This window comes from Cyclospora cayetanensis, unplaced genomic scaffold, assembly GCF_002999335.1.
Source record: "Cyclospora cayetanensis isolate NF1_C8 unplaced genomic scaffold, CcayRef3 CcayRef3_contig_55, whole genome shotgun sequence".
NCBI classification, from domain to species: domain Eukaryota; phylum Apicomplexa; class Conoidasida; order Eucoccidiorida; family Eimeriidae; genus Cyclospora; species Cyclospora cayetanensis.
The window spans coordinates 85,924-223,737 of record NW_020312535.1 but is presented as its reverse complement, the minus strand read 5'-3'; the positions used below and the strand labels follow the sequence as shown (position 1 = coordinate 223,737).

Sequence of the window (137,814 nt, the reverse complement as noted above, 5' to 3'; positions counted from 1 at the left end):
CAAGCAGCAGTGGCACATGTAGCAATCCTGTACACGCAACCCCCCACGCGACTTGCTGCTAGCTAGCTAGCTAGCTAGCGAGCCAGCTAGCTAGCCATGCGGAGGAAAGAGCGGCGTGCCCTGCCTCCGCGTTCTTCGCCTTTCGATCCGACACTTGCGGAGACAGCGTGAAAAAAGTGAGGCTCACTGGCTTATGCCCTTTTGTGAGAGGATGTTTTTTGAAAACACAGGCAGCATGCACATGTTTGAAGGGTTGCAGCTGCTCACCTGAAATAAGGACCGCGTGGTGATGACGACTTCGTATTCGAAGTCGATTTGAATGGCGGCATTGTTGTCAAGAGTATCTTCAGAGGTTGCGTTTTTCGAAGAAGAACAGGAAGACGGCCTTAAAGCGGCTGCAGACGAGAGAGCGCAGCACTTGAGCCTCTGAAGGAGATAGAAGGTGTCGGAGTAGGGCATGCCAGAGAGGCGGCTTTCAACATCCAACAAGACGCAGTGCGGCGTGCAAATGCTGCATGTATAGCGCTCTCCTAAGACTCCCCGACTTGGCAAGCCTAAGATCCGTGTCAGCGAAGAATCTGGTACTGCAACGCACAAGTGCAGAGTTCGTTGAAAGCTTGTAAGTCTTGATTTGTCCTCTCTCTGTCTGTCTGTCTGTCTGTCTGTGTGTGTGTGTCTCTCTGTCTCTCTCTCTACCCACACGGTAGAACGCCAACAGATGCGCAGCCTTGCGCCAAAGACACTCTACGTAGAGAGTTTTCCAAAGGGACCCTGTCCTTACACTTGATATCTGCCTTGAGAGCTCGTGTCACTTGACAAAAACGTCCACTTAGCAAACCGTGCTCTGAAGATCTGAGAGCAGCTTCCTCCGCCGCTGCCGAGTCATTCGCTTCTTCTTCGGGAACAGGAGGCGCAGCAGAAGGAAAAGACGTTTGCGAAATGTTTTGGGAGGGAGGCAGGCACAACTCGCCACTGCCTTGCTGCGTAGGATGCTGTCTCTGCAAGGCATTCTCGCTGCTGCTGTTGTTGGAGCTGCATTTACGCCAGAAGCGAATGGGGTGCAAGAATTTGGCGTCTTTTTCGCGTAGCACTCTGCATCGGCGGCAATCGCAAGTGTGAAGACATGGAAACTGCTTCCCTTGGCCTTTCGTAAGAGGGATGCGCGCAGAGAGAGAGAAAAAAAAAAGGGAGAAGAGGCCATGCAGACACCACTCCGCCAGCAGCCGAGAAGCAGAGAAGGAGCAAAAAAAACGCAACGAACTTCGTGAAAGGACTTGATTGCGGCTCTAAGACAATGGCTTCAAGAAGCTCCTTCAAAGACACGTCGAAAATCAGACTTTTTCCGGCTTCCTTCAACGGCTGCAGCAGATTGGCTGCTGTAGCGGCAGCAGCCGCTGCCGCTCCAGCAGCCGCTGCTGCTGCAGCGTCAGCGCCAGCCGCAGCTGCTGCAGCCGTTGCAGCTGCGCGCAGTTCTTCTACTGTTGGATACGGGAGCTTCCTTGACACCTGCAGACACAGACACAGATGTCTCCCGAAAGAAAGGGCATAGCCTACTACACACAGCAAAAAATCCACGAAAAACGAGCAAGGGCTGCCCAAGAGCACCGCTGCAACATCGTCTATCTCCTCCTCGCCCGTTCTCTTAATCAGCGAGAGAAATTTCGGCGAGCCTGCAGCAATATAGGAGCCATCGAAAATAAAGCCGCAAGCACTTACAACAGACATATTCAGTTGTCGCTCTTTTTGCGTAGTCTTTGCTTCAGCTTCGATGCAGGGGGGTGTTGAAGGGGTCGTTCCTCCCTTGCTAAAGCCCTTCGCAGTAAACACAGCAGACGCTTCCTCGGAGCGCATCGCTCTAAGCTCCTCCTTCTCCAGCATGCTCGTGACCAAGCAACTGCCAACCAACACAAGCGGGGAGTTCGTGCCCTCTTACATGCTGGGAAATCTTGTGAATTTCCCAAAGGGCAACAATAAACGCGAAAGCCTGAAGAGGCAACAGGAAAAATGGACGCGAAAAATCGTCGAAAAAAGACAAGCAGGCCGCAAACAGCCTTTTCAAAAAAAGTAGCCTGTTTTCAGTGATCAAAGAAGAGTTTCGAGAGCCAGAGAAGGATGGAAAAAAGAAGAAAAGAAGGCAAAAAATGCCATACCCTATCTCTGTTGATAAAAGTTGCAAAGAAGTGCCGCTGGCCATCTCGCAGCTCAAATTCAATGCTGTTGTCGAAAAAGAAGGCGTTCGTCTTCTTCCTGAAAACACACGTGTTATCAGAATCTGCACAGCTGAGCCCTCTTCAAGACATTTCCCTGGTTGGATTTATTGGTGTTCATAAGCTTGGCTGGGCGAAAGGAGCGCCACTGAAAAAATCGGCTTCTTTGCAAACAGCTGCGCATCGCTGTGTCAAAGTGATCTCGACTGCCCTAAAACGCTCCAACATTGACGCATGCATGCATGCATGCATTCTTTTACATCTGTTTTCAAGCACCTTATCTCGACGACCTCGGAAAACTCAAAAAGAAGCGTTGTTTCAGATCCAAACAGCGTTGTTTCATTAAAAAGAGAAACAAACGCTACACGACTCTGTGTGATGTATAGCCGGCCCTTAACAAATCAACACACACCATCAAAAAATTATTTCCTTGTACAAACAGGTGTATACACAGCACCGTGCAGACAGACATACATATATATATGTATATACATACACATACATATATACAGAGAGAGAGAGAGCGAGAGAGACAGATATAGAGAGACAGACACACACAGACATAGAGAGACAGACACACACAGACATAGGAATATCCAAAGCTGCAAGCTCCTCTCTCTGAACCCCCCTGCAGAGCGACGAGTAGCTACAAAAAGCAGTTTGCAGCCGCTGGAGGGAGGCTCAGCAGCACGATAAAGGTAGCGGGAAAATCGTAAATACTTGAAGCAAGATCCTTTTGCTGAGAGCGCAGCTGTAAGACTGCAGAACGAAGTCAGTCACGCCAAATCTGCGATGCACATTCACAGAGAAAGTGGAGCATTCGACAGCTCCAGAGCCAAAAAAAACCCTAGATATATATCCCTCCAAGCAGCTTGGCGATTGTGATGGTCAAAGAGCTACAAATGTTGTTTTTAAAAAAATTCAACAGCGGCAGTAAAGGGGGCGGAAAAGGCCATGGAGTGCTTCCCCCCATCACTTTACAGAAATATATATATATACACATCTATGTATATATATATATGTGTATATATATGCATATACACATATATATACACATAGATACATACATATACACATAGATATACACATATATATACACATAGATACACAGACACATACCCATATACACGTAGATACATATACACATACCCACATACACATAAATACATATACGCATACCTACATACACATAGATACACATACACATACCCACATGCACATAGATGCATATACACATACCCACATACACATAAATACATATACACATACCCACATACACATAGATACATATACACATACCCACATACACATAAATACACATACACATACCCACATACATACATCTACACACACGTACAGGCATAATCACATGCATACATACATGCATATTCACATACATACATGCATACATACGTATCCACACATAGATATACATATACACACACATACATATACCTATATATATACACCCACACATACACACATATGCCTATATATATACACACACATACATTTACCTATATATACACACATACATATACCTATATATATATATACCCACACATTCATACATATACCTACACATATACACCCACACATACATTCATATACCTATATATATATATACACATACACATACATACACATATACACACACATACATACACATATACACATACATACATACGCACACATACATATACACACACATACATATACCTATATATACACCCACACATACACATACCTATATATATACACACATACATATACACATACACATACATATACACACGTACATGCATATTCACATACATACATGTACGCATACATATATATACCTATATATATACATACATACATATACCTATACACACACAGATACATACATATACATACATATATATATACACATACACATACCTATATATATACACACACATACATACACATACCTATATATATACACACACATACATACATGTACACATACACACACATACATACATATACATATATATGTATATATACACATACACACATACATATACATACATATATATACATGCATATACCTATATATATACACATACATATACATACCGATATATATACACACACAAACATACATACATATACACAGAATCGTGAGCTTACTTCTGTAGCACTTCGTCTTGTCGCATCCCCTCAGGAGCAGAGACAGCAGGAGGAGCTGCTTGCTTTTCTGGACTGTGCAGCCGTTCAAAAAGCGGCTGCAGCACTTCTTTTTGACTCTCCTCCGCTGTCTTGACAGGCGCCTCTCCAGCTGTCAGTCCTCCCCCTTCATCGACGTCCGTCTGCGTTGAAAAAGCACAGTTGCACTGACGCATGACTGACGCCTCATCTGCGCTGCGCAGGAGTCGCGTGCAGCCTTTCGAAGCGGCTGGAGAGACAGCGAATTCGCCAAGACACCACCGACAAAATGACACACAGACATACAGAAACAAACAGACACACAGAAACAGACACACAAACACACGCAGAAGGACAAGCACAAAGACACACATACATACATGCATACACACACATACAGATACGCACACATACAGATACACATACACATACACACACATACAGATACACATAGACATACACACACATAGACACACACATACAGATACACACATACAGATACACACATACAGATACACATAGACACACGCATACAGATACACACATACACATACAGATACACATACACATGCACATAGACACACGCATACAGATACACACATACACATACACATAAAGATACACACATACACACAGACACACACAAACGCACACAACCACACATACACACACATAGACACACACACACACACAGACACACACACACACACACACACACACACACACACACACACATACACATACACACATGCACATAGATACACACAAAGTATTGCCACTAAACACACCTCCAAGGAGATCTGTGCCTCGGAATAAAAATGTTTGGCCCATACAAAAGGCCCTGAGAAAGTTTCTTTCAACGCGAGTTTTCCATCTGGCGCTGCAACGACTCGGTGGGGTTGGTGTTGCTCATCTGCTGGCTGTGAAACGCTTGAAGACTCTGGTGGTCGCTCGTCTACGGAGGGCAACGTCGCTGTGCTGCTGCTGCTGCTGCTGCTGCTGTTGTTTTTGTTGCTGTTGAGCTGTGTCTCGCATGCACCTGGTAATGCGAAGGCTGAGGCAGCATCATGAGGAATGTCTTCGGCAGAGGCAGCATCATGAGGAATGTCTTCGGCAGAGGGACTGGAATTGTCTCTCGAGGAGGGGATAACGTCGAAGCTGAGCACCCTGAGAGAGTGTGAAGCGGGGGGAGAAGGAGTCTCGAGCAACCCCCCTCTTTCAGCTGCTGCATTATCCCCCCCCCCACTACCATTACCAGCTGCTGCATTATTGCCATGAACACCATGACCATTACCACCATTACTATTATCACCATTACTATTATCACCACTACTATTATCACCATTACTATTGTCACCATTTCCATGACCAGCTTCTCGCACATGCACATGTGCGCAGACAGGAGACTTCCCCGCGTCATCCTGCAGAGCTTCAGCTGCTTTCTGAATTGCCGCAGGGAGGCTTCGCCAGCGCGTGCATTGGTAGCGCAGGAAATCTTCAGGGAGTCTTGTCGTCTCTGCGGATGTTTTCACATCCCCTAGAGCCAAGGAAGCAGCACCACTTCTGGCGCTGTCTGAGCAACTCGAAACCGGAGTGCAACGGAGAGAAGCCTCCTTCTGTGCGAGAGACGCCTCCATGAAGTCTGCCCTTTTGCTGCACCATCGGAGCCTCCGGCAAGAGCTGCCTGCTGCAGCTGCTGGCGCTGATGACACACGCATGCAGCTTTCATCACTCTCCGTGGCAGCAGTCGGGAGATTGCAGACTGCCTTCAAGGGAGAACGACGCGCCGCAGGAAGCTGCGCGCTGCGCTGCTTGCCTTCGAACCCACCCAAGAGACTCCGCGATGCTGCAGCGATCTCCAGGGGATGATCCGTCGAAGGCATGTCGCTGATGCTCTCGCCAGCAGCAGACAACGCGAAAGTTTCCTTCCATCGCTTAGCAGCGCTGCCTGCTGTGCAGTCAGAAACGATGGAGCATCGACTGCTGCACCTGCTGCTGCTCAAGGCAGAATCGCCGTGACGCTCGAGCTTGCTGCGGCTTCTACCCCTGCTCGACAGACTATCCCCCAAACATTGCTCGAGAAGAGGAACGCTTGGTGTGCGTCTCACCCGAGGCAGACTGCTCTTCCAGACGTCATCGACGTGCTGCCCTCGACGCGAGAAGACACCTGCGTCTGCCATCCCCTTGCAGAATTGCAGGTGCTGCTGCTGCCACGCGCGATGCTCGAGGAGGGGATGCAGCTGACGCTCTTGCCACTGCGCTCGTCTCCCAACGTTCTGCACATATTGAAACCCCATAGACACCTGGCTAGCACCTCCATGCCAGTCGAGTTGCAGCGACTAGAGACAATCGGGGAGCTAGCTGGCGGCTAGCCGCCGCGCTGCAGCCACCAGTGCCTGCTGCGGGCAAGATGAAAGTATAAACAGCACGGCAAAAACAAACTCAGGAGACTTCCTTGCCTTGCGAGACAGACGCGCGGCTTCCACCATCAGCAGAGGCAGTTCGGCGCAGGAGGAAAAGACTTGTGTGCTCGGATGATCTGTGTTGCTCGGCACGATGCGAAGCTTCCGAAGCCACCAGTCTGCAGGATCTGCAAGACGCCTCTCTGCAGCAGCAGCACAGCAGTGGCAATACTCACAGCAAACACGCATGCTGCATCACCGACTGTGTGTGTTCTCCCCGCAGCAGCGGCGAAAAGCCGGGCGATGCCAGCAGCAGCTGCCACAGCAAACAAACACGCAAACAAACAAGCAAAGAGACACGCAAACAAACAAGCAAACATATAAGCAAAGAGACACGCAAACAAACAAACAAACAAATAAACACAACAAACAAACAAACAAACACAACAAACAAACAAACAGACAAATAAACACAACAGACAAATAAACACAACAGACAAATAAACACAACAAACAAAGAAACACAACAAACAAATAAACAGACAAATAAACACCCCCCGAAGAAGAACAATCTTCTCTCTCTCTCTCTCTCTCTGTCTCTCTCTCTCTTTGTCTCTCTCTCTCTCTCACCAATCTGATGTTTGCTCAACAAGTCTTCGGGGAATGCCGCCTCCTCTCGTGTGATTCGTTCTGCATCTGGTGAGTGACAGACTTGCTGCAGTACATTCTGCCTGACAATTTCCACGGCAGCAGCAGAGGTATTCGGCAGCGAATCGAGATGCTCTTCTGAAGCATCTAGCGCAGCAGCGAGGGTCGCTTTGACTTGCTGGTGACGATACGCATGCTGTGCCCTCTCTGTAGCTGCAGCAGCAGCCTCATGGATATCCGCAGACGCAGCAGCGGCGAACTCACTGCTCCTCGCTGTTACGATCTGTATCGTCTCCAGAGACTGCAGCAGCTGTTGCGCATCCTCCATTGCCGCAGCCACAATTGCCTGCCGCAGCTGCGCCTCTGCAGCAGTAAGGCCTATGGCACTGCCAAGCTGCGCATGTGGCGACTCCTCTGAAATTGCTTTCTCCAGATCCTGCTGCTGCAGTAAGCCACCGGTGCAAGCAGCAGCGGCAGCAGCAGCGTCTTCCACCCCCCCCAAAACGCTGCTGCTCTCGCTGCTGCTGTCGCTCCACTCCATATCCTGAGAGTCGCAACAGGGAGTCGACCCTGTTGCAGAAGGGAAGGCTGTTGCGTTGCCATCAGCGCAGCACTTTGCCGAAGCAGCATTCGTATGCGCAGAAATAGTTGTAACTGCAGAAACAGTTGTAGCTGCAGAAGCAGATGTAGAGCTCGTGCCTTGCCGCCTCCAAGAAGTGCCACTGGCGAGGCGTAGAAGCTGCGCAGAAGCGGCCTTAAGTCTTTTTGACGCTGCTTGCAGTTTCCGCACGCTGTGAAGTCTTGACTTCGCTGCTTCAAGATCACCCCACAGCAGCTCGTGCTGCTCTGCTGCGCGGCATGCCTCTTGGCAGCCTTGCGCGAAGTGTATTTCCCTCAGTCCTTCTCCTCCTCTTGCAGCAGCAACTGTGGCAGTAGAAGGAGCAACTGCCACAGCTGCACGCAGCTGCTCAGCATAGCGCTTGAACGCAGCAGCCATCAACTGAGCTGCTGTATCGAAGAGATACAGCGTTCGTGCGCTGTTTCGAATGGTCTTCCTCTGCCTACTTGCGGCTGTCAGGAGCGCTGCAAGGGGAGAGGAATCCTCCGAGCAGCTGCCGCTGCTGCTTGAGGCAAGTGTCTTCAACAAGAGCTCTGTGGCGTCAAGTTTTCCGCTAGAACCTGTGTAAATGCTGCATCCAGATGCAGCATTTACACAGGTGCAGACACCCAACGCTGCAACGCTGTTCGTCCCCAGCGCATGCAGGATCGCCTTCCTCTCGGCAGCAGCATCTTCTCGAATCTGCTGCAGCGCGAGACTCTCCTGCTGCAGCTGCATCCGCATCACTCTCAAGATGTCTTGCTGCTGTTGCTGCAGCAACGGCAGCTGCTGCTGCACTCGCCGCTGCAGATCCGCAAAACTGCAAGCTAGTTGCCACTGTACAGCGTCTTCTGCTGCCTCAAAAGCTCTGTATTCAAACACAAGCCGCTGAATGGAACGCAACCCCACAGATACCAACAGCCGACAGCGTCTTCTTAGACTGTATGGAGAAAAGAAATCTAATTTTCCCCCCCTTCCCATTGCTGCTGTTTCCTTAGAGGCCCCCTCTGCGCAGACAGCCAGCTGCTGCTGCTGCTGCTGCTGATGCAAATGCTGCTGCTGATGCAAATGCTGCTGTTGCTGATGCAAATGCTGCTGATGATGCCGCGCTGAAGTCTTAGCAATTTCCTCTTGTCGGAGTTGAAGGGCCCTTTCAGCTGCTGTCACGGCTGCTGCGCAACTTGCTGCTGCTGCTTTGCGATCGTCGTATATCTTCTTTAACCTGTGACTTATTGCTTGCTGCTGCTTCTGCAGCAGCACCTGCTGCTCCCTTGCTGCTTGCTGCCGAGACACTGCAGTCGCTGCTTCTCGCTGCAGCTGTACTGCAGCGTCAGCGTGCTGCTGCTGCTGCGCATGCAAGACACGCTGCAGCAACAACCACAGGCCGCGCTTACAGCCAACACTGATGCAAGGCAACTCCGGCTGTTTCTGAGGCAATGCTGTTGCCTCTTCAGGCAGATCTCGTGCTAAACGATACTCTTCTCGCCGAGCTGCAGATGCTGCATCTGCAGCAGAAGCTGCATCTGCAGCAGAAGCATCTGCATATCCCACCCCTGGTACTGAAAAATCGGCAGGAGGCATAGAGAGGTCGTCATCACTCTCAGCTACGCTCTGTTTGACTGGGCACGCAGTGCTGCTGCTGCTGCTCTTCCTACTGCTGCTTCTTTGTGCTGCTTTCGTGCGAAAGGCATCACGTGTTAGCTTCGAGACTGCCGCGAGAGCAGCCGCCAGCTGCCCTTCCGCATGGGCGCAAGCGTCGAAGAAAGCGGCAAGCTGCTGCTGATGTTGCACTTCTGCATGCAACACCTGTTCCTTTGCAGCGAGAGGCCGCTCTGCGGAGACTTGTATCGCCCCCTCGAGGCAGCATTCCTTCCAGTTGCTCGATGAATCGGCAACAACAAAGGCGGAGCGACTGCAGCGGCACACGCGCTGCTGCATACTGAGGCCAAGCAAGGCGAGAAACACCCACTGTGCACAGTACGACACCGCAAATGCTACGGAGAGGCAGCGTTGATTTTGCTGCTGCAATGCTGCAGTGCTGACTGCATTCCGTCCGTAAGAGTGACGGCAACAGAACAGACTCGCACGGGCAGCGCGAGTCAAACACGGCAGTGACTGCTGCTGTCGCTGTCGCTCTCACGTCCAGAAGAAAGCGGCGGGAAAGCAACGCCTTGCAGTGTATGATGTTCGCCGTGTTAGAGGCAGCATGCGGCGCTCGCTGGAGCTCCGGGAGCACAGCTAGCCGTGTGAACTTCCCTGTCTTGATCGCTAAAATACAAGTCCAGCTGCTGGTTGCACTAGGAGTAGTAGTAGCAGGAGCGGAGGCTGCGGCAGCAGTGACAGCAGCAGCAGTGACAGCAGCAGTAGCTTCCTTCCCAACACAACGACCACTGTACACTTGAGAGCAGCATACATTGCTGTTAGATTTACTACGAAAGTCAGAACGGCAGCAAGAGCAGCAGCAGTCGGGCAAATATCTCGCCTGTGTGGTCACAGGCAGAGGAGCGCTGCCACTGCTGCTGCTGCTGCTGCGCCGCAACACGTGCTGCTGTTCGTGCTGTTTTTTCTGATACTGCAGTGAAACGTGGGTGTCTTTACACCTTGTATTACGATGCGCGTGTGATACGCAAATAAATTCATTGTTCCCCCTCGAGAAGTCTTAGAATTAGAACCCTATACACTCACCTCCGCAGAGGCAGACCGCTGTGTCCATGGAGCTGCTGCTGCTGCATGTTGCATGCATACAACATGCAGCAGCAGCAGCAGCAGCAGCAGTAACGCCTTAAATTGCAGATTTCTTCCAAACGACATGTATTTCCCATTTTTCTGTTCTGGTGTTTATTTGCAGCAGACTTGCCACAGTCCATTACCCAATAATCGCTTGGAGCTGAAGTGCGTTTTCGATTAACACTGGCAGCATTGGCAGTAGGTACATCATTAGAAGAGCAACAGCATCGATTACACCACCATCATCAGCGCTATCAGCTTCCAAAGCGGCAGCGATAACAGTCTCTAGGGCAGCAGTAGTTGCAACAGTGCTAGCAGCAACGCATCCAGGGGCTTCAGTGCAAGCAGCATTTAAAAGGATGTCAAGTGACGAAGATGAAATGCGCCAGCTGCGCGCAACGAGTGGCTATGCAGCCGCTTCGAAGGACAGGCAGCAGCAGCAGCAGCAGCAGCAGCAGCAGCGCCTCTCATCCGCAGCGAGAGCAGCATCTGCAGCACGAACAGCATCCGCAACAGGAGATGAGAGCAGCAGCGAAGACGATGTTTACGGACCACAGCCTTTGCAGCAGCCTCCAAACCACCAGCGTCAACAGCAGCAGCAGCAGCAGCAGCAGCAGCAGCAGCAGGGGCAGTTGGGTGCTGCGGCAGCGGATGCTGCAACACCTGAGTCAGAAGAGGACGAATGCGGAGAAGCAGCAGTTGATGAAGAGGCAGCTGCAGCGCTGGCTGCCATTGGACTTCCGTCGAGCTTTGGGGGTCCTCTGCAGAGCAGCAGCAAGAGCAGCAGCAAGAGCAGCAGCAAGAGCAGCAGCAAGAGCAGCAGCAGCACGCGCAGCAGCAGCAGCAGCACGCGCAGCAGCGTCCCCCCGCTGCAGGGAGGGGGGGGGGAGCCGCTTCATGGCGAGGTTGCTGCAGAAAGCATTGCGAAGAGAGAGATTCTCGTATCTCTTCCTGAGAGCAGCAGGGAGGGCAGCACAAGCCGACGCAGCAACGGGAGATGGAAGGAAATCAATCCCTGGCTTTCATCGTCTCTGAGTTTCGATCGGCAGCCTGCAGAGCCTGAGAAGGCTACTGAATCCGAAGCAACATTCTCCTCTCATGCTGCAACGGAGCGACTTCCAGTGTATGGCCGCTTTACTTTAGACTGCCACAGTCCAGGAACTACCACAGCGCTCTCCGTAGCCTTGAAAGGCAACAGGATGGTGCGTTTAAAAACAGAAAGACGTGCCGTGCAGTGCTGAGCAGGCAGATGAGAGAAAGAGAGAGAGAGAAATGGCAAAATATGTGCCTCTTGCAGTGCAAGAATCAATGACTGTGCATCATCTCATCCTTATCTTTGCTGTCCCCCTCCCCTCGCGATTCAATAAATTCATGTTTTGTCCTTTCCTTCCCTCTTTCGCGCTATCACGCTTCTTCGACTTGCAAACAAAGGCTTCGCCATATGTCCGTTCCCATACGCACTATAGATGAGGTTCGGCCCCTCATCCTCTCTACTTGTATGCATGTGATCTCTAATTGTACGCATGTGATCTCCACTTATACGCATGTGATCTCTACTTGTACTCATGTGATCTCCACTTATACGCATGCGAACTCTACTTGTACTCATGTGATCTCTACTTGTACTCATGTGCTCTCTACTTGTACGCATGGGATCTCTTCTTTTACGCATGTGTTTCTGCGCTTTCTTGAAGGGTAGGCACGACATGCACGTCTATGAGTGCGAATGCTGTCTAGGGGTGTACAGGCTGCAATTTTTGTATGACTCTCTTCGTCTGACTGTCGAGCTGTGTGTGTAACTGTCCTACTTTCTGTATTTCTAAGTGTCACGTGTGTGTGTCTCCGTGTGTTCGCGTGTTTGCTGCATAGGCAACGGGGGGGAGTGATGGGTGTTTACGCCTCTGGGATTTTGGAAATTCGGCAGTTCTTTCTTCTTTTCGATATTACCGGTCCGTCATGGTCTCAGAAAAGCACCGCATCGCTTCTGTTTCCTTTGGTAACAGCAGCGGTAGCAAGGGCGTCGTCGGTGTCTCATCTGGCGATAGCTGTTGCTACATTTTTTCTGCCGAGGGGGAGCTTTTGCAGCAGACAACAAAAGGCGATCAGTACGTGCGAGACCTCAACAACACCAAGGGGCACACTCACGCCGTCCGAGATGTGCAGTTTCATCCAACGGAACCAAACCTTTTCCTCACTGCCTCCCTCGATGCCACCTGCAGGATTTGGGATTTGAATGGTCCTCTTTACGGCATTGATCAGTCGCTGACGCCGCTTTTTTGCCTCAAAGCGATCGACCGCAGGGGAGCCAACAGCAACGTCTGCACGTGCTGCTGCTGTCTGTACACGCCAACGTCCGCAGACGCGATCGTCGTTGGATGCTCCGACGGCTCCGTGCAGCTCTGGGGGAACGCACACAAAAGAAAGACTTTCACAAGGCCTGATCAAGTGCTTCGAGGTCTGCATGCGCCACAGCAACAGCAACAGCAACAGCGGAAACGTTTCATGGGTATCGAGGAGGCACCCGGAGAAACAGACTGCGGCGTTGCGGCTATGGCGTTTGCTCCGAATGACAAGGCACTGTACACCCGAGGGCTAGACGGCAGTCTCTGCCTTTTGGACCTTAGAAAATTCTCCTCCCCCGTGTTTCGCATCGCTGGTCTTCCCACAGGCACCTTACAGCAAGGCGTCTGTCTCTCCCCGTGCGGCCGTTTTGCATGCACCTCGACGCAAACTGCTCAGGAGCAGCAGCATCTGCAGGACCACCTCCAGCAGAAGCAAGAGCAGAAGCAGGAGCAAGAGCAGGGGGGAGCCAATGTTAGGCGTCTGCCGCATATGCATTTGCGAGGGAGATTTCAAGGAGAAATACGCGCCTTTGATGCGGCAACGGGGGCACCTGCCTTCACGATTCCCTTCGAGGAGTCGGCTCCTACGGCGCTCTGTTGGAATGCAGAGACAAATCAGCTGTACACATGCTGCACGGACGGCAACATCGCTGTGAGCTTTGATCCGCTGGCGCCGCTGGCTGCCACAACGGGAGCTGCGCGGCTGGTGATGGCAACCCCGCCTGCAGCGTCTTCGAGGAGGCAGCAAGAGCGGCGAGACCACGAGATGCAGCAGCTCCTTCATCAGCAGCTCCAGGAAAACATCTTTGCTGGGGATGCGTTGCCTGAAGGCTACGTGGAAACTGCGGATGGCCGTCTTGTGCGGAAGCGAATCAAGCCAAAGATGCGGGAGGAGATGTTTGAAGAGACACAAAAGACGAAGCTGCCCCCCATTCCCTCGAAGAGGGGGCTCAACGGGCAGCCGGGAGCCATTGGCAATCGAAGTCTCCACATGCTGCAGCAGCTGAATTTAGTGCCTTCGCAGCAGCAGCAGCAAGAGCTGCAGCAGCAGCAGCGGCTGGAAATTCCGGGGGCGACTGCGGCCGAGCGCTTCTTGGAAGGCGTCGACATGCACAAGAAGCAAACGTGGAGTGGTACATTCATTTCCAGAGCATATGCCAAGACGGCTCCGAAGCCGATTGTGTCTTTCGACGAGGCGCATGAAGTGGACAAGGCGGATCAAATGCTGAGCAGCAGCAAGAGATGCGCTATGTGCGGCTTGCGGTGCTGTCAGTGTGAAGGCAGGAGTAACAAGGTTCTGCGGCTGCGGGAGTAGGGGTGCTGCGTTGTGTGGGTGAGTTGAGGAGGACGGGGGGTGAGCGGAAACAGAAGGGAAAGTCAAGGGTTAGGAGAAAGCTACGCTAGGAGAAGGGAGGGAGGCCTCTTAAGGCGCTGGGTACAATCGAGAGAGGCTTTCGCTGCAGGTGCTGACGGCATGGGAAGAGTGGCGGCAACGCAGCCTTTGAGGAAAGACGGTCTGCCTTTAGACGAAAGGCAGGCAAGGCCTTTTGGCGATTTTAGGATGCCTTTTGAGGCAGATAGGGAGTCGAAATCGCGTGGTTCTCTGCGCAGTGTGCGGGAGTACCCAGGAGAAACGGTGGTGTGCAACGGAGTGGGGCCTACTCTTATAGTGGGGGGGGGGGGGGGGTTCTGTAGTACTTACGCTGCATCGCGTTTTTAGAATGTGCAGTTTGTGAACGTAAAATGTAATTTTTCGACGGCAGACGGTTACTGACTGCAGCAGTAGGGAACAAAAGGCACGGTGGCAAGGGGCAGCGAGCTGTAGGTCAGTACCGATTCGTCAACAGAGACAGGCAGCCCTTCTCTTCGTGGGGTTGTGTTAGCGGATAAGGCTTTAGCGCACTGTACGCACAAAGGGCCTCTTTAGGGTGTGTTTCGTAGCCTAACAATCCGGCTGTCCGCCTCCAGGGCACAACGCGGGGGGGTGTTGTGGTCGGTTGGTGGGGGTTTAGAAGGGCGATCAGTCTAGAGGCTGCCGCGAGCGCAGTGGGGAAAGATTAATGGGGAGAGGGGGGGAAGAGCAGGATGTAGATGTTGCAGCGACTTCTTCTCTGGCCGTTTTCAAAGGGCGGCTTCCATGCGAAATGCCCACCAGAGAGGTCCAATGCCCTCTCTGAAGGGCTTCAAACGCTTCTGTACACTCAATAAGGAGGCTCTGTACGCGCAGATTCCCCACCTAAGCTTCTCGTGGGATGCTGATGTACAAACACCCCGCCTTTCTGGAGGAGCCTCTTGTGCTGAACCCTTCACCCTACGAGGAGTTCGGCTTTTGACGGCGGAGGGATGAGAGACAGCTACAGGGGGCCAAAAATGTAGGGTTCCACCCATCTGCCTTTTCCGTGGGTAAACACTTCTCTCTCAATGCAACGCCAACTTTACGAGAAGCTACCGCGTGCCTTTGAGAAAAATGCCATTACGGCTTCCCGTGCGCCCTCCACCCTCACAGCTCGACGCACTTGGGGGGGGAGGGGCAGCGAGGGTGCTCGTGTCGCTGCACCCTCCAAGCATTCACAGCCAGTTGCAAGCAGTGTCTAGCCCACACGCACACAACTCTGTGTTTTCTTGTATCGAGTTTACAGTACTGCGGACTGAACGAACAAGCCAAGCGAACGACCTCGCTTGTGAGACGGGTTCTACCTACTTTGGAGTTCAAAATAAGCAGCATAATAAGCACACTGCATAGGTTTAGCGTGGCTCGCTACAGGTGAAGGGTTTTTGATCATTGTTTTTCCAGTGCAGCATCGACAGAACTTTGCTTTAGGTGCTTCGCAGAGAGCACCAGCGCCAGATTTTGTTGCTCGTGCTTCGCTGCTCTACTACCCTTAGATCGCGTACATTTCAAGAATTTTTGTTGGGTTGCTGGAGCAGCGTGCAACCGAGACCGCGCCCTTAGACAAGAGCTGTCTTTTCAAAGACTTTGAGGAAGCTGCACCAGGGTTGCATGCGTGCATGCAGTAGAAATGAGCGCGTTTCCGACGCTTTTTGAGAAGCAACGGGGGAAAGAAATGCTGAGAAGCAGGCCTTTCCACCATCGACTGCCGACTGCCGACTGCCGACTGCCGACTGGGCGATGGCGGTGGACTGCGTGCGTGTGTGTGTCTGTGCTGAAGTGTGGGTCATCTTTTATTTTGTGGGGTGATCTATTGATATTTAATTGAATTTTTTGCGGAGAGCCAGGGGGAAGTGGTATTCCTTGTAGAAAAATTGCCGGTTGCCCCCTTCTTCCCCCTCCCGCTCCGTCACGGCGTGTGTCATATTTTGCTGGGTACTTGCAAGAGGCGGCCTGGGGCTTTCCTAGAGACCTTCGCCGCGCTCGGCTTTCTTCTTTTGCTTCTCATCAGGAAAACTGACAAAAAGTAAACCGTGAGCGCTGTCGTGTGCTCCTCTCCAGCGGCAGTCGCACGGTGCCGATCTTCCGCGTGTGTCACTCACGGCTTGTTGCTTGTGTCGCCTGCTCCCCAACTGCCTGCCTGCTGCCCCGCTTCGCCTGCCCCTCCAAATCTTCCAAAATAAATTCTTGGCGCGCCATCCGCCTAATGCCAATACCCTCGCGTGTTCTCTCCCGCACAGGTATCTGTCTGTCTGCATGTCTGTCTGTCGCTCTGTCTGTCTGCCACTCGACTGAAGTGGATGATGCTGCATGTGCCCCTCGGCTGCCCATAGACACACGCACACGTCGCTTGCCACATCCCTCTCCTTCCAGGCTATACCCCCATAGCTAGCCACGCCGTCCTTCTTCCTCCCGCCTTCTCCCTCCCTCCCCCATCTCCTCCTCAACACGCGAAATTCAACCCCAAACCCTCCTCCCTCTCCGCCGCCAAGAAGCGCTGCCTGCCCGCACAACAGCCTCATGGCGTTCTTCAATGGCTGCGCTTCGTCGGTGTCTGACGAAGCCACAGAGTTTGTAATCGCCAACACTGCTAGCCACACCTTAGCGGCGCCTCCACGCACTCCCCTCCTTCGATCAGGCGCATTAGAGGCCTCTTCCCCAGGAGGAGGACTTGATCCTCAACAGATTGGACGCGTCTTAACCGTCGCCGTCTCTGAGATCGGCGAACATGTTAAATCTGGTGCGCAGATCTTTTTTCTACTACCACCCCCTTCCGATGGCTTCACTACGCATGCCCCTCACGCATTTTCTTTCCCAGCTATCCTAACCTCCTCTCCCCGTCAGCACATATCGAAGGGCCTTTCTTTCTCTCTTATCCCTCCAGCGCATATCTAGGAGAGTCTCTCTCTCTTTCTGTCTGCCTGTTTGTTCGTCTCTCTGTCTCTCTTTTGCATTCGCTTTCTTTCTTATCCTTCCGGTGTATATCTAAGAGAGTCTCTCTTTTGCGTTCTCTTTCTCTCTTATCCCTCCAGCGCATATCTAAGAGAGTCTCTCTCTTTGTCTCTCTTTCTCCCTCTGTCTCTCTTTCTCTTTCTCTCTTATCCTTCCGGCGTACATCTAAGAGAGTCTCTCTCTTTGTCTCTCTCATGCATCTCTCTCATATGCTCGCTGTATCTTGCGCAGTGTGTGTCTGTGTGTTTGCAATGGGAGCAGGTGGCGAGTTGCTGTGGCGCTCTGCTGTATCCGCGGCAGGGCATGCGCTGGCTGCTTCTCCGACAGCCTTGGGGGTTCGCTGTGAGCTGCCTGTTGCTGCGGCTAGCTCAGCTAGCGCTAGCGGAGGCGGCAGAGACGTAGCTGCCGCTGCACAGGACGGCTCCTCCAGAGTGTGGGGGGATGCCAACTTCTCCCTGGTCCTGAAGGAACGCAAACACAACGGCGATAAAGCGGGGAGACTTGTGGCTGCTGCATATGCTTTGGACGGTATGTAGGCAGCAAGCGATTTGCAGAATCTGGTTTGCCTCGTGGAGGGAGGGGCGAGGGTGTTTCGTGTCGGGAGAGGGGAGGGGAAGGTTGAATTGGCTGGTTGTCATGATATTTTGGATATTTTCGCACGAGGAAGGAAAGCAGGGGATCTTGAAAAGGGAGGGGGGAAGGTCACCCCGCGTGTGAAGGAGGTGGTGAAGGCTGAAGTAAAGTGTCTGCCCTCTGTTCAACGCATTTCCTGTCTACCACACACAATCAGCAGTAGACAAAAGAGAAACTGCACCGCGGCAAAGACAGACAGATAGATTGGTAGAGATAGAGAGAGAGAGAGAAGGCGGTATATTACACCTCTCTGGTTATCACGGACGAGGCTTTAGGGGCTGCTTGCGCTGCATGGTTTTTTGCGGATCTTCTCTTTCGCTCCTTTTTCGGCGGCATTTCTCTTCCCCTACGCATCCGCATGGCTTTATTTCTCTCTCTCTATGTCTGTCTGTGCTTGACGCATGCGTCTGTAATCAGAGAATGGAGAGACCTCTTTAGAGGTCACCGCAGAATGCCGTTTCGCGTGGCGCCGTAACAAGGCTTCCGGAGTCTCCATCCCTGTGGAGGGGGTGGACGGAAAGTATGTACTTTTCTGTTTGCTGGTGGTCAGGCTGTTATTAAGAGCTTCCGCTCCAGTGCCTCTAAGGCATTCGTGCGAGCTCTCCGAGAACGCTTTTGATGCACGGTTTCTCTGTTTTCTCGTTTTTCGCGATTTCGCGCCGTGAAGGAGGAGAAAAGGAAGAAGGGAGAAAGGAGGGATTAGAATTTGGAAAAAGGCTCGCTGGAGAGACGCGTTTGTTTGCGACTTGTGCGTTCAGCACATATCTCATTAGCGGCGATGACATAGGGGCATCTGTGGAGGTTTGTGCTACCCCCAAGACGTTCGGCGGCACCCTTACAGGTCGACGTTTCGCCTCTATAGGGCCTTTTCAGGTGGATTTGCGCACGAAGATGCTCATTCTCACCGCTCTCGCCAACGGAGGGACGCGATTCTCGTGCACGCTGTAAGTAAGCACAAGGCGCTGGGAGAAGAAGGGCCGCGTGTCTCTTTTCAGCGCTTCTTTTTTGCATCGAGGGGTTGTTCGCGCGCTCATGATGGCGGCGGACGGCTGCCTGCTGTATCACGGCACCCTGGACTTTTTTATGTAGAGGCATGTCTGAGTGCCCGCCTGTGTGACTGTGCTTTCGCATGCTAGAGCGTCACCTGCCGGGGAGGGTTCTGCTCAAGGAACCTCCCCTCCAGAAGTCTCGGTAGACGTCAATCAGGATCGCGTCATTGTAACGCTGCAGCGTACGCCCTCCGTGCAGCTGCCTCTTTCCTAAGCACGAAAAAGGCGTTAAAAAGAGGCCTAGCCGCAGTTTTGTAGGGGACGTCGAGCTGTGGCGCCTGCCTTAGGGGGCTTCCTGTTGCGCACCGCTCAGTTTGAAAAAGCGTTTCTTGGCGTTTTTACCAACGATCTCCATGTAAGAAAGCAACAAAAACATTTATGGGGGTGAAGACGGGGATAATATATGTGGCGGCGTTACGGATTCAGCAGGGCTGCAAGAAGAAGAGGGCGCTCGAGAGCTGAGCTGTCTGTACACCGCAAGTCTGCCAACTGTGGAAATCGATCCCACGTCGTCTAAGCGCTTCCAGGTGCGCAGCTGCGAAACAGCTTCTCTCACAATTTGAAGAAGGTTTCGAGGCGCTGAAAAGCTGTTAAAGGATCATTGCAAATGCGTTTGACGGGGTGGGATCCGCCGCGCATGTGTGCATGGGTGTCTGCCGTTTGATGATGGCCTTTGCAATATCTGGCGGCAGCCATAGACAGGGCAATCGGCGGATGCTAGCACATTGCTTGTGCGACATATCTTTGACGGCTTTGATGAGCATTTCGTTTCGGTTCATGAGGGGGGGAGGCGGGAGGGGGGGTTCTTTTTGTCTGTCCCTTGTAGTTCTGTGCAACGCATGCCTCTTCTACACGTTTTACGATGCCGCTGATGGTGCTGTCTGCCCGCGCGTCTGTGTGTCGATCTGCGCATAGAGAGGGGCGTAGGAAAACTTGCTTGCTTGGCGTGCTTATCCATGACATTCGTAGAGTTCTATGCGTCTGGCAATTTTTTCCATGCAGCTACGCCTCTCCGAAGACACTTGCCTAAGCCTCTGTGCCTCTACACGACACCAGAGAGACCTGCTAGCGCTGTCTCTCAGGTGCTTTCAGAGCCGCGTCTTCGTCAGCACATCCCTCATCCTTGATCGCGTTGCTCCTCGGCTGCCCTGCGAAGGTGGGTTCGGAGCTGTCTTGGGGGTTTCTACTTTCAATGCATTACAAGCGCATACACTACAGAGAGGGCGGAATACATGCATATAGTACAAAAGAGAAGGCAGAACATGTAAATACAGTACAAAAGAGAAGGCGAAACACATGCATATAGTACAAAAGAGAAGGCAGAACACATGCATAAATAGTGCAAAAGGGAAGGCAGAACATGTAGATATAGTACAAAAGAGCGGGCAGAACACATGCATAAATAGTACAAAAGAGGGCAGAACACATGCATAAATAGTACAAAAGAGGGCAGAACACATGCATAAATAGTGCAAAAGAGAAGGCAGAACATGTAAATACAGTACAAAAGAGAAGACGAAACACATGCATATAGTACAAAAGAGGGCAGAACACATGCATAAATAGTACAAAAGAGGGCAGAACACATGCATAAATAGTACAAAAGAGAAGGCAGAACACATGCATATAGTACAAAAGAGAAGGCAGAACACATGCATAAATAGTACAAAAGGGAAGGCAGAACATGTAGATATAGTACAAAAGAGCGGGCAGAACACATGCATAAATAGTACAAAAGAGGGCAGAACACATGCATATAGTACAAAAGAGAAGGCAGAACACATGCATAAATAGTACAAAAAGAGAAGGCAGAACACATGCATAAATAGTACAAAAGAGGGCAGAACACATGCATTAATAGTGCAAAAGAGAGGTTGGTTAGGGAAGCGAATTCTCAAGGCGGCGTGGGGGGAGTGGAGGGAAGGCAGTTAAGGTGGCATGAGCGGTGTGTTGCTTGGTGTGCTTTTGCATTGCCGCTCACGACTGCACGTGCATTATTGCAGAAGTTGCTCGAGAACGGGGGAGGGGGAGGGGGAAAGGGTGGAGTACTGGAAGGTCTAGAGAAGTGTAGAGAAAAAGAATGCGCAGGGAAGCCTCGCAGGATCGCTAGCAGAGTAGGCACCCCGGAAGGTTGGTGCAGTCTCCTGTCATTCGTTCATTGCAAATTCGACTTTCTGGCATCTCTCGCTTTCGTGTCTTGCGCCTTTCTCCCGCAGATGGAGCTGATTTAAGGCTTGCTGCTCAGCAGAGCGATCCCCGTGTCGATTGGTATTGCACACTTCATCTTCTCCAGACGGTACAACACACGGCTTCTTTCTTTCAGACATTACAGCGCAGCTCACCTTTCTTGCCGCTTCTGGGCACCTCTCTTGACCCTTTTGCTGCCTAGAGGAATGTTAGCAGCTGCTGCTCTGTTAGACGGCTTGCGTGGTTTTGCTGCCTCTCAAGCGCATGCATCGGCTCTAGAAGTCTCCGGAGGCATTTTTCTTGCGTCCTGTGGACTGTCTGCCTCCCGCTTGCTCTCGCACTGCCCTTGCGTCTGGCAAGAGGCAACCCTCTGTCTATACACTTGCCAGACCGACGGGCTTTGATGCTTGCGTCTCTCTCGATTTCTCAAAAGAACTCGCTTCTCTGCTGATTCGAGCCTCGAGCCGCTCCGAGAATGCGCGTTCAACGATGACAGCTGGAGACACCGCTGCTACTGTTTTGCCTCCGCTTGCTGATGCGTGGTGCAGGAGCTGCAAAGGGCGCAAGCTGTAGGCCTCCGGCTGTCGCGAGACTTTGCGCGAGCAGCCAAAGAGAAAGAAGCTCTTGAGGAAGAAATGCAAATGACCATTAAAGCCTTCCAAAGTCAACTGGACAGTGAGCGCTCCTAGTGCCATCGCTCTCTGTGCGGCCCTTTTTTCTTTTATTGCTTTCCCACCTCCCCCATCCCTGCATGGACCCTAGCAACACGAATGCGTGTAGCGCGTTAAAGCAGAGATCGGCTTGGGTACAGAAAATGAGATTTTTAAGCCCAGGCAACACCGCAGGGAGAGAGACAGAGACAGAGACAGAGCCAGAGAGAGAAAGGGGAAAGGAAGTAGTTGCTTTTAGAGCCGTTGTCTGCGTCTGCGTAATGGTCTTAAGAGGTTTTGTCGTGGCTTCAGTCGTGCGCACAGCACAGCGCCTTCCGTCTGCTGCAGTGCCTTGTGTTGCTGCTGCAGACGCGCTGCAGCAAGGCCAGCAACAGCAAGGGAGCACCAGCAACAACAAAGCCCTCGAGGAGGTGCAGGCGCAGTTGGAAAAAGCGACGACAGCGAATGAAAGCCTCAAACGCGAACTGCATCGGTTGCGGCAGCAGACACACCAGGAGAACGGGGGGGATGGAGCAGCAAGTGCCGAGCCTGTAAGGCGGCAATGGCAGCAGCCTTGAGCGTGAAGTCTTTCCCGCATACTAGTTCTTCTCAGGAAGAATTTGAAGTCGCTTGTTGTTCGCTCGCGCTCGCTGAAAGTGAAAGTCGGGGGCTTTTTTAGTGCCTCCCGTCCTCGGATGGGGGCAAGCCTGTGGTGTATGCGCTACTGCGCGTCTAAGATGCACGGCCTCATAGGGGTATAGATATATATGTTTTGTCGGTGCTTGTTTTGTGGGTGCATATATACATTTATATATGTTTTGTCGGTGTTTGTTTTGTAGGTGTATATATATATTTATATATGTTTTGTCGGTGTTTGTTTTGTGGGCATACATATATATATATTTATATATGTTTTGTCGGTGTTTGTTTTGTAGGTGTATATATATATTTACATATGTTTTGTCGGTGTTTGTTTTGTGGGCATATATATATACATATATATATATATTTATTTATTTATATATGTTTTGTCGGTGTCTGTTTTGTGGGCATATTTATATATGTATGTTTTGTTGGTGTTTGTTCTGTGTGTATATGTGTGTATGAAGGGCAGAGACGACCATGTGCAGTGGCTGCTGCAGCGCAAAGCGGAGATCCTGACGAAGGAGAAAGAGGCCTTAGAGCGGCAACTCCAGGAGGCCCTTAGAGCGGCGGAGCTTCGTGTGAGTTTGGAATTCTTTGAATTTTTTTGGTCGTGGGGTGTGCTGTGCTGTATGCGCGAGATCTGTCTCCGCGCACACGATACCACGATACCGTATCTTTTTGTTGGCTGCCACGAGCAGGCGGAGGCTGCTGCTGGAAGTTTTGAACGCTCTGAAAAAGCTGCTTGGGGGAGCAAGGGCCGACCGAGTGGTTGTGGAGGGGTCGTTTTGCTCTCTCTCCCTCTATGCTGCAGAGAGATGACGGGGAAACAAACAAGGAAATGGCTTTCGAGATCAAGCGGCTCAGAGCAGAAGTAGAAGAGGCCCATCTCCACAAGGTGCTGCATGAGGCGGGTTGGGGGGATGAAGGGAAACTTCTTGCGCTTCGCCTTTTGCGGCGCACGAAGTTGAGGCAGCCGTTTTTATGGCTTCTGCCCCTCTAAGTCTGCAAGAAAGGCCAGCTACTACTGCTTGCCTCTGGGGACTGAAGGGGGTGGCTGCTTTGCTGCGGCTTGTTGTTGCTGCAGTCTCGCGTCTCTTTGGAGCTTTCGGAAGCGCATCGCGCGTTTGAGCAGGAACGGAAGCGTTTTTCGTCCGCAGTGCAGCAGCTGAAGGACCAGCTCATGCATGCAGAGGCCAGAGCGGACTGTCTCGCGGAGCAAGTGGTGCGTTGCTCCTCTTGTCTTCTCTGTCTCGATGCGGCAGCCCAGTTGCGCTGTGAGGTTGGCTTGCGAAGAAGCACGCTGCTCGAAGGGCTTGCCACTATCGAGAAAGAGAGACTCCCGCTCCTCCGGATATGCCGCCTCCTTCGCTGTGGCTGTGTACTCTCTGCTGCTGCTGCTGCTGCTGCAGGCGGAGATGAGAGTCTCCGAATCTGGCACGGAGGAGCAGTTCGCTCAACGGACGGCTGCCCTCCAGCTTGCCGTGGAAGCGGCAGAGAAAGAAGCTGAGGAGGCCAAGAAGCAACTCGCAGTCGCAACCACGGAGAAGGATGCCACAAGGGCAGAACGAAACAGGCTTCTAAAGCTTACAGACTCCCTCTCCAAAGGCAAGCTTGCTGCAACACGCGCAGTCTTTCTGTCTGTCTCTGTCTCTCTCTCTTTGTCTCGCTCTGTCTCTTTGTCTCCGTCTCTCTATCTGTCTCTGTCTGTTTCTGTCTCTCTCTCTCATACCTTCTGTCTCCGTTTGCTCGAGAAGCCTTAAAGCCTCGAGAGGCCACCACGACTTTTCCTGGTGGCTAAGAGGTAAGCAAGACGCGTATGATGCGCGTGAGGCTTGTCCTTCTCACTTTAATACGGCTGTTGCTGCGTTTGCCTCTGTTTTCGGCAGCAGAACTGGAGAGATCCAAAGCGTCGAGTGACACTTCAGCAGCAGCCCTCCAGAAGTAAGCTCGGGAAACTTCAACTCCTGCGCTTTTTCTCCTCTGCTTCCTGGTCGGAGCTCAGCGCGGCATCTATCGCGGCATGCGAGCGTCGAGTGTTAGCAGCCCTCCCCCTTCCTCCGTTTGTTTGACTCTCCTAGAGATGTCATTATGCACGTCTTTTCGGCTGCTTTTTCAGGCTGACGCAGAGCAACCTGCAGCTGCAGCAGGCGTCTCGAGAGCAGCAGCGCCAGCAGCAGCAGCAGGTGCAGCAGCTCGAGCAGCAGCAGCAGCAGCAGCAACAGAGAATTAGAGAGCAGCAGCAACAAATCCGTGAGGCTCACAAGCGTAACGAGGACTTGGCTGCCCGACTGCATGCTGCAGAGGGCTTTGTGAGCAGCCTGAAGAAGGAAAAAACACAACTGGAAGGCGGCATGCTCGTACTCCAGCAGCAGTTGCTGCAGCTGCAGCAGCAGCAGCTGCAGCAGCAGCAGCACAAACACAGCACTGCGCAAGAGGCAACGGATGGCGCTCAAACTCGGTATGCCTTTTCGCCCCCTCCCTCCCCTTCCCCGTGGTGGATCCACGCAAGGAAGCTCAAGCTGCCACAGAGCGCAGACAGGCATCTTGTCTTTTTATATAAATATATATATATATATATATGTGTAAGCAAGCGTTCCTGCCTGCGTAGTCTGTGGCGTGCTGGCTGCTGCTTCTGATGTCGATTTTTCAGTCTTCTTGCAGCGTCGAAGGAGGCCTCTAGAGACTCGGAAGAAACGGCCAGGCTCAAGGTAGGGGAAAGGGTGTTGTAGGCTGCTGGCTGTGTGTGGACTCTCTCTCTCTCTGTCTTGCGGAGGCAATTTTTTTCTTCACGCCGCACCAAGACGCTTTAGGCTTGTGGCGCGCTATTTGTTTTTCAGGCGGAGAATGAGAGTCTAAAGGCAAGACTCCGCAAATTGGGGAGGCTGCGGGGGGCCCCCTCCTCAGCGACTCACGAGGAGACTGTGCCTCAAGAGCCGAAGCCAGAAACAGCTGCTCCCGATGTCGGAAGAGGCACGCTTGCAAGCGTCGCAGTCTCTGGAGAAGAGGCAACTGCGGACGAAACAGCCGTCTCAACAAGGCCGACAAACTCCCCCGAGGAGGAGGAGGACGTCGTTGTCATCGCCCCTTCTGGCGCGAGGCTGCTCCATAAAACGCTCGTAGACGGGGAGGCTGAGAGGCCTTTTGATGGCAGTTCTCTCGAGATGCCGTCCCCCGCGGAAATCCCCTCTTCGAGGTGGAGGGTGAAGCCTGAAGAAAAAGGCGTGAAGCGGGCCCCTCTTGAAGAAGACTGCAACAGCAGCTCGCTGTTGCAGTCTTCTCAGCAGCAGCAGGGCAGTGAGGCTGCTGCGGTGGCTGCCACGTGGACGTCCGAGGAATGAGGCGTCAACGGACGTGCCCTGCTGTCGGCTAGTCGCAGCTAGCCGTGGCTAGCCACGCTGTTTCGAACGATAGCCAAAACCATTCTGCACCTGCGGGGAGGGCGGGCAACGCAGCAGCTCCTAGTGGTGGCCCTCCCCAACTTAGACGGCTTTTTGTTGTATTTGTAGAGTTTTTCGTCGAAGAAGAACAGCTCCAAAATCGGCGCAACTTTTTCTGAGCCGCTTGCCATGTTGAGGTGTCTGAACACCTGCGGCAAGCCGTCTGCGCGCCTGTGCTGACCGCACTGCAGCCCCTCCAATGCAACGAAAGCAAGTCAGCCACAGTGGCGGCACATGTAGCCTTAGAAGCATGAACATGGAGGGGAGAGTTCCTTGCGCACTGAGTTGAGGCTAAACAATTGCTCGGCTGCTGCAAGGGAGGGTATGCTCTCCCCCACGGGAGGGGCCTCAAAGCCTCTTTTCCATGAATACAATGAGAGAAACGCACGAACGGTGAACACCGCCTAAGGAGACACTAAAAACGCACAAAGGAAGAGGCATAGCAAGAGGGAAGTCGAACAACCCCAAATTGGGTGTTCTGCTGCTGGCGGGAGCCTCAAAGCCTCTTTTTCCATGAATACAGTGAGAGAAACGCACGAACGGTCAACACCGCCCAAGGAGACACTAAAAACGCACAAAGGAAGAGGCATAGCAAGAGGGAAGTCGAACAACCCCAAATTGGGTGTTCTGCTGCTGGCGGGAGCCTCAAAGCCTCTTTTTTCATGAATACAGTGAGAGAAACGCACGAACGGTCAACACCGCCCAAGGAGACACTAAAAACGCACAAAGGAAGAGGCATAGCAAGAGGGAAGTCGAACAACCCCAAATTGGGTGTTCTGCTGCTGGCGGGAGCCTCAAAGCCTCTTTTTCCATGAATACAGTGCGAGAAACGCACGAACGGTCAACACCGCCTAAGGAGACACTAAAAACGCACAAAGGAAGAGGCATAGCAAGAGGGAAGTCGAACAACCCCTTATTGGGTGTTCTGCTGCTGGCGGATGGTGGGACTCTTTCTCACCCCCAGCCAACGGAAGGAGAGTAAAAAGCGTCAATAGCGCACAGAAGGAGGAGGAGAGCTAAGCTGCACGTCAAAAAGCTCAGGTGACAGAGAGCCGCGAGCTACTTTCGATTGGGTGCAGTTTACCACACTCTCAATATGTCATCCGAAATTCGTAAAGACTCAGCCTTTCTTGGGTACAGCTGTTCGAAGATATACATATATATACTCTCTTTGGTGCGGCGTAGAGGCATTGCTATCCCCAAACTTCAAAATCGAAGAATGGTGTCTGGCTGTGCGCTGCATAGGCGGTCCCTATATATGATTAGGTAAGCATGAAGGAATGCGCGGGAAGGGTTTACGGGGTGCATTCATGCCCTTTAGCTATCCCTAGTCCCGTATCCCCTTGTTTAGTGCTTCAAATGAGCTCTCCGAATTCTTGACTTTAAACTCTAGAAAAAAATTCACGAAAGTTTCCTAAACGTATTCCAGCAGCAAGCACCGCTGGCCTCCTCCGTCCTAGATCCTAGAGTCTCATAGGTTCTCGATATCAGACAACAGTGCTACCTAGAATGTGCATTGCTGTACCCATTAAGCACTACTATCATCCTCAGCTAGCTGCACTTAACATATAGCGCGTACGCATGCAGGATTGCGTCATCTTGTATCCTGCACCCACGCTCTACACTAAATAAGATACACGAACGAAGAAGCAAATTTGTCAGTCTTTCCCGAACTCAGCCGTATGTGCCTCATGTACCACACAATGGAAAGACGCACTGGAGCCTGATACATGTTACCCCCACATATTCAAAAACACACACCCTCTTGATCCGCAATTGTATGCCGAGACACTTCGCATGCAAGCATACGAAAGCGGTCCCCCCCTATTGTCACCCCCAAGGCAGGCAGAAATGCGAAAGAGTGCAGATCAGAAGCGAAAATGTGTGGATTTTCGCCAAAGTGAAATCGACGGGAAGAGAGGCACACAAGCTAGCCAACAACGCACCAAGGACTCAATCCACACGGCCGCGGTGTCGCGATAGCTCGTTGTTATGCTAGAAGCAAATCAAGCTTCACACTATTCAGTGGTGCCTATTTCCCTTATTAAGCAATATCCGCATGCCACTGGCGCCAATGCCTACAAGATACTCGACTTCAATGCCTTAAAAGCAACATGTGGCAGACTTCCGGAACACCGCATCTGAGAGCCCCTGCGCATAATTCTGCATGTAAGGGGCGCGTAAAACGAGTAGGAAAGCTTCAAGCAATAATACATTACGATGACTGCTACTACTTCAGGCAGACCGTGGGGGGCGGGGAAGGAAAAGTTTAAAGGCATGAGAAGGATTTTGTCCATGGCGGCCAGCGTTCTGTACCGAGCCAAGCTGGAAATTCTCCCACCACCAATGGATCCCCAAACTGTTCATCTTTCGCTTACTTTAGTAGGCGCTACCCAGCTAACATCACCAAAAGCTCCGGTCCAGTGTATTTCGAGGGCTTGAAACCGGATTATCCAGCACTTTTACGGCCTCCTTTGGATCCTCCGTCTTATTGCAAGTAGCTTTCCTGCTGACCTAGGTCAGCGACTAATTAAAGGCTCTTCCCGGGACCCTCTGTGAGAAGCGTAGATTGGCAGTTCTGTGGCTTACCCGACGTTCAAAGGGGTTTATGAAGTAAAAAAGAGCAGTAATATACGTGAGAGAGTCGCAAATGTTTAGAGACATCTGGACGCAGACATCTCCATCTGACCAGCTCCTGGTCCTCCTTATTACTCCTGCCAATCCACTGGAATCTATTCTCCGGTCTCGAAACGCACAGCCAACCGTAGCTTAGCACAATTGGGTGCTTGTTTCTCTTACGCTTTGCGCGTACTTGTATAGATGAGCCACCTCTTCTTCAAGTTCCTCCGTGGCTACGAATGGCTTTCGACTTCGAACAATCAGGTCCAGGCCCTGGTTGTGCTGGGGTTCCTAAGGGTAGACCAGGGGTGCAATGAGCCGACGGGTGATCGACTATACTGCTGTATGATTGACCCACTCAGCACAAGGAAGAAAATAAAGCAAATCAGATAAATTTATGTGGGCGCAGAAGAGTGCGATTGGTGTGCTCTGTCTGCCCACCTGCCTCAAAGTTTTCCCAGTGGTCATAGTTTGATAAATGCTTATGGAGAGCCAATGATATGCCTGAACACGCCAGAAAACTTGCAATCCCTCTCCGTTTACAATGACTTCAATGAGTCTGTGAGGTTTTCAGATAGTAGATTAGAATAATTGAGAGGCCTGTGTTTGTGGCAGCGCAGGAGCCAGGGATACAATGGGAGTAATCACTGAGACTGTCAATCACCTACGTGCCATTTTAACCCGAATTCTGGCAGTCCAACAATAAGATCCATTCTCAGAGCAACCTGAGGTCCCTTTAAAAGGTTAAAGGCTTTGCAAGAGGCCGCATTCAAGAAAACGGCGCGACACTAGCAGCTGAAAATCTGGGCATGGCAGTGCATATTACGTTGCCACAAGACGCATGCCAAGCCGGCAGAGGGAGTGTGAGAGCGTTTGCGCTTTGATATCAACCATAAAATGGCCCGACCGTACAGGATTATATGCTTTGCTCAAAGTGGCACTGTGGCAGGCAGGTTAAGGCTGAAAAGCCACGAAGTAGCCGCTTTGTTCTGAACCAGAACAGATCATAGACATAGTCCTACTCCATGCCTTTGCCAGTAAGGGTTTTTGCAATAGTAGTAGCTGCACGGGTGTGAAAAGCATAAGCCTCTAGCACTTTCGATAGAAGGTATAAATTACTCCAGACGAGCTGTACTGTGGATCGCCTGCACGTCGTTAGAGCGCCCCTGTAGACACTTTGCTGACGCCCAACGACAGTTCACTGTAAAGTCGCCGCACAGGAGACACCCAAGTCAACGAACAGCTCTAAAGCTTGCAGATTTCTAAAAGCTGTTCCCAGGCTATAGCAAAAGTTGGTAGACGCCTTGCTCTGGAGTGTAAAAAATGACACATCTACAAATACAAGTCAGTATTTTTTTCACGCCGTATCTCTTCGCATAAGGTTTCTTGTCCTGTATTGGAGGCGACTGAACCTACATGAAGCCACTAGAGCTAATTTAATGTCTTGGACCACCTGTCGCTCCTTCACTAGCATGGACTGCTAAAAGAAGTGATGCCTAAAATCGTGCTGCACGAAACCAGCGGGGTTGCAAGGTTGCCGATAAGCGTTCTTGCTAAGTTATCAGCCTCCACTTTCTAGTATGTCACCTGCATTCGCTTACGTAGATATGTCAAATGGGCAGCGCTACGAGAATATTCAGGAGTTAAATTTTTGCTAGGTGGCTGAAAAACCAGAAAGCTCCCCAATGTCTTAGTGAGTGCGTAAAAACGTGTAGATAGCGCCTTGAGCACTTCACTTTTATACGGATCTGGCTCAATTCCTGCAGCTGGAACTTGAAATTTCACAAACACAACTACTTCTATGAACAACAAAGACTTGTGTGCTTCCATATACCACTGCTTGCCCTGCACCAATCGAAGCGCACACCGTAGGCGTTTTAGGTGCTTCAGAGCTCTTCGCTAACTATAGACGCATTTTGCGCAGACAGCCATCTGCGGCCTCTCGAAAAGCTCATAAAGTTCTTGATATTCTTGAAGTTATAGTTTTTCTGAGGCAATAACAAGTTCAGTGGGAAACAGGCATGCTCGAACGTGCGCGTGCGAGTGTGCAACGCCGTTTTCTGTACGTTGTCAGGGTTAACGGGGATTTGTAAAATGACGTCTGTGAAGCAAAATGGCATGTAGGCTGTTGACACATGTGATTCTGTGAAGTGATTCGCCAATGAGATGCATTAGCAGCTTCTCTCTCAGTCTTTTTTCGGCACGCAAACGAGCTCATTTCCTAAATCCCTTGTCGATTTCTGCCCTTTGCTCATTTCAGCATCCTCCAGCCGCCTATTTTCTCTTTATGCTGCGGTAGTCTCTTCTAGTACCGTGGACCATAGCTTGGGGCTGACACAGAGATTGGCCCACAACGGTGGGCAGGACTACCAGCAACTGGCCGGCCTGTTGGCAGTTCACTATTGTTTAGCACAGCTGTAAGGTACTTCTTGGTATTTCGCCTTTTTGATGCTCTCCAGCCTAATAATCAGACGCATCGGTAAATAGAATGTCATTCGCAGGTGCATGCCAAAAACTTTTTGTAACTGTGCTGCTGAGCCGTCCTTTGGCAGACCGTGCTTCACCACGGTGAGGCACCGATTCTATCCCGCTCATCATGGATAAGACGAAGGTCACTCGGGAATGCAGGATGTCTTTTGTTTTATTGGTTCTTGGCTCACTATCCTACACAGAGCGTGCCGGTGGCCACGAGCACCTTTAGTCTAACTAAGTCACTCAGGGCGTGTCTGGCATAACACGACTGTGGCGCTGCGACGGCTCATCTTCGCTCAAGCGCGGGAATGTGTGGGTATTCTGCTGCTCTATACCAGAATAAAGTCATCTTTGTAAGGATAACTAAATAAATACCAGCTCAGCAGAGAGTCTCTCATATCTCCGCGTCTGCGTTTCGGTGCCAGCAGAGCATACAGCAAAGTCAATGCACAGCCCCCGATAAAACAAAAAAGACAATTTAGAAGCACCAAAAAGTAGCGTAAAGTATCTGCGAATACATCACACCGTAGAAAAATACCTCAATAATAGATGGGGACTGTCACTCGCAAATAAAGGTGACAATTTCAGGCAAAGGACAGCTGGGGAGGGATAATTACTAAGGAAATAAGTGGAACACAATGTATGACGACTATCGTTGTTAGCTAGAAGCGCCATCAATATTTATGCAGGCATCAAAGCCTGGAGGTGCTCCTCTGTCAACTGCCGAGGCTGGTTTTCCCGACTCAACGTCAGTAGCCAGACTTCTTTTTTTGTCCAATTCGGTGTTCAATAATCTTAGCTTTCCTCTCTCTCTCCGGTTTCTACAAAATGCATAGCCTTAAGAAACGTGCGTTTACTTTCGTGAACTCTTGTTCGGAGAGAGTCCTTAATACTCGCTGCTGCTCTTTATTAACCCCCCGATGATGATGGTCTTTCTGCCCACCGGGGCCTCTAAGCTTCTTGCCGCTGTTGCTCGTGCAAGTACTTTGAACTATGTTTTTGTAAGCTTTGGTACATCGTATGCCATGAAAACTCATCGTTTCAAAAAAAGGGGGCGGCGAAACACCTGGGGCTTCTTCGGAGAAATTAGGCCGGTCTGCATTGCTCCGTTTAGGCAATCATGTCACACACCTACCTTTTATGTGCCATCTCCAGATTTTCCCTAGAGGCTTGCTTTGCTCTGCATCTGTGGTCGTTGCCTTCGGGGTAGCTGTGCACACAGGGCAGAGCACGCGCGATGATAGAATGATAGATCAGCCTACGGGACGAAGCACAGCTACCCTCTCGCCCTTGCGCAAAAGGTCACACCCCAGCAAAAGAAAAGCAAGAGTGCCAACCACAGCAAAGCCTAATTTAGCTTTGCAAGACGAACTTTAGCGGAGCTCAATAACAGAGAATATCTTTCTGTGTGCACAATATAAAGGATCTTGTAGAAATTGGGTATTGGTTTGAAGATCGTTTAGCCCCTATTACCCCTATTTGGTCAGTTACTCGCTTGGGGGTGCCCATCAGTGACTGTTCTTGTTGGGAGCCTACAACAGTTCTTGTCAATGGTGTGTACCCCCCTGCTTTTAAAATAATACATGTCCAGTTGCTTGGTATCTCGGCCTAAAAGGTTTTTCTGATTGACTTTGGTCCCTTTCCATTGCACCTCTCTTTCTGCTACTTCCTCAGTCTGCGTATATTTTTACGTATGGCTTTCTTTCGACAAGCATACAACTTTAAAGGCGCTAAGCAAAATAGTGGACTTCGGTCCCACAAAATTCCGCTGGGCTCCGTAGGCGTCCCCAAACGTGGCCACAGGGGAGTACAATTAGCGACTCGCTTCATTCTTTGGGGTTTGGAGTCTCCCTGCCGCCCGTAGCTCCACAATTAAGGGTTTACAAAGGTTAATTTTAAGAGTGCTGCTACCATGAAATCGTTTATTTCTCATATTGGCTTTTTGTGGTGGTCTTATTGGTTGCCACCGCTCAGTTATCTGCCTCTTTGCTCGCACGTTATGAGGCTGACCAGTTCATATTATCTCCGTCTGTCCGTACACGTATGTGTGAAAGCGTCTAAACGTATGCTTCTGCACGTGAGTATATATATATATATACAAAGGCATATGTATGAAGAATATTTCTGTCAACTATATGTGCATATACACACATGCATGTTGGGAGATTTCTATGAATTCTGCCGTAAAGAAGACGATATCAGTCTAGGTATGCTGTATATATGTGTCTGTAGAGACATATGTATACAGCATACCTAGACTGATTTATCCATCTCATACTTTCCCATACCTACATGCATGCACCAGCGTGGGTGCGCGTATATTCAAATATATATATATATATATATATGTATATATATATATATATATTTATAGGGAGAGAAAGAGGCACATAACTTGTCGATCCTATGTATGTACAGTCAAATATGTTTATGCACGCGCAGTCTAGATATACACGTAAGTTGGTTTGGGCGTATTCTCCATTTTACGGCAGTAAGGATGTGCGAACTGCTCTGGATCTTCTTGCGCAGAATCCCGCACGTTCCAATCAGTCGCAGAGAAATGACGGGCTGCGAGTAGCAAACGGGTACACAACGCACGGACAAAATGGTAATGAAATCTAGCGAATAAAGAAGCCTGCGTATGGACGAAAGTGCTTAACACTGGTCTCAGGCGAACCAATACCCAAGAGCTTTGTTCCTAGGTCACTTGTACGTCACCTCGACAGTCAGCGTAAAGACGCTTCTGGGACTACTGCGGAATGCATGGAATGCCAACTGCAGTTGAATAGGTATAAGAGGAAGCCGGCAGAAGAAATACTGTGGAAGAGCGAGAGAAAAGGTTATGACAGAATATTCGTTAATAGTTCCAGGAACAATCCAGTTGCGAGACACTCTCCAGTTTGATGCGGCTAGTTGAGCAGTGTTATGTCGCGTCTTTGGACAACTTTACCACCCAAAGAAAGCAGCAGCAAAATAAGCAATGCACGTTTGCTACCGTTTTCGCCGAGACTCTTTTACAGATTGCTATCACCAGTGTAATTGCCTGAATGCAGATCTTGGGAACCTCGGTAGCCGTTGAGTCGACGGCGGCATCACCACTCAGCGGAAAGCAGTAGCTTTATTCTACAATAAAATTATTCGGATCAAGGAAAAAATAAATGAGAAAAAGCTAAGCCAGTGAAGGCCTATTGGCTTGTACTGCTTGACTCATTCATGTGCTTGTGCACCTTTTGGTGATTGAATTGCCAGTCGTTGATCTGGAGCACACCAGGAATATAAAGCATGAACATATAAGTACGCATCATACTGTCTAAAGGGAAGGAGGCCTCGGTGTAGTAATCTGCACAGTACACTTCCTAAATGACACAAGGAAGCGGCAATGATGAAGTCCTCAAACACTGTCAAAGCACAGGAGTTGCCAGAAGCTTTGCATTGCTTCAATGCAGCAACCAAGTAGCCCTTCTATAACCCGTTCGGTTGTATTGGTTTCCGATATGTTCTTTGCTACTGTTAATCGGTCGGAGGCAGCGCAGATGTGCAAGGCTGCTTAATGTGCAAATACCAGCTATTGGCAACACGGATGATGCCAGTTTCAGAAAGGTTCTTAGTGCTTTTGCACACGAGAAATGCCTACACGATGCAAGACTAGCGGATAGTACAGGCATGGTGGGTGGGCACCCATGTTTCTAGCAAGCGTGAACCAGCTTTGCGGGTTTTCCTACACTCCTGGTCGCGCATAATGACTGTCCTTAGTTCATAAAATTTCGTAACTTGGCTATGTTGCCCCTTCTCTACAGTTCCTCGTCGAAAGGACATACAAGGGTCCGAATCATTTCCCTCCTCCGCTATCGCATTTTACGCTGATGTAAAATTAGGAAGGTTAACATTGCCGCATAGTTTTAGCGCGGCTTCCCATTGTCGGGAATTCGTTACTTTGTGTGCAGCTGTTTATTTCAATTTAAACAGCATGACAGCTGGCTGTAGTGGTGTCCAGCACTGCCACATGACTACCTCATGTTTTTATTGTGCTCAAAACTGTTGGTATTTTCTAGCGTGACCTTTCCTCCTGCGGGTTTTAGCTATTCGCATAGCGCTGTTCTCTACAGGAATTCCCCAACTCGCTTACATGGAGTGCTGCAGTAAATTTCAAAGCATCGAGTTTTGGTATTCTATGTGTAAATGATAGCGGATTGGCTTCTTTCGTCGTATCAACTTGCATGATGCAAAGCTTCGTTTGAAGAGTTTTCAGTCTAAGGGTAACGCAGTCACACAGGGGTGCCTCCGTCATTATACGACGGTGCGCATTCGCCTGATGCGCCAAATCCAGTCGAAACCAAACTGTGTGTGACTACAAAGGAAGCCCTGGCTAGTAGCATTATCTTCGCAATATCTCTTAGAATCTAGGGGGCATCAGTTGCACTGGGAGCTTATGACTGTTGCCGTTTGTCTCGAGTGACTGCAGCATAGAGATACTTCATTCCCTCCCTCCAAAAAAGGCTATTGCTGTATTTTAGGTCGTCTGGAAACCAACATATAGATGCGGCATAGGCGTAAGATCGGACTGGCCAGGGCCTGGTTTTCCAGGCGACATCCAATGATTGTCACGCCTGCTTAACTGCACAAAGCGCTGTGTTACCGCGTTGGATCTCAATCCTCTTATAGTGAGCTTACCAGTAGGGACGAATAACCATGGTGCACGAGCGTCCCCTAGCAAATAGAAATAATACACACAACATAGTCTCGTACACTCACACTGGTATACACTATCATGGCATACCAGCAAATAATTCATAGGTATGAGCCCAAAACGCATCCACTTCTTGCTAAACTCCCAAAGAGCCAGCAGTTTGTTCATGAAGCCGCGCTTCGGGCAACTTCCATACCAATACTTATGCTGCTCTCCCAATTTGCCACGGCGAAAATAGTAGTGCGGTACTATTCCCGACAATCCAAGTTTACTCAATTTCAGCGTTTCAGGGGTCATACATCCAAATAAACGGCCGAATGCGTGTTCAGTGTAAGCCAAGCATGCTTCCAGGCCTCCGTAAACGAAGACAAGGGGCACGGTTGAACTGCGGGGATATGAGCACACAACTTTAATGTGCCTCACTCACTACAGAGGCAATAGCCGAAGACTGGCATGTGCCTTCAAGGCGAGCACATTATATAAATACGCACAGCGGCAAATAATTAATTGCGGAAACTTTTATATTGCCTGCTGTGCGAGTCGCATTGTCCATGGTCCACAAAAGGGGTCTGTGCATCTAAGTATGCGGTTCCCTACACGTTCCTACGCAGAACGATATGGAATCAAGTACTGTTGTTCTAGTGTCTGGATTTTGCTGATTTGCTTTGGATACGGCAAACTGCAAATCTACTCGAATGGAGATTCATGCTCGGTGACAGTGGACGGGCGAAAGCCATAGATAACTGAAGAGACCTTACATGTCAAAGGCATTTACACACTCTATCTCAGGGATTACTCGACTGCACCGCGTGTAAATCAATATCCAAATATATCTATCACATACGCGCGATGGCAGGAAAAGTGGTTGTATGCAAGACACAGGACTCCTCGCGTGCCAGCTAGCATTACATGAGTACGGTGCAACATTCTACGAAATCCCATGATAACTGAGGCCTGCAGATATTACGAAGGCTTTCAAAGCGCCTGGGCATAGTTGTAAGATACAATGCCACCGTTTTCACGTCTCCAGCTCTCAATTCATATTTCGGAACGTTCTACCATCGAGCCAGTGCCTAAACCATATTTTCGAGGTGATGGGACTCGCTCGCATTACTTCTTCTTTCAAATTGAAAACAATGCCTATCTGCGAGTGAAACAGATCCTTTCTCAGTAACGGCCAGCGATGCTAGCTTGGCGGCATCAATGAAAGACAAATTGAGAAAGGCAGCTGTTTGAGTCAGAATTCTTAGATGATGTTTGCCTGTAGGATTAGGAAAGCAACGACCAAGAATGCTAGTTTCCTCTACGCATACTGAATTAGCGAACATGCAAGCAAACGACTGCCTGCGATGTTTAGGATAGCTTACTGTGTTAAGATCTGCATTATCGCACATGAATGCTCGCTAAAATACCTGTAGTTGAATTAAACGGAGCTCACTTCACGAAATGTGGGTTTTCATTTCGACAAAAGTGTGTCCTATTCTACCCCGACTGGGGAAAGCACTGTGCAAATTAGCGTAATTTCTGCTCTCCACTCTCTAGAGATCTCGACTCCAAAAAATTGTTCGCTGTTTATAAGGAAGCCAGCCTTTGCAACTTCCGCTTGTCAGGTCATGCGCCTTTCATTGAAAAGCAAACGAATGCCGCTTGTGAAACGCAAACCCAACAGCACTGCACGGTTCTGCTAGCACTGATGCTGAGTTTATCATTTGATCTACCCCTGCAGTAAATCCAGCATCATTTATTTTATTACAATTTCAGCGAACGTGTAATAGGGGCAGTTTGTCAAGCATCTAGTACTCGCTGAAGCTCATTACGGTCAAACGGCCTTAGTAAAGGTATTGCACTAGCATATCATTATGCGCACAGCTGTACTATATACGTCCAATTATATTCACTCCATGCGCAGTGCTCAAATATATACTTTAGGAAGATACCATACCTTGACTTGGCATAGGTAGTAACATAATAACCCCATGAAAGGTGCACTACCCACTTAGTATAGCAGTTAATCTCTACATTAATTTGTCAATGCATGTACTTTCAAGAGCAAAGATGTGCATGTGTTCTGCAACGCCAAAACTCATAGCCCAGTGCATATCCACCACATCGTTATGCAATCGCTATCATCTCTCTCTGCAGCAGGGACACAATACTACCACTAAACCATATCACCACTTCCACAGCACTTCGCTGACATGTGCATACCCTCATGCACGTTAACAGCACCCGGACGAACCCAGAAGTGATCGCTCGCGCATAAACTGTCATTATTATATTCATCCCATGTGTTAATGCAATCCAACATCACGGAGATTCTAGGCCTTGGACTTGAAGGGCTAGATAGCCTCACATATCAAACGCTGCATGCGCAAACACCTGAGCCACAAACTGCGGATACACAGCTACACTAATCTGGGCCACCACACGATATAAGCTTCCCACAGTGTGATCATGTGTTGGCGCACGCAGATCGTGCACACTGGCGATTGTATAATGCTTTTCCAAGTGCCACTCCACAGAGTATGTCAGCTAGGCGTAGCATCGATGATGAGTGTTTGGAGGAGACAACGAGCTACAGCAGAACGTTTGCATTCCTTAGGGGCGCCCTATAAAAAGGAGTGGCTGTGCACCTCCCACCGTGCCAGTTCTCTGTAGCCTATGCGCAAACTTTCGTTGCCACCACCTGTTTGTGCAAACGCAGTCTGTGAATGTAATGGAGGTCTGGCTACTGAGATACATGGAGTGAGGCCACGCACTTCAGAATTATATCCGATGTTCACTGATGCATAATTCGGATCGAAACCCTTCTCCTGTATTGATGGCGTCCAACACGCATATATATTCATACAAAATGAACCGACTCACACTACATGGCAGCTCGCTGTAGTTGAATGTAGTGCGCTTACGCGTAGAACAACAGTTCTCTTATAAACCCTGCCAGGATGGCTGTAACTGAGTAGCATCATACTTCCTCCGTCAAGGCGAATACTGCCTGCTTCACGGTGTAGCGCTTGCAGTCATTCTATGTACTCAGCACCTCTCTAAAGGGTAGCTGGCCTCACGCGTCAAATAGTGCAGGCGCATGGATGCACAAGAAGTGCTATGGCGATCCAAGTGGCCGAGCCCACTCATTACGATTTTCCGCGCTAGAAACGCACTGAGTATCATAGTCTGGGAAAGAAAGAGGAGGCTTGTCACCAAGTCAGAGGATGAGCATGCGTACGTGGCTTGAGGGCGTGTTGGTGACGTGCATGCTTTAAAATGCCTGATTAGGTGGGCGTTCGCGTTTGAAGCAAATTAAAAATTATACTGGCTCAGGCCTATCAAGTAAGCAGTTATGCTCTCTATCGAGTAGTTTGGATGACAGCAGTGCAAATATTATGAGGTGATAAAGAGTTTGCAAACCGCACCAGCTCGTCCTGGGGCAATTTCGTGTAGAGGTCTTCGTGTGGTGGGATACAGCCTTCACACCACTACGTCTGAATATCTCTGCCAGAAATCTGCTGTTTTACGCTGAACATATTTGCAGCTTGGGCTCCTGCAGCTCGCGTGCTTTCGTGGACTACAGAAACGGGCTACTGAAAAACAGTATTTTCTATTTACATTGTGCATGCGCATTGATATATTACTGATGTAGACACCACCATGTGTTGTATCAAGCAGAAACGTACGGGCTACAACGTGAAATAGGTGATACCCTGCCGTTTAGGAATGTGATTAGTGGCATGTCGCAACTTGGAAAGTCATCCTTTTGATATCCAGCCCCTTAAGGTTTACACTTGCCCACCCCTCACGATTGAGCTCTGCAAAACATGAAGGCTTTCTGGTACACTTGGTAGGCCCTAGACTGTTCCGTCAAATTAAAAAAATATGACATTCACAGCACGCTTCGGTGCTCCTTAAGGGGTGGCTATCAATTTGTTGATCAGACATTGAGACTTCCTTAAGCGGCTAAAACATATGTGCATCCTGGCTTCGCTAGTAGCACCAACGAGATATTGTTTGTCTCCCCGGAATAAGCACAGATTTTAAACGCCGACAACCACTGATAAGCAGGCCGCTTGTGCCCTCCATGTAGGCACACACCACTTAAAAGCACTCTCCAACATAGGTGTCTGTGGGCAACAAACGTTGATCAAGTCACCTAAGGGTGAAGGAACATAGTTAACGTCAGCACGTGGACACTACTACGCCTTATTCCGCTATCTACGAAGTACCGAACCATTGATTGGCCACAACATTTTAAAGGACAACGTGCAAGGTATATCGGGTATTTTTGCCCCTTGCAAACTTTAACGATAATTCCTATTTGTCTGGTCGACGTACAAATATTCAGCCAGGCAACCAGTAAGATGCAATCATATGAGCTTTGTGAGTAGTTTATTATCGCGGCTTACACCCATACAAACAAGGGGCAACATCACACAAAAAACTCCATTCAGAAAGCAGAATACATGAGGGCTACATTTATCTTTGCCACCCAACCGATTGATGACCCATCGTATACCCGCTAATACCAAGAAGACCAAGCAAACCACAGGCGCCATAATTCAGGGTATTTTCTTGCACGACCATGAATTACCCACCAAATAAAAATCCAGAACAATTTCGCAGATTGCAGTGTTTCTGAGCACTGATGGCCACACACAAACAAGCCAGAGACTGACAGCCGAATTAACCCCAATAGGTACAGACCGGACAAGGAGTCAGCATAGCCGGAGCCAGTAGACCTGCAGTAAAACTCAGAGCCTGCCAATTCTGTGCCTCGCCTTTGATAAGTATACTTGCCTATGAGAAGCAGTCGGCACAACGCCCAAGCTGTGGTGCGACATAGAAATCTATAGAGCTAGACTCCCGGTGGGTACAGGAGTCTAATACCGCAACAAAGCATATACAACAGAAACACCCTCTTAAGCCTTCTAGAGTACTTGGGGCGCCACAATGCCTTTCAGCCCCTATCCCCATCACCGAGATTTTGAATCGTGGTCGTGGGTGAGCACGCCCTGCAACGTGGCCACGTAAACAGAGGAGGCATACTCGGTGCTTCCACATCTAGGCGATGACCCTCCGACCAGCGTGCTTTCCGCTGTTCATATCCGTCGGGGGCTTCCGTCGCTGAGACGGATTATTGCAGGAAGGCTTACAGTTTTACTGTGCACTTATCTACGTGTAACAGCACGTGGGATGACATGTCAGGGCTACTAGAATCTTCAGTACGCCACACAACAGCCCTAGAGAGTGCCAAGTGCTCGGACCACAGTGTGCAAATATTCTTTGCTTTGCCTATGACACACAATGCAGATACATGGATGGATGCCCACAAACTACTGGTAGTTCAAACGCGAAGAGTGTAACCTTGAAGCTTAACTAGGAACCACGGACGACAGTAAACGGTGTGCAAAAGCCGCGCATCTCGATTGCTTCACTATGCTTTGTGAACGCAATGCTAGTTTTGAACAGAGGCGCTCATTCTATAGCAAGGAGGATGATCTGACGTATAGAATATGAAGACGCTACAAGCTAGACAAATATGCGATATTGGAGTGCGATGGTTGCAGAAAGGGGACGCTTGTGCTTTGTGCATTGTACCAGCTGGCACAGTACCACTGTCATGCTGCATTAGATGCAGCGTTGCTCGTAACCCTAAGCGTTCCGCCCAGATAGTTTGAGGCGTGTGATGAGTGTAGAAATACACGTAAGTTTAGGCACAGCAGTGTTCTTTAGTTCTCCTGTGTTTATAATAATATGTACGCCGATGGAATACAGATCGTCAGTTCCATGGACTCCATTCACAAATCATAGTAACTGTGCCTATTCATACCTCCTACAGAAGACGGGTCCAAAGGTGTGGTTATGAATAAACAATGGCTATCTTCTACTACTAGTTTGATGGCATTTGCTTTTCACAAGCACACCTCGAAATATCCCGAATACATCGGTTCTCGCCGGTTGGACTGAAACAAAAGTGCCTTGCATAGCAAACCGTGCACAGCAACTGAGGCAAAAAACAATTTGACATCTTTGATAGATATGACATGGTTGTTCATAGCACTATATGAAACTTTCCGTAAGCACTCCGCGCTACATCTTCCTTGCCTAGAGAGGCAGTTATCTACGACGGTTGCATAGCAGGGACACTAGAGTAATTGAACCAGAATATTATTGCAATGTAGTACACTGATACGTACAAATATGCCGTCTTCCAGCACCCACTGTATTACGCTTTGTTAATATGCTCTCTTGGTGTGTCAACATGTGCCACTGTGCTTTGAGGGCCTCCAATACAATACCTTCCAAGTTCGCATACCTCTGCAGTTATCACTGTAGCAAAGTACCCATTATTTTGCTTGAGCGAGCTTGAACATATCCTACATACGTGTCCCCTAGGTGCAATGTCAAAATCCACTTAATACTGAGCCGTCAGCGTTCCAGGAATGCGCCCCATGATCCCTGAATAGTGATGCACCACAAGCGTTGACGCGTTTAAACAGCTTCGCAAGGCTGTCCGTACAAATATTGGGCATTCCAGGTAGCGGTTCCCACAGAGAATATCTCAGGATCCAAAAATGCCCATGAACCTACATCCTGACGCATGGAGGAGAAAGAATGCCTAGATACGATGTAAAGGATACTGCGAAAACTACCGAGGGAAGAGGCACGATATGTCCTGAGAATACTTTAGACCTTGCTTAGAGGTGGCAGAGCAGCCTAGCCTTAACTCAACTAACACCATATCTATAATCTAGAAGCATATGTTGCCTAAGTAGTCCTATGCAGCAGATAACGTAGCGGTGTTTGATGAGCTCATTCGACAATTCAATGATTTGAGCTCTGCTAGCAGAATTCGGCAGAAAAACCTCTAGCGTTGGAAGTTGACGTGGCACCACGTTTGTTATCGTTACAACGCAGGCCGGCCTGCAGGCTAACGTGAACGCAGTAGCTCCAAAACTGGTGGGAAAACATTTTTTATCAGCCTGGAAAATGTTGGTAAATGCAGCGCCAGGGTTTCGTAGCAAGAAACATTTGGCAGTGCAATAAGGTGGAGAAGTACTAGAAACTTTCATTTGTCGGCAGTGGTGGTTCTCGCCATAAACCCTGCAGATAGAGACATGTTACTTGCGCCAAATTTATGGGGAGAGAGTCACTTCACTGATGCATCTATTCATGCAAAAGATATCGTCTTTCTGCATGAATTACTTCAGTCCAAGCTTTAGCTAAGCCCTGACTCGTCTGCCTATGCAGAGGTAAGCTCAACAGTAATTCTCCTAGATTTCAAGGAAGCCTTAAAGGGGGACACTATCCATAGATGAGCATATGAAGAATTGTGATCTTGTTGTTCGTAAAGGCCACACCATAGACAAATGCTGTTTTGGCATTGGCATATTTCGGGTCTAGATAAGGTGTCACTTGCAGTGGCGCTGGCCAGCGATTTAGCAATTAAACGATCGGCCGGTGGGGCTTCCGCGAATGATGGAAATCTATTGATTCAGAGAGCGAATGAAAACATCTTTCGAGTATTTGGCTAAGTGGGACTATTCAAATTGAGATCTAAAGCTTATAAATGTTGAAGCTTGTGCCAGCTGACCCTGGCATAGAGTCCAAGGTGGACCCGAATAGAAAGCCTGGGACGCTCGCCCTCCTCAGTAGCCTCACACAGGCTCCCAACAATGCGCCTCATTCTATTCACGAGAACGAAATCACATTGTCCGGAACTGACACCGCATTAAAAAGCCAAAGAAGTAAAAAGCGGAAATGAGCCCCGCGGAAGCAGGCTGCTTGGCAAGCAGACAAGGCGTATGAGGAAACGGATACTCCCCCACGCACGCTCTGGCCTACAGATGGGGACAATAAGCTATCGAGCGCTGTAAGAGACCCATGTTCAATTTTGCATTGGTACCATTTCGCATCAATGGCCCATAGAAGCTAGCGTTGGGGCCATATTGGGGCCATTTTGACCCACCCTGAGGCAGATAAACAGAACCTTCGCACCAACCCTACTCACCTGCAGCTTCTTCGGCACTATGCAAATACAAATTGGAGTGCTTGACGTGAGTCTCCCCATTTTACTAATTGTGTGTAACATACAGCCGTATATTCATCTTCCTGCTGGTCTTCGCCATTCCTAGCCTACACTGAGGAGCCCCCTCTGATCCGGGTTATTGCTTGCGGCGCGGGGTCAGCAGCCAGCCTTAGGTTAAGGCACTTTAGAGAAATTCTCGCTATCGCACGGAAATGTCCACAAGAAGCTCGCTATATAGGAGCATGTAATTATGGTAAGCGGCCTTGGGATATGTGGTGAGAGCGTGGAGATGTGGCCTTGGTGGATCGGCAGGCCGAACAAGCTGCACAAGAATGTGACCAGACAAAGGTTGCAGCTGGATGGCTAAAAGCATGCAATATTTACTCTCGAAAAATATTCCCTTTCTTGATTTCGTTATGGTGGTTGATACGCTTTGCTTTCTCATTTGCGTTGTTGTCGGGGCTCCATCAGCTTGAGAAGTGGCGATAAGGAGGGAACTTCCGCTGTCGTACGCGCAGTTGGTCCCGACGGACAGGTACTCAACACTTGGTCGTGGAGTTTGGAAGGAAGAAAGGAGGTGTAGGGGGTTAGGTTTACTCATTAGCTTTTGCTATGCTAGCTCTGTTAAGCCAAAAACTAATGGACAACTGCTTGATTGGCTTGTCTATCCATGTATCTTGCAAAGTGTGCATTAAATACTGCACACACAGAAGGAAAGAAAACTCGACAGTAGCCAACAACAAACGAGGGGCTAAACCGACACGGCCGTGGCAGCCTGACGGCTCGTGAACGTCGACGCGCTGAAATGTGTTAGGCTCGTGCTCCGAGACAACAGAAGGCAACGAAAACCTGTAAATAAGATCAGAGTACATATTCGCACATCAGTGCCTCCGCACCTCATCGAGGAATGCTTGCATGCAACTACAGCCAATGCACGCACAACAGTCGCCTTCAGCACCCTTTAGTAGGCGTGTGGGGGAGTGTATAGGCAACATGTCTAAAACTGTCTGCACACAATTACAGATGTAGAGGACACCTCAGGCTAATGAATAGGAACTATTCAGTGGGCGCTGACACATAAAGGCAGGCATTACAGGAAGAAACTGCAATGGATACGGACATTTGTCAAGAATCGCGAGGAGTAGCATTCATGGCCCACCATGAGCTTGTCGCGGACCCTGCCGTGGGCTAACGATACTTCCTCTAAAATGCCTTTGCCCAAGGCTGGCTAATGGCCCCGCGCCGCAGGCAATAACCCGGATCAGATGGGGCCTTCTCAATGTAGGCCAGAAATGGCGAAGACCAGCGGGTAAACGAATATACGAATATATTCTAAATCCATTCAGCATAAGGAAGTAACTTACATCAAGCAGTTTTATTTGTATGCGCATAGTGCCGAGGAAGCTGCAGGTGAGTGGGCTTGGTGCGATGGTTCTGTTTATCTGCCTCAGAGTGGTTCGCAGTTAGTTTTAGTGTGTTGGCGAATCACAAAGATCCTCGCCCGGCAGAATAGACTAGCAAGCTTTGAAATCCTAACTTGTACCACAGTCTCTGGCTTGCACAGGCTGTGTTTTCTCACGTAGATCAACCAAAGGGAGCAGCAACATCAAAAAATCTAGGAACGAAGTTTTAGAAAAAGTGATGTGAGCCGTCGAAATTTCCACCGTTACTGCCATTTGACAAAGGTGATGGCTAGGTCTCGAGTACCTCGAGCCTTGAAAGTCCTGCTTAAAGTCCCCCAGCCGGAATGCAAAATGAAAGAAGCGCCATCATTCTAATAAAGCGAATACTTGCGTGGGCTTACGTACCGCTTTGACCTGAAGCGCACGCACGCCGCAGGCGCTGTAGGTTTTCTTGAAGATTTTGACTGAATTCCAAGATGTCCGTGTAGCCAGCCTTCCAGCCGATGCACTTTCAGTCGGGCCGCTCACAGCATACCTCGGATTACACCATGGTGTACGGGTTCAATATAGAAGCAACATTATAGAATCCGAGGTATGCGGTGAGTTACCATTTGGAAGGTTCGCATGTGGCAACAGCTTGCGCCGTAGAGGCAGATGTGTCGGAAAGCCCTAGGAAGGAGCAACTCCTGGTCCCATCCAACACCGCTAATCTTGTGTATGGTGGCGAGGCAAAGTCGGAGCTTCAACAAGATAAGCCAATATCCCCATAGGTGCGGCCCGAAACAGCAAGTGGCCAGCCTGCTGGTAGCTTGCCATTAACCAGCATACTCGCGAAATCCACTTGTTTTCGCCCATTCCTGCTGTTTTTTCTCTGAAGGATTATTCGAACTTCTCGACACATTAACCGATGCAGAGCTACGTCAACTGGACGCAGAGCCGTGGTCTCATACTGCTCTATTGATCCGCATCACATCATGATGCACAAGTAAAGCACAAATATAATAGACCATGCTAGTGGGACCCAACTCTGGCTTAAAGTGGCATATGACTACAACAGCCTTGCCAGTCCTTGCATTTTTGCAGTCCGTCAACAAGCCTGAGTCTCAAGGACTGAGCTAACGAGTGAGCAGGTAGATTGTACCTGCGCACTGTCTTCTCGGATAGCAAATAGACTTAACATTTAGTAGCAAGTAATGCTAACAATTTTTGATAAATGATATGGCCTTGCATTGGCACAGCAGTAGCCCGTGGTGAGTCTTCCTCAGCGGCTGTATCGTCTGCAGTCCCCCTCACGGTGTTCTAGCGTAAGTTGACGTGTTTCTGTTTATTTAATGCGCTTTCTATACTCATCAACCAGCCTATTTCGCTGGATCCAGTTCCATTATTCAGACTTGTAGGCTTTTTGCATGGACCTCCAGTTCCTGAGTATGTGGCCCAACATGCCACATGAATTGCAGGTGCGTTGTTTGGGGGGCTGTATGAGACGGCCTAGGAGCAGGGGTTCTTTTGCCTTTCGTTTTCTCGTTTACCCTTGATTGTGGTCTAGGGCCGGTGGACACTGCCCAACATGCAGAAAGTAGATATCCCGCCCAGGTTCTTCCTTTCCCACCGAAGACGCGGCAGTTGCGCTGCTCTGCTCTTGAAAGCTCCGGCAGTTAATCTTCAGTAAAAGTCCCACTAGTCGGCTGCGGTTGTGGTCCATCTCCAACCAGCCGATGAATTCTTCGAATACTTGACCATCTTTGCGGGTGATACTTTTCTGGTAGGCATGATCTCATCGACGCATCTATGAACACTTTACTGGCCGGAAAACATACCATTCTACAAGGTATGGAGTTACTGCGTTCACAACAAGCTAAAATCTGCTTCTTTTTCCTCGATATACGTTGTGGCACCGTTAAATTCAATCGCCACAGGCTTTCCTCCAGACCTTGGTAAAAAGTAGATAGTTGAATTTACGAATAAATTGCTTCGGGACAGACAGCCGTTTAAGGGAAGCTTGGCCTTCCATCGCATCCATAGCCAGTAAATTAGCGAAGAATAGCTGCACTGAACCGCGCAGTGCTGCCAATCGCAACGGCGCCTTCGAAGTTTCTGTAGGGGAGCACTAAGTTTTAGTCACCAAACAAGCACAATAAGCAATTATTGAGTACCTCCCCAACGAAAGTTTGCCTTCTCCTACTTGCTATTCTCAATTTTCGAGACGAGGGGAGAGGCACAGGTAGGGTGTGTGAAGGTGCATCCCCTAGGCACTCTTAGCATTCACAGCTAGCTGTCCACATAGTGTCTAGCGCACACACAAAAAAATTGCTGGGTGTTTTTGTTTGGAGCTACAGGTGCGCTGCAGCAATACATGAGATTTTCCGTCAGCTGTCCACACGCTGTTTGCGAAACAGAACTGGTGGAGTGGCAGGTGTTTGAGTGTAGCTAGGCGCGTTTCCCCGGCTCTGGGGGCCTGTGGTGTAGCGAGCGCAGGGAGAAGGAAGGGGGAGAGGGGACCTCTTTGCAGGGTCGCGTGGCGCCTTCCGCTTTATTTGGGCGTGCTAAGATGATAACCAAGGATCGTTTTCTGTGCAACAACAAGCAAGCGACTGCGTGCCAGGAACTGCGCTACGGACTTTGCTACCGACATGGGAGAGGCAGCCCATGAGGAGGGGTCGCGTGCGGAAAGGTAAGCCGGGCAGAGGAGTTTTCCTGCTTGCTCCTCCAAGGGGCTTTGGAGAAGTCTGAGTCGTTCAGTCCCTCAATGGGATACATGCTGGTGTGGGAGAGATGGCAGCAGTCCGAATAGAAGGGTCGGTGGGCAACCACTGCGTGAGATGGAACCGCATGGCGCGCCTGTTAGAGGCTCGTCATTAGGCAGCAGCCGAAGGGGAAGGGTTGCCTCATTCAGCGTGTTGGTGACGAAGAGGGCTTCTGCATGCGCGGCGGAAAGGGGCTGGGCAAGTGGCGCTCGCTGGGTGTGTTCACGGCGTTGGAGGTCCCTTCTTCGACGGATATCTTTTTGTAAATGCACGTCTTTATAATTTGGCCTGAGGTTTAGAGGTTCCTCGTGTCTTGTCGGTGCTGTCGTAGGCCTTAGCTTCGGCTGTAGGGCTTCCGCCGCATGCGTGAGGTACCCTTCACGCACGCCTCCTCTTCACCTGCCAAAAGGGGCTGTTCAAGCGTTTTGGGACTTGACATTCGGTTTCTCAGCTGTATGGTCTTTCTGACACTCTGCAGAGGTTCAGCAGCCGTGGCAACAGCAGCAGGGAGATCGGCAACACAAACCGCAGCAGCAGCAGCTGCACCTTGGGCGCGCCACGGCTCCTCGAGACGTCGGGACCTTAAATCACTGAAAATGAAGTCGAGCGGAGCTTCCGCTGGCTCGACCGTAAGTGTTCACCTATCCCTTTGTACGTCTTGCAGCGGATTCGCGTCAGCACCAGTTCGCAGGGGGGGGATGGGAGGACAGTACTGCAACGCGCAGCACCATCTTTCTCTGCTTCTACGGTTTCCCAGCTTGGAATTAGGGTGTTTGCTTTTGCGCGAGCTCCGGCCGCTCGTGGTGGGGGGTGGAAGGCAGAGCAGGGGCTGTTTGAAGGGATAGCGCAGGCAGAGGGGGAAAACGGAGAGGGGAAAAACGAAGAGGGGAAAAAAGCGAAGAGGGAAGGGCTTGTGGACGGAGTTCGAAGCCGCTGGGTAGAGACGTGTGCTTTGTCTTCGTCTTCGTACACGATTTGATCCAGTGGGGTTGTTGTATCGCTCTTTACGGTCTGTTTTTTCCGGTGTTGGTGTTGTTGCTTGGTTCCTTTTTGCCTGTGCATTTCCTCTCTCCTTCCCCTTCCCCCGTGCACCACCTTTCACTGCCCCAGCTCCTCACACGTCGGACGAGTCGTGCGTGTGCGTCTCCACTCTGCACGCACGCAATGTTCCCATGTGTCTGCAGCCGAATATAGCGCGCTACTACGCAGACGCAAACGCCAATCGACCGCGCGAGTACTGGGACTATGAGAATTTCGTTGTGCGGTGGGGAGCGCCCGACGGCTACGAGGTGATCCGCAAGCTTGGCAGAGGGAAGTACAGCGAAGTGTTCGAGGGTATTTGCGTTGCGAGACCACAAGCCTCCGCAGCAGAAGAGCTGGCAGCTGCAGCGGCAGCAGGGGCGTCTTCGGCAGCCGTGGGAACTGTTGGCGGAGAGGAGCAGCAAAATTCGAATGCCAGGGAGAGCCTGGCCGTTGTTGGACAGCGCTGCGTCATCAAAATCCTCAAGCCGGTGAAGAAAAAAAAGATTCGGAGGGAAGTGAAGATCCTCCAAAATCTCTACGGCGGACCAAACATCATCAAGCTGCTCGATGTTGTGAAGGATCCCCTTAGCCGGACTCCTGCACTGGTAATACGTTCCCTCTGGTCACACGCACAAGCGCTCAAATGCACACATGCACTTACCCAGACACACGAACTAATACATGTCCATATATGCATGCATGCATATATGGATATGCACTTCTAGATACAACTAAGGGCCATGGAAGGCTCTGGAAATATAGCTATGTGGCCTGTCTCGATTTGGGGGCACTTTCGGGAGAAGCGCAGGATGAGGTAAAATTTCTGGGTTCCTTCTTTGCAAGGAAACGGCTGTCGTTCAGAGGCGGAAGCGGCGGACGTGGTGGGAGGGAAGGAGGGAAGGAGGGAGGAAAGGAGGGAAGGAGGGAGGGAGGGAGGGATGTTGGCGATTATGGCAAATTGTAGGCTAAAAGACATGAGGCACTGCTAAAGAGCCTTGAGGGGTGTAGAGGCGTCTGCAGGGTCCAAGGGCATAGGGTGGTATTTTTGTGTGTGCAGATCTTTGAGTACGTGAATAACATTGACTTTAAGACCCTCTATCCAACGCTGAAGGACTATGAAATTCGCTATTACATCTACCAGATCCTGAAGGTGAGTCGGCGGCCTGTAGGAGAAGAGTTTGAGGATCTGCATTAGCAGCGTGACGGGCTGTGTCTTGGCACGAGTCTCTTTAGCGGAGCGGCCCTTGTTAGCACAGCGGAGCTGGCAAAGGCATTAAGGGGGCAGGAAGGACGTACTGGAGAAATTTAAGGATTTTGGTGTATATATGTATGTATATATATATATGTGACTTTTTTTCATAGGCCCTGGATTACTGTCACAGCCAAGGGATCATGCACCGCGATGTGAAGCCACACAACGTTATGATTGATCATGAGAAGCGGTAAATATGCGCAAATGCCGTGTGGTGTGGGGTGTGTGTGGGTAGATGAGCCATTGTTCAAGCGAGCAACCGCTTGAATAATTGCTCATCACTGTCTTCTCTACCCCTCCTGCCCATCCCTCCCCCAGCCGGCGGTTCCCTCTCTTCCCCGTCCCCTCGAGGAGCAAGGTTTACTTCTACAGCGCGAAAGCAGTGCCCCCATCATTTGTTGAGTGCGTGGTGGCTGTGTCTCTGAAGGGAGCTGCGCCTCATAGACTGGGGTCTTGCGGAGTTTTATCATCCTGGTCACGAATACAATGTACGGGTAAGTGCGGATGCAGAATTGCATGCGCATGTGCACTGTAGCGGTGCGCCTCCTATCCTAGCGGGGGGCGGGGGAAGCTGGGAAGGAGGTGAGCAGGAGGGGGAAGGGGGGCGGTGACAGAGGGGAAGTTAGGGGAAACGGTCATGTTCATGGGGTCGCAGAGTAGCCGAGTGGCATGTCGAGCAGCTCGCGTCTGAGAGAAGACTGTTTCACGGCACATTCCACGCCAAACGGACTTGCACAAACGCTCACGTTTCGAGGAGGGGGAAATGCGTTTTTGCAGGTTGCGAGTCGATACTACAAGGGGCCCGAGCTGCTTGTTGACCTCCAGGTTTACGATTACTCTCTCGACATATGGAGCCTTGGATGCATGCTTGCAGGCATTGTAAGCTGGAAACTGTTGGGGTGTTTGTTGCAGAAGGCGGGGGGATGCTCGTTTCTACAAGCCTCCCGCCTTCCAATTCTGCGTCGCGTTTCGGGGAAGGGCGAATTTCGCGAAGGCCCTGAACGCTCCAGTGTGTTGTGTGAGCGGTTTCTGCTCGACAGATTTTCAAGAAGGAGCCTTTCTTCTATGGGCATGACAACTATGACCAGCTCGTCAAAATCGCGAAGGTTCTGGGTGCGTCTTTTTTAGTTAGCAGCGCTTTTCGTAGCGTGCTTCTCTTTTTTTGGCGTAGAGGCTTTCCCTCTCCTGGTAGACCCTTTCTGCACGCTTGTATGTGTGTGCCTGCGTATCTGTGTGGGCATCGGTGTGCGTGTGTATCAGGGACGGACGGGCTCTACGCCTACCTGGAGAAGTACGATTTGGAGCTGGAGAAGAATTTCGCGCAGTTGGTGGGGAAGCATACAAAGAAGCACTGGGGCCGCTTCATTACGCCTGAGAATCAGCACCTTGCAACTCCCGAGGCAGTGGATTTGATTGATCAGATGTTGGTGTATGACCACCAAATGCGGATCCTCCCGAGGGACGCCATGCTGCATCCCTACTTCAGACCTGTTGTTGTAAGCGCGAGCGTTTTTAGCATGCATGCATGCATGCCTCTCCCTCCTTTCCTTGAGAGAGACTCCCTTTCCCCCGCGCCTTCGTAGACGAGAGGCCCTTGGAAGATGCAGTGCCATAATAGGGGTGGCAAAGGCAGCATTATGAGCGCTTGGCGCAACATTCCCTCTTCTTCACTGTGCCACACAACGCATCCGACAGGTCCTTAAGAGCGTCCACAAAGCTTCCCAAGGGTGGTATGGGGTGGCCAACACGAACGGGGGGGGGGTCAGAGATTACTCTTTGTTGTGAAGCCTTTGCTGCTGCGCAGGAGGAAGAGCAACGCAACGCGGCGGCAGCAGCAATAGAGGCTCCTCGGCTGTAAATTCGGAGGGCCTGCGAGGGAGGGGCGCTGGCAGGCCGGTGGGAGTAATACCTAACAGCGGGGTGTGCTTTCTCTCGCTCTCCTCCACTTCCACGAGTTTGACTTGAATGGCTCACGCGGTGTATGCGTTGGTCTCTGGAGATGCGAACTGCGCAGGTGTCTTTGCACGGCGGCAGAGGGAAGAAGCGAAGGGGAACAGAGGGGCAACACTGGATGAAGGGGGGGAGGGGAAAGGGGCCAAGTACTTCTGGCGTACGACACCGTCCGTTATCTTCTCTATGGGTTCGATGAACCTCTAGATCCTGTATACATGCAGTATACACAAATGGCGGTATATACATATATATATATATATCGCACGAGGTCTGGAATTCAGTGCCTGTCAATATTTCGAGGTCCAAACACATGCGAATAGACGTTTACAGAATACATCTGATGAGGCACCTTCACCCTTCGTATATCTCTGAGTATATTTAAATATCCTCATAGGTCTTTTTGGCCTTCTCACGGCTTCTCGACAAGCACTTGCGCGCGTCATCTGTTGAGAGTGCGTTCGGAACGGCAGCACCAGTGCAGGCACAGGTATAGAAACGGCCGGCGCCTCGAATGTTTGAGCGGCAGGTGTTGCTGCTGAACAAACTGCAAAAAGGCCCTAAGAACCTGGGAGACGCGAGGGGAGCTTTGACAGACGCCGTGTGTCTCTCTAAACGCGAACATGCGCTGCAACGCCTTGCTAGCACAGCGTGCTTGTAGCGAGGTCGCACACAGGGGCGTCGGGGCTTCTTTGCAGCCAAGCGCACGCATGCAGGGGTGCAGCCTGTGGTGGCGTGTCGATAGGAAGAGAGAGCGCAGTATGCGTCTGTTGACGGGCGTAGGTGGCGATATATTTCGGTTGCTTGGCAGTCAGCACGCGCGTGCTGCATCGCAGGGGAGCGTATTTGTGGTTAGGGGGATTTTTTCTGGCTGCCGCTGGTCCTAGCGCTTTAAGAAATACGGGGGAACTGCCTATAAAGGCGCCTTCGCGCACTAATGAAGCCAATAGAGCAGTCCAAGTGGCGGCCGCCTGTACGGGCGAGGGGTAGTGCCTTCTCTGCACTAAAAAATGATACTGGGCAGTTTAATTGATGAGAGCCTACGAGTAGCTACAGCAACTTGCGTTTTTTGGGAGTTGTGGCCAGCGCTTGCGCTTGAGGTTGTAAGAGTGTGCTCTATACGGCTGCACACACGCCGAGTGGGGCGTCGCCCTCTTGACTTGAGTCTTAGCCTTGCGGGATTTGAGCCTTTTGCTTAGAAACTCGTATGCCGCATGCATCTGTATATATACATATACAAATGTGGCGCTGAGGGCACGTAGACTACGGCCGAGCACCCTGCCAAGTGGACGGTGGAGGGAGCGACGGCGGACTCCCTGAGAAGCTTCAAGCCCTTGAAACACATCCAAAAGTGCTGCAAGAGAAGGGCTGGGTTCGAAAGTTCCTCAGACAAAAAACAAATAGCCGGGAGGAGTCCATCGGCGCGCGGAGGCAGCATCGTCGGCGTCTGCCAGCACGCACTCGAAGTGCATGCGCCCGACCGAGCGGTCGAGATAGGTCGGTGGCTGAAAGAAGGGTTTTCTCAAGTCAAAATATACTCACTGCGACAGAGGGAGGCGGTGTGTGGTTTGTTTTTTGTTGAGCACTGAGCTGCTAGTCCGTTTGCGCTGGCCGCCGCGGAGGCAACGCCGCCAAGCCGCCTCGCTCACTGCACATATATATATATCTACCCTAACTGCAATTCTGGGTATAGGGGTGAATAGTAAAGAAGCCTAAGGGCGAGGAGCGATGGAGAGCCTCTCTGGGGAGGCCGCGGAATCCCCTGCACATGCGGCTGCTACAGCCCCCTCCCGTCAGTCCGACCCCATAACTGAGCGAACGGCTACATCAGCAGCCGCCGCTCGCTCTGTCTATACCCCTCACCTTTCTGCTGGTGGGGGCACCTCGCTAGTCCAGCCTCCACCGCTGGCTGCAGCGCCTGCAGCGGCCTCTGCGCGTCTGCCTGCAGGAGCTGCAGCTGTGGAAAACACCTCCGATCCTCCAGTTGCATGCGCCTCCGCTGCAATGCATCCTGGCGTGGCTCAACAGCCTCCAGCAGCTTCGCCTCAAGGCCTCCTGGCGCCGTCTCCGTCGCCCTTCCCTCTCAGCTCTCTTCCACTCCACGATCTCCACGATCCCTTGCACCCCCCAACGGTACCCCCTTGCTCCTCCGCATTTACCCTGCAGCCTTCGCTCTCTCGCCAGCTGCGGTAGAGGCCTCTGCCTGCGCTGCCACTCTGCTTCCTCTGCTGCAGCCGCTGAAGAAGCACACAGAAGCTGCGCTAGCGCGCACGCACGCTGCCGCAGACTTCCGAGTTTTCTTTTCTGCGAATTTCGATGCAGCCTCCACCCCCTCCTTGTGGGCTTCCGCGACCTCCGTCCAGCTTCGCAACAAGAGTGGTGGCGGCACCTGTAGCAGCAGCAGAAGAGGAAATTGCAGCCTTGATTAGCGCGCGAGACACCCGAACGGCCGCAAATCTACTCCTTGAAAAACTCAAGGCACGTAGGCGAGGGGCTTTCGACTTCCTGATGCGTTCGCTGTCGAAGCTGCAACCTCCATGGCCGCCTCTGCGCTGTCAAACTGCTGTTGCAATTTCGCGTATTGCCAGTTCGCTTTGCATTTCCTGCACGTACGGGGATGCAATTTTGTGCTTGCAGCAACCGCCTGCGAAAGCTCTAGCGCCCGATGTCTATCTGCGATGGATGGCTATTCGCTACTTCTGCCTTCTGCGACTCCGCGTAAATCTCCTCCTTTCCTCATGCGAGGGCGCACTCCACCTCCCAACTTGAAAATACTCAAGCGTGTTTTTCCCTTGAGTAGGATGTCTGTGCTTGTCGCTTCTGTATATATAGATACATATTTCTTCCTAGATATATATCCCAATATCTTTCTAGATATTTGTATATATCTTTCTAGATATGTATATATATCTGTCTAGACATGTATACATATATCTTTCCAGATATATATGTATCTTTCTAGATATATCTAAATCTGCATTATATATCTATATGTATTTATGGCATGTATAAGGATAATGCATGCGCCAAACTTCTTGGACGTGTTATACACCTGGGTGCCAGGGAAGGGGGACGAGCGGGGTGCCGATGTCTGCGGCCTACCTACAAACTAAAATAATAAGATATGCGAGTATCTTTTTTAGGAAAAGTTTGTGAGCTGGTGCGAAGCTTCCTATGCGCATTTTGGCGTTCCTCTTACTCCTCCCTCACTGGGCTTTGCTCTGAAGCTGTGTGTGCCCCTGCATCCGGTGTTGTTGCAGCCACTTTCCGCTTGTTTGTGTGGCTTAGGATTATGCAGTAGCTGCTGAGGAGGTCGCCTCCCTGGGGGACTTATGCGCGCCTTACTGGCAATACGAGTCGCACCCTCATCTTTACCCCGGACGAAGGCAGGGCAGCTCTCACGGAGCTTAGGGAACCTTGCCTGCAGCAGGGTGGTGTCTGCCCTTCAGTTAGACTTTTAGCAATCGACAGGCGGCAGTTGTGCTCTCCAGCTCATCCGTGGCTTGTGGCGGGTGTGTGTGTGTGTGTTCAGGGGCAGCTTGGTGCCGTTTAGTTTGAGGCTTTTGTTCGCGTTTGGGCCTCACCTTTGGGGATCCTCCGTTGACTCTATTTCGGCGCTTGCATTGCTGCTGCAGCACTGCAAGCAGCAACTGAAGGAAGCGGCGGCGGGGGGGGCAGACGCTGCAGGGATTGCTTCAACTGCAGCAGAGGCAGCTGCAGGTAGTGGTGATCGTCCAACGGATTTGCAGCGGCTGTGGAAGGCCAGACTCCTCAGGACTGGATGCCTCCTCGCCCTCGTTCTCAGCGCTGCCAACTACCCTGAGGTCCTGCTGCTGCTGAGAGAAGTTTTGCTGCAGACGCGGCGTGCTCTGTGTGTGCGCTTCCTATTTCTGCTGATCGCATCATGCGCGGTTTGTCGAAATATTTCTTTGCAGGAGGCGTTGCGGGTGCTGAAGCAGGTCCTCGCACTGGACGCGAAGTCAGCCCCTGCCCTCTCTCTGATGGGCCGGATCGCTCTGAAGGTAGTGTTTTCTAAAGAGGCTCGCTTTTCAGCAGCTAGCCTTTTTTGTAGTTCCTAGCGGTTTCCGTAGGCGTGAAGTGGGGTGGCTATCGCGGGTGGCCTATTGTTACGGTGCGTGCGCTGTGCAGATGGGGTGCACGGACTGTGCGGAGCAGTACTTTTCGTACGCCGACTGCGTGGGGACCCCCGACACCGCCCTTAGCAGCACCAACCAGTGAGGCTTTAAGACTTTGGCCTTTATAGACAGGTGCCGCGCCCTTGTGGTGCAGGAGTCTGGGCTCGAACAATTCGTTTTTCTGGTGTGCGCGGCTTCTGCTCCGCAGCGGTCTGCTCCTCCTATTCAATCGGCGCATTGCGCCGGCCGTAGACGCGTTCGAGGCCGCTGTGCATGCATGCGGATCGTCAAGCCTTGTGTCCCCCTTGTCCGTGGCAGCAATGCCGATGAATGGCTGCGAGGGGCCTCTGGGAAGTCCTACGCCTTCCGCCGCCGAGGGGCGTGATCCTTGGAAGACGGCGTGCGACATGTTCTGCCCGCCTGCGCATGCAGTGTGTTGCAATAACGCGGCAGTCGCCAGATTTTACAGCAAGCGCCTCGCAGATGCGACTGCAGCTCTTGAAGGACTCGTTCACGGAAATCCAGTGAGCAGCGACTCCCCAGCAGGGAAATGGGCAGAAATTTCAGGGCTCGCTGGTCCTTTTGGGGGCCCCTGCCCAGCGCTTCGCCTGCTGTCAGTACACCCGGCAGCAGTGCACAAAGAAGTTCCACATCCCCGTAGCATCGAACGCTGCGTCCTGTGTGCTGCAGGATGGCGTGTTTCCGTCGAGCGTCCGCAACTTGATAACGCTGTACGAGTTCGCAGCCAACAGAGAGTCCTGCCTCGCACTGCTGCAGGACCTCCTGCAAACGGCAGCCCGGGGAGACCCCCAGATACAGCAGCTCTTAACGGGCAACTAGCTTGCGCCACAGCAGAAGCAGCAGCAGCGACTGTTTTTCGAGATCCTCTAATAAAGCCTGGCTAGACGTATCCAATGTGTCCAGATGCACCACTGCATGCAATGCGTCTCTATCTGCGTGTCGAAGTCAGCTCTAACAAACTATTCTACGGGCGGCGCGCGTTCGGGAGAGGGGGGGAGGAGGCGTCTTTGCAGCGTGTTACACTGCGGAACGGAGGTCTCAGAAGTGAAAGATTTTTTGGGGGGGAGGAGGAGGCGCCTTGGTGGCACTGACTAGGCTTCTACGGCGCGCAGCCGACCATCCTGGAAACGGGGAAGGACCGTGATAGGCGTAAGCTTGTAGCCGTAACTCAAGAAGCAGGAACGTACCTCTCCCAAGGGGCCTCCAGCGGCTTTGGGGGGCCCTTGTGCTGCGGGTGGCGCAGCAGGGCCCCCCTTTTTTGTAGGCGGCGCAAGCGGGGTCCAGGGGGCATGGCCTGTGCGAGTGCGGAAGGTGGGAAGTGCCTGGCTGTATCCGCAGGTGTCGGCTTACAGAGCTCGGCCCATCTGCATCAAGCGACATGTGCAGATGCGTGGCAGCCCCCTAGGGTGCGCAAGCTTTAGTGACGTACTGAAGTTTTGCCTCGTCATTCATTCCGGAGAAATTCATGAAGGGGCTGCAGGGGCCTCGATACGTCTGAGGAAGCCGAATGAGGCAGCAGGAGCGGTATGGGAGGGCGTGAGTGTTGGCAGCGTTACACAAGTGCGCGGCATGCAGCCGCACTGCCGTGCCGGAGTTGGCAGAGACACACATGTCTGCCGACTTTGAGAGCCGTGTGTGAGGAGCCCGCAGCACCCGTCACACACACCGTAAAGCGCAAGAAATAGAGGGACGAGCGGGGAGATAGACGCAGAGGCCAGACACAAACAGGCGCACACGGCCGAAAAAGCCGGCATAAAAGTCAAGAAACACAGAGCGCAACGCGACCTCAGGCAGACTACTGCCTTACCAAGGGAGCAGAGCAGACGCCGCGCTTGATGTAAGCCCATCCCTGCGGACAGTTAACTCGCATATCCCTTCGCGGCGCTGAAGCGACAGCAAGCATAAGTAAACGACGCTCTCCATGAAAGAAGACCCCGGCACGTTGCAGGGGCGAGCACTTTCAAAGCAGCCGGCAGACAACAGTGTGAACAGCACCCGACGCTATGTAGCAGCTTTTCCTCATAGCCCAACCCGACCCCTCTCAGCCCCAGCACTAGAACCAGCGACATCGCAACTAATGTGTACTGAGGGATACCTGGCTTGCAAGGCCACTGCGCCTGACAGCGCCACGCGAAGTCCTCCTTCTGCAAGGGCGACGACTCTCGTAGATCCACCGAGCGGCACCTGAGCGAACAGCCCAAATACAGCACAAGCATAGATGGATGCATACATAGATGTACAGGCTACAGCAAGAGAAGCGTATGCTAAGGAAAGGCAGCCAGCCAGCCACGGCTATGCAATAAGGGGCCCGCACAGGGAAGTTGCAAGGGGCCAGTTTCAGCGGGACGAAAATGACTTACGGCCCTTCGTATGCTTCCGGGGGTACGCAAAGGCCTGAGCGCAGGCGTTTAGGCTTTGTTTCGCGTTTAGCGAGCAACACGAGACTACGCATTACCTAAAAACGGAGGGGCTCGGAAAATGTGAGACCGCCAAGATCTGTGCAGCTGAACCCACCGCTGTTTGCGTCGGTTTCATTCCAGTCCATTGGACATGTTGCCGTGTAGTCCCTTCTGTGTTTTTTGCGCTTTGGAGTTTGAGCAGTTTGCAAAGGGGGCTGGACGTACGGACCTGCACTGCCCGATGTACCTGGAATCAGAGGGTTCAAAAAAAATTCAGAGCAGGGTTTGTGGTTTGCTTTACCAGTACTTCTTCAGCCTTTCTTCCGCAAGCACCAGTAATGCTGAATTCAAGATGAAATATGCAACGCAAGACGAGATTTCATGCGCCCAAGCAGGAGGCAGATGATGGAAACTCTGGAGGGCCACAGCAGAAAGAGTCTGGCAGCCCCTTTTTACTTACCGTTATTGATGCGATCGTCACCAGACGCCTCCTTCAGCATTGATGAAATCTTCCCTTCAGCCTACGTGCAGTTGCCTTGAGCGCGTCGCAGCGCGCCTGCATGTCGTGCGCTTACATCCTGTACTGCTCTGCCTAAGACAGTATCAAAATTCTCGGGAAGCGCCTCCTAAAACCCCGGATACAAGTACCAAGGTACATTGTATGACCGCCATCCACAATGTGGGGTTTACGTTTCGCTCCCATACCTCCAGTTCATGACCCGATTTGTTCGGTGTTTTCAAAAACATGGAGAGAAGAGACATAAGAACCTAAATGGAAAGTGCCTCTGCTCCTCTCGACTTTTTTGCAGTATGATGCAAGTACCTGTAAGAGGCTGACAACGACCGCTCATATCATACTTTTTACTCGCGCATGCATATGTCTGATTATATTCTCACCCGCCCACGGGGTTTTGCTTTGCATCGCTCTGGGAGAACCTGTGAACAAGGGCATTCCATTTGGTCCTGGGTCTTTCTGCCACAAATGGCGCTCGGATGTCACTTTCTGCCGAATGCACAGGAATGGCAGCTAAGAAGAGGCAAAGAAGGACGAAAAATTGCATGATTAGGCAAAAAAGAGCACTCATAGAGCCCAGGTATGACAGGTTTCTGCTTATAACAGCTATTACTTTTTTCCATAGTGCATGGCTTCCGCCATGATGTGCGATACACGCTGTATGGACAGCACTCCGTCCACTCCGCGTGGTATCGTCAGGGAACCAGGCTAGAATCGTGCTCCTTTAGTCTATTTAAGACCTATAGTCAAGCTATGTATCCTTGTTGCTATTTTTAAAGGCAAAATTTTCTCGGGGAGAGACCGAAACACACCTCGCAGCAATGCGTCGTGTTGAAGGTGTAGTCCGGGATTGCGCATTGCCGTGTATTGCCCAAACTGTTATCACAGAAAAGAGCAGTTTTACTATAGCACCGTGTACAGATTACTAATTGGTTTTGCTAAAGTACTGAGAAAATAAGCGGGCATGTGCCCGTAGTCAGGAAGCCTGGGAGGGAGAGGGGCCCTGGGCCGACGCACTGAAACACAACAGGAATCCACGTTTCGGGAGGAGTTGAACGAGAATACAATGGCCTTGGAGCCAGAAAAGACAGGCGAAAATATTTAATTCTATCGTCAAAGGCAAAATTCATAGAGCCCGTATTTCGCTTTCGAGACCCACGTGGGCGAGTGTTGGGTATTCTCATCAGTACGGCAGAGGTAGGCGGGGCTGAGGACGGGTGCTCCAGGGCCTCTGGCGCTGGGGTTTAGGGTTTAGGGTACTCTACTTTTGAAAACACGTTCAATAGTGAAGCGCTAATTTGCGAAGGCAGAAACAACAACAGAAGGTCTAGGGTTGCCTAGGATTTGTAGGGCTACGCTTCGCTCCCCTCCGCCGCCAAGAAGAGAGCCAGGCGGCAGCTTCTTTTACCTTTATATTCCTGGGCCTCGAGTGTATCTCCAGCAAGTGAGTGGCATGCATGAATCTGCATGGCGCCCAGCGCTTGCGCGTGCTGTCCTACGGTAGAGACGGCCGCTCAGCACGCCCCTTCAGTGATTGTCGCTCGCGGCGTCTAAACTCCACACCTTAGATCTATCCAGCAAGTTTTGCAGCCTAACCGCCCGCTGTAGAGGGCCTTTGAGGCTCTCCTTCCTGCGAACCGCCTCCTGGGGTTCCCTAGTAGGAGTGGTGCTTGCCGTGGCAGCCAGCGCAGTCGCATGAGTCACTTCCTCTGCACCCCTACGGCGTGCGCCAAAGCTGTAACCCCTCTCCGCTACCTACAGCTGCACGTTAGCCGCCTCGCATGCACGTGCTTAGCGTGCAGCGTTTGTTGCAACTTTTGCACGCTGCATTTCCCGGTTTGCATATATACATATATATGCGCTGCATGCAGCCAAGGAAAATGGCGGAGGGCGCGAGAGGCGACGGGGCACTGCCGCAGATCGACACGGATCTCTACAGCAGGCAAATTGGAGCCTTCGGGATGGAAGCTATGGGGAAGCTCATGCAATTGCGTGTACTGATTACTGGACTCAATGGACAGGGCGTTGAATGCGGTAGGCGACTGCCCCAGCACCTCGCTGCATGGATCCTGGCATGCCGAGAAGTGCAACTCGCTATGACGACCGCATAACTCGTTGTTTCTCACGATAAGCAAAATTGATAAATATATATAGGCGCCCCCCTCTCCCCGTTGGTGCCTCAGAAGTGCCCCCTCCCTTGGGGGCCTGCTTCTCTGACTCTCTGCATCCTTCCTTGCTTTCCTTCTTCCCATATGCGCTATTGTTCGTACTTTGTTTGCATGTACACTAAAAAGGGTCCATGCCATGGCTTCGAGGGGATGCACAACTGCCCCCTCCTCCGCCATGCGTCTCTGCTACCGTCCCTCCCCTTTTTAGAGCCCTCCCTCTCCTCGCAGCTCCGTGCACTGCCCGCTTGTTTTGGGGCTGCATGCGTGTGGCGGCGCCTTCTTCCGGCCGTTGCCGACTGGCTGCACTCCCCATTGCCCCTCGTCGCGACACCCTCCTTCCTGTCTCCACTCGCTCACAATCTGCCTTGAGCAGCCCGTTTCATCCTACGTCTCTCTAGAACTGGAGCGAGGGGACCTCTGCCTGCCGGCTAGCTAAGCCGAAGTGGCCAGCGCGGTCATGAGTGCGAGCAGCCTTGTATCCCTCATTGCTCCGCCTTCTGCATGCGCACACCCCACCGCATGCACCGAGCTTGATATGCGGCTGCTGGCTCGCGATGCATGGGCCTCCCCTGGCCTCTGGGCAGCTAGTTAGCTCGCCAGCGGGGTAGCTCACTAACTAGCCGTGTTGCAGCTGCCACCTGTGTGGGTGTCTTGGCTGCAGCAAAAAACATTATTCTGGCAGGACCCCGTGCCGTGGGGCTTCACGATCCACGGCCTTGCAGAGGCAGAGATCTAGGTGCGTATATCTGTCGTTTAGAAGCTTCGGTTCGGCAGAGGGGTAGTGTAAAAGTCTCCCTCTTTTGTGTGAACGCCCTCTTTCTTGAAGGCCTTTGATATTGGGTGTCTTTTGTGGGTGGGGACTCTGCTGACGGCGACCTGTCTCTCCCCCGTGCATCCTCCTTTGCGGCTTCTCTTGGGTGCATGCCTCGCAGGGAGCGTTTTCTCTCTGGGAACCTCTGCAGTGGCTGCCGGGCAAACGCGGGCTGCAGCAAGCCTCGCGTACCTTACTGCCCTCAATCAATACGTCCACGTGCAAGAAGAAAGAGAGCAGGAACTAACCGAGGTGCCTTGCCGATCCTTTGGCCCCTTAAGGCCTTGCCCCCGGCTATAGGCCACGGCCTTTTCTGCCTGCCAACACATGCTAGCAGAGGCTTAAGACTTCTTGAAAAAAAAGCCTCTGCGCTGCCCCCTTGGGGCTTTCTCACTAAATCCCGGTTGCCTCTTTTTTGGGGAACCACTGCCTCCCTCCGCCGTATCAGACAGGGCAACTCCCTGCTATCTCGGAGAGACGCCTGCCTGCAGCAGGAAGGGTCTGCACTGCTGGCTCCTGCCTTGCGAGCGCAGAATTTTTTTCTCTGCAAGTGCGTGTCTCTGTCTGTCTCTGCGCGCACTTGTATTTCTGTGTGTATGTGTGTGTATATGTGTGTGTATGTGTGTGTCTGTCTGTATGCTCGCTTTGCAGGCGACTTTGCGTCGGTACGATGCGCTGGTGGTTTGCGAGGGCACGGGAGCCTCTATTCAGCGCCTGAACGCACTTTGCCGCGCGTTGTCGCCGCCTTTGGGGTTTGTTTGCGGGCTCTCTGCGGGTCTGTCGCTGCTCGTCTTTACGGACTTTGGTCCGAGCTTCAGAGTGCTAGACACGAATGGGGAGGAGCCGAAGGAGGCGCTCGTGGCGACGATTACGCAAGAGGAAAACGCCGCCGTCCATCTGCACACGGAAAAGCCTCTGCCCTTCGAAGACGGTGATTTGGTGGCCTTTAGGGAAGTTGAGGGCATGACGGAGATCAACGCGGCCCCCCCTCAGAAAATCAAGCTTCACGGGCGTCATGCCTTCCTGATAGGCGACACGCGGGGATATGGAGCGTACTCGGGTGGGGGCATCGTGAAGCAGGTTAAGGCTCCCAAAGACATAGCTTTCCGGAGCTGGGAAGAGTGCGTCCTGCATCCAGTAGCGCAGGGAGAAAGCATGATGGTCGTTGCGGACTTGGGCAAATTCGGGAGGCCCCCCCAACTGCACTTTGCGTTCATGGCACTCCTTTCCCTGCTCGACGAGCGGCAAGGCCAGTCAGTCCCTCATCCCGTCCTGTATTCTGAGACGGCAGCGGCGCGCGATCCTGCTGCTGCTGCGGCTGCGAAGGCGGAGGCGGATGGCTGCGTCTCACGCGCGTCGAAAATTGCACAGCAGCTTCTCGCGCAGTGCAAGGAGAGGGAGGGGCGGGAAGACGGCGTGGTCTCGGTGGACGCCTTGGATCAGACTGTCTTGGACCATGTTGTGCGCTTCTCTCCGTGTTGCCTCTCGCCCATCGCTTCCTTCATTGGCGGCGTCATTGCTCAAGAAGTCGTCAAGCTCACCGGAAAGTACATGCCTCTGAAGGGCTTTCTGTACGTGGACGCGCTCGAGTGCCTTTTGACACCCGAGTTCAAGGCCCTCTTGCAGCAGCAGCAGCAGCAACAACAACAGCGGCTGCTGCGCAGCATGCAAGACGAGGCAGCAGGCTACGCGTCTCTCCTAGACTGGCCGTCTGCCGACCAAGTCGGCCTCTGGGGGGAGACCTTCCAGGCTGTGCTGTCAGCAGCAAAAGTCTTCATCGTCGGCGCTGGAGCCTTGGGATGCGAGCTGCTCAAGGGCATGGCACTGATGGGGGTTGCCTGTGGCGAAGGGGGTGCCTTGACGATCACTGACATGGATCGAATCGAAGTCTCAAACCTCAACAGGCAGTTTCTCTTCAGGCGAGAACACGTAGGACAGAGTAAGAGCACCACTGCCGCTGCTGCAGCGCTTGCTATGAATCCGAAGCTCAAGGTAAGCCCCCTCCTCACGGCCTACAGCTCCGTGGATTGCGCCCTCTTGTGGGGTGTCGGCGTATTTGTCGCTGCCGGTTGATGTCTGCAACAGGCAGGCAGACAGACACAGACAAACAGACGGACAGAGATAGGCAGACAGACGGACAGAGATAGATAGACGGACAGAGATAGACAGACAGACAGAGACAGACAGACAGACAGGGATAGACAGACGAAGACAGACAGGGATACACAGAGATAGACAGACGAGGACAGACAGGAATAGACAGACGAAGACAGACAGGGATAGACAGAGACAGACAGACACAGACAGACATAGACAGACGAAGACAGACAGGGATAGACAGAGACAGACACACAGAGATAGACAGAGACAGACAGACAGACAGAGGAGATAGACAGAGATAGACAGACAGAGATAGACAGAGACAGACAGACAGACAGAGATAGACAGAGACAGACAGACAGAGATAGACAGACGAAGACAGACAGGGATAGACAGAGACAGTCAGACAGACAGAGGCAGACAGACAGACAGAGGCAGACAGCCAGAGGCAGACAGACAGACAGACAGACAGAGACAGACAGACAGAGATAGACAGAGACAGTCAGCTAGACAGACAGACAGACAGAGACAGTCAGCTAGACAGACAGCCTTCTTCGGCCTCGTCCTCCGCAATGGATCACCGCTGCCCTCCTTCTGGGTGGTGCCTTTTTTTTCGTGCTCGAGGCTAACTGCCAGTCCCCGTTGCCACTGGCCCTCTTTTCTCATGGAAGGCGCCCAACACAACGCAATAGAAGCGTCGGAAGCTCTTGCGTCTGCGCTTTCTTCCGGTGTCTGCGCAGGTTGAAGCCCTCGAAGCCCGCGTCGGTCCAGAGACTGAAGGCGTTACTTTCACGGAATCCTTCTGGATGCGGCAAGACCTCATGATTAATGCCCTCGACAACATTCAGGTGTGTTCGTGTACGAGTGTCTGAACACACCTGCCTGCACACGTGTGGGGGTGGAGTGGGCGGTTGGAATGACTTTGAGGGCTTCTTCGCCTGCAGCCGGGGAGCCGTCCTCTTCCGACGCTGAATGGTGCCAGTCCTTCTGCGTTGCACAGAGGAGGGGAGGCTGCACGTCGCTGCTCTGCGCTGACAGCGTGCGAATGGTATGCGTAGGCACGGCAGTACGTCGACAGCCGCTGCGTGGTCTTCACCAAACCCCTCTTGGAAAGCGGCACGCTGGGAACGAAGGCGAACGTCCAGGTAGGCAGCTTTTGGCAGGAAGGTGGCTGGCCCCTCCATGCTCTTGTCACCGCTGTCACGTCTGTATGTTCTTCCTCGACGCCGTTTGCGTCATGAACTCCCCTCTACGTTGAGTCGCCCTTCGGCGGCAGTCCGTATGCCTCCTACAACCAACGCGCCTTCCGAAAGGTGTCGTTCCAGGGAGGCTCACCGCATTTAGCCCCTTCGTCGAAACTCTGCCTGCCTCTAAGGGCATCCCGTTTGTGTAGATATACATACATACATATATATATGTGTGTATGTGTGTGTTTGCATGTGTCTATACGTGTTCGTGTATATGTGCATATTCATATATATATATATATATATATACATATGTGTATCTATGAATATATATATATATATATATGTGAAGTTGTATGTGTGTAAATGTCTGTATATATGTCTATGTATGTGCATGTATAGATGTGTATGTATGTGTTTGTATGACTGCGTGCGTGTATTAAGCGTCGCTGACTCTCCTTGTGTTGGCATGCGTCTGCGTCACGCAAGTGCAGGTGGTGGTTCCCCATCTCACTCAGTGCTATTCAGACTCAATCGATCCGCCGGAGGAGTCGATCCCCCTGTGCACCCTGAGGCACTTCCCGCACACCGTTGAACACACTATTGGTGCGTAGTACTCATCACTGGCTTGCTCGTTCTTCTCTCGACAGCTCTCACGGTTGAGTGTTGAAGCTTCCCCTTCGGCTGCACGTCTCTCCAGCAGCTCTCTGCCGCTCACCCTAAGTGCGCGTTTGACGCGGCATCCCTCTTCGGTTTGCTCCGCAGAATGGAGTCGAGATGCCTTTCAAGGCATCTTCACCGACAAGATCTCAGAAGCCCGTCAGTTTGCCGCTGATCCAACGGCGTTCATCGAGACAGTCCTTTCGGGTGCTTACACACAGCAGTTCGACTTGCAGCCTCCGTCGTAGTTGCTTTCCCCCCCTCCCCCCGCTATGCTACCTTTGCATGCACGAAAGGCGCATCCCTAGAGAGACGCGATCCCGTCAAAACACGTGTGCCTCCCTTGACGTGGTGCAATACCCTCCCCCCGAGAATCGAAGCCAGCGAACAAACCCCCCTGCGGCATGCCATCAAGCCTTGCATTTGAGTGCTGTGCTGTCGCCTGCCCCCCTGGCCACCTCTGCACGGCTTCTGCACCCTGTCTACCTCTTTGCTGCCTCGTATTCATCGTGCCTCGTTTTCCCCGATGTGCGTGTGCACTACTTGCATGTATATATTTACGCAGAAGGCGGACAGAGCCAGCAGCTGCAGCGACTCGAGCAGGTCCTAGAGAGCGTATCCACCTATGGCATCACCTCCATGCCTCCTTCAGCGCCTTCCTTCGCAGACTGCGTAAAGCGATCCGTCCTCCTCTTCAACGAGCTTTTCAGAGTGCAAATTCTGCAGCTTCTCGCCGCCTTCCCGCTTGATCACAGAATCAGCACAGGGGCCCTCTTCTGGTCCGCCCCCAAGAGACCCCCCAAGGCTATCGAGTTCAACCCACAGGACGAACTCCATATTCAGTTCATTGTGGCAGCTGCAAACCTCTTTGCCAATGCCTTCGTATGTTAACACAGCCCACCACGGAGCAGCATCCACTGCTTGCCCCCTCCACGCCTATGCTAGCACATGCACACATATACCCATATTTATATATATACACTTGTCTGCGTATACATATATACATATATAGGCCTCTCTCTATATATGCATGTATGTGCACATACTAGTACATACCTAAATGCCTGGCGCCCTTCTTGAACTACCGAGGCGGCTTCCAATGTGGTCGCCACAGCCGAAAGGAAGGACCAGCTGTCGCCTAGCACTATTACAAGCGCGTAAAGATCTGTGTTTTGTTGCAGCTGTTTTCTGGATAGTTTACTGCGTGTGTGTATATGTATAATATGTATATTATATATATATGCCTTGCTTCAGGGACTGCCTCAAGAAAGGGACGTCGAGAAGGTGAGGGCTTTGGCTGCCGAGGTGCCTATCCCGGAGTTCGAACAAAGGAAGGTGCAAATCGTCTTGGATGACGCTGAGGAGCAGCAGGCGGATACCAGCAGCAGCAGCGGTGCTGGGAATGAGCAGCAGCCCATGCTAGGCACGCTGCAGGCAGAAGTCGATCAGAATTTAGAAGATGAGACCGCAAGACTGTGCGACATCAAGCAGAAGCTGCTGAACATCAGTACGGCGGGCTGCGGCGCTACACGGACGGCTGCATGCTATTCGCACAGGAAGGGGGAAAGGAAGGGGGAGGGGAAGGAAGGAAGGCAGGCAGGATAGAAGAAAGGGGGAATAAGAAGGAAGGAGTTTAGGGAGATAAGAAGGAAGGGGCCGCGTGCGTAACTTGTTTTGCTGCTGTGCGGTATGACGTGTTTGTGCTGGTCTTTTTTCAGAAGGCACTTCGTCGTTGGTGTTTGTTCCTGTTTCCTTCGAGAAGGACGTGGAAGACAACTTCCACGTTGCCTTTGTGCATGCAGCGGCGATGCTGCGAGCTGCCAACTACTCCATCGAGGGCTGCGATAAACACAAGACTAAGCTGATTGCGGGCCGGATCATACCAGCCATCGCAACGACAACCGCGATGATCACTGGCTTAGTGTGCCTAGAGGCCATCAAGGTCTTGTCTCGTGAAGGAAGGAAGCTGGAGGATTACAAGAACGCCTTCATCAACTTGGCGCTCCCCTTGTGGCTGTTCAGCGAGCCCATGCCCCCTCTCAAGAGTGTCGACAAGGCAAATGCAGATTCCCCCTCCCCCCTGTCGTTTCCGCCTTCCTGGCCTAGCCGCAGGCTGAAAGGCTCTCGGCGCGATCGTGCCTCTCCGCGAGACCGTCGCGACGAGCGCAGAACAGACGAGCGCAGCTTCGCACCAGAATCGCAAGCTAAGGAGGCGTGCAAGTGCATGTGTATGCGCGTGTGCATGCGCGTGTGTGTGTATGTGTTGCGCTGCAGGACTATGAGCCCGTCACAGGTGGTCCTGTTCGCGCCAAGCCTCAAGGCTTTACATGCTGGGACAAAATAAAGATAGACTTGCGTAAGGGAGAGCGTGGGTAGCGTGTTCTGTATTACTTCGCGTCAGCTTCCTTGGAGAAGCCAGCCAGAGCTTGCGGGCTTGCGCTTGTTCGCCCAGTGGGGCTTGCTGGGTTGCCTTCATGTGCAACAGCGCACTGCCATACGTGAAGCGCTATTACCATGTGGCTTGCTGCAGAGCGTGCGCGTCGTGTGTTGCGCAGCAAACTGTCGCCTTAAGGATGTGGTGGACTATCTCGAAGAGCAGTTTGATGTGAATGTCGATATTCTCTCGTTTGGCAATTTCTGCCTTTTCAACGGCTTCCTCCCCCAACACAAACAGGGCAGACTCAACAAGCCCCTGACAGAAGTGAGCTGCGCTGACCCTCCTGTCGGCATGCCTCACAAGTCAAGCCATTAGCTAGACGCATTGTCGTCTGCGTGTGTCGGTAGTATATCCTTGCACCCCTACGACTCTGTGCTCCGTGTAGATACGTATGTATGCGCACAAGCAGCCAACCAAACCTTAAAGTCTCCGTCCCACCGAGGCCTGGTAGCATTGTGAGGCCCTCGGCTCCTGTGGGTGCTGCTTTTCACCGTGCTGCCTCTTTGCTGCAGCTGATCGAGGAGATTACGCACAAGCCGCCTCCACAAACCGTCTTGATGGAGTGCAGCTGCCACAGCAAAGAAGACTCGGTTGACATCCTCTTGCCTTCGATCGCCCTCCTGAATGTTGGACAGCCCACAGCTTAGCTGCTCCAGAAGCAGGGAGGCAGCCTTAGCGTGAGCACCACTCATAGCAGCAGTGCCACCATCGGCAGCTGTGCCCGAAGCTGCAGCAGCAGCAGGCCCCACGGCAGCAAGCACTGACAGGCCACACTGAAAAGGCAGCAGGTGGGACCGCACGTGTAGATTCGGTTTGATTGCCGTGATTCAATGAATCAACTTTGTCTCATTGCAATCAAACAGCCTTATGGGAGCCTATGCTGCTCTATAATCGTGTAGTGATGACAACGACACGTGATACAGGGCCATCGCCATTAAGGCCTAAGCAGTTCTTATGCGCGTATTGCAAGTAACGAACAAGTCAGCGCTTACAATCGTGTAGAGCCTTTAGCCCTAGCGCTTAAATTCGCAACTAGACTGGGTTTCTAGGGCCTGCTCAGAGGACGACTGAGGTGGAGAAAAGCCTCGAGCCGGTGAAGCACGCAGCGTTGCAGCCAGTGCGCTCGCTGTACAACAAGTAGCAGCAGCCTCCGAAGCGGTATTCGCAGCAGGGATCTGGTGTGCGCTGATTCTTTCGAGGCGTTTCATCCTTCGCTCTAGCTTATTCGCGGCCCGCCGGCAGGCAGCTAGCGTCTTCTCTTCTAACTGCTGCCTCTTTGCTGCTGCTGCCGAGTCAATGTTGTTGCAAATCACAGTCGATGCTCTGTGGAACGGTCGATGCGCTGCTGGCACCCGCGCTGCACTACCTCCAGCGGCAGTGCCACCAGAAGCCCGCTGATTTCGCTTGAGGGGCTCCCAATTCGACATTGGCGTACTGATTGTGAAGCGCCTGGCTGCTTGGGTGCTCCCACTGTGGGATTTTATGAAAATATTTTCACCTGGCGGTCTGTGGGGGGCCCTCCACGTGTTCTTCCACTCGTCTTTTAGTTGTTGTCCTGCCTTTACCGCTGCTGAACGGGCTAGTCTAGCGGTGGTTTCTCCCTGGTGAAGGAGCTGCTTCTCTTGGCTGCCAGGACGTTTTGCTGCTGCTGCAAGAGGGAAGCTCCTACACCTCGAGGTCTCCAGTGAGCGGCATCTAGAGAAATTTTCAGACTCCCACATAGAAATTCCATTGCGCGGATAGGAGTAAGGGTCTCGCCTGCTAAACAAGGAGGGGTGCTGCGTGCGACTCCGATGGAGGGGCTTTCGCACCGCACTATTAAGTGTACTGCTGCTGCATGGACTTGAGGACAGGGAGAGAGAGGAAGCCTTCCTTTCGGGGGCCCTGCTGCTACTGTTGTCGGTACAGTAATGTTGATCACCAGGGCAGGCACAAGCCTTGCTGCGGTAGTGTGCTGCTGCAGCCGGCGTAGTCCACGAAGCAGCAGCAGCAGGTGCAGCTTGCCCGTGTGAACAGGCATGGCTACTTGCGCATTTCGCAGGAATGAGGCAAAGCTCGTGTGGATTAGGAAGGGCGTCGGGGGGGGAGACTCTCTGTAAGGGGGCAAAGAGGAGAGACATGGGAACCCCCTGGGCAGCTCGTTTGAGCTGCTGTTGCTGCCAGGCAGCGACAGCAGCAGCGAAGCTCAACAGGCCCAACTCTCCATCTGAGTAAAGCACCACTAGCCACCTGCACACACAAAGATATGCATTAGAGGATGACAGGTCTGAGCAAGCAACACTATGAGGGTCTCTATTCTGGTTTAAAGGGGCTGTTTATTCCTTGCGGAGAAGCTTGTCAAGGCTGTCAGTGTTTCTTTAGTCCGAAGTGGGCCTCAACGGAGCCCCGCATGCCTCTAGAGGAAAAAGCATGCAAGGCAACGGGTGGCGCGTATAGAGCTCGAGGAGGTCTCCAAAAGGCTCAGAGCTGTTCCCTTACTGAGCCTTCTTATCTGCTGCCGCATTCAGCACAGCGCGCCCCTCCGGCTGAATCTCGAGCAGCAGGTTGAGGTCCCTGAACCCTAAAACTTGCAGTCTTCCATCTTCAAGCACAAGCCCAAGAGCTGCTGCTTCTTCCTCTTGTTCCTGTTGCTGCGAGAAACAGCACTTGGGGACAGATAAGGAGAAGAGACCAATAACGGGAGACTGCGTTAAGTAGCACGCGAGAAAGCATAAGCGTGGCTTTGCTGCTGCTGCTGCTGCTTTCACTTCTGCTGCTGTTCGGGCCTCCTCAACGCTGCTGCTGCTAAAAGCCTCTTGCATATCCCGCCATCCATCCGAGGGGTCTCCGGGGGGCCCCCAGGGAGATCCATCGGTGTGCATCTCGAATCGGGAGCCTGCCGCCCTGCATTAGCAAACATTGACAAACCCTTAAATCGATCAAGCCTTTCCTGCACGTGAGCGCATAGAGGTTCATATGTACCATTTAGGGCTAAGGGCGCATAAAAAGTATCAAACGCTTAGCACTTGTCCTTCCGCGGAACGCTGGAGGGTTGCAGGCCTTCAGTGAGACCCCGCAAGGCCCGGGGTGTTATGCTCTGGGGATGTGCTAGTGGAGGCGGAAAGGGAGGGGGCGGAAGGCTCTTATGAGCTTGCTGAAGGTCGCCCGGAGGTACAGAGAAGAAGCAGATGATCCCTTTGTGAGTCTGCCGACAGAGGCCCCCTACGAGCAAGAGGCCACCCACTACTAACACACTGCAAGCGCACACAAGTGCAGCCCAGGAGGCAAAACCAGTAATAGAGCAGTCCCGGCAGAAAGTATTTCCCAGAAACATTAGTTGCACAAGGGCGCAGCATCAGGGCATCCACACCAGCCTCAGAAGCACCACACAACTGCCCGTGTGTACTAGGCATATTCCCTTGAAGGGCCCCTGTCGGTGTTCCTCAGTCTTCATGGTGGCCTCAAGTAGCCCGGCATGAGGGTCTGTTATATGTGGAAGCCGTACTGCGAAAAGCTGTAGCAAGACGGGGCAGCAGCAGTTCCACTGTGAAGCACTGAGGCAGCGGCTGCATCTAAACAGCACTCCCTCTTGTATGGCCGGTGTTGGTGCCGCTGCGTTTGTTTTTGAGCAGAGGCCCCCCCAGAAGCCCTGGCAGACCGGTCTATATCCTGTTTCTGTGGCTGCTGCTCTCTCCAAACAGTCAGGACTCCGCCTGCCTGCAACAGCAGCAAGCGTTTTAGCCTCCGAGGCTTATCTGTTCTGTTGAGGGCCCCGACCTTTGAGACATGTAAATCCGTTTGAAAAGGTGTTTGGGGCCGCTGAACACGTACATGGCCATTCGTAAGGAAGCTCTCAGGAGTCCTTCTCGATAAGGTCCCCTCAAAGCTGCTGTAGTCAGCTGAACTGCAGCGACTGGCCTCCCGAAGGGCCCTTGTACCACTGCATGCCTGCCTGTGTCTCGAAGATCTACGAGGAGCCCCAAAGACCCCGTGTTGGGCCCATGTGGCCGGCAATAAGGGACAGCAAGCCCTAAATGGGGGGGAATACTTGGACGTGAAGACTCGGAGGCGGTGGAAAGTGCGGAGACACCAGAGGGCAACGTTATCGGCAGAGAGAGATGCAAAGCTGCATGCAGAAACCTCAATAGGGGGGACAGTTTGGAGGCAAATGAGCTTGTTGGGGCATCGAGCAGAGCAGAAAAGCTGGTGCTGGTTGCTCAGGACATTCACGTATACGACAGTGTAGGTAGGAGTTTTGTGGGTTTGAGGGTTGAAGATTCAGGATTTACGTTCTGCTGCTGAGGGCTTTGATCTGTAAGACCACGCGACTGTGGGTTCGGGTGTCTGTCCAGATTATCTGGCCCCCCAATCGAGAGGCAACGAGCTGATGCCTCACAGCACACAGCACCATATGACAGCTTGCTTTTCTAGCTTTACTTCCGTCACCTGTTGCGTCCAACTGAGGTGGTCCGAGATGCTGCTGTTTGTGCAGCTTTCGGGAAAGGGGCAAGAGGCAGAGGCACGCTATTGGCTCGCCCAAAACACATACGCGTTGAGGCCTACACACATAACCTAAAGCCAAAGTCCTTCTGTATACGTAGATGAAAACTTAGATGGAATTGGACACCTTCTCTTGTCTGTACTACCTTAATAGAGATCGTACCATCAGGGTGCGCCATCAGGGCCCTGTGCTGAGCCACCGTAAAGGCTTTTATGCCTTCTTTAACTCTTACAGATACGCTGGCTATTCCAAGGGCCCGTGATGAAATTTGGAGGCCCCAAGAAGCCCTTTAAGTGGCATACCGTTTCTCAGGGAGGAAAAAGACCACGATCTCCCCGGCTTTTGTTGCTGCTGCTGCAACGCTGCCATCCGAAGCTACTGCCGCAGCTACGTAACGCCGCTTCCTTGTTGACTGTAATGGCGTTGACTCCGGTGCGGCTGTTGCTGGTTCTGTCGCTGCTGCTTCTGCTGCTGAGGGGGTAGCGGAAATGCTGCCGCGCAAGGTGCTTGGTAGGAGTTCGATGCTTGGGCCCCCCCTCGGAGGCTCCTGTGAAAGCTTACTTAGCAGCCTTGAGGCCGCCGAGAGGTCTCCTCCGGCCAGAGTGCGAGAGAAGCTTTGAGATGGCGTCCAACTCGCCGCAGAAGGGTTTCCTGCTGAATTGCTTTTTACTGTGCCCCAGGATGGAGGTGTACCCGAAGGGCGCTTGCTATGTGGGCGCCTCCGCAGCGTCCAACTATACGAAGCAACAGGGCTTGGAGTCTCTCGACGAAGGGAGATGGGCTGTTGCGTTGCTGAACCCAAACCAAACGGAAAGCTAGGGATAATGCGTGAAGTCCCCACACTAGAGGTTAGAGGTGGCTTTCTAAGCGAACGGGAGTTTACGGCTGCAGTTTGTACCCTGAAAACTTTGCGGACAGGAGCAAAGGTATTGACGGTTACCCGTTGAGTAAGATGAGGCTAACAGCTGCTGTTGCTGGTTTAGCTCTTGCAGCTTCTCCAGTAGCGATTGCTGCACTTGCAGCAAATGCCGTTGCTGCTGCTCCTGGGTACTTCCGTTCATTGCATTTCAGCTCTCGCAGGCAATTAAACGGCCCATATATTAAAGCATACGCCACAAATGACTAATGGCGCGCTGTGAATCGTCAGGCTTGACACTTTAGCGTCAAAGTGAATGCTATCCTAATAGCATGCAGATCTGAGAGTCTCGGGGAATGCTATGAAGGCCATTCTCTGGAGTTTCTATAGGGCACAAGAGCGCAAATTTAGCATGTTGGGTGGAAACCAACGCATCGGTTGTATTGGTTCAAGGTCTTGTGTTCCAGAAACAAACGGTTTAGCGTAGCAAAGTTACTCAAGGGCTTAGCGCTTCCAGCTTAGGCTCCAGAGAGTCATTCAGCCTATTCTACTACTCACAACGGGCGAACCGCAGCATCTAGGCATAATACCGAGAGAAATGCAATGTGTATTGAGAGAATTTGCATCTGTTCGCTGGCTCTGTACAGCTTAGGTTCCTGTTGGTGCTGTCCATTCCTGGGGTTCTACCGATGAAACATATTTGCGAGCTCGAACAAAATTGTGCATCCAACTCTTAACTTCTGTGTGTCAGTATAGAGGAAGGTGAATGCTTATTCGAGAGTGGAAGAGGGAGGGCCAGTGAAGCCCTCAAGCTCAAGCCCTCAGTAGTCGCAGCAGTCTCGACCCTGTATAGAGTGTCTGCGTTCTTCACCTTTTGGGGTCATTCTTTATTCCTTTCATTCCTATTTATGCGCTTCAGATAAAACATAGCAGATTTAATGCAGATTAAATTACATGGAAGGAGGAAACCTCAGGTTTACTTAATCGCTGCCAACACCCATCCCTGGAGTGACCACGCTGCGAGACAATAGCACAATTCCACAATATGCAGCAAAAGACCAAAACTAGGAGGGAAAAAATATTTTGGCTAATAACGGCCCTCTATTTCGGGCTTCTATTGACTTTTAAATGCTAGCAGCACATTCCCTTGCAGAGCCCATTCCCCGACGGGGTGAAAGGTTCACAGTGGGCGCATAATTTTTTGGCTAATCTAGATTCTTCCTGCAGTAGAAAAATTGCTCCGTTCCTCCACGCACAGAGCATCAGAATATCCCTCAGGTAGTGTACTAAATAGGGACGCTGAAGCAAACCCCATAACGGCTGGCCGTATGTCTCAAGTCCAAGGCACTTCTACTGTATAAAAGTTAGAAAACCTGAGGTATCCCCCACGTTTCGTAGCTTGTTCATCAGTTGGAGAGAGAGAAAAAGGGAGTCAGATCTTGACTTATTACATTCACGGGTTGTTATAATATGCCAATGAGGGCACAAAACATTACAGGCTGTGCATGGAAATCCTTTAGCTATATATATACATATATATATATATAAGTGTACACAAGGCTTTCCGAATAATGGTGTGGTGAGCCCTGCAAATAGACTCGAACTCGGAAAAACCTGCAGACCGACCGGGGACCTCTGTGGCGCAATAGCGAACGGAGCACATGCTGTTGCCGTCAAAGGCATTGTGGCCCCAAGGCACCTCCTAAAGGAGAAAGGGACAGAGCAGTATACCCATAGAGATGAGAATAAGGAGTTCCCTTATGCGTCCAGTTCTTGAGCAATTTGGGGAGGAACAACAGTCAAAAAACTAGGGTGCAAGCTAGTCACTCTCCCCTCCGCTGTGATTGTTACCCCACTCCTCTGCACAAATCAAATGTGATTCGCCCCTAATTTCTTCGTAGTTTATCGTCAATATACCCAAATCTAGGCATTCTGATTACCTCAGAAGCGTTACATGCGTCGCACATGCTACCGCAACGCAGCTCAGCGGGGGTACCATTTTTCCTGAACTGGGTAACAAGTCACTGCCCTCAATGCCTATAAGGTGTTTACCTGACGTGCAACATAAATTTAAATTCACCGAGAACAATATGTACAAATTACCTATCGAATTGTCCTCATTTTCGATGGGAAACGTTGCCATTCGTATGCCTCGCCCCACCTTCCCCAGATAAAGTACTACTTGAGGGAAGACACGCTGGAGCCTAGTGTTCGAATTCTACAACAACATACACCTAAATCCTAGCATCCATGCAAAAAGGTGACAGCAGAGCTATCGCCACCAAATAAGGCAGCCCCGAAACCCTCAGAAGACGCGGCAGCGAAACAATGGAACTTTGTTTCTCCCCCGCAGTAGGAGTTAGTTCCTGCCGTGCCTGCATCTGGTGTTGCTGACGCTCCACAACAGTCGCAGACACGGAAGAAGCAGAATCGAAGTGCTAAAAAGTGGGTTACCCTGCCCGACAGCCCCGAACCGAAATGCACCAAAAACGTGGGGCGGGGCGACAGTGCATGCAGCTGCAAAGGCGCATGCATGCAAACATACATGTATACGCGCAATGCTGCTAGCAGTGCGGTGTACAAACGGCATGCATGCAGAGACCTGCAAACACTGCATGCAACTTGTGCACACGTGCTTTACGCATACAGCGTATGCTGTATGCATGAACTGTGCTGCAGGCATGCACTTCATGCATACAAATTATCGAGCGCATACAACGAGGGGCCGTGCATGCGAGCAACGAAGCCTGTGTGCAGCGCCGTAATCAATTCAATCCTCCTTCCTCTATCTGCCTCAACAGCTGCAGCTCGACGCCTTGCGCGACAGATCCTGCTGTTGTGGAGTAGCGTTCAGCTGTACATCCACCACTGCAGCAATAACAGGAACAGCAGCAACAACGAAGACAGCGGTGTCAACAACAGCCACAGAAGCTGTGGCTACATGAAGTGATTTAACAAGAGGCAGCAGGATGTGTAACTCAACAAGCATTCAGGGCCTAGGGAGTACTTTGGGCTTCCGATTGGGGCTGCTGCGTCTCGAGTCCAGGAAGGGCAGCCGCCTGTCGCAACAAGAAGACAAAAGCAACAACATTCGATTCACAGCGAGGATCCTCTGTCTTTCAGTGTCTCTCTGCCTGAGGGCAGGGGGCGATTGGGGGATAGCCACTGATGCGAAGATAAGAAGCCAGCGAGGTCGGGGCAAAAGCAAACAAGGGATCTCTTATGCTCACAAGTTTTCGAAATAGACATTTCACATTGTGGCCAGCCTTGGCGCTTGTTTCGATGAACAAAATACCTTGCTGCAACAACACCGCAAACTTCAGACCTAACAAAGAAGGCCTCCCACGCCCTACGGAGTGAAGCGTTCTACTGCAAAAGCTTATAGCAGAAATAAACGATAGAAGGCCCTAACGAGCACCCGTACGAACACCAGCAGCAAATTACCTCACGAGCCTTCTGCTCGCCTTCCTCAATAGACACTTGCCTGCATGCAGCAGACACACACCCTACATCCCGCCATAGGTAAACTCCAACCCGCGACACATCGAATCTTACACCCCCCGCCACATCAAATCAGGCAAATACCAGCGTGTGACTCTTCTCAGCCTACACCTCCAGCTCGGGACCCTAAAGGCAAAGAAGCTCAGCATCCGAAATCTCCGTACCGGCGGTCACATAGATCAGTCTTGTTGCCCACTAAGGCCATGACGACATCCTTGCCGCGCTCTGCAGACACAATTTCCTCATGGTTCAAGCCCAAACCTTCACAATTCTTTACCCAGCTACAGCGAAATCTGCGTTCTCAAGCGCTGCCCAGTATGGTTGGTTACCGCTAAAACCTTCGGCGCAAACCTTAGGAAGCAAAGTGCCACCACCCTCACCAGCCCGTACGTCGTCTATCCACTTGGTGGTGTTTATAAAAGAGGCGCGGTCTGCACACATACGACATCCCAAGCCACCTTGCTTGAGCGTGCCGGCCACCCTGCTGCCTTCGACCGAGCTATGTATTCGCTTCTCTAAGCCCGTCACTCCCACCTAGCCGCCATCTCACTGGAGATGTCATATACAATAACAGCAGCGCTGCTGTCTCTGATGTACGACGGAATCAGCGAACGAAACCTCTCCTGGCCTGCTGTATCCCACAACTGCAGCCGCACTGTCCGTTCCTCCAAGTAGAGCGTCTTTGACAGAAAGTCGATGCCGATCGTGGCCTACAAAGCCCCACACAATAAGCCCGCATCCACACACCAACCACCGAGTAACTGCAATCCCACAGCCATACAAGCACTAATTTCAGACTGCAAATCTTGGAGCAGCACGCACGCGGGGGCCACAGGGACTGTGTGAAGCCAACCAAACAATAAAGACCCCACACACACTGAGAAAGGCGCGATCCGGAGTCAACACCGCACAGGCTACCAAGCTCTCTACTTTGCTGTTTTGCTTGCCTGGTAGTTGTTTTCAAAAGTGTCGTACATGAAACGCGTGATGATGGAGGTCTTGCCAACAGCCTGCTCCCCCAAAAAAACCAGCTTATACTTATTCAACCCTGAGCCAAAGAGCAAGCAAAGACTCGAAGAAGACCTCATATCTACAAGAGTGCCAAACAATCATTCTATGAGTCCAGGCCCCACCGGTTTGAGCCCTTAGGGACGGGGCATGCAATGGTCCACCAGCAGACGAAACAAAACAGCCAAAAGGCCTTTCTCGCGACTTGCGGTTGAGCCTCTTACCTGCGGCGTCCGCCATGGTGCTAGGGGGAAAACAGAGACCCCAAAGCCAACGCCACAGCACAAGAGGTTCACTCTCACTGCTGCTGCTGTTCCTACGGTGGCTGTTGCTGCTCTTGTAGCTATTTACCCAGGACGGTGAGCCAAAAAGGGCCCCGCATGTCTCTGCTACACTTGATACTGACGATGCAGCTGGTCCTGCTGCTGTTTCCGGTGTTTTCGCCCAGTGAGAAAATGCGCGGCAGTGTCGGTATGTGAATTTCCTCGCTTCCGCCGTTATTATGACGCGACTGTTGCTGCTACTGCTGCTGCTGCTGCCGCTCGCACCAAAGGCACACAAGAGTTTTCAGTGGACCACCTGGGTTGCTAAAGACAGCTATGAACCAATGTAATAGTTTCTTGAGGGCTACAGTTACCGCTTCGGCTGCCACCGCTGCCCCAGCGCTTGTGCTGCATGCGCGTGAGTGAGACGGAAATAGGTGGTTGCAACAACAAACACAGACTTCTGCCCCTGTTTCTGATTAGACAAACAGTTTGCGCGGAGAAGAAAGAGATCCTGAGCCTGTCCGTGCGCTGCTGCTGCCGCCGCTGCTGCTGACTGTGCTGCTCTAGCTGCAGCTTCTCCTAGCAGTGCTGCTATCTAAGCTCGCGTCGAGAAATTCAACACCAACGAAAAGACCCCAAATAGCGTGAAAGAAGAAGAGGAAGGGCAGCATGTGCTCAGCTGCTGCCGCCGCCGCTGGCCATCGTCGCAGGCAGCAACAGCTGCTGCAGCTACTGCATGGCCACGGACCCGTCGCAGCAGCAAAAGCCGCTCCAGCCGCTGCTGCTGCAGGAAACTTAACACATCCGGGAAAAGGCCTGAATTTATGCAGTCAAGAGGCTTATGACTCGGTGGCCTGTATTCCTGAGTGGATAGTTTAGCTCTCCCACTAACAGGTACAGCCGCTGCGCGACAGCTCACCATTCTGTCCAATTTCGCCGCAGGCAATTTCCACCCAGCTATTCATACCACACCTTGCAGTAACCAAGTATTAACTGTGTTATCTACCTACTCGTGTACCCTATGTGATGTTGAGTAGGATTATAGCCAAATTTTTTAAACGTCGAACGGAGTTCGCTGCGCGTAGTTTGTATGTGTGAGGCTCCGTCAAAGTTCACAGGAAAAATCCTAGATCCAGACTTAACAAAAATTGTCGCTCCGGTATATTCAGCTTTTTAAAAGGAATTTCGACCTTTCTCTGCCCGCACGCACCGAGGTTTTTTACATGACGGAGACCGTTGGGGTGCACGTTGCTGTACCCCCTGGCCACTCGAGGCATATACAGCTAGTTGCATATAGCATCTTCCGTAGACACACACAGCACTAAGTGTTCCTGCATCAAGCTAACTGACCCATGCAATAAGTAAGTATACGAAGAGGCAACCCAACTAGCATGGTATTTACTTGTTCCACATTAGATATCACAGTGTAGAGAAAAGGCTTCAAGTGTGGCAAATTTAGACGAGTCTGCTACATCTTCCTCCTACGCATTGTAAAAGGCGCGCTCTCGTGTTAATTAGCTTACCTTCAGACCAAACGCTAGGAGTATGGCGAAAGAGTTTCCGCCCTATCGTCGTTCTTCAGGCAGAGAAGCGCTAAAACGGTGCACACGAGAAGAGCGAAGCATGCGTCCCCTGCATACTTAAAAATGACAGGAAGAAAGTCACACACACTACTCGACAAGAAACGAAAGGCCCAACCAACGCGACCGCGGTGGGGTAAGCGGGCAGGGGAGTCGGAGCGCTGAAATGTTTGGGCCTTCTACTACGAAATAACAGGAAACAAGGTGAAATTGTAGAGGGAATCAAACACAGCCTACTTCAGTAGTACTCCCGCACCTCAGAGAGCAATCTATGCATGCCAACAGGGCCAGTCCAGGCAGCAAAGTCGACTTTAAAACCCCAGAGAAGGCAGCTGGAAGAGTGTACGCACAACGTACCTGCGAGTCCCTGCAGATAAAGTTGGGTGTACACAGAATGTATAGAATACCTTGATCATCAACATGAATTCGTTTATCAATGCCCGTTCGCCTGACAACATCTATAGATAAAGGTAGGTATTTCAGGCAGAGCATGCCTAGGGAAAGGACAAATAACAAGTCCGGTGAGAAGTACCATCCATGGCCACTAGCCTGGTGAAGAAAATAGAGACGCGATTTCTTCTGCAGGCAAGCAGACTCACGCATACTCTTCCGCCAACGTATAAGGCAGCTGTCGTTGAGCTCATGGTGTGAAAAATTCCCTTTCAGTATGTCCTCAGCGTTCAATAATACTAAAATCCAGCATGTTTTTCTCCCTCGGTAGATCGTTCGCCTCCATAAAGATCACTTGCCTGTGCAGCAAAGTCCACGAACAATTCAAAGGAACTTAAGGATTAAATTTAATAGTCCTATGGAATTTCTGAATTCTAGGGAATCGACGAAGCATCACGGATTCTCGACGAAAGGGCAAATGGTCCTACCCAACTGGCCGCAAACGTTCCCGTTTGGTCTTCTTCTGATGCACATTGTAAAACGTGCCGATTCACCTGCTCCAAACGTCCAAGTTCGAAACACATACAAAATCAGTTTATAGTGATTCTGTGCTTGTGCATATTGAGCTTTGCACATACATCCTTTTGAACTAAACTAACCAGTTGTTCCCTGATGACCTCCATTGCTCAGAGATCGGACCACTAGATTCCGGCCCCAATCGCATTAAGGCTTTCCAGCGTAGGTCAGATATGCGGGCCACTGACAGATAGACGGATGTGCTGCTGTATTTTGAATATACTCTGCACACGGATGAAAACCAAGCCAAGTCAGTGGTTGTTGCAAGCAATCAGTCACGAATACTCTAGGAATGTGCGGGTCGTACTCCCTTTTGTCTATCTGCCACAGGGTTGTTCTGGGTCGTCAGGATATGGTCAGTATAGAGGCATGGCATAAAGCAATGCCAGAAAGCGCCTAGCGAGCCCCGGATCCCTAGGCGCACTGATACACCTCGTGGAGGCTTCTAGACATAAATTGAGAATACCTGCGCGGCTTCCGAAGCCATGACAGACCTGGAGGAAGGCGAAAATGTGACATCATTTTCTGAGTCTGTTGACAAATACGGAAGTGCTATCTGACCCACGGTTTCTGACAGTCCAACACGTAAATCCACAATGACACCAACCAAATCCTTCGGGGGACCGGAAGGCTTTTCAAAAGGCCAGGTATAGAATAATTGCGCGGGTCGGTGTGTTGACGATTCGGGCATCGCAATGCAAAACCTTCTGCTGCAAGACGCATCTCATACCATCAGGAGAACAATAAAAATGTTTTCAGTGTAGTATGAATCTCATGATGGTGGAAAGCAACATTATCATGTGCTTCGCTCGGAACAGCACTGCACGGCAAAGTCGGAAGCTGCACACGGCGAGTGCCTGCTTTGTTTTTAAGCACAATAAAAAGCCCCCAAGGCGGCACTGCTTTGCTCTCGTGTGTAGTGGATGTTTGCCTCAATAGGATACATGGATGCCAAACACTCAAGGCGCACACCATTATAATAGGAACCGCTAAATTGCCACAGCCAAGAGCGGTTGCGCTCCACAACGGTCAATTTCTGAAGCGTTACAAGAGCGCGTCGACGACAATGGTGGTAGTGCTCTTCATGTACTTCACTTCGAAATCGTACTGCAGGAAACACCCGAGCCATCGAACATTTCCAAGATTATCGAAAGTCTGTCAACTTGTCAAACGGTGTGTTATAGATTGATGATCTGTCTATACGATAAGGCGACTCCCCCGCAAGTAGTGTCGGCATCTTTCCACTCCCTGTCACAGCTCCTAAAGTTCCTTTCCCCACTGGATACCGTTGCCCCATGCCGCTGAAGCAATGAGCATTACAAGCAGTCGTCTGGTGCTCTGAAGACCTCTTGGCCCGTTGGAAGACTGTTGAGCCCACCGCTGTCACTAGCACTGTTTAATACGAAGAACAGATGCTCATTATCTGGGAGGGCAAGTTACTCGAGGAGTTGGAAGACGGCTGATAAGCATCCTGGATGCCTCCGCCCAGGTCACACTGCATTTGCTTACGTAGATTTAATTAAGATGTGCCGATGCTAGCAAACTTCAGCAGTGAACTTTCGGTAAAAAGAGGCAAGTCCAAGAATTTAGCTACTACCTTGCTGGTGCGCAATGGTAAAGGCCACGCCTTAATCGCTACGACTTTTGCTGAATCTGGCTCAATTCTTGCAGTCTAAGCCATACTTCCTACAAGCACAACTGCTTATCATAAACATCGAGCATTTGCATGCCTTCATATACCACCGCTTGTCCTGCACCAGCTTATAGGCCACATCGTATATAGGTGTGCATTATGTGCTCTTGGACGTTTTGGCTTAATACAAAGACATAACTTTTGCAGATAGCTATCCACATCCTCTAAAAAGGCGAACATATCTCTCGATTACCTTGCGGCTGCAGTGCGCCTTTGGAATCAACAAGTCGAAACACTACACCGTCATCCTCGCGTTTGCGCACGTCGAGTGTGGAACACCACGCTATGCCTGTTATCAGGATGAATGGGATTTTTATAAGGCGCCCCTAGAGTCAAATGTGATGTAGACTAACACTCCATGTAGTTTGTCAAGGTATTCTCCAATGACTTACACCGGGAATTTCTGCATTATATGGATCTGGTTCAGGGGACTTAAGATGACGCGTATGCGCTAGCCAAATTTCTTCAGGACCAACACCGAGTTATACCCCAAAGCGCGGCTCTATTCAGGACTGCCGAAGATCATGGGTCAGATAGCATTTGAGTAGCTGTCGACAGACCCAGGAAAAGATACCTCATTTTCGCCTTTCTCCGGGTCTGTCCTGGCTCAGGAAGCCACCCAGGTACTCTCAAACTAGAAGTGGAAGCACACCTGTCTAGCATCATTGTATTTGGAGCAACGAAACTCGCTAGTGCATTCTGGCATGGTTTACTGCCCTGCATATAAATTGACCCTCTTAGACCACCTCGAACGACTCCGTGGTAGCCGGATAAAAGAATGTAACTTCCGCACGCTCCAAGAGTATTTGCGACTCATTGCTCACAACCACTGGCTGGGCTTGATCTACTTCCTTGTGCAGAGTAGATTCAAAATACAGCAGCACATCCGTTTATCCGTCACTTGCCCGCATATCTGGTCTACACTGGCGAGCTCCAATGTGATCCGGGCCGAAACTTGGTGGTCCGAAGTCAGCACCTTCCTCAGTGATGGTGGTCATCAGGGAACAGCTGGCTGGCGCAGTGCAAAAGGATATATGTGAAGAGCTCAATATGTGCAAGCATGGAATCACTATAAGCCAATTTTTGTGTGTGTTTCGAGCTTGGACGTCTGGTGCAGGTGGATCGGCACGTTTTACAATGTGCAACAAAAGAAGACGAAACGAAGACGTTCGCGGCCAGTTGGGTAGGACCATTTGCCCTTCCCTTATGAATCAGTGTTGCTTCATCAATTTCCTAGAAATTAGAGGTGCCATAAAGCCATCACTGCTAACTTTTAAAAGAGGCTTATAAACTCTCCGAACCATTCGTAAACTATGCTGCTCAGGCAGTTGCTACGCATGGGGGCGGACGATCTGTGGCGAGCGGTGGAACTGTAGTATTTTAGTACTATTCAGCGCCCACGGCACACTGATGAGAGTGTCTAATGGATGGGCTGGTGGATGCCTAGCTTAGTGGTTGGCGGAAGACTATTTTGGGGCGCACTTGCTTGCGAAAGAAATCGTGGCTCTCTTTTGTTTACAATTCTAGTGGTCCTCGACAGTACTTCTCATAATTCTTGGCACTCGTCCTTTCCCAACGCGCGCTTCGCGCTCTATCTGATATGCCTACATTCATTCGTGGGTATTGATCACAAATTCCTGAACACAATTGGTGACATGTGCCTTAAACTCAGATTTATGGGCAGGCACTTGCAGGTGTGTTGTCCATACATTCTTCCTAGTACCTGCTTGGGGTTTATAAGTCGATTTTGCCGCATGGACCGGCTCTATTGACAAGCACTGATTGTCTAAAAAGTGTGGAAGCACTACTGAAGTGGCGTGCATTTTGATTACTTAACACACAAATTTTGACTGTCTTCTGTTTTGTTGTAGCAGGAGGTTCACACATTCCAGTGCAGGGAAACAGCGAATCATTGGCCCGGAGCGGTCGTCTCGGTCTGGTCCTTCCTTTGTTGTTGGCGAATCCGTGTGCCTTTCTTCGCGTCTTGTTGATTTAAGCGGTGATGCATACTTTATTTTGCTGTTCGCACTGCTATAGCGTTGCTGCCTGCCTGAGAAGAGGCGAGAGCTAGGAACTCTTGCCATGTCCTCTACACAGTTGGTCTTGAAGTAATGTTACGAAGCACAGTGACGCAGATTTGGAAATGGAGAAGGGAAGATACAGCAGACTCAGCTAGACTTGCCGCATTCGCGCCCCTTCTGATAGACATTTTCTATTTAACTGCGGATCAGCAAAGCAATGACTCATTGATTTGTCTGTTCGTACGCCTTCTTTGTTGCACCTTTATGTTAGCTCGAGACAAGATGACGCCGGGTGACGTGTGTTTGCGTTTGGGGATATGTTCAGCTAGCTGTGGATGATCGAAGTGCTCAGGATGCAGCGACATCGTGACTCTACCTATCCCCTCATTCCAGGAACTGTGAGGGTTGCGATCAGGGGAACGCATAAGTTCGTTTGATAAACGCTCAACGACTTTTTACCAAGCTTGTGTTGACCCTGGAGCACAATGTCTTCCTACGGACACCTTTCAAGCAGCGTTATAGCAGCCCTTATCCCCCTGTGTGGGAAATTTTAAGGGTTCCCGGCAGAACAAAGAATGAGTTCTTTGGTGAGCAGCAAACGTTTAAATACATTTTGTATTGCCTCTGGAGTTGCGTGTCTCGATACCGATGCTTTATCCTAGGAGAAACTGTTACCCTACCAGTTGCTATCCTCATATGCTGGAGCAACGTATGGTGGTTACAGAAAAAGCAGATATCCCTGGAGAGCCACACTCAAGGAGTATGTATACATCAAGCTTTGTATTCGTTTGGCGGGTCGTCTCGCCCAGCAGAGATCCTAAATGACCTCTACAGAGCATGGCCATACGTCGGAAGCAGATCTACTATGCTATTCGTTGTGCAAACCAGCGCAGTATGCACAGATACGCGACAAAAAGGCTAAAAGACAAAAAAATATCCAGAATTTTTCCATCATGAGGGTCGCGCTTTAGTATTAATCTCCAACCATGCGCTCGCGTTCAACAGCTTTTCACAGTAAAAGACAGGGCAACCCCCCAGGTTCCGCGGGTGTACCCCAAAAGTTAGCACCACAATCGCCACTTTCACTGACAAAAGATTTTGCATAATGTATACTGGAGGCCTCAAAAAGCAGATGCAATCCAAAGCATTGGAGACCTTTGTCGCAGCACCCGGTTATGCAGGAACAGGGCTTCCAAATTGCAATTCAGTCAAGGTTTAAACACAAACCCAACCTAAGTGCATGAGCTGTACTCAGAATTATGGCAAGGAAGCAGGTAAATCAAGGCTAAGAGGAATATTCTTTCATCCGTCTCCCTTTCGGCTCCAGCGCGTAGGGTTGCGTCGAACCCAGTGTGAAGCCCAGTCCAGCGCGCCAGGTTCCTGCAGATCTCTTTCTGCTGCTTTCACGAGTGATCGGGGATCTGGATACATGGCGCATTTCACGCCATACGTGGAGAATGCATTTTAAAAGTGCAGCAAACCCACTGGAAAAGAGCGGAACGTTCTCATGCAGTCTAGGAATGTTTGAAACCACCCCCAGGCGCTAACAAAAGCAGCAGTAAATGGGAGCTGCCTTGCTTTAGATGACCATTCAATGCTTATCATATGTGTCATTTTGTCCTAGCTTTGCGCATATATAGTTGTCTGGCAATGTCTGTGCAGTTTTCAAAGCTTCTCCATTGCTTGCCGGGCACCTTTGTCACTCGAAGTAGCTCGGGCTGACTCGGTCCCAGCGAGGCTCTTTAGGCTCACACATCCGGCGCATGATATTAATGCTTTTGGCACACAACGTCTTCCAGAAAACTGGAAGATGGAGCCAGCTGCGATGAATGCTACTGCTGCCAACGACGATCCCTTGGCTAGCTTTCCGCAGCCCTCTGATACACCTGTTTCTGCAACCACACTTCCGTCTTTGACATCCCGCCGTAAACCCAAAGGTGCAAGCCTTTACTTGAAGCTTGCAGTCTTCGTGTATATAGCAGCGCTCATCGCCGTCATCCTGAAATGCGTCGGTTTTATTCGGTTGGAGTACGCAGTCGCAAGTCAAGCCATTGCAAGCCGGGTGTTAGCGAGAGGGGGCGAGGGATATGGCCGCTTGTTTGGGGGGGGGCGCTGCAAGGGACTCTCCAAACAACGCGGGCGACTTGACGGCCCCTGAGAACCCTCATGAAGATGGGGAGGCGGTAGGTGCAGAGGGTTCGGACCCAGTCACCAGTCCTCCTGACTCTCCTCCAGGAATTCCAGAACGCGCCTCGGATACTGCGAGCCACGAAGGCCACCCGGAGGGCCTGGTGGATAGTCTCAAGGAGACTGGAAGGTCAGCAGATGCACAACGAGGACGCATATCGAGCTCTGGATGCGTGTCTGAGATTCTGATCACACGGCAAATGGACATACTAACGGTGTCACCACCGATACATATTCTGCTGGGAGAGGAAGCACAGTCAGTCTCTCAGGCTCGAGCAGCCCTCAACACTACCTGGACACGATATCGGGACTTACGCAGTTCGATTCAGAGTTTATCGGCGAGTATAGAGGCCGCCAAAGAGGCCCCGCCGGCTAAGCCAGGGGATTCGGATGCTATTATCTCGGAGGCACCCACAGTGGCGCCCTCAGACAAAGCAGCATTGGCACGGGCACTGGCAGAGCTTGAGAACGTTGAGCGCGATCTTTCAGCGAGGCAGTGGAGCCACACCCAAGCGGCTGCAGCGCTGGTTTTAAGAGCTCGTGCATTACATTCAGGAAGCCTGCTACCCATTCCAGCTGTAGAAGCCCTGGCGGCTCGCGATGCTGTGCTGGCGCCGAAGAAGGCCTTCACAGGGAAGGTGAATTCTCAAGATCGGAGCCTGGTCAATGAGTTGGTGTCCGCATTGGTGCATGAGGCGGATGATCTCTGTGAAACTATTGGTTCACAAGGCCTTGAAAGCAACACCCAAGCCCGGGCTGTGGACCTGGTTGAAGACTTTGACGGAACTGAAAGGCAACTACTCCTTGCTGGATTATTCGATGAGGCAAAACGCATTGATCAAAGCGCGGACAAAATTCGGGCGACGGTAGACGAAGCTTTCGCAGACTTAGAAGACCCCAGTAAAGCGGCACATGAGACGCACGCAGTTGGACTACGTGAAGGTTCCCAGGAAGCCCCGACTCAATCCTCGGACAGGTCGACCGTTCCAGATGGTGATCATGCGAAGGAGACTCAAGCGGGGGACCTTGTTGACACTGTTGGAAAACCGAAGCAACCTGAAGATCAGCCTTTGGCTCCTGAATCTGTTGGAGGACTGACACATGACAGCGACTCTTCATCTGAAGAGAGTAATATGGCTACTGTAGACGGATTGTGCAAGTTTGGCCGGTGTCTCAGAGGCGCACTGAGTCGTGGACTGCGCTCCAGAAAGTCCGGCCACCCCACCGGTCCATCGAAGGCTGCCGGCAAGAAACACGATAACACTCCTGGACCGCCTTTGCCTGCGCCTAAGAAAAGGAGCATGAGGTGGCTTGCGAGAGCGATGCCTAGGCGAGACCCCTCAGGTGATCGGGGTTCTACACTAGAGGGAAGGATGATGGTGTGGGATGTTACGGAAAAGATAATACATTGGCAGGACATTGTGGAGAGAGGCCTCACTGAAGGAGCCAGTTTGCCATTAATGGTGCGGTGGTTAGAGGAGGGATTAAAGCTAATTGCCGAAGGACAAGGTATAATCACAAATCTGCTGGTACCAGAAGATTTCAGGAGGCTGTTTGAACAAGAGGGAAGGGCTTGCGGGAAGCTCTGTGGCCAACTGCAAGCTTCCATAGTGAAGTCGCTGAGTACAACTATTACCACCGAAATAGAGGAAATAGAGGAAGCAAAGCAGATGTTACAGTTGTGCATGACCGGGTACACGCCAAACGTCGCGGAGCGCGGAGTTTTATTGTCTCTAATCGAACATGGTTGCCAGAGGGTCCACTCGGCAGGACTAGCTTACTTGCGGAAGGACCACCTTCCGCTGGACGTGCTTCAGAAGCAAGTGGCCTCAGTCTTCCAGGACCTTGAGGAAAAAACAGAGGAACTAATTGGCTTAGTCGAAGATGCATTCATGATGTTAAAAATGGGCGAAGGTCTAGAGGAGACACAGGACGTGGGGGCAGTTGGGGGGAAAGAGACGGAAGCTTCGAAGCGCTCGCATGCAGCAGCTGGATCAATGAAAATTGCCGTTCAAAAAGCCGATGATATCAAGGCTATGATCGAAAAATTGAAGATTTAGAATTGCCCAGAGTACGTGGAGGAAGCTTAGGCAGCAGACACTTGGGTAGTGAACCTGTGAAGCAAGAGTCATTTAAAGCAGCCTGTTAAACGAAGTGGTTCACTGTAGTTTCTGTGACCCAGAGTCTTCCCTCCGCATGCTGCTCTTCGATACGGCGGCTTGGTGTGTACTCTTTGGTGAGTATTCGCGTACTGTCTGATAAAGCTTCTAAGTTCCGTGTGAGGCAACATTGCATCGCGGGAGGTCTCGAGGCTTTTCAACGGTTCTATGGATTTCGCGTTAGTAGTGTCGTGCTGCCATCTGTGGTGTATGATAAAAGTGTCTCCGCGAGATGTCATCTCCCAGTTCTTTTTAGTCCGTTTCAAGCAAAAGCCTCAAGCGACGCCACCGTTCTCTTTGCTCAAGGATCCCTGGGCTCTTAGGCACTGTACTTTTGCCGACCTTTATAGGGTCGCGACGAAAATCAGAAGGGGCCACTTGTGCCTACGGCAGTGTACAGCGTGTAATTGTGCTTGCATGACCCGCCTGTGGGGCTATGCAGGAGCCACAAGAAATATCTAATCAAGTGTCTATTACGACATAGGACCCCCGCCGAGTCCCTATGTCACTGTTCGGCGTCAAATTGAAGAAACCAGCCTGCGCCTGCAGTCTTAACAGCAACGCTGCCCAGCGAAGACATAAAAAGTTGTTTCTCATTTTCCATTGTGTGCATCGCTCTGGCCTGGAGCGGATTGCTGCTCTCAGGTGGAGTTACTGTTTCTCCGTTTACAGACTCTGCAGTGCATGCTCGGCATTTAATCGATATCAGGGTTTCCTGCGTATTCAATGGCAAGCCTGCATTACTAGGTCCCCTTCACATCCTAGGGAGTCCCTCTAGCTCCAACTGGTCCCGGACTCCGTGGCCTTGATATCCTCTTTGCGACCATATTAATAGGTGTTTCCTAAGCTGTATTCGCTGACAGGGTCTCTAGGCGGCTCATCCGCCCATGTGTCTAGCTGCTCCACACATTCGGCATTGGCTTCTTCATCTAATTCTTCACATATCCTCCAATTTCCGTGGACTCGTTCACCTGCTTGGTCGCCCCGCTCTCGTCAGTTTGTTTCTCACCACAATGCGGGTTTTTTGGCCCGTGGCTCTATTTCTTTTTCATGTACTTGCTGCTTATACGATTGTCCGTTTGGCTAGCCTAAATTGCCTCTGGAAGCGCCTTTTGTTACCCATTATACCTCAAGAGCTGGAAATCTCATATCCTCTAGCGCCTTTCTCAATTCCGCCAATGATACGGCTCCCTGCTTGTACACTACGTTCACGAAGCGGCTTGTCCTGCTCCTCCTCCACTTTCCAGATGCGTGCTTGGCCCCTTCGCCGACTTTTTATCTGTGGCTCTCATTCTCAGCCTCTCAGTCTGGTCTTTTTACTGAATCTGGCCCTGACAACCTTGTCTCTTCAAACAGCGCCATTAATAGCCATATGCTCGCTCTGCTTCTTGCCCTTTTCTGTCACCCTTGATGTCTGTTTTCTTCTAGTCCTGTTATTCCTGCCTTTCTAGCCTATCTAGCTCTGTGCCTTCAATGCTGAGTTGCCTCAATCCCTAGGCCTAGAAATACTATCTTCTCTCCATAACGCTCGGTGTGTCCTAAACCGATTCGCATCTTTGTATGGACTCCGGCTGTTTGTTACTCCAAGGCCACCTCAGTCATGCATTTTATAAACTGCTAGTTGTCGGCCTCATGGGAGTGCAAAGGAGTATTCGCACTTCCATCTCTTTGAGCTTTGGTGTATCTTCAGACCATTTCTTTGTGTGGATATGCGGACCATGCGTGCTGCTGTGTATGCACGCTTTCCCAGTGGATTGAAAGCGACTAATGTACATTGTGCTCCAGCCAAATGATGCATTGGGTGCGGTGCTCGATAGGTGGTTCTATTGCAGAATACACAGGGTTTGAATCGTGGCCCTCTAGTAATTACAGTTTGTCAATGTCTATAAAATGCATTTGCTGTCCTCGTTGGGTCCCGATGCCGCCATGGGGTCGAATGCTACAGCAACTGTGTAGCGGGCGAAGCTACACTTACGCACTGTTAAACACGCTAGTTCAATTGAAGAAAACAATTGGCGGAGTTCCGTATATGCTTTAGTTGCTCGAATACCTTATTTTGTGCAGTGTACTCTTCGCTCAATACAAGAAGACGCAATGTGCGAGTGTGTGCTAGATGCAATGTGCAACGAGCGGTGGATGCTCGGAGTACTTGGAGGGTGCAGTAGCACGCACCTACCCAAATCCATCTACCATCATGTCGGGAGCATTTCGAACTCAATAGCACGCCTCAGCTTATAAAAATGTTAGTTGCTCTCTAGTAAGCTTGTGCTGACCCTGGGGTTAGGTGTCCAAAGAGACCTTCGATGGAGGGTTACAATTGGTAATACAGAATGGTCAGATGCAGCTCTTCCCCGCTCATCCACGCGCTGTGGATGCAGTGGAATGTCACGCTTCTCTGCACCAGCTGCCTTTGGAATACGTTATCCGATATTTTTCACAATTTGACATTCGCTGGCAATAGTCTACGATAGCAATCCCTCGCTGATGGATGTTGACGCTGGCGCAACACCTGCTGAGGTGGCACTGGTCGACCGACAAGCTTAAGTGAACACAGCTGTGCAGCTGGCATAGCGGCGTGCTTTGGCAGCCGATTAAAGACTTTCTGAATGTTTTGCTTAGGTAATGTTGGCGAGAAAAGAATGACAGCCTTAAGGAGGTCCCAAATTCGGTCTCATCAGACGATTGGAAACGCACTGCGCCTTATATCCTCCGAAAAAGAGCGGTTGCTCCTTGCAACACGCTCTTGAAGGCAAAGCCTCTAGCATGTTGAGGTGGAGTGAGGGGGGTGCAAACGATACAGACGCAGTCTGACAACCCACCAAGGGTCAATTCTGTGCCGACACAAGTTCACATGAATGGCTTAGAATTTTCAGTGCTACATTCCACTCAGAGCAGAGGGAATCTGATATTCGAGGATGTGGTCTACATGCTCAGTCTATGTGTTTACTCGTAGTGCAATCCCTATGACTAGAACTTTTAGACGGGAGGTATGATGCAAGTGTTGGCAAGAATACAGCAAGTAAGTGCCACCTCGAAACAGAATTGGGTCGATTAGAATGGTCTAAAATCTCCATGTTGAACTCGTGCATCGGGACCCACTGCTAGACATGCCTTGGGTGACCTAGTGGTAACCACTTTCTGTTCTCCTCAGCGCACTCATTCCATATATGCTGAGCAGTGTAGTTTCAGTGCCCCACCAAGGTTAGGCAGAGGCTTCATATAGCCCGGCTAAGCAGTGCAGTCAGAGGTTTTAAGCAGGCTTTAATTTGCCCTGATTCTTCACCTGTATCCTTATAAGGAAATGCGATTGAACATTTAGCCGAAATACTGCGAAAATGGGCAAGCATCAAGGAAGATGTCACGGGATTGCTAAACAATGACGGGCTGCCAGCAAGCTGGCTACCTGCTTGCCGACCAACACACCGCCTGGGGTTATTCTTGGGGCTGGCGCCATGCTGCGTTCCACGTCACTAATGGGCCCCACAGCATTGTTAGGAGACAGAGCGCCAGTTGGTGACGGTGTACAAAAATGCACAGTGCAGGAAAAGACCCGCGTGTTCGGGCATCACTCGACGTGGGTGCAAAGGATGGAAGGTGGCGCATACGCGTCGACTTCGGGCCCGTAAACAAGATCAGTGTGAAGCACAAGTTTCCACTCATGATCTTGACGAATCACTATAACACGCTACAGGAACTGGTAGTATATCTCACATTTGATTCTAAGGACACCTTCCAAAATCTCACTTATTCTGAGAGCAGGCAAAAAGTGGCGTTTCACACTCGACGCACAAACACGAGTAGGATGGTATACCGTTAGGAATTCTTGGTTTCCCAGACGACCTGCAGCCGCAAGTTAACAGGGAATTATATGCTTCTCCCAAGAAAGAGGGAATGGCCGTCTGCAAACACTGGGGCATTGCACTAAGCCTAAACGTCCAAGAGTACCTAAAGAACCAACGGTATGCACTTTAGCTGGTGCAGGGCAGGCGATGATTTATGAACGTATCCAACTACTGGCTGTTCACGAGAACAGTTGTTCTCGGAGCACGTGGGGCATAGACTGCAGGAATGAGGACCCACGCGGGAAAAAATGGAGCGACCACAGCCTGACCTTTACTGCTACGCACCAGCAACGAAGTTGCTATGTCCATAGACTTGCCCCTTGTAACAGATGACTCATTCCTGCTTTTGCTCGCAGCGGCTATCCTCTGACTGATATACGTAAGCAACTGCAGTCTGTGACCTGCACGGAAGCATCAAGGATGCTTATCAGCCGTCTTCCAGCATCTCCAGTACTTGCGCTGCTCGATAAGAAGGATCTGTTCTTCGTATAAAACAGTGCTGATCACATAACGGTGAGTGCCATAGTCACCCAACAAGCCATGGGGTTTTCAGAACAACAAACGGGTGCTTGTTATGCTCATCGCTTCAGCGACGCGGGGCAAGGGTATCCAATGCGGAAAGGAACTTTTGGCGGTGTGACTGGGAGTGGGAAGATGCCGGCACTACTTGCGCGGGAGTCGACTGATTGTAAAGACGGCACACCAGTCTTGAACGCACCTTTTGACGAGATGACAGAACTTCAATAATCTTGGATTTGCGCCGTGGCTTGGCTGTTTCCTGCAGCACGACTTCGAAGCAGAGTACATGGAGGGCATCGCCGCCATTGTCGTCAACGTGTTCTTGCTGTGCTTCATATATTGACTGTTGCTTAGCTCAGCCACTCTTTGCTGTTATGATTTAGCGATTCGTATCAAAATGGTCTGCGTCTCTAGCGTTTGACATCGATGTTCTGCTATTGAGCCCAACATCGAGTACGCAAGAGAGCAAAAGGATATCACGTTAAGGGTGCTTTACAGTGGTTAAAACAAGCGGAAACTCGCCATGTGAGGTTTCGATTGTGCCGTGCAGTGCTGTTCTGATCGAAGCATATGATCATGTACTCTCCGGCCACTGTAGGAATCGCACTACAATGAGAACGCTCTCGAAGTCCCTCTATGGCACGGTATGCGTTTTGCAGCAAATTGTTTTACATTGTAATGCCCAGAGTGTCAATACATCAAGCCATCCAAAAATCCTAGACTTGTCCTTTTGCAGAGCCTCCGCTTCCTCAAAGAATTTGGGTGGATCTGTCTGTGGACGTCATTGTTGTACTTCCAGAGACCATGGGTCAGACAACACTTACGTAGCTGTCGACCAACTCAAAAATGATGGCGCAGTTTTGCCTTGCTCCAGCTTATTCATGACTCAGAAAGCCGCTCAGGTAGTCTGAACATATGCTTGGAAGCTTCCTTGTGTAGCAATGTTACGGCTCGGGACTCGGAGCTCGTTCTTGCCTTATGACATGCCTCAATGCCCTGCCTATACCATGAATATGTTATGCCCACCCCAAACCACCCTGATTCAAATGGACAAAAGAGCTTAATGCCTGCACTCGCCTGTACTGTTTGCGAATCTGTGCTCACAATAACCGATAGGTTGACTTGGTGTCCTTCCTTGTGCCGAACGGATCCATAATACAACAGCATAGTCGTCTAATTCTCTCTCTTCTGAATCACTGGTTTTCACTGGAGAATTTAATTGAATTCGAGGTTGGACCTGGTGGTCCGAATTGAGCGATGAAGGGTATCAGGGAACAGCTCCCTAGTGCGCATGAATGTATGTGCAAAGTTCATGATACCGAAGCATCGGATCATGATGAGCCAAGTTTTCGTATGTTTTAAAGCTTAAATGTTATGTCCAGGTGAATCGGCAGGCTTTATAATGTGCATCGAAATAAAACCAGCCGAAGACGTTTGCGGACAGTTGGCTAGGGCCAATTGCCATTTACGTACGGGGCAGTGCTGCTTCTTCATCTGCTTCCTATAATATAAATGTTCTACAGTACTAGCAGCGCTGACATTGTCAAAACCCTTGAAAGCGCCCCGAGCCATTCATGGACTTTGCTGCGCAGGCAGGTGATCTGAATGGAGGCGGGCGATCAACGAAGAGTGGTGGAACTGTTGGAATCTAGTACTAATGAGCGCCCAAGACACAACAGACGGAATTGTCCAATGACATTAGATCGAGTACACCTGCTTTAGCGAATGCTGGAAGAGTTTTTGTGGGCGTACTTGCTTGTGCAAGATATTGGGGCTATGTGATGTTCGCACCTCTAGTGAGCATGAACGGTACCTCTCACAGTTCTTGATACTCGTCCTTTCCCGACGCATGATCTGCCGAAGTGACTACCATCATTCATGGCTATTGACTTCCACTTTCTAGAAACGATTGTTGAGGTGCGCTTTGCACACAGACGTACCCACAGGCATTCGCAGCTTTGTTGTCCATGCACTCTTCTTAATGACCCCTTGGAGTTTAGAAGTTAAGTGTGCTATATGTACCGGCTCTATTGACACACATATATTGCTCTATAAAGAACAGGAGCTTGACTGAGCAATCACTCGTTTCGATCCCCACTACACACACATTTCACCTGTCTTCTGTCGTAACAGGCGGCTCACACATTTGTGCGCTACGATGTAAGCGAGCCATTGCCCCGACGCGGCCGGTTTAGTTTGGTCCCACCTTTGTTCTTGGGTGGCATGAGTGTCTTTCGTTTTTGATCATTTGAGCGGTTGGTGCATACTTTGGGTCTCGTATGTGCACTCCTATAGCATTGTTGCATGCTTCAGAAGTGGCGATAGGTAGGGAGCTCTTCAGCTCTCCTCTACGCAGTTATCGAAGTACAGGTACGAAACACAAGGACATGTGCTTGGAAATTGAAAGGGTAAGATATAGGGACTCAGCTAGTTTTGCTGCAGCTGAGTCAGCTGTACTACTTTTATTATATTAGACTCGGAGTTTACAAAGCATTCACTTTGTGATCTTCTGTGGGCAGATCCTATTTGTTGCAGATATTTGTTAGCTCAAAACAGGAAGACGCTCAGTGATGTGCGTGTGCGCTAGATAATATGTGCAGTTGCGGACAAAGGGAGGCATATGGTAACCTGGCGGGTCGGTGTCGCCCAAGAGAAGCGCTTGGTGTAGCTCCATACAGCTTTGCCCCTACGTCGGAAGTGGCTCCATCATGCTAGTCGTTGGCCCAGCAAGGGAAATATGCATAGATGCATGGAAATAAGGCCTTAAGGACAAAAAGGTTTTTATCGAAACCTTTCCATTGTGAGTGTCGCCGTTCAGCAATAATCCCTACCCATGCGCTCGCGTTCAGCAGCTCTCAACATAAGGGGAGGCTACATCCCTCCAAGTTCCGCAGATGCAACACACAACCGCGCTTCACAAATGCCGCTTTAATTAAAGCAATCCCGTGCATACTCTTTTTTCTTGGAGGCGTCAAATCAAACACGCAAAGCAACAGTCAGTGCTGGAAAACATTATTACAGCTCATGCCGGGGGACTTTCAGACTGCAGTGTAGTCAAGGATCTAGCACAAAAGCAAATTACGTGCATGTGATGCACTCAGAGCAATAGCAAGGAAGCAGCCTAAGCAGTGTAAGTGTAACCCTCGACTATCCATTTCTTTCCTGCGCGTGAGGGTGCGTCACGTCCTGCTTGCCGAGCCCAATATATTGCACTATATTCCTGCAGATCAGGATTGCCGCCCTTAAGAGTGACCTGGGATTGCGACGCGCGTTGCACTTTATGCCATACGTAAAACATGCCTTTCAAAAGTAAAGCGAAACTACAGGAGAAAGACGCAAAGGTTCATGCGCTCACATACTGTCCGAATATCTCCCCCACGCGTGAACAATAGCACCAGACACAAAGTGCTGCCTGTTTTTAAATGACCGTTCATGTATATATGAAACGTGTCCGTTTGTGCTAGCTCTGCACATACGTAGTTTTGTGGCAGATCCTGTTCAGTTTACAAAGAACAAGCGCTGCTTGCCTGGCACCCTCTTCTTTTCTGTCTGCTAGCTCGTGGGCTAACTCAGTCTCAGCCAGATCCTAAGGCTCCCACATTAGGCTCGTGGCATACAAGGCGTATGCAGTCCTGCATCTCCCGAAGGACTAGCGGATGGAACCAATTGGTCTGCATGCTGCTCCAACAGAAGAGCATTTCTCGGCTAGCATTCAGCCACCCTTTAATTACGTGCCTGCAGCCACGCTGCTCGTTATGCTGTCCCACCCCAGAGTCACCATCAAAATGCTGTTGTTTGGCAAATGTAGTTATCCTGTTTGTATCAGTAGTCATCATTGTCATTCTGAGATCCATCGGTTACATTCGCTCTGACTACGCATTCGCAGACCACGCCACTGCACGCCCAGTTTTAGCGGGAGCAAGCGCTAGGTGCAGCAGCTCTCACAGGGAGAGCTTGTTTGGGGGCGCTGCCGGGGGCACTTGAAGTAGCGCAAGCGACTTTTTGCCCCTAGGTAAGGTTTGTGCTTATGTAGCGGCGGTGCGTGCAGACTGGTGGGAGGCAGTTGACAGTTACAGTGGGTCTCCAGGTAGCCCTAACTGCGTCTGGAATTCAACGAGCCTCGCAGGCCACCGTGAGGGCCTAATTAATGGCTTAAAGGAGGCACAAAATGCCTGCTGATTTATAAATGGGAGCCTGTTGGGTGTTTGGGGTTTATCGTTTGAGATTCGGCGGGACTTTGCAAAGCCACGCAGATTCCACGTACCAAACGGAGAGCCCTAAGGGGCCTTCAATGCCGACGGATCGCGTCACGGGGCCTTCGCAGCCTGCCCCCAGTCCCAGTATACTGGCGAGTTACTAGTAGCGCATAAATATGACGTATTTGGATCCGAAAGCGTCTTCGAGAACCCGAGTAAACGTCAACTAGAGCTGCGGATACTGAAGCATACGGAATATCATCTGCTGAGAGTAGTGCAGCCGGTCTCTCACACTATAACAGCATTATCAGCCTGCTGAAGGCAATATTAGCTTTTAGACAGTACTTCGCTCACCATAAAAGCGGGCGCAGAAGCCGAAACCGAGTGCCGCCGGCTGAAGAAGGGGATTCGGGTGCCCCTGGTGCCCCTGTATTAGGAGTTCCCACATAGGCGCCCTCCTCAGGCAAAACAACACTCGCACAGGCATCCAAAGAACGTATAAAAGTACAGCGCAATTGAATGAAAAATCAGTTGACACATCTTTAGGAGGTTGCCCTGTTGGGTGCAAGAGGTAGCGCATTACATTCAGGAACACTGCTACCCCTGGCAGCTGCAGAAGCCCTGGCAGCCGGCGATATTGTGTTGGCGCCCGAGGAGGCCTTTAAAGGGACCCTCGATTTCAATATCTTCGCCTGGTTGCATAGTGGGTTTCCACATTTGTGCAACAAGCGAATGAGCTCTGCAAGATTATTCTGTCACAAGGACGTAAACGTGACGCACAATCCCCGGCTGTGGACCTCATGGGAGACTTTGACGTCACTGAAAGGCAACGGATTCTCGCTAAATTGAATACACCGGCAAAGATCATAGATTACAGCAAAGATCATATGCAGAAAGCTTTACAAGAAGCTGGCAGAAAACCAGAGAATATCAATGAAACGGTACAAGGAAAGCACGCCGTCGGCATGCTTGTTGATTTCCGGGAGACTCCAGTTCAATTTTCCGATACGCCAACTGTTCCCGATGATGTTCATTCACAGACTGCCAACAAGGACCAACTTGTTGCTCCTGTTGAACAAATGTATTAACCTGAGGGTGAGACTGTTCTATCTTCAGAATCTGGTGTAGGCCTTGCTTCTGACAGCGACGCGCCAACTAGTGGGTCTATTATGAATACCCTAGAGAGAATTTCCAGTTTCACTAGGGGCATCAAACCAGAATAAAGTGTGCAAAAAGCACAAAAATTCTGGAAACCCCGCAACTTTCTCGCAAGGCGCCGCCACACTGAAGAAAACTGTTGACCCCCCTGCATTGCCTCTGCCTGCGCTACTTAAGGAGGCAAGCACTATGTGGCTTGCGTTTGAGTTCTTACAATAGCAGAAAATTGCGTACCGCGGTCATACTAGTAGGCCAGGACCAAGCAGAAGCCCTTGAGTGATCAAAATCTTACGGACGAGGGAAAGAAAGTGGTGTGGGATGCTACGGCTGCGCTAATACAATGGCAGAGAATAATGCAGCAAGGCCTCACTGGTGGGCCCAGTGCAACACTGATGGTGCAGTGATTAGCGGAGGGATTAGGTTACTGGCCGAAGCAGGATATGGATCTGTACACCTGGTTGTGTCACTTGATTTCAAGAGTCTATTTGAAAAAGGCAAGGCCTAGCGGGAGGCTCTGTGGCCGCTTGCAAGTTGCCACAGTGCAATCGATGAAAGTACCGGTTAAGCGTGAAGCGAAAACAGTGGAGGAAGCATTGACGATGTTAGAGGTGTGCATGACCGGCTACACGCCGATTGTAATGTAGTCTGAATCTTTTTTTTCTCTAATTAAATTTGGTTGCCACAGGGTTCGGATGGCAGAACGAGTTCACTTGCTGAAGTACCAACTTACGGTGAGCTCACTTCGCAAGCAAATGGCCGAAAAATTCCAGGACCGTGAAGCTAAAGCAGGAGAGCTTATATGTGTAGTGGAAAACGCAGACGTGCTATACAAAGAGGGTGAAGGCCTAGAGGAAACCGAAGAACTTGGGACAGCTGTTGGAAAAGAGAAGGGGGCTTCGGAACCCTCATGTGTAGCAGCCGGGCCAGTGGCAGCTGCCGTCCAAAGAACAGTGGGTCCAGGGTTGGATAAAGAACTGAGGATTTCGCATTGCTGAGAACGGCTAGATAAAACTAGGGTAGGGGAAATATGGGTAGTGCACCTGCGCACCGGGATGCTTAAAAAGCATTCCGTTGGGGAAAGTGGTTACCTGCAGTTCCTACGACTCATCCTGCTGCTCAGTTCCAGCGATTTGGAGTTGCTGTATAGTATGCGCGTAATGTCTGCTAAAGGTTGCAGGTTTTGGGTAAGGCAACAATAAATGCAGACGAAGGCCCCTTATAGAAGCTCTGCAGGTGCTTCATGTATTTTCCGTTTGTAGTGTCCTGCTGTCATCCGCGTTGAACCAAAAAACCCGTCCTCTAGATATGTCGCCTGCCAGTTGTTTATTGCCTGTTTTATGCGAATGCCTTGAGCGATGTCACTGTTTTCGTTGCTCGGGATCTTCGAACTTCACAACAGCGTTCTTTAAGCCGAGCTCTATAGGTCGCGGCGAAGATCACATGGAGCCACGTGCGTCTACGGTAGTGTGCAGCCCGTACCAGCTCTTAAATGCGCTGTCCGTACGAGTATGCAGGACAGCCAAAAAATCCCAAGTCAATTGTTTCTTGTGACGTAGGCTTTCCGCGGAGTCCCTATGGAACTGTTGGGCGTTAACTTGAAGTGAACAGCCTGCCCCTGCAGTCTGAAAGACGCAGGGTTGCCCATGGAAGAGCTAGAAAGCCGTTTCTAATTTTCAATGATGTACATAAGTTTTGCCTGGCGCCTTTTGCTGCTCTCAGGTGGGGTTGCTGCCGCCCTGCCTATAGACATTATAGTGCATGCTCCGCATTGAAGCAAATTCAGGGCTTTCTGGGTGGCAAACGGCAGGCATCCTTCACTGTATCCCATTCATGACCTTACAAACCTCTCTAGCTCCAACTCATCCCGTTATCCATTGTTTTGATGCCGTGTCTGCCTCTTACACATTGTTTAGTGTTTCCTTTCGCGTCGTCTATGACTGGGTGTCTCGGCGGTTCACGACGCCCTGTACCTAGCTCTGTCACACTTTTGGCATTGCTCCCTCGAGCTAATTCTTCACATATCCTCCCACTTCCAGAGACTCATTAACTACTTTCATGGCTTCGATTTCGTCGGTTTGCTTCTTATCAACATGCGCTTCTTTTGGACCGTGATTTCATTTCATTTTCATCAGTACTTTCTGCCAATACAACTGTCTGGTTTGCTCCCCTACACCTCCTCTGCGTATCTCTTGCGTCACCCATTTCACCACGAAAGCTGAGATGCTCGTGTCCTTTATCGCCTTCCTCATTTCTGCCTACGTTACTGCTCCCTGCTTGCCCACTGCTTACACGAAGCTGCCTGTCCGCCTCCTCTTTCAATTCCCAGATTAGTGTTTATGCTCTACTTCAAATAAACTTTTAGCTTCTATTCTCGGCCTTTACTCTGGCCCTGTCACTGAATCTGCCTGTAGAATATATTGTCTAGCCGAACACCCCCATCTATGTTTGCATCATCTCTCTGCATCCCGCCCTCTTTTATCACCATTCATATCTGTTTTATTCTACTCCTGTTCTTCCTGGCTTCTCAACCTATGTAGGTTTGTGCTATAGTTGCTGAGTTTCCTAAATGTGTATGCCTGGGAATCCAATTTCTTCTTCTTATGCCTTTCGGTGTGTCTTCATCCCACTCGCGTCTGTGTATGGACCCCGGTTACTTGTTACTCCAAGACCACCTCAGTCATGCACTGTATGGTGCTGCTTGTTGCCGGCCTCGTGAACGTGCGAAGGTGCCTTCACACCTTCACCTCTGTAGCCTCTTTTCTTAGCTCTTTTCTTTTCCTGGACATGCACTCCACGCCTGCTGCTGTGTATGTATGCAGTCCTACTGGATTATAAATCGATTAATTCACATGGTTTTCCAGCCAAATGATGCATTGGGGACGATGGTCGATAGGCGGCTGTACTGCGGACACAAGGCCTCGTGACTCCCTAGTACCTACAGTTTGTCTGGTTTCATTGAAAGCATCGGTTTTTTCTGTTCGGTTCAAATGTCCCCCTGGGCTCGAACGCTACCGCAACGGTGTAGCGGGCATATCTACACATGCACGCTTTCAACCACAGGAGTTAACTTAGAAGAATTTGCATAGTTCCTTATGTGGTTTGTTTGCAAGTACATCTTGTTTATCTCGCAGTACGCTCGGCTCAGTACAAGACGATGCAATGTGCGAGTGTGCGCTAGACGCTATATGCAACTAGCTGTGATGCTCGGAGTACTTGGTGGGTGAAGCCGCGCGCACCCTCGCTCTCCCTCTACCGCCATGTCAGGAACAACTAGACTCGACGGCAAGAATACGGTCTTGAATACCCTTAGCTGCTTTCAGGTAGGTTTGTATTGACACTGAATTCAAGTGCCTTCCCAAGGAGAGGTCAGGTGAAGCGTTACACTTGGTAGCGCAGCATCGTCCGATGCAGCTCCTCCGCGTTCATCTACTGACTCTGGACGAAGTGAAATGTCAGGCTTGTCGACAACATTTGTCTTGTCTGAAACAATCCGTTTGCTTTTCTTGATAAGATTTTTGTCAGCAATAATCTGGGAGGACAATCCTTCGCTGACAGAAGTTGACGGTGGCACAGCGCCTGCTGGGTGGGCACTGGCCCTCTTCTAAACTCATGTGAGCACTGTAGCCGTGCATCGGGTAGCAAAGCATAGTTTTCAGCCGATTACACTTTCCTGGATCCGTCACTGAGGTCATGCTGCCGAGAAAAAAAGGGCAGCCTTGGGAGGAAAAATGGTCGAAGACTACACCAGATGGTTGGAAATGTACCGCGCTGCGTACTCTTCCAAAACGAGGACGATTGCGCCTTGCGGCATATTGATGAAGGCGAAGTCCCGAGCAGGTTGCGGCACAGTGCAAGGGGCTACAAAGTATGAAGGCGCAGTCCGACGACCCACCGCGAGCCAATCCTGTGCCGAAACCGGCTCATACAAATGGTCGAGAATAGCCAGTACTACTTGCCACTTGATGCAGAGTGAGTCTTTTATCTGACAAGACCGCGCAGAAGCGCAATCTACCTGTTGACTCGTTAGTGTATTCCTTAAGGTCCAAGCTTGTTGGCGGGCAGTGGAATACAATGGTAGACAAGGCTGCGGCAGTGAAAGGCACTTTAGGCCGCATTGCGTACTACCAGCATGGTCTCCAATCTCTACGCTGGACGCGTGCCCTATGGCATGGTGCTAGGCATGCTTTGGGTTACTTAGTGGAAGGCGTGTGTGTGGTCACCGGTGCGCGCTGTGTAGTGTGCAAGGAAGCCCTAAGTGCAAGCACTTGTGCTCTCCTCAGCAACGCTTATTTCATATTTGATCAGCAAAGTGTATCCAGTGCCTCACCAAGGTGAGACAAAGTCATCAGGTAGCGGACTGAACAGTGGATGATAGAAAGCTATTGAGCAGGCTTTCACTTTTCGTGGCTCTGCACCTGTTTGCATAAGAAATTTCGATTGCACATGTAGCCGAGGAGCTACAGGAATGGGCACATATCAAGAAGGTAATCGTAGATCCGCCAAACAACGACAAATCGCCATCAAGCTGGCTACCTATTGGCCGTTCAGCGCATCGCATTGAGATCGGGTCAGCCCCATGCTGTGTTCCGTTGTATTGAAGGCTCCTACAGCATGGAGAGAAAATTGAGCGACTGGAGGAGGTTTTAGTTACATATGCTCAGTGTAGGAATCAACCTGCACGTTTGGGCAAAACTAGGTGTTGGTGCCGAAAAAGGTCGGAGGGTGGGACATCCGCATGAACTTCAAGCACCTCAGGCCCCTGAATAAGACTAGTGTCAAGCAGGAGTTCCTTGTGCATAACGTTTGAAGTGCTACATTAACTTACGCGAATGACTAATCTGCACTACAATTGATTCTAGAGAGGCCTTTCCGAAATCCCCATTCATCGTGATAAGTGGCACAAAACGGCGACACGCAGGCTCAAACATGCGTCTACTTGTTATTATTGTTGGACTTTGCAATTCCTAGACACACTGTAGCTGCACGTTAATTGGGATTCTCATGCACATGTCGAAGTGGAGTGGATAGCTGTCTCGTTGACGACATTTGGCTATTTAATGGAAACGTATAGTGGTACCAACAACACCTGCCGTTTGCATTGCAGCTTTTACGGGGCAAGAGGTGGTACATGAAGGAAGGCAAGTGCTCGTTGTTATGCAAGCAATTGTGCACGTACGTTTCTGCATTTTGACTGCAGGAATAAGGCCAGATCAAACAAAACTTGAATGAATCAAGGAGTGACCTTCGCGACACTGCGAAGTTTTGCGGGTTTCCATCTTAATACAGATGCCCCACCTCTAGACTTGCTTGGACTGGTGCACCTTTGATTTATCTGTGTAAGGGAGACAAGTGTGTAGCCTGGACAGACGAAGAGGATGCCGCAGCAACGACGCTTATCAGTCGTTTTTCAACTCCACCAGTGCATGCGCTGCCTGATAATGAGCAGTTTTTCTTTCTAATACCGATGCACATTTCATCAGTTAACACTAAACTCTTCCAACAGGTCGCGGATTCTTTAAAAGATCAAATTATTGCTTCGTATGCATATCGCTCAAGTGACACCGGGCAACGGTACTCATTGCTGTAAAGGAACTCTAGGCTGTGCAGTGGGGCACGGGAAAACTAACAGCAAGACTTGCGTGGACGTCATTCTACCGCATAGACAGAACTCCGGCATTTAAAGTACCTTGCAACAAGTGCGTAGGACTTTGCTGATATTGGAGCTGCTCTGTGGCGTGGGTGCTTCATGCAGAACAGCTTTACGGTGAAGTATGTGGCGGGCAAGACCACTGCCGACTACGCGCTCTTGCAACGCCCCAGCGATTCTGTACTGCACAGCGCAACCACTCTTGTCTCAGAAAAATCACGGATTCAATCGAAGTTACAGGAGTCTGCATCTTTTTGTCAACATGCAGAAAGGCGCAAATTGTGAAGCAGTATTACTCTAAAATGACTGGTAGTTGTTAGAACCGCGAGGGTATTCTGTAAATTCTAAATTCGCCCCTCAGTTCCATTTTGCGCCAAGCACAGGTTAATGTTTTTTGGGCGAAGGTGATTGCGAATCAATTCTTTTGCCTGCGGAAGGCTTTTTGGCTATGTCCGATTAAAGTGCTAGTTGCCCCGGACGGTAACCTTTGTGGTCCTTGGCAATTGCCCTTCTCCAGCACATACGTTGCCCTATGTACCTAGCTCCATCCATGGGGATTTATTGGTACTTTCAATCAGATGTTTTCTACACTCAGATGTATGCTCAGGCACTTCCAGATATGCTGTCCCTACATTCGTCCTATTGCCTGCTTAGGGGCTTCGAAGCTCGTTACGGTGCATGGACCGGCCGCCCTAGCATGGAAACTTCTCCATGGAGCACGCAAGCACTACTGAACAGGTTTACATTTTTATTCCTTCTCCATGAAGCACGCAAGCAATACTCAACAGGTTTACATTTTCATTCCCTAAACACATCTTACCTGTCTTCTGCTTTATGGAGCTGGAGGAACACCTTTCGGTGCTACGATGACAACGTGCCCTCGAGCCGATGAGGTTGTAGCGCTCCATCTGACGACTCCCTTCGGTGACACTTAACTCGTGCCAATAAAAGTTTGATACAAAGCTACTGTGTGTTTGTCAAAATAGCCTCCTCCTCTTCCTGCTCGCATCCCACAAAACCTCTCGACTTGGGAGGATAGGGACAGCTAGAGTGCGTGTTGCTGAGCGCTTTAATCACTGTGAGCATTCACAGCTAATTGCAGACTGCATCTAACGCTCTAAGAAAGCAACACTACGCCCTCTTGCATCGAGCTAACACTCCTCTGGAATAAATAGGTCATATAATCAGACAACTCAAACAGTCATTCCTTGCTTTGGTCTCTGCTAGGTACAACCAGTGTAGTACGAACTGCCGAAATGCAGCGTAGCCCTCTTCAGGCGACAGACCAGGCGGACCTAGTGGGTAATGACACTAAAAGAAAGTTTCCTGACATCCATAGAGGAGCAAGGACAATGAAACCCAAAGGACTTGGAAAGGGGCTGTGAAACGCCTGTATTTCTATCCGAGCGTCCGGATGACCCCCTGCTCTCACTTGTGTGGGAAGCCTGCATATTGAGGCACCTAAAATCTCATGTCATACTCACACTGGGGAGCACAGAATATGACTTTAAAACGGTCTTTAGGATATTTATTCGGGCTAGGAGACCACACCGCAGGTAACTGGCAAAACGATGTATATTAGTCCCGTGTGAACAAAACGTAGCCTGGAATGGTCAGGAAGAGAAAGGTGAAAGAATAGAGCTCGAACAGACTATGGCAGTCCTTTGGCTACAAGAAATAAGCTCCGTGGTCAAATATCCCCCTATCGCTTTCAAGCAAGTTGGCCGTGGAGTTCACTCATGGGCCCCACAGCCACTGACTTCCGGGGCCTTCGGCACCAACAGCTACGCAACGCTTAAAATGAATTAACTTGACTAGCTTCCTGAGAAAATGGGGCTTTCAACGAAGAAGTACTGCAATGACCTTTTATGTTTGGTATTCAGTCCTCACACTCGGGTTTGCCGCTGCACGAAGCACGAGTCGACGGCTCAGAGTATCGTACTGCGGCCATATAAGTGCACTTCATGAAGTAGCATAGTGTGTAAATCTCCCCTCAAATGCATTTCAATTCACAGTAAATGCCCAATTGCATGAGACATTCTCAGCGGTGCGCTGAACTCAATGGCCATGCGATGGAATGCTAAAGTCTGCCTGCCGCAATGGAAACGCCATCTCTAGCAGAATTATCGGTCAGCAGAGGCAGAGGGCCTGATCTGATCGAACGTCTACGAAGTACGGGGCCCTCTGCAATATGCACCTTGGACATCTCCGCAGTACATGCGTCGGTGCCGAGAGTTGCAACTTCTTGCCAAGAGCAAACAGGACCAGCAGCTCGTATTCATCAAGTGTCAACTCCAGCCTTCACAGGAAATCCAAACGTGGGCGCGTGTCCGGGTTGGGCTGCTGGGGCATCCGGGACAGCGGCTCTTTTGACATGCTGCGCTCTGCACCCGTTTGATCTTGTCAAGACTCGCATGCAAGGTGAGGCAGAGGCACACTTAGAGGAGAAGCTATATAGCAAAAGGTCCGGTAGAATAGAAAGAGCAAAGAAGGTGGAGCGTCTCAGACCATCTTGGCGTACCGTATTCTGCGATCTGTGCCCAGTTGTTGCCACGCTGCAGATGCACTGGCAAGACGGTGTTGAACTTGTGTCATGATGCATGCTCTTCATGCTTTTGTTTTGATTTTACGGAAGCGAAGTAAAGCTTAATTACGAGGGTCACCATGTGTGTTTTTCTCGGGCACTTTAAATCCGTCCACAACAGGGAACGTGAATACACAGCTTAGTCTAAAGATGCAGGCTCACATAGAGAAACCCGCTTAGACGTGCAACTTGGTTTATGATGGTTTGGTATTCATGCTTCAAGAAAATCCATTTTTATGCCGTTCTTGCGGCTCTGTGTCTCTTTCTCAATATCTCCCTGGCCTGGTCAGTTGCGGCTGTCACTGGTGGTGCGATCCCACGGTACAGCTCTACTCGTTCGGCAATCACTAGGATCTTCAAACAGGAAGGTCTGAGAGGCTTGTGGAAGGGGGTAGGCGTTACAGCAACAGCCTCTTCTACCTCTTGGGCTTGCTTCAGATATATGTAAGCTCTAGCGCGCCTGCCCTCGATTTGCAATTTTTGCTTCCCGTTTCTACGCTTCCAGTTTATTTTAAGGTAGCTGCCGTTTGCTTTAATACATCTTTTTTTCGTTATTTGTTGTGACGGCGCATGTGTGTGATGGTTAACCAGTACTATTAGCTTGAAATTTTCCCCTTCGCGCGGGAATCCGAACCAGCGTTTTAATGACAGAGTACATATAAAACAAGTTGAATGATACAGGGCTTCAAACTAGACATGTTTTCTCTTTGATGTGTTACGCAGTTTTGATAACTTCAGCGCCAGCTTTCCAAAGTGGCGCGTGGCTCTTTTCGGACATTCGCACCAGTCAACAGAAGTGGCAGAAAGGACATCTGTCGACGATGTGGTACGCAGCCACAGCAAACGTCTAAGCACCCTACGCACAACACCGTATGTGGGATCATTTAGGATAATTTTGCTTTGATTTTGGAGACACAGCAACTAAGTTCACCTCCAGTGCTTTATGTAGAAATTACCTGCTAGTGCAGTTGATAGTGATTGGTTTCCGATAAACATAAGGATTCACCCTTGGCCATACGCGGCTTTTCAGTTAATCGCTTTCCATTTCTTTACGCCTAATTGCAGGCTAGCGGTCTTTTAGCGGGCATCGTAGTGACCGGTCTGACGCATCCCTTGTGGCTTGCAAAGGCGCGAATGGAGATGCAAGCCAAAGAAACTGAGGTAGGACGCCCTGTTATTGAAGGCGTGTTTCCTGATAGCATTACCTACAGCACGCTTGCGAGAAATTTTAAATGGCAGCATTTAATCGGCACTAAGCCATTATCTATTGTTAGACCGTTTCGCTGAGGCACTGCGGTGGGGTCTCGCCGCGGGTGAACAGCGCGGAATACTGAGTGCAGGAGCTTCTGTGGGGAAGGAAAGTCACTTTGTGCCCGCGAGTACCTGGAAGCATCTACGTGAATATTTTTCACAGATCTAATGATAATAGTGTAGCCTTCTACCTCATGTGCTCAGCAGTTGTTCGTAGCAATCCGCCTTTTAGTCCGTTACTCGGTCCAGGTTGTTCCTATCTGCTGCATATGGCTTTTCCTCCTATCCCCAGGTTGCTGGCTGGCCACGCTTCCGCAATGGCTTTCGATGTATTTTGAGCGCCGCCCGCGGCGGCATAAGTGAATGCTACAGAGGCATTGGCCCAGCACTAGCCCTTGCGCCGCATGCAGCAATTCAAATCGCAGCCTATGAACGGCTAAAGAGGAACCAGTAAGTGCCGTCTCCTGTTGTTAGTAGCACATAGCAGCGAACAAGAACAATGACAATATCACTTGCGCACATATTTTCAGTCTTGATCCCCTCAGAGACTCTATCTAGACGGAAAACCGGAATGTGTGCCATGTTATTTTCAGTGTTTCACACTCCTCCTCTGTTGTAACTGCGGGGCTACCTGCTATATGGGGTGCCGTCTCCAAGTTTATTGCCCTTAGTCTCACATACCCATTGCAGGCGAGTGTTTCGGGAAATCATCGAAGAGCGTTAAGGCACGGTAGATTGTGGACCCCTTCTACTGATCAGCACACGGAGAATAGACACTCCCTACTGCATTAAAACCTTTGGACTTATCAGAATCAACAGGGAATTGTATGTTGTCTTTCAGGTCCTTCGCAGCAGACAACAAGTGCATAATGCGCCTTACCGTGACCTAAACTTTATTCAGGTTGCTACTGTGAGCTCAAGTACCAATGGCAGAGCTTACCCTTTGCTCCATTCTCGTCTTCTTAAGCTGCTACGCCCATGTTCCGCCGATGCTGATGTCGGTGCACGTGCCTTGCACCAGCCACTGCAGTTTCCGCTTCACTGCAGATGCCGTGTACATCTGGTGTTGTAGCAGCATCAGTCGTGACATTTTTTGCAGTATTCTCTTTTGTTGTTCTCCCTGGAGTTGTATTGGAGCAGGCACAATTGCGCGCTACGGTTAATCACGAGATGTGGATGCATGTGTACAACTCTTGTGCCTGCAGCGAATGGTCCGAGAGGAGGGATTTTCCTCTCTTTTTGGGGGTTATTGGGTGCACACGCAGCGTGCCTGCTTGCAGAATGGGATAATGTTCATGCTATACGAAGGAATCCTTAGCAAAAGCCTATGATGATGATTTTCATTTCCTTATTCCATCCGTTATTGAATATTTGGAAAGTATGGTGCGACAAAAGATTACAGGTCTACTGCCCATAGGCCTCCCTACTGCTGTGAAACCCTTTGGGGCCAAAGCCTGGTTTTCTGGGGTGTTTGCGCTACTCAAGGGCAGCTGCAATTGCCTGGTCGGCAAGGCTGGAAGCGTCTTTTATCAGGGTACTTCTCTAAGGTGCTTTCTGTATGGGCTCCTGTTATCAGCATTCTTTATTTCGTAGTAAACTGGATAGCTCGTGGGCAGCGAAAAGCAGGTATTCCCGTCTCAAGTTTGCTTTTTTCGCGGTGTATCATCAATGATAGGACTGTACATCAACCTCGCACTCACCATCTCACTTTAAGGGGAAAAGGTGCTATTATATAGCAGTCGTATCCTACACACTGCACTAAAAGACGTTCAGCGAGGTTGGGATGGCAGGATGGTTTGTTAGGGCCTCATAACATGGATCGCAAATGATTGAACGGCATAGAAGTGTGGCCCCACATGATCCTTCAATCTTCTATTATTAGTGCTAAAAAAAGATACGGCTATAAGTAGTCTCGGGGACTGCGCCCCCTTTTTTCGATTTGTCAGGCCCAATAAAGATGAGGCCCCTAACTATCAAACACTCAGCAGTCCAGGGTCTGAGCTACCGGCTGCATATGGGTTCTATAGAAAGCTAGAAGCACTCCTGTCCTTGCTAGCAGCTAGATCCCTAAAACGGGAAATGTGCTTACCATATCAGTTGCTTTAAAAGCCAAAGCAGTGGCCTGGGAGCACAAATTGTGGTGAACCTGCAGTGAGTCTGCATTACTTCAATACCCAGCTATTGAGTCGTGGGCCTGTCGTGAAAGCTGAAAGCAAGGGCTGTGGAAAAGTCAAAGATCAAGCAGTACATCGGTAGTGCAAACAGGCCCCCCAGGCTAATGCATTACATACCTCAGATCTCACGCAGAGGCAGTGGTGTTTTTGTGTTCTTCCGTTCTTTGTTTGCTTGGTTACTAGGGGCAATCAGAGGCATCACTAAAGGGCCGACCCTAGAGATCCCACAGAGCAGGTGGGCTTCACAAGGTGGGGGCAAGCACTGTTCCTTTATGTTATGCAATGCCGCTATCGCCCTGTTGTGATGACCAACAGCTCGATACGGCGGGGATGCAAATCAGAAGGTATCCACAGCGGCGTTAAAGTACATGCATAATTACGCATGGATATCACGTCTCATGGCAAACATAAACATTTGACAAAAATACGCTAACAGAAGAAACGAACCCAGAGAGACCACAAAAGTGAAAGAAAATATGCCTTCGACCTCCGCCACGGTGCACTGCGCCAGCATATTAGCATATGACTCCTTGCTTCCACACAACTATACCCCGAAGCGATGGACACTGCCTTTTGTAGCACCAAGAAGCCTGGGATATTTGCCGTGACGGTTGCTAACCCAAATTAAGCAGAGCGTCGCGGATAACAGGCCTTATATCCTTGACCTAAGTTGCATGAAAACGCAAGAAGCTTTGATTGGGCCATCAAGACCTCGTGAATACACTTTAGGATTTGAGTACGTTGGCTTGCAGAGGACACTGCACGCCATACTTCCAGAGGTGAATTTATCTCTGCTGCAAAGAATTGTTCAACATGCACTAATTTCAGCTGTTCACCGTGATACTAGTTGCGGTTTTTGGTGTACGGCTTGCTGTACAGTGTTTAATGCGGCGTGTGTGTCATCACTCACCATTGCAAGGGAGGACAATATGGGTATTATATCGATAAGCTCTGTATCGTGAGGATCATCGATCCTGGTGTCAATAGCCCAACATTCACAGCAACACCGATGGTCGTCGGGGAATGTAAGCGTAATAACTGTGGAAGAAGCATTTAAGCAAACGTTTTCCTCTGCAATTGCAGGTGCCTTTCCCCTCCCATGTTTTCCTTTCTCGCTGTGGGCCTCTTTCCCTGTGTCCCTCTTTTTTGTGCGCAAAGATATCCTTACTAATTACCCGTTTGACACACAAATAAGTGTACATGCCAGTATAGTATATACACAAAACAAGATAGCCACTCTTAGCAGATGCATAGATTCATTTGCGGTGAGAAGCAGCAGTTAAAGCACTTACACGAATATGCACAGGCAATTTGGTCACCAAGCTATGATTTTCCCCAAATCTGGGTGGCTTGAATACACGTGCACGTGTCTAGACACACTACAAGCAGACAGTCCAGCACAGATGTTACACGCATTTGCGCGCTTACAAGCACATACATATTCATACCGTCGTGCATTTGATACTATGTAGTATATACATCAGAAGAGCACTAATGTTTACATTGCTTTATAATGCTTTATACTGCCCTTCCTTGTGCTATGCAGTTTTTGCGTCGGCGTGTATGCGGTTTGCGTACCAGCTCGTGATGGGAATAGCATTTTCAGCGTGCCACAAGTACGCTTGCGTGGAGTTGTCCACGATGATCACATTGCAAAGGTCTCGGCCCAGAAGAGACAAATCCTTTACGTAAGTGCCGTTCCTCAACAAACACACCCATAGATTAACCGAAACAAACCAAAAATAAGGGGAAAGAAACGGAGTCATGCAAATTAACGCAAAACAAGACTTCAAAACCCACAAAGCTTACTGAACAAGTAGTCAATCAAAAGCCAGTCCTTTGGTGCAGCTGGTTATAGCAGATATGCAGCAAGGAGCTACGGGGGGTGGAAAGCAGGGCATTAGTATGGTACACAAATGAGCACAGGAGAGCAAAATAATGCCACAGATAAGCGTTTGGAAATATCATAGCTTACAAATACGTGCAGTATTCTCTATACAGCCTCCAAGTGAAGCGATTCTTGGGGTCTATTTTGTCGACAACCAGATCCGCGTACTGCAGCTCACATGCAGGAACAGTCAAGCAACAACGGTGTGCTTGGGGTATTTCATGAGCTACTGGTGGCCCCTACCTAGTTTAAGCCCGTCCAGAGGTGCACGCAGGAACGGATATATGTTTTCCAGCCATTGACAATCCTCTTTTGGGCTGTGTGTAAACGTTCATGTGAAAGGTGACACGAGATGGGTGGCGTACCATGCCAACAGATGCTGTGAAGATGACTAGTTCAAACCACTTCGATACTTCGTCTAGAAAGAGGGCAAGCCCTGAGTTAGGCCCATAGAAAAATGCTAGCAAATATTTAGACCACCTCATAATGGGTCTTCAGATCAGCGCTACAAGCAACTCGTAATAGAGAAACACTCCATAAATACCCATGCATCCTTTTGGTGGCCGTTAATAGCAAAATCTGTGAATTCATCGCCTTTCTAGCACTGTGGAGTTTTCTGAGAGGTATGAGGTAGGATATATGTATGGTGCACCTAGAATAGCAAGGAAAGGGCGAAAAATGCAGGTATAGTACAGACCTGGGCGCTGGCTAATGTAAACATTGCGAGCCTTTTCATCAACAGTAACCTGCAGCAACAGACTGGCCCTGCAGAGAAACCATTGCGCGTCTCTATTGGGTATGTGTAAGAGCCTGAGGGTAGCGGCCGTGAGGATCCTACAGGCCGCGCATTGGCATAAGGGTGGTACCACTGCCGCAGCTGGGAATGCGACCCGTATAGACTTGGGTAGGTAAGCGCACCAGAGAGAGGAGCACAGGGAGAAGAAATGTTACAGCGATTGGCAGAGATGGTGAGTAATAGCGATGCATACGGCTTACCTTAACCACAAAGGTGTACCTGGAGGGTCGTTTGAAAGTGCTGCGTACGAGAGTCTCATCTAGGTCTACTACTAGAGTCTTTTTCCCCTAATACGCAAAGCGAAAGACACCAAACCAATATCGCAGTAGGAAACTAGCTATGATTATCAACGCCGCTGCAGACAACAGTATAGCTACAAAGGCTGGGAGGCATAGGACCACAAAGTGTGACAACTAGCGCATATGGCTATAAAAGCAGACACTGCCCGACATCCTTAAACCCTCAAAACACAAAAGCGTTTGCCGACGTGTTGCCTATGGGCCTAAGGATGCTTTGATTCGTCCGCGAAAGCAATCAAACAATCACAGAAAATTGCTGCTCTAATTTTCCCTATTTGATCGCACCACTGCCTAGTAAATGAGCCCTAGCCCACTACAGTAACTTTGCTCCTAACTCTGCCTGCAGATCTGCTTCCTGCTGGGGCTCACCCTATCTTTGAAGAGCTGAGGTGGTAGAAAGGGAATGAGGTTTGTAGGGGGGTTAATTTTCTGCGGGTCAGCATTCCTCTGAAGCAGAAAGCAGCACAAAAGACGTATTTTCTGTGTCGATCGTTCTGTACTTCATAGGTGCTTCTTCACCCGCTATAGTTCTGGGGGTTCTTGCAGACATCATAAGGTGTCGGTCAAAGTTGCACTAGTGGCTTGTATGATAATTGGTCGTAATGCAAAGATTGGGTCACAGCGAACCTTCGAGGCCTTCCAGCGGAACATTCTGCATCCGTTTCTGCTTCTCTCCCCTCTGCCAACACAAGAATGGAGGCATCGGCTCCAGAATCCTAATGGCTTGGCTTGTTCATCCTCTGAACTCTCAGCATACCCTTCTCGCGCCCCATCATGCAAAGGAATTTCAGCCGTAGCTAGCAGTTCCACCTTCTCCTTAGGGGCATGAGGCTGAAGAAAGACATTCTCAATAAATTCTGGTATTGCCTGTTGCGGTGATGATATCTCTCAGATGTGACAATCCAAATCATTTTACACACTAGACTGCCCCTGCTACCCTTTTGCATGTTCCTGCCTTCACTTGGGTCGGAGGGGTCCTCATCAGCGCGGCTGACTTTGTCGTCTCGGGTTTCCCTGGGGGATGCTATGGCAGGAGGTATAAAACAGAAATTTTCCATCGCCTTTAGCATGCCTCGCTACATCATCACTCGTAGCATGAGCCTCACTACACTGGGAGCATGACGGGTATGGCTTGAGAAGACCTGTAATATGGAGCAAATACACATCACGAAAAAGTTTCTCTTAGCTGAGAGCCATTATTTGCACAATTCAAGGTGCAGAGGCGCATCAAAACCCTGCTGATTGAAATTTGCGGGGATCTGTGGGTGCGGTGAATCGAGGTCCCCTCACCGGAGAAGGAAAATTCCCCCTGTTACGCAAGGAAATTGCTCACGCTGTATTGTCTGGGAAATACAGTGCAATTCACAAGACCTTCGGCTGGCTATACACCTATGTAGTCTCCGAAAAGGACCCAATTTTCAAAGCAGGCTTGAACAAGCGCAAGTGATAAAGGCCTTGTCGGGGTAGCTGCTGGCTGTTAATCACCTAGAGCCTATCGACTCTAGCTAAAGTTTAGAAGGCAAAGAGCATAGCATATTCCCGTTAAATGTAATGTTTTGTGCCGAAATTCTAGCAAAGATGGACAAAAGGACCTCAGTATCCGCTTCAAGCAAACACAAACCAGTAAGTGACCTTTATCGAATCTCTGTCCTCAAGGAAGGGGCCCAAGGCCCTGTGGAGCCTAATTAGGAGGCATAAGAATGAGGAATACTGAGAGAATGTTTGCAACAACATACAAACTGTTTGTGGGTTGGGCCACAGATGAAAATGAGAGGACTGCCCAGCCCCGGGAAGTCCGGTGGTCTGATCACGGTTGCTGTCTTCTTACTGTCTCCAGCAACTCCTCTACACAAGTTCCTTGGACTTGGCTTGTAGCAACATGCTACAAGTAGATCGGTGATACCGCCGAGATTCTTTTCCCATCTGGAATATTGGCCTCAGTGGGGACTGATGCGGTGTATACGGCGATGAGCAATGCCCGGCACGCACAGGGACCGTTCATCGTGTTTCTCCTCTTTTCTCCGAAAACTGTTGTAGCATACTTGTGGTTTGAAGACAAAATGCGTGAATATTGTCGTTCGAAGCCTATATCGACTGTCATTTCGATTAGGCTGCAGCCAGGTAGGACCTGGAGGTGGTTTCCTCAAGCAACAGAAAGCTCTCTTTTCGGAGTTGCTGGAAAGAACACTTTGCTGGTCAGAAGGCAAACTTGGGCTTACTAGAAAAAGAGCAACTCCTAGAATTTGGAATGTGGAACCAAGCAAGGGGCCTTGCCGCCAGAGGTACTTGCTAACACTGAAGGTAGTGGGCGGAGGCCGCCGGTGGGGAAAGATGGCTCCTAACTCCGGGCTCACCAATATTATATAGTAGATGGAATATTTATAAAGCACCGTTAAAGTCATGTTCATAAGGTATGCACGGTGATTACCCAGCAAAAGCCACTCTAACGCCAGATGAAACATACGGGGGAAGGGCGACGCCGGGTTACGCAAATTTTCTTCCACGCAAACTTTACATAACTAGCTTGAGAGAATGATTCACAGGAAGAGAGGGGCACAGAGAGAAGGGATGACAAAGAATGCGAAGCGGGGGAAGGGGAAGAGAATACACGAAGAGAGTCATGCAGATAACCAGGGCAAGGCAACACTACCGCGTATGACGAGCGGCCACTAGCCTCTACACGACTTTTCCTGAATCTGAGGCTGTTTATCACTGGCCTGCCTATCAATAGGGATCTTATCCTGGTGTGAATTTCTGCACGTGCTAACACCTGCAGCAGGGGAACTCTAGCTTTCCACTAGAAACCGGCAAGCTTAAAAGACTTAGTTGGCATACAAAGTTCCATGGCTTTGAAACAAAGGAACCAAACCATCCATGGGGCTCCAACAAGATGTCGCATAATGGGGGCATCGGGAACCTATACCTAAAGGATGATGCAGGATGAGCTGATCACAAGTGCCCCAACGAATTAGAGATAAACAGAGAGAGCTGACACGCATAGGCCCAGAATGCAGCACACTCAGCCAGCGTGGGTCACTTAATTCCTTTCTGAGTTTTCAGTGAGTACAAGCTCCCTGAGGAGCCCGTGTAGGTGTGGCTGAGCAAACAGTCAAGACCCTTCATGATTGTTTGGGGGCTACATCTATATGATGCCCTCCGAATTAAGCAACAAAGCATGAAACAAGGCATATTCACAATAATGTGGGATTTAGATTGAGCGTCTGAGGCATATGTATATCTGTTGTACTCATCCGGCTGCTGGGGTGTCCGCCTACCCACTGAGGTATACAGCTGCCTATCTTAGCTGTACTTCTTTAGGATTGAATTTAAGGCAAGGCATGCCGCATGAAACAGTTGGGGTGCTCTTGCATCCAAGTAAGTGTCTCAACCGCCAGTTGCCACTCTGCCGTGCAAGAGAGAAATAGCCTCTGGGGGAATCGCGCAGACACCCTCGGGGAGAAAATACGCCAGAGGCGCCCCAGCTGCTCCCTAGCATAATACGCTGCACATGCACGCACACAAAGCAGGACAAGTAGACAAATATACTTAGAGATGAGGAACAGATAGCAGCTGAAAAACAAACAGGAGAGAGGAACTCAACTAACTCGAAAACGAAAATCAGCTGCAAATGCATCCTGAGACGGCCACAAAAGAATCTAACTCAACCATTCATCCCCTTTAGCTTATTCCCTTATTTCCTCGCCTCCCGCCCTGAGCCTCCGTCCTCTCTCAAACCCCGTTCTATTCATCTTGCTGCTTGCTACTTTCTGCGCTCACTTCGTGCGAATCCCTGGTGCCTTCCCTCCAGAATAGCGTCCAACCTGTTGAGAGTAAAAGCTTTGCCGGAACCCGAGGCACCTCGCTTTGCCACACGCAGCATTTCGTGCAACGCGAGACCCTCACCAAAGAGGAGAGTCCTAAAACCTTCGCATAAGAAAGAATTTGCGCATATATGCCCCATTACAAACAACCACAAAGCATTTCCCTCCACTGAGCTGTTGCCTAAGCAGTCCCAATCTGGTCCACTCTGCAGTGCCGCATGCAGGTGGCGGACGAGTGACGGTGACAGCCCGCGAGCCTCCCTTGAGCGCTTCAATAGAGAGGCTGCATCTGCCTCCCACCAATGAGCTGAACTCTCTGAGAATTCTCCTGAGCCTTCAGATTTCTCACTACCTTCCTGCCCTTTCTTGCGACTTGTCTCTCTCTCTTTTTGCTTGCTGCTCACTAGACTGCCGCCACCACTGTTGGCACCGCTTTTGCGCTGTGAATCATATGACGTTTGGCTGACGGGGGGAGGGGCTACGTTCCTAGCAGAAGGAAGGGAAAGCGGTACCTCCATGTAGCCACTGGATCTCTGGGGAGCAACATTTCGTGCGTCCTGCAATGTCTCTGTGCTTTCACCTACTTCATGTTCCTCTTGTGAACCCTTCAGGAGCCACACCCAAGAGTCAGACGGCTGATAATAGTGAAGCAGAGCAGGCGATACCCCGGGGCCTGCAGCGAACTGGGGCCCTCCCAAGTTCGTGGCCGTGAAGACAGCCCTGGGGGTTCTTCCCTCCTCCTTTAGCGAATGAATCCACTCAGCAGCATTTATTAAGGATAGTGCAAGGTCCGCAGTTTCCTTGGCCGTGAACTGCAACACCTCCCCGGCGGCGGTGCGACGCGCCACCTCCCTGAGATAATAGGAAAATGGCGAGTCGTCGTCTACTGAAGTGGGCGCTTGACGTGCTAGGTTCTGGGCCCAATCCTTTTCAAGATCTAGTTGCCTTTGTAGCTCCGGCAGCACCTGGAGAAACTTTTCGGGGGAGGGTCTTGGTGCCCGCTTCTCATAATGACATGCAATGTCCACTGCGAGGCCCGATGAAATTTCTAGCAATTGGTGCTGCATCTGCAGCTGGACGTCCACCACTTCGAGAGCCGCTCGGGACCCCAGGGCGCCCTTCCCGGGGGCCTTCGAGGGGCCTCCACGCCTGATATAATTGCTTTTCAATGAGGATACCCAGCGAGTAGAGTACCAGCGAGGAATCTCTAGTGCGTGCCCTCGGGTCTCTGTGCTCCGTTCGTTATTCCCCGTAGTACTGGGGTGCTGCCTCCCCGCAGTGTGGCTGTCCTCCTGCGACGTAGCAGAGGGCTCGCCCTCGAAAAACCGCCTGTCCGTTGCCTTGGCTTTGTATCTGTTGTCCGTGTAAATGCTGTTATTCTGTGTTAGTGACCCATCCACTCGCTGGTGGGGCTGACGTGTGCCTCGAGCCTCACCTCCTGATGCCGTAGTACCTCGCCGGCGAGTTGGGCCCCTGGCTTGTCTGGCGCTCAGTGCCGTAGCAATTACCTCTTTTCTGAGGCTGTGGAGCCTCATAGCAAGTCCCAAAGTGAATTCAGCGATCTCCGTGGCACTGGCAGACTCCATAAAATGCAGAAATGGTAGCGACGAACAGAAAAAGGCCCCTAAATCATTCGCTGCCTGCTCTACATGGCCTATTACGTCATGAGACGCAAGCTGCAGCACACCTCCGACCACTGCACGCACCAGACTCCAAGGTGGATCAGTAGCACCCAAAGGGAGATGGGAGCAATGATAGGAATCCGTTTTTTGGCGGCTGCAAGCGCAGCTACTACTCAGCACTTCCTCGTCGTCTTCGGGGTTCTGCTGCTGTCGCTGCAGACACTCCAGGGGCAACCCAGGATGGGGAGCCTTGGAGCTCTCCATCTGCCAAGAGAAAGACTCAAGCTGCACGGGGACAAGACGCCTTTGGCATTCCGATGCATCTACATGTACACTCCGCCCTATTGCTCCTCCAGGAGCGCTCGCAGGGGCCTCTTTGAGGCGCGTGAGGTGCAACAGAAGAGCAGCAGACTGGGTGGAGGGGGGAAGCAGCTCCTCAGGGCGCGCAACCACAGCTAGCATATGCAAGAAGTCTACGTGTAGATCCCTGTATAAAGGCAAACGTGATGGGTGGAAGATAGGCAGAAATGCCCGCATGTCCTGTACACTCTGAGAAACCACCACAGCACGCACTAAGTGGAACTAGGTAAAACAATATCCAAGGCAGTAGCTACGAAAACAGCACCAACACCGACAGCGAAAACAGGTGCTATGCTTTAATGGAAATTGCAACTAAAGCAACCGCGTGAATAGCAGCAGTCCCAACGAGGCAGCAACAGCAGTACCAGAACTCGCAGCAGCAACATGATATAATTTGCCTACTTTAGTGGCCCCCCGGAAGACATCAGGCCGATCTACTAAGCCAACGAGCCATGATTGGGTGAGGGCGTGCACAGGCGTCCTGCGAGCCAACACAGGTATTCAGATTGCGGGAAACCTCGATGCCCACACACAGAGCAGCCGCAACCAAGGTCAAAGTGCACATTGTATACAATGATATGCATGCAGAAATATACACACATGTACACTAATAAGCTGCCTCTTCCTGTGATTCCACCGAGTCATAAACGCTAATGTCTAATCTTGCGAATTTCTGAACCGACCTGAACAGAATAACAGGAAAGCCTTCAGCAATAGTAGATTTAGCTGCATGTTGCTGCATTGCTTCCTGCGCGAAGAATCTGGCCCTCGGACCTGTGTACTTTCGGACGGAGGCCTCGTCTTTTCCTGTGCCATGTAGCACGGGGAGGACCTCTACATGGAGTTTCTTTGACCCGGCACCGCTTCCCTTTTCTTCCTGGGGGCTTGTCTTGTGTACTACAAAGCGCGGCTTAAGAAAAATGAGGGGAAGGTGGCATCCAACGGCCCCGTCTACGCTGATTTGCTGCATGGCTTCATCAAGAAATGCTTTTTGCTTTGATTGCGTGTCCTTTCCGCCGTGGCTATGCGTAGGAGTGCCTTCGCTTCCACTCTGTGCTTCACTACTCCCTGATACTCCGCTGGTTCCTCTGCAGGTCCTGTATACTGTTAGGTGCGCCCCTATAAAGTGGCTGAGGGCCTTGCCTAGCAGGAGAAGAGGCTTGAAAGCGTTCATGGAAACAGTGCGCACACGGCGGGCCTCCCCAGTAGCATCTCCCTCCTCCTCAGCTGCTGCCTGCAGCTGAGAAGAAGAAACGTGGGAGGCAGCGCTAGTGAGAGAAGCCATGAGAGACAGAACGTCCTCAATAGTCCCGCTCACCCCAACGTCGAACTCCAATGTATGCACCGGCACCTGCACGCCCGTTTCCGTCCTGCATGTAGTCCAACGTACAGATACTTTAACAAGCCCGTTGGGCTAAAATTATTATCAGGAAACTGCACATTCGGTGGTCTGACTACTTGAGTTGTGGATTGCTAAAACTCCGAAGCCACAAAAGCGTGATATCTTACGTGAAGCGAGTTGTCTTGAAGGCATCCAGATAGTACTCAGGCTTCTCCTGGTCAGTCCCGGGAGTCCACACGTCACCCACCACGTGGATGTACATCGCAGCCGTTTTGTGGGGGGCCACCAGAGACAGACCGAGATGCAGCGCCAGCGTGCTGTACGAAAACACGGTAATTACAAACCACAAGCCGCATACCCTTTCACCCTTGGGCGGCGTCTGACTGCTGCAGAAAAGTTGCGATCCACAGCCTACTAACCGCTCTAGCAAAATCATTCAGCCCTAACAACAAACGACACAGCTAAGGGAAGATTGTAAAGTAAAGCGGAGCCTTGCAACAGCAGAAGGAACGCCACGAAAAGCGGTACACCTAGCAGCCACCGCGAGCTACCACAGTCATAGTACGTACCTGGCAGAGTCGTCACCAAATAGAACAATGGGTTCTGTTAATGTGGGGTCCACGTAGAATTTGTAAGCTGTTTCTGTGTTAACAGAACTAGGAATCCTAGAACCCTTTAGCTGAGACCTCCTTTGTATCCCGAAGCGTGGGCTTAGGCGGGAAATGATGAAGCTAGTCATGCTCTGCGGCTTTTCGCTGTATTGAGCTTGCGGTGCGCTGCTCACGGAAGCTCCCACAACACTAGAATGTTGCGACCCCCATGCCACTGAGCCAGACTGTCTGGTTGCCTCGCTCTCTTTTGCCGGACTGTCATTCAATTGTTCCTTCTGGGACTCTTCGAAATCCGTCAAAGGATCCTGATTCCAAAGACGCGTGGTGGTGTCGCCTACAACTGCTACCTGGAAAGCCGGAAGCAGGGCGTCACGTAGCCGTTGGGAGATGGAAGCAGAACGCCGATTGCCTTGATGCATGCGAATCAGCAACTCGGCGTACACACAGGCGGCCTAGAAACCAACAACAAATATACACTTCACCCCAAACCATAAACCTTGCATCCTCCACTATCCACTCGTGACAGAAATAACATACCCTTAAGCACGGAGCACAGCCCACAAAGGTCCCCCAACTATAAAGCAGGAGCGTGTACACCACAAATTGCTGGCCACAACGTCCAGCTACAGTGCATACTTATGCCCTTCCAAAAGGATGCTGCTGAAGTCCGGAGCCCTATAAGCCCCGCTTCACGAAATACATACTTTTTCCTTGGCTCTAGAATCAGCAAATAAAGTCGACAAGAAGGGCAGAGAGTTGCGGCGTCCCCACGACCAGCGACGGCCTGGTGCCCAGCAGTCTTGGCGAGACGATTGCAGGCACCGGAACGACAGAACCTGCACATGCGCAGTAGAACAAGCGAAATAAGTGTAGCTAAGAAATCAACAGCAGAGATATACGCCCTTGCCAAAGAGTGCCATCATTGAGAAAAGGTTCTTGGTGCCCCACTAGTTCCAACATTCACACAGCCTGTTGGGGTGCAAAACCTCTTAGCCTAGCCGCACTTCTTTTGATGCCGTGGTAAGCAGCTCGTTGATTTGAGCAGTAAAGGCCCTTGAGCGAAATAGGGACTTCAATAGAATGAGGGAAGAGGGCCTGGACGTAAGGAGAAGAGGGCGTTCCGGCCAAAGACTGGAACCCTTCTCCACCAAGGCAGACAGCCGCGCCACATGCTGCATAGCCTCTCGCCGTTCTCGATCAATGCTGGAAGAAGCCAGTCCTCCCTCCTTGGCAGGACTCCTCGCCGGCATTCGCGGCAGCGGTTCACCGTCTCGAGAAGTTATGTGGGGACCCAGAGATACCAAAAACAACAGATGAGCCATCCCTGCAGAGCCCATATAACGCATCGAAGACGTGCGCAGCAATAGCAGCAGCAACAGTTTCTAAAACCGCCACAGGATGGAAAAAGGCATGCACTAGGAGACCGGAAACTGATATCAGCATGCATGGTTCTGTTAGAATTCAGAAATTTTCTCCTATCTGGCATCGTTCTGCCCCGTCCATCAGGTGTTTTCTCAAAACCTAAACCCCGAAGCCTTATGTTTTCACTAGCTGACACATGCGACTCTAATGGACGCTACACTGGAGATCCTTCAGCCCTTAAGCCTGAAACATTTAGCTTACCAGGGTATGAGGTGGAAAAAGGAATCTTCCTGGAGTCCGTAGGCCGCGACCCCAGAGCAGGGATTCTCACCCCGGAGAAAGAGACAAGAAATCCATCAACCGAAACAACGGGTAGAACCAATAAGAAGCGTGCCCCCACGCGTCGCCATGCATCTGCCACCAATAACGGGCCGCGCTGCACCTGCGAATCCTTGAGCATTTGTCCCTGCTCCATCTGAGGGCTATCTTTAGCACTGTCGACCTTGCTGCTAGTGCATGCAGCACCAGCTCCCCCAAGCTTACATTCGCCGTCATTCGCCTGCGCCTCCGTGTACAGGGGCCTGACTGCAGAGTGGGGAGAAAGCTGTGATGCTCCCGTCGACCTTCCAGATACTTCAGGCATATAAGATCGAGCGGCTGCTTCAGTGTACATACACAACGAGTCATAGGCATCCTCGATAGTGCGGCGTAGCCCGGGAGCACCCGTCCAACGGGAGACAGGCAGTGGTGGCAGCATTAAACGCAGCGAAGACCTCTGTAGATTATCGCTTTGGAGAGCATTGTTAGGGACTACCTGGACTTCAGAGCTGCCTTGAGTCCTCTCGTTCTGTTCGCGAGTTGGTATTGACAGAGCAGAGGGACCGCGCCCGTGAGAAGCCTTTTCAGAAGCCTCACTGCTAGTGGGCACGACCGATTTTCCAACAGTAGGGGGTGCTGCCGCAACAGTATGAACTGCTGCTGTAGCAGCTGCTGCAGCATGATCAGCAAGCCGCCCATGTGCCACGCCACTAAGGCTACTGTCGCTACTGGTTGTGGCCTCCAGCTGTCCTTCAGAGTTGCGAGACTGTATTCCCTTCTGTAGAGCTCCTCGTCCTCGCAGCAACCCTTGCGTGTCGCGCTGGGAGGCTTCCAACCCTGAGGGGAAGAGAGAAAGATGAATCGAACCGGGTCGCTGCTCTTGCTCCCATTGCTGTTTTTGCATCAACAACGATTTCCGCTGTTGCTCCTGCCGCTTCTGTTGCAGCTCGTGCTCTTCGGAGGCGAACTCAGAGGGATCCTCAAACACAAACACATCTGCTTGCGCGTCTTCCAAGTCTACGGCTGCTGCCCCGCAGGGGCCTCCCTCCGCGCCCTTCCAGCCATCCTGAGCAGCGGGGGAACTTTCATGGGAAGCTCTAGCCCATGGAGCAGCTCGTGGACACCTACGCCATGGAAAAATCAGCACGAGTAGCACAAGCAGCAGCGTGGGAAGACGCAGTTTTAGCCGGTGGGATACTGAGGGGTTCCGTCGTGAAGAATGCCACCAGAGGCCCCATCGAGATGCTACCAGGCGGGGATTCCACCCCCCGAAAATACCGGTAGAAAAACTCCGACTAAGGATTTCACAGCTTCCCCTCTCCCTCATCGCATGGGCCACAAAACCCTGCATTAAGCTACGGGCTCATGAGGTCTCCAAACCATCTGGAGGGGCCTTTGAGTCAACGACTGCTGCAGTAGTCCGCACAAATGCGAGTTTTGTCCCCCTCCTGCCCTCACTGCACCAAAGACTTCGTGAGAAAGCCGTCTTAAGTGCTCAGATCAGCCTCTTATTCCCTCGCGAAGGCACTAGCGACTGCTGGTGCTGCTGCTGCTGACGATGTCTCCGCTGCTTCCTGTTGCTACCACTCAAGCGTTCTGTGCTGCTGCTGGTGCTTTCGCCGTAGCTCGCCGCTTTCCCCTGCTGAATTCGTTGTCGGGGAAGCACGCTGGAAAGGAATGCACAGAATTGCTGCTGCCTCTCGCTGTCAGCCTCTGTTGGGTGCTCGGACTGCTCCTGCTGCCAGCCCGCTGATATGCGTGCTGCACGCATGGAAGAGGCAGTCGGCAGTGAGCGCCCCAACGGCTCAAGGTGCCTCCGAGGGTGGCTATTCAAGTGAAGGCTACGCCTTCGCTGGTGTGATTGCTGCAACTGACTGTGTGGGGCTCGTTCCCTCGATGAGGCTGCCCGGGTGCCTCCCTGGAGGCGCTCCTGAGTGAGCCCGAGATTCCGAGCAGCTTCTTGACGTCCTTCACGGATGTCTGCTGCTGCTTCTGCGACTCCCCGCCTGGAAGCTGCTGCTGTTTGTTGCGGCTCCGTTGCAGCCGTTGCCGGGGCTGCTTCAGCTGGGGACCTTCGCTGATCCTTGCCAATAGCGTAAGCAACCAAGGCGCCTCCAGCAAGTGTGATCAGCATAAAAGTTCGAGGATGGTTTGGGGTACAAGGCTAGGAGCATACTGCTATGCGAAATGCAGTCTCGGTGTCGCGAGGTCCACCTGCCTACTCCTCGTGGGTAGACATGGAAATATGCTTTATGAGCCAAAGTTCAGCGATCCAAAATGGAGATTGAAGTGGGCAACAGATAAAATTGAAAGTAGGGATTCTCGAGTGATTTCAGTGCTCCTCTATGGGAGTGGGGAGTCAGCCACCGTACTTCGGCGGACGGTAATTTTTGTCCTCATTAATCCATGCGACTAGAAATCCTGCTTTTGAACTATTTTTGCAGCAAAAGAGCATATACATCGCATACCGAAGCCGGTCAAGCAGCCCACCCTCTACTCGTCTCCCATTGCGGCCTGGTCCTCTAGCCAACCCTCCCGACCCCTGCGCTTCCATGTACTAGCATTTCCCAAGCCCTACACTAATTCCTCTCTTTGCTAATTCTACTCGCTGAATTTCTGGCTGTTTCGTTGCAAGGGCTCCAACTTTCATGACTGCGTCGGCGAAATAAATAAGCCTTATTTACAGCAAGCGTGTATATTACGGGTCAGAAGTCAAGCAGAAGCGATTCGAGTTGTCCCCAATGGACCCGCAGGGAACTACCCTAAATCCATAGTGCAGCCAGTGCAGAAGCAGAACAGTCTGCATTGACTAATGCTATGGGCTGCAATCTCGGCGTAAAACAATGATCTGCCCGAAGCGCAAAGGCCAATTAAGACGTATTTCGAGAGCCCCTAGAGCAACGAAGCGTCAATCACTCATATTTTGCTACTGCGACGCCGTCTGATACTATTGTCGCTGCTCTGTTCGTGCTACTGGTGTAAATGCTGCTACTGCCGTTGGCCTTAATGGGTACTCGAGCATAGTAGATTCGCCGAATTAAACAGCAAAACCGCGTATTGTGGGCGCACAACTATTAATTGCCAAGGGCGACACTTAGGAGATAGCAGCGAAACAGACGCAGCAGCACCAATAGTCGCTGACGCGGCGTCGGCTAAGCAACAGCACCATGTAGCAACACAGAGCCCCAGGACGCTAAGGCAACACACCAACTGGTCCAAGACACCTAGCGCCCTCTAGCTCCGCTGCCAAGTCCGCGTGCTCGGAAAAGAGTTGCGACAGTTTATTTTCCTGAAACACATAAACAGGCCCTAAACTCCAAACTGCAGGCCGTACGCTCTAGACCACAATCCCCACACCCGGATCCACATCAAAAACGCGTAGACCAGTAGCCCCAATTGAAAACTGTAAGCGTTGGTAGTACCACTTGTTGTTTGCTTCGTGTAACTGCGTCTTCAAGCGCATGGAGTTTCTTCAGCTTCAAAGAAACACGGCGAATCTGAAGTTCGACCAGCGATTGCAGCAGGGCCCCCACATTTTGTTTCTCGACTTGCAGCATCTCGGCTGCACTTGCCGCTCCTGCTGCTAAAGCTGTTGCCGCTGCGACCTGCAACGCCTCTTCGGCTATCAACAACTCCTTGCTGCTACTACTGTCGTCAGCTGCTGCACTACGGGGCTCCTGCTTTACCGCATTCGCTGCAGCATCCCCCCCTGCCGATGTTGCCGGAGCTGAAGCCGCTGCTGCTGCTGAAGCCCCAGCTGTGTTGCTATTGCCACTTGCAGGTTGCTCCTGTTTTGGGTGCTGCAAGCTGTTTGCAGGCGTAGAAAGCTCAACTGCTTTCTGCAGCGCCGCATGTGCTGCTGCCGCTGCAACAGACGGGTGCACCACGGAAGAGAGGAGGGCAAGGAGGGACAGCAAAGGGTTCGAAAAGCTTGAAAATGGAGTTTTCTCTGTCCCGCTGAATCGCAAACTACAAGCAACGAATAGAAGAATAACCAGAAAACCACAAACCGCTACTTCGCAAGGGCCTAAAAGCATACACACCCGATTCAGCCCTGTTCTGCTTAGAGAGGGTGCAACATAGGGTTGTAGATATACCTGACTACTTGTTTGCTCGCGTCTAAGAATGGCTCTTGAGTTGGAAGCCTGATAAAGCGCTCGACGCATTGCTGAGGGGTCCGGCCGCCTCCGACGTGCTCCGCTACTTCTGCCCAGTCGTCCTTGTGCAATTCGATCGCCTCTGCAAAGCAAAAAGATAAAAGGCCTCAAACGGTTGGCTGCTTCAGTCTCGAGCTGAAAGGGCTGGCACCGCGGAGACAGTTCACGATGTTTAGTGACACGCTCAAACACGACACAACCACCTGGATACAGACCTCTATCTAAGAGGCTTATGGTGTAGGGCAAGCGCACCAATTAGACGTTCTGTTTCATCGAGCTGCCAGTCGCTACCGTCCGCAGCAGAACCCGCAATGAGCAAGTCCACCTGCATACAAACGCCAAGGGTGACGGCCTAGACCTTAAACTCAAAATCCCCCTCCTAACAGCCGGCTCCCACTAGGTGCTTCCTCGAGTTCCCCGATTCTAAAAGCTTGGATTTACCTTCACAAAGTTGCGCGCGGTAAGTACATGGGGGTACCGGCCGTCAGCGTGGCAGCGGAGGCACCACACGCAGTTGTCCATCACTCCCAAAGACACCCCTGCACCGAAAGCCGCAGCCAGCGCAAGCAAATCAATGCAGCCTTTGCTGGTGGGTTGGTGCGTGTCTGTGCGTGTGTCTGTGTGTGTGTAGGTGTGTGTAGGTGTGTGTATGTGTAGGTGTGTTTATGTGTAGGTGTGTTTATGCGTAGGTGTGTGCAACTGTTCTGCGCCCTCCCCCCTAAGGCCTATGTGTGAATCGCCTGTAACGCTCATAAACTCCACGCTCCAAAGCCCTCACCGGCTGTGCCACCTGGCCTCAAGACATAGTACGAATAGAGACAGATCTTCCCACAGGCAACGCAGCGCCAAGGCCCCTCCCCTTGAGGTGCTGCACTCGTCTCCGCTGCTGCTCCTGCAGCCGCTGCTGCTGCTTCGCCTTGCTGCTGCAGCTTCTCGTACAGAGAAGACCTGCTCCAGCTCTGCGCGCACCAAGTCCGGTACGAAGAAGGGCGATTTCTGCATCCACGTGTGCATCCCTACTCCTACATCTAGCCTGCACCCCCGTAGACCTTTAAGGCCTGAAGCTTGAGATATATACCTGCATGTCGCGCATCAGGAACTCTCTCTTCCTGCGGACAGAGGAGGGCAGCGTGCTGGAGTCCGCCTGGAAGTTGATGAGTCCCCAGTAATCCAAAAACGAATATACCCGCAGCAACAAAGCTGCATCGCCAGCTGCAAGCGCGGCAACAGTCACACACACGCACACGCACTTCAGCAGTGGCGGGTTGTCGACAGATACACGCACTCTTCCTCCTACGCCGCTGCTGTACTCTCCAAAGAGACCCTCTGCACCGCATATATCTGTGCCGTTGCTGCCGCTACATCCCTTGACCCTGCCTCAACTGATCGGTCCGTCGTGGCAGCAGCAACAGCAGCGTCGAAAGGACGATCCTTACGAATCAACTGTCTGCATTCTGTGAAGGAGAGGTGCTTTTGCGGGTTTTGCCGGTACTGGCCAATGATGGCTTGTCTCAGGTGTACGTACACCTCCTCGCGCTCTGCCTCCGGAAGAGAACTCCCTTAGCAAATACCGCACATGCAACAACATCACAGATTCTCCTGAAACTGCAACTGCCTCGTTAAAATAAACACTCTCCTGTGCCCGTCATTTAGACCCCTTCTGAGTAAGATTTTTACCTACCAGCAAAGAGGGCAGGAAGGATGTCTTGCTCGAGGGGACTGACTTTGGACGCATCGAACCAGCTACTGCAACTCGGAAAAGATGGCCTTTCCGCTGCCGCCTTCGCTGCGTCTGCTTCTGCCTCCTGATTTATAAATCACACACTGCATCAAGAGGCTAACGAACTTAACGGGCTGCACGACAGCGACACCGGCTTCAAGCCACGAGCAAAGGGACCCTTGCACCGTGTGCGCATTTCTTCATGCGGTTTTAAAAGGTCACCAACAAGCGCTCAGGAGTTACGAACCTCGTCTCTTTGCTTGATTTTCTGCTCGTCCAGTGCAACAGGCGGTCTATCAGCAGGTGTGTCGGGCAGCAGCCCTTCCCTGCCATCCGGCGAGATCTCGGAGGGCATCCTGTTAGCCTCTTCTACCTTGTGAGTGCCAACAGACGCCTGTAAAGATCCCTCCAGATCTTGGGCTGGTAGCGATTCCACAAAGAGGGAGGGACGGGACAGAGTTACTGAGGCATGCAGGTTTCTGTCGAAGGAAGCCAACCTGGAAATACAGCCCACACCGTTCAAACGCAGAAGCTCATGACATTAAATATTAGCAAGGCGCAAAACTCTGGAACTCGAAACCGAAATCGGAGCAGTCCAACGGTTGCTTCGTGTTGCTGATGTGCGCGCACAGACAACGAAGCGCTCACTGCACAACTCCTGGTGCTATCGTCACTTGTTCACCGCCTATCTGTGCATGCTGCTGATCTTGAACGCCCTTCAACCGCGAAAGGGCCTCCCTGTCCGTCCCCGAGGAGGTGACTGTGGGGCCTCCGGAGGTTGGGCGCGAAATGTCCCCTAAGGGCCCCATGGCCTCCAACGGAACAGCGGGGCTTATCTCATCCTCCTCTGTCTTTTGCTTCTTTTCAGGGGCCCCCGGTTCTGCCCCGAGAGCTTCCCTCTTCCGCGCAGCGCTGTCTGCCTCGGAAGCACCAACAACTTCTGCCTCCGTTGCGTCGGAGGCACGTGGGACCGCTGCACTTACGGTCCCTGGGGACCTCGCAGACTCTTTGTTGTCTCCTGTAGGCACCATTGCAAAGGATGGTCGAGCTGATGTTTTCTGCGGTTGCAGCACTTGCCGCACCCACAACACTAAAACTGCAATTCTAGGAGATAAACTCCCGCCACTCAGCTAGAATATGAGATTGTACACGTGCAAACTGGCCTCAGAAAACTCAAATATACAAGGTAGCCACAAAGGCGAAAGAGGAGCAGTCCCTGGGGCCCCTAGCAGTAGGGGCTGGTTTGGCACGGGGCCCTCTCCAGCTGAGGTACAAAAAAAGACGCGGGGTGAGGGAAGGCTAGGCAATAAAAAGTGGGGGATAAACTAAGAATTAAATCGCATTCAACGACGCAAGCCAAAGCAAATGCTCAATTACAAAAGGACAGCTAAGATATTAATGCAAATCCCACCCCACCAACGCAGTGCGTTTTCGTCTTTCTGTCGGCATCCGTGGAAAGCATCGATTTTCCGTGTTCATCTTGTTTATCTGCCGCACCATGTTGCTGCCTGCTTGAGAAATTCCCTGCTATCTTTGTGCAGACAGTATAACCTAAGCCACCACCGCAGTATCTCACACCCCCAAATTTAGGGCACCTAGTGTGCTATAGAGACAGAGGCGCACTGCTGCAGGTGTGATCCAAACTATTCAGATCACATGAAAAGACGCTGCATCCGGTGAGGATCAATCTTTAAGGACAAGCCGACTCCTGCTTATGATTAGTCAGCACCTTACAGGGAGATGTGGAACAGGCAAACATAGACTTGGGCACTTTCTATGTCACTCGTTATGTCTACATCAGAGCCACTATGCAGCTGAACAATTGGTTTGTCTCTCTTAGATTCTAGATCTTACTTAATGCAGAATAGTACTAGTTCGCGACAATAAATGCAGCGCCTTATTTTCTCCGTGGGGTACACGCTACAGGTTTATTACAAACTTCAACCGATAATTATTGAGTCTTATTCCTGAAACCTTCTTTTTTTGCTTTTTGGATCCTTTAGGAGTCGGAGATGAGAGGGGTGGTACAGCTAGGTTGAGCTTTGCTGCAACCTTCGCGTACTCCGAGTGTTCGCATGTGTTTGCACAAGGGATCACCTAGCCAAAATGCACACAGCATTGCGAGTTGTTTTCATTCCGCTAACGCTTCTATGCAATATATACGGTATATGAACAGTCAAATCAATCAGTAAACTCTCAATTTTCTCTGTAAATATAATCGTCTACCGCTCCATCATTTATTCCCGTACGGACACACTGAACACGAGGCTCCAGAAGAATCTCAGTAAAAACTTGAGTGTTTTCCCAGAAAAAAAACTCTCCTCTTTCCCTACTCACACCCCTGAGAATTCCCAGCAAAAGGGGAGCGGCACACTCCGAGCACTTTCAGCTTGTTAAACCAGGCATCTAGCACAAGCGCATACAGCAGTGAGTCCCCTTGTATCGAGCCATCAGGTTTCACACTAAAAACGCTTAGCAAAAGGCAAAATAAGTAGTCGATTTTCAATTAATTATTAGTGATCAAGTAATTAGCATTGTTAAAAGTGTCTTCGTGTAGCTTAGCCCGCCGCATCTTGCCCCCTCTCGCAAGTACACGCCAGTCTATTTGCATGCGGGAATGCATTGCGCGAAGGACAGCAGGAGAGTCCCCATCGTACCGCCACTTCTTAGGCGGGTACACACGCAAAATCACTGCAAGCGAGCATTTGTGTACATCAATCGGTAAAAAGAAGTCGACGGGAAGAAGGATGCACATTATCCTACAACCAACAAGGAGCCAAAGGAACGCACCCGTAACGGCGCGGTAGTTAGCTGTCGTCGGAGCGATGAGAAGGTTAAGCCTTTTTCCTATGGCATACTCCAAAAGAAGGCCAAAATGTAGATGGAATCAAAGTATACGCTACTTCACTAATGCCTCTCCGCTTCATAGAGCAATTTCTTCATCCGTTTACAGCCGTTGCATGCAGCGAAGCCAAATTTTGCCCCCCGAATGACACGTAAAGAAGAATGTAGAGCAACAATACCTGGCAAGGGGTTTTTGCACAAATTCAGTAGTAGAACACACCGGAAAAAAGTCGGGAGCGTTTCACGGAATACCCATACTTGAACGTAGCGTAGCTGCACTAGCACAGGATTATGCTCAAAGGTGCTAGTCTATTCCTGCGGTTCCCGCACTAGAAGAACCTACAAGGTTAAGGCGTGCGCGATTTTAGCTGCTGAACATCTGGGCAGGACAACGCATAATCTGCCGCTGGGCACATTTCGCCCGTCTGAAGGATTTGGACTGATCTGACTACAGACGTGATTGTTGGATTGCAAGTCAAGGCTCAGGATAACATCTATGTCTTCGCCCACAGCCTCAGCAAATGCGCCCACTTCTTCCCTAGTTTAGGCTTTTTCACAGATCAAGAAGCTTCTCTATTAGCCTTACGTCACTTCCGAAAGCTTCACAGGTTCCCCAGGCATACACTTATAGTCAGGCGTTGGTATGTTCTGACACTCCCTCATGACCAAAAAACACATTGACTCTGGTACAGTACGCTGTTTTCCTGATAAAAAGTCGCACTTCTGTGTGTGTTTGCGCTATCGCAGTGTTTAACCAGCTGCGGACCCTCTATGTGTCTAGAGGGCGCAGCCAGGCGTACCCCAGGTACGCCTCTCTCGTTTTGTCGAAAGGTCTGAGACGTGCGGCTAGGAGAATGCGAGCTATTTTGGAAGACACCCCAAAACTTTCTATTCAGGTTTGTACTAATTGTGGAGCAAAGTGTGTCACTATGGAGATGTTCGATGGGGCGTTGCAGTGGCTAGCCCCCCCTTCAACTTCGGATAGTGTGGCTAGCCAAGAACACTTGGGGGTTATCCGAAGAATGAAGTACAGTAATTTGGGTTACTTGTTAGAGAGGTTACTGAAACGGCTGACTATTTAGGGAGACCAGAGGAAATGCATAGCCATTCCCTCTCTCACAGCTCAAGAAAAGTGTCCAGAAATAATTCATTTGAGGCACGCTTAACTAGAAATTGTGATGCTGGTAGACATCATAGGTTCCTTAAAATTTATTTCGTGCTTTCACCCACCAAAGCATTGGTATGCACTGTGATCGCCACTTCCATCTGTATACGGTTGCGGAATGACACTAACTAACACCGTACGCAAGTTTTGACAGTTTACCGTATTCCGACCAAAATGAAAGGTCGACTTCTAAATAGCTTTTGCAAATACTTTAGGGTTTCGTTGCAGCACATAGCCCGACAGTATAGACACGGCGGGGGCCCCAGACCCGATGAGAGCTACATGTCTGGGGTTCCCTAGGCTGGGAGGAGTGGATACGAGACTACACATCACTTGAGGTACACAAAATCCTTTTATGTACCTTGGTGCAAGCCTATCAGGGCGACAAAAAGGCTCAATCTGCGGCTGCACACAGGGGCACACAGGGGCCCCCGTCCCACTTCGTTGCAGGGCCTGCCGAGTACTAGCAGCAATGGTTGTAACAAGGCAAGGCACAGTGACATCACCAGACGCTACTGCATCTGGCAGTACTGGCTCCTCAGTAGCAGTAGGCCTAGGAGGAAGGAACCCACGAAGGGCCACGCCTCAAAAAAGGGCACCTTCCGCAAAGAAAAGAGGCGGAGGCTATGCACCAACAAAAGAGCCATCCAATCGTGAAGAGGGTCTCCTACCCTCCCTTAAGAGCCCTCAGAGCGGAGGTCGAGTAAATAAGGCCAAGACTCCCCGTGTTCAGCTGGCCGACAAAGCACAAGTAATTGGCTCGATCCCTCGCTCAAGCCGCAACAGTGCCCAGCCCAAGGAGAGGGGCCTAGTCCGAACTTTGCACCTGACCCACAGACTGCAGACGGGGCCGCTACCTTTTGTTAAAGAGATGAGCAATATGAGCAGTAGTGAAAATGAGAAAGATGAGATTCCTTTACGAACATCCCTCAGCACAACTGCCGAATGGGAACCCGAAAAGTTGCCCGCTTTTCGTCAACGGCGACAGTCAGCAGCAATCCGGGCAAAACAGAGCAGCAAGAGCACTTACAGGTTGGGTACGAATGCCTCTCTACTTCCTGACGCAGAAGAAGATCAGGTGGATCTTCACCCCAGGCAAAGCATCAACACTATCGACAACAACAGCAGCAGCAACAACAGCCGCATCTCTGAGGGAAAGTTAAAACAGTTGTTGCTAACGTACTTTTGCTATGCATCGTTGTATCTGACCCGCAAGCCATTTGCTTCCTCAAAGAGGGAACTGGAGCTGCAGCTCGGTCTCACTGCTGCTGCTTTAGGTGGAGTTGATACTGCATTTTTGGGAGCATACGCCGTATCACAGCTGTTACTAGCTCCGGCCCTCCTAGGAGGCTCGAGAGGCCCTAGTTGCACGGTTATTCTTGCCGCTGCTTACGCTATAAGCGCCTGCAGTTGCTTTTGCATATACCTCCTGCCGGATGCCCAGCTTTCCCCGTTGTCTCTCTCTTGTCTCTGGGGAATCAATGGAGCATCTCAAGCCCTTGCGTTTCCCCTTATCGTGTCCACACTTTCCTCATGGCTCTCTAGCACAGAGCGAGGCGGAGTACTTGGTAAGCGGCTGTTGCAGCAACTGCCCTGTTCCTTTGGAAACAAGCACCATATCTCTCCAGATTCGGTTTCAGTAGGGCTTGAGCTTTTTAATGCTGTTGAAGCAACTGGAGCCTCTTCATAGGGGCATCTGTGTTGTAGCGTCTGCAAAAGCGTGGGGTTTCTTTGAATTTCAGGTGTATGGACGACCTGCCAACAGGTGGGGAGTATATTCGCGAGCTACCTGACAGCTGAGTTGCTGGCTACTGGCTCTAGGCGAATAGCTTCAGTGAGCGTCCTGGAGGCTTATACCTTAGGGGGTCGAGCCTTGCTGGCCCCTGGTGTCTCCGGCTGGAGACTGGCATTTCTCGTCCCCGCCATTTGGGTCTTTTTCTGTGCCATGCTACTGGGATGGGGCCTCAAGAAGGCTCCGGGAGAAAGTGACTTCAAAAATGCTGCTACAAGGAAGCACCAAGGAAGGGCTACCCACAAGCAGGAGCAGCAGCAGTGGCTGCTCCGGAAGGTGTTGGACATCGGGAGCATTAGGCATCTCTGTGCCGCATACTTTTGTGTGAAGCTCGTGCGGTACTCCCTTCTGTACTGGCTGCCGTATTACCTCGAAAAGCACGCAAATTTGACCGCTTCAGCGGCAGGTAGGTCATGCAGTTTAGGATTTGAGGGTTTGGGGTTTGTGATTAGGGACTGGGGGCTCGGAACTCAGCAGTTCTCTTCATAGTTCAGATGATGTATCATGCCAGTTGCCTCGGACTTCTTTTTGATCTCAGAATTAAGGAGTAGGTGCGAATCCCAGCACTCCCTCTTCCGGGAAACCTGGAAGGGCCAAGAGGTCCATACCTTTTTCTGCGGCTTGAGTGTTCATGCAGCCTTCTACTGCATCTATTTTGACGCCGGAGGAGTCTTTGGATCGGTTGCTGTTGGGTGGGTCATGGCTATCTTCCTCTGGCAAGACTTTAATGCTTGTTTGTCCGATGGGTTGCACGGGAAAGGGCATCCCCGGGTCTTGCGGACTGCTGTTTGTCGTTGCCCTGCTATGTACGGCAAGTTCAGTTAGGCCGTGTACATGTCTTCAACCAAAACAAAAACGGTAGCCAGCAATGCTTATGTTCAATCAGGAGTCTTTCCGCTTGCTTGTTTGTATTTCAGTTGGTTGTCCGATCGATACCTCCAGGGCCGTCGTCTGCTTCTGCTGGCTCCACTTTGTTGCATTGGCGGGGCCTCTGTGGCGTTACTGCACCTCTCTGTTGCCTGGGCTCCCCCTGGCGATATTTCGCTAGTTGGACAAGGGGCCCTCCTGCTTGCAGGGGCTGCTATAGCTGCCCCTGACTCCGTCTTAGGCGGAGCCGCCACAGCAGATGCTTGCGCAGACGAGCCTGGAGGGGCTGACGAACAAACTGTTGCCGCCGCAGCATGTGAGGATTCAGGACCTCCACTCATAATTGTTGCGTGGCGGGCCCTCAGGGGCCCATAGGGAGAAAAGAAGCTGGCTGCTTGGGAGAGACTGGCTTTTCTGAGAGCACCAGTGGAGGATCTGGAAGGGCAATTTTGTTGAGGAGCAGGGCGAGCGAGGAGGCGTATGCGGACTTACAGTGATGCTGTGGAAAAGGGGGATAAGGGAACTGCCAAGGCACAATAGTAGAATAGAATCATCGGCTGGCAGGAGTGCCCTGTGTGTTTACTACTTCAGGCGTCGTCAATGGCTTCGGTAGTGTGGGCTCCATTGTCCAAGGCCTCTTGACCCCAATTCTGCTTTCACATTATGGGTGTGTGTTTGAAGTGTTCCCTAGACAACTTGAGAACCCGCATTCGACTAGAGGTAAACTTGAATCTATTTGCATTATACTGAGAAGGCCTGCTATGTTCTGTCTTGCCCTCAGATGGAGCCACGTCTTCTACTCTCTCGCGGGTACGGCCGTCCTGGGTGGTTTCTCGCTCATCCCTGGAGCCTTTCTTGATATCCAGGTACTGCTGACGAGCACAGAGCACCCCTACATCCCCACGCACAAAGCTGTAGAAAGAGGGGTTTGAGTGGTATTAGCTCTTCTAGTTATATTCTTCATGAGAGCCGCCTAATCACCGCAGTGCTAAGGCCACTATAAGCTTTCTTTGTAGTTGGGGTTGACGCTGCCTGAACTCAGGTGCTACGCCACATGAAAACTTCATAATGGGCTCCGACCCTTCTGCCCCTCTCCGCGGCTCCCCAAATGGAGCATCTTCAAGAAATGGCAAGGGTAGCACATCCAATGAATCCTGGAAGGAAACCCACTCAGTATTGCATTTTAAGCACGGCAGTTCAAACATGCTAAGCGACCCCATCTAGGGGTTCAGCCCATATTGGCTGATTAAACGTCCGTTATGGGAAGGAATACCTTTGACAGATGCATAAATAAAATTAGGGCATGCGGTTTCCGCATTGTGTCCCTCCTTAATAAAATACGTGAGTGGCGGGGAAGGCACAAATTGCAGTGTTTTAGATACCGATGCATACCTCTGACTCTATTTCATTGCTTCTGACGCGAATTTATTCCAAAATATTCATATTGATGATTCGGTCCAATGGTGTAAATGCAAAAGGATACTAAAGCGGGGTTGGCGGGACTCGTCTAGAACACCCCTTCTATTGAAGGATGACCAGTGCAAATAGGAAATTACTGGTCATTGTGCAAGTCACATAGCTAATTGAAAACATGATAGCTCTAGGACACTGTTGATATAGATTCAAAAGAACTATTATTTTACATTGCGCGAGGCATGCCTAAGGCGACGGAGGGTCACCACGCACTAACGGACCAGTCTGGTCTGGTTAAGGACTACTGGATGGGTGCCCCCGTGCCAGCGTCCTGTTTTACAAAATTAATTTACCCTTTTAAGTCTGAGACCTGAGGTTTTGTTGGCTTTGCATTATTTGATTTCTCCTCATGTTTTGGGCTTCCTGGGGGAACGGCAACCGGTGCCGCAGTAACTGCCCCAAAGGGGAGCTCGCGGCAGTAGGCTACGAGTTTCCCTCCAAAAGAAATGGTACAACGTTCCTTGGCTCCTCAGGCACTTCTAAATGATCCTGCTGCCCCATCTGTGACCAACAGGATGGCTCCGCAGCCTTCAAAGCCAATCAGGGGCATCATGTTGGCTACTGGCGTCCAATTGGGGGGGGAGTGCATGCGTTCCTACCAATACATGATGCCCCCGTGTTCATCGTCAGCCGGTGACAGCCAC

General features: G+C 50.9%; 14 protein-coding genes across 14 annotated transcripts in view; 7 read left to right on the top strand and 7 right to left on the bottom strand.

The window, feature by feature from the left end:
- The window catches only part of LOC34621516, a gene marked incomplete at its 3' end in the record, with an annotated part of 2,608 nt that extends 757 nt beyond the window's left edge, over positions 1-1,851 (bottom strand). Inside the window, exons 1-3 of the mRNA XM_026334985.1 lie at positions 1,262-1,851; positions 782-1,092; positions 268-584 (exon numbers count right to left, since the gene is read on the bottom strand). Of these exons, the coding sequence (XP_026190770.1) occupies positions 268-584; positions 782-1,092; positions 1,262-1,851 (1,218 nt within the window). The remainder of the gene's footprint in view (positions 1-267; positions 585-781; positions 1,093-1,261) is intronic.
- A 9,262-nt stretch (positions 1,852-11,113) lies between these two features.
- LOC34623591 (gastrulation defective protein 1) lies at positions 11,114-14,411 on the top strand. The gene is made up of 3 exons (XM_026334984.1): positions 11,114-11,614; positions 11,660-11,956; positions 12,624-14,411. The coding sequence occupies exons 1-3, from the start codon at positions 11,114-11,116 to the stop codon at positions 14,409-14,411; spliced, it is 2,586 nt and encodes an 861-aa protein (XP_026190769.1).
- A 2,595-nt stretch (positions 14,412-17,006) lies between these two features.
- Positions 17,007-27,021, top strand: LOC34622443. Its single transcript, XM_026334983.1, has 18 exons — positions 17,007-17,226; positions 17,700-17,966; positions 18,489-18,591; positions 18,830-19,015; positions 19,208-19,302; positions 19,511-19,647; positions 20,123-20,276; positions 21,337-21,416; positions 21,856-21,982; positions 22,327-22,450; positions 23,416-23,497; positions 23,687-23,824; positions 24,012-24,207; positions 24,492-24,543; positions 24,719-25,060; positions 25,253-25,310; positions 25,440-25,823; positions 26,716-27,021. The coding sequence occupies exons 1-18, from the start codon at positions 17,007-17,009 to the stop codon at positions 27,019-27,021; spliced, it is 3,051 nt and encodes a 1,016-aa protein (XP_026190768.1).
- Positions 27,022-48,583: 21,562 nt separating this feature from the next.
- On the top strand, positions 48,584-52,120 carry LOC34622444 (casein kinase II subunit alpha-2). Its single transcript, XM_026334986.1, has 9 exons — positions 48,584-48,616; positions 49,172-49,615; positions 50,068-50,160; positions 50,373-50,452; positions 50,690-50,756; positions 51,040-51,141; positions 51,303-51,375; positions 51,523-51,758; positions 52,067-52,120. The coding sequence occupies exons 1-9, from the start codon at positions 48,584-48,586 to the stop codon at positions 52,118-52,120; spliced, it is 1,182 nt and encodes a 393-aa protein (XP_026190771.1).
- A 1,820-nt stretch (positions 52,121-53,940) lies between these two features.
- LOC34622445 lies at positions 53,941-57,253 on the top strand. Its single transcript, XM_026334982.1, is given in 6 exon segments — positions 53,941-54,138; positions 54,535-54,930; positions 55,501-55,643; positions 55,745-56,036; positions 56,362-56,447; positions 56,557-57,253. Coding segments are annotated over 6 exon segments (1,812 nt in total).
- Positions 57,254-62,004: 4,751 nt separating this feature from the next.
- On the top strand, positions 62,005-69,292 carry LOC34618558 (ubiquitin-activating enzyme E1 2). The gene is made up of 13 exons (XM_026334981.1): positions 62,005-62,037; positions 62,277-62,513; positions 62,913-64,253; positions 65,102-65,189; positions 65,424-65,506; positions 66,043-66,154; positions 66,314-66,415; positions 66,774-67,090; positions 67,463-67,715; positions 67,927-68,264; positions 68,483-68,564; positions 68,764-68,909; positions 69,158-69,292. Exons 1-13 carry the CDS (start codon positions 62,005-62,007, stop codon positions 69,290-69,292), a joined length of 3,267 nt encoding a protein of 1,088 aa, XP_026190766.1.
- A 1,827-nt stretch (positions 69,293-71,119) lies between these two features.
- On the bottom strand, positions 71,120-71,506 carry LOC113146739. The gene has a single exon (XM_026334980.1). The coding sequence runs from the start codon at positions 71,504-71,506 to the stop codon at positions 71,120-71,122; it is 387 nt and encodes a 128-aa protein (XP_026190765.1).
- A 604-nt stretch (positions 71,507-72,110) lies between these two features.
- LOC34618559 lies at positions 72,111-74,186 on the bottom strand. Its single transcript, XM_026334979.1, has 4 exons — positions 74,167-74,186; positions 73,583-74,024; positions 73,428-73,525; positions 72,111-72,654 (listed from the first exon to the last, which is right to left on the bottom strand). The coding sequence occupies exons 1-4, from the start codon at positions 74,184-74,186 to the stop codon at positions 72,111-72,113; spliced, it is 1,104 nt and encodes a 367-aa protein (XP_026190764.1).
- Positions 74,187-76,775: 2,589 nt separating this feature from the next.
- LOC34618560 (ras-related protein RABH1b) lies at positions 76,776-79,678 on the bottom strand. Its single transcript, XM_026334978.1, has 11 exons — positions 79,545-79,678; positions 79,039-79,155; positions 78,715-78,833; positions 78,430-78,530; positions 78,033-78,192; positions 77,863-77,913; positions 77,647-77,707; positions 77,426-77,465; positions 77,236-77,280; positions 76,989-77,040; positions 76,776-76,849 (listed from the first exon to the last, which is right to left on the bottom strand). The coding sequence occupies exons 1-11, from the start codon at positions 79,676-79,678 to the stop codon at positions 76,776-76,778; spliced, it is 954 nt and encodes a 317-aa protein (XP_026190763.1).
- Positions 79,679-106,225: 26,547 nt separating this feature from the next.
- On the top strand, positions 106,226-109,013 carry LOC34618563 (folate transporter 1, chloroplastic). The gene is made up of 7 exons (XM_026334976.1): positions 106,226-106,280; positions 106,328-106,439; positions 106,811-107,145; positions 107,599-107,752; positions 108,032-108,134; positions 108,374-108,493; positions 108,852-109,013. The coding sequence occupies exons 1-7, from the start codon at positions 106,226-106,228 to the stop codon at positions 109,011-109,013; spliced, it is 1,041 nt and encodes a 346-aa protein (XP_026190761.1).
- Positions 109,014-111,347: 2,334 nt separating this feature from the next.
- On the bottom strand, positions 111,348-114,774 carry LOC34618564 (CTD small phosphatase-like protein 1). Its single transcript, XM_026334975.1, has 10 exons — positions 114,637-114,774; positions 114,344-114,547; positions 114,086-114,163; positions 113,618-113,704; positions 113,153-113,219; positions 112,987-113,057; positions 112,709-112,788; positions 112,312-112,434; positions 111,644-111,707; positions 111,348-111,398 (listed from the first exon to the last, which is right to left on the bottom strand). The coding sequence occupies exons 1-10, from the start codon at positions 114,772-114,774 to the stop codon at positions 111,348-111,350; spliced, it is 963 nt and encodes a 320-aa protein (XP_026190760.1).
- A 2,702-nt stretch (positions 114,775-117,476) lies between these two features.
- LOC34618565 lies at positions 117,477-124,503 on the bottom strand. Its single transcript, XM_026334974.1, has 9 exons — positions 123,814-124,503; positions 123,096-123,744; positions 122,477-122,796; positions 122,177-122,308; positions 121,431-121,924; positions 121,029-121,178; positions 120,203-120,889; positions 119,922-120,000; positions 117,477-119,708 (listed from the first exon to the last, which is right to left on the bottom strand). Exons 1-9 carry the CDS (start codon positions 124,501-124,503, stop codon positions 117,477-117,479), a joined length of 5,433 nt encoding a protein of 1,810 aa, XP_026190759.1.
- A 1,842-nt stretch (positions 124,504-126,345) lies between these two features.
- LOC34618566 (SWI/SNF complex subunit SWI3C) lies at positions 126,346-130,508 on the bottom strand. The gene is made up of 13 exons (XM_026334973.1): positions 130,441-130,508; positions 130,224-130,293; positions 129,678-130,159; positions 129,277-129,526; positions 128,991-129,114; positions 128,746-128,868; positions 128,388-128,521; positions 128,088-128,268; positions 127,751-127,848; positions 127,562-127,634; positions 127,250-127,391; positions 126,575-127,109; positions 126,346-126,441 (listed from the first exon to the last, which is right to left on the bottom strand). Exons 1-13 carry the CDS (start codon positions 130,506-130,508, stop codon positions 126,346-126,348), a joined length of 2,376 nt encoding a protein of 791 aa, XP_026190758.1.
- A 3,002-nt stretch (positions 130,509-133,510) lies between these two features.
- LOC34618567 (sugar phosphate exchanger 3) lies at positions 133,511-136,072 on the top strand. Its single transcript, XM_026334972.1, has 3 exons — positions 133,511-134,606; positions 134,781-135,263; positions 135,720-136,072. Exons 1-3 carry the CDS (start codon positions 133,511-133,513, stop codon positions 136,070-136,072), a joined length of 1,932 nt encoding a protein of 643 aa, XP_026190757.1.
- The last annotated feature ends 1,742 nt before the right edge of the window (positions 136,073-137,814 follow it).

Coding starts and splice junctions, on each gene's coding strand:
- LOC34618564 (XM_026334975.1), bottom strand. CDS start 114,774: ATGGAAAATTTCTGTTTTATACCTCCTGCCATAGCATCCCCCAGGGAA. Junction 113,058..113,152: donor TGCATGGGTATTTATGGAGT/GTTTCTCTATTA, acceptor GGCCTAACTCAG/GGCTTGCCCTCTTTCTAGAC. Junction 111,708..112,311: donor GCTATTCCCATCACGAGCTG/GTACGCAAACCG, acceptor TATTGACACCAG/GATCGATGATCCTCACGATA.
- LOC34623591 (XM_026334984.1), top strand. CDS start 11,114: ATGTCAAGTGACGAAGATGAAATGCGCCAGCTGCGCGCAACGAGTGGC. Junction 11,615..11,659: donor GCAGCAGCACGCGCAGCAGC/GTCCCCCCGCTG, acceptor CTTCATGGCGAG/GTTGCTGCAGAAAGCATTGC. Junction 11,957..12,623: donor CCTTGAAAGGCAACAGGATG/GTGCGTTTAAAA, acceptor TTTGCTGCATAG/GCAACGGGGGGGAGTGATGG.
- LOC34618567 (XM_026334972.1), top strand. CDS start 133,511: ATGGTTGTAACAAGGCAAGGCACAGTGACATCACCAGACGCTACTGCA. Junction 134,607..134,780: donor AGAGCGAGGCGGAGTACTTG/GTAAGCGGCTGT, acceptor TTTGAATTTCAG/GTGTATGGACGACCTGCCAA. Junction 135,264..135,719: donor ATGCAGTTTAGGATTTGAGG/GTTTGGGGTTTG, acceptor TTCAATCAGGAG/TCTTTCCGCTTGCTTGTTTG.
- LOC34618558 (XM_026334981.1), top strand. CDS start 62,005: ATGCATGGGCCTCCCCTGGCCTCTGGGCAGCTA. Junction 62,038..62,276: donor CCCTGGCCTCTGGGCAGCTA/GTTAGCTCGCCA, acceptor TCTTTCTTGAAG/GCCTTTGATATTGGGTGTCT. Junction 65,190..65,423: donor GCGGCAAGACCTCATGATTA/ATGCCCTCGACA, acceptor ATGCGTAGGCAC/GGCAGTACGTCGACAGCCGC.
- LOC113146739 (XM_026334980.1), bottom strand. CDS start 71,506: ATGCACACCGATGGATCTCCCTGGGGGCCCCCCGGAGACCCCTCGGAT.
- LOC34618563 (XM_026334976.1), top strand. CDS start 106,226: ATGACTTTAAAACGGTCTTTAGGATATTTATTCGGGCTAGGAGACCAC. Junction 107,753..108,031: donor TGGGCTTGCTTCAGATATAT/GTAAGCTCTAGC, acceptor TGTGTTACGCAG/TTTTGATAACTTCAGCGCCA. Junction 108,494..108,851: donor GACGCCCTGTTATTGAAGGC/GTGTTTCCTGAT, acceptor TCCTATCCCCAG/GTTGCTGGCTGGCCACGCTT.
- LOC34618559 (XM_026334979.1), bottom strand. CDS start 74,186: ATGAACGGAAGTACCCAGGA. Junction 73,526..73,582: donor CCTCAGCAGCAGAAGCAGCA/GCGACAGAACCA, acceptor TCAACAAGGAAG/CGGCGTTACGTAGCTGCGGC. Junction 72,655..73,427: donor TTTTTCCTCCCTGAGAAACG/GTATGCCACTTA, acceptor CCCCCCATTTAG/GGCTTGCTGTCCCTTATTGC.
- LOC34622443 (XM_026334983.1), top strand. CDS start 17,007: ATGGCGTTCTTCAATGGCTGCGCTTCGTCGGTGTCTGACGAAGCCACA. Junction 21,983..22,326: donor CTTCCAAAGTCAACTGGACA/GTGAGCGCTCCT, acceptor TTGCTGCTGCAG/ACGCGCTGCAGCAAGGCCAG. Junction 22,451..23,415: donor CTCAAACGCGAACTGCATCG/GTTGCGGCAGCA, acceptor TATGCTGCAGAG/AGATGACGGGGAAACAAACA.
- LOC34618565 (XM_026334974.1), bottom strand. CDS start 124,503: ATGCAGGGTTTTGTGGCCCATGCGATGAGGGAGAGGGGAAGCTGTGAA. Junction 122,797..123,095: donor TTTTTCCACCTCATACCCTG/GTAAGCTAAATG, acceptor TGGGCTCTGCAG/GGATGGCTCATCTGTTGTTT. Junction 119,709..119,921: donor TCTTCCGGGGGGCCACTAAA/GTAGGCAAATTA, acceptor GTGGTTTCTCAG/AGTGTACAGGACATGCGGGC.
- LOC34618566 (XM_026334973.1), bottom strand. CDS start 130,508: ATGAACACGGAAAATCGATGCTTTCCACGGATGCCGACAGAAAGACGA. Junction 128,869..128,990: donor CCTTCCTGCCCTCTTTGCTG/GTAGGTAAAAAT, acceptor GTATTTGCTAAG/GGAGTTCTCTTCCGGAGGCA. Junction 128,269..128,387: donor TCCTGATGCGCGACATGCAG/GTATATATCTCA, acceptor TGGTGCGCGCAG/AGCTGGAGCAGGTCTTCTCT.
- LOC34622444 (XM_026334986.1), top strand. CDS start 48,584: ATGAAGTCGAGCGGAGCTTCCGCTGGCTCGACC. Junction 48,617..49,171: donor GAGCTTCCGCTGGCTCGACC/GTAAGTGTTCAC, acceptor ATGTGTCTGCAG/CCGAATATAGCGCGCTACTA. Junction 49,616..50,067: donor TTAGCCGGACTCCTGCACTG/GTAATACGTTCC, acceptor TTGTGTGTGCAG/ATCTTTGAGTACGTGAATAA.
- LOC34618560 (XM_026334978.1), bottom strand. CDS start 79,678: ATGGTGAGCTGTCGCGCAGCGGCTGTACCTGTTAGTGGGAGAGCTAAA. Junction 77,914..78,032: donor TATTGTATATGACATCTCCA/GTGAGATGGCGG, acceptor GTATGTGTGCAG/ACCGCGCCTCTTTTATAAAC. Junction 77,466..77,646: donor ACTGATCTATGTGACCGCCG/GTACGGAGATTT, acceptor TGCTGCATGCAG/GCAAGTGTCTATTGAGGAAG.